This window comes from Adiantum capillus-veneris, chromosome 21 (assembly GCF_014529385.1).
Source record: "Adiantum capillus-veneris isolate H3 chromosome 21, ASM1452938v2, whole genome shotgun sequence".
Lineage (NCBI taxonomy): Eukaryota > Viridiplantae > Streptophyta > Polypodiopsida > Polypodiales > Pteridaceae > Adiantum > Adiantum capillus-veneris.
In genome coordinates this window covers 99,713,904-99,858,082 of record NC_140951.1, presented here as the reverse complement: position 1 = coordinate 99,858,082, position 144,179 = coordinate 99,713,904, and the positions used below count along the sequence as shown (strand labels likewise).

Sequence of the window (144,179 nt, the reverse complement as noted above, 5' to 3'; positions counted from 1 at the left end):
TAATTTGCACTCCTTGAGCTCCTGAGATACTGGGCGATTCATTTAACATAAAGACATCTCAACCTTTTTAGGACAAGATGTTGGAGATGGCTCCATGCTAGTCATAGATGAATACAAGGAAAAAAGCACTACTTTTGCAGTAGTTAGTAGACACCCTTCTTAGCGTCAAAATTAGACATGGCATTAGAGCCTAAATCTTGCTTACAACAAAATTCGCTTTAAATCCTTTTTTTGGTTGAAGTCACACTGACATGGTTGTTAGTGTTGCTTGAATTAGCAAGACCAGCAACACTCCTTGCCTTGCTTGCTGGTTATACTCTAGCTGCCAATATAGAGCAAAAGAGAAAATTTCGTTAAAATCTGGTGACCTACACTAGTTGCACTACACTTCCCCCCTCTTTTAGACACGTCCGTTGTTACTGCTGGTTTCTTTGTTGCATTCAATGGAATTGCCCTAGTCTTCCGCTATATATAGAACACCAAAGGTCTAGGGGATGAGATGTAGCAGAATAGGAAGAAGGGTACAGGATCTATGAGTGACTCTCTCTCTCTCTCTCTCTCTCTCTCTCTCTCTCTCTCTCTCTCTCTCTCTCTCTCTCTCTCTTCCTTTTTTGGAAGTGGCTGATGGCTACAAACATGATATCATGGGATTGGGGGCTACATTCTCCACATGGACTTCAAAGACATGGGAGGTGCAATTTTCTTCTAGAAAGATAGCCTAATGCCTTCCAATTGACATGAGCGCTTGTAGGGTTTCGAGAAACAATCCTGGATACTATAACATGCACATTCTTTTGTGCCTTCCCCTTGCTACCCTAGCCCTTATAGGCAGGCCTTGTGATTTTATCACTTGTTTAATTTCACATTTGATTTCACAGCCTCACATGCCTTGACTTTTCTTACCTTCTATAACTTAATTCTAGTCAATATTCAGGAAAGTCTCTTTTATTAAGTGATCGTTGACTGAGTTTCCTTCCCACAAAGAAGCGAACCGAAAATACTAACATAAATTTAAAATTTGTAGGATTTTTGAACTATTTTCTCACATATTTCACCAGTTTTCTTCCCTTTACCATGGTTTGCAACCAAGTAGTCTCCATTTTCAACCGACTCAAGGCTAAGTTGAGGCAATCCTTTCTTGAACACTAATTCTATTTAAACTCTACCTAATGATTTTATCACGTTGTAATCATTTTAGAAAGCCATCTTGATTCTTTCACTTGTTCACATATGGTGTTTCTCTTGAGATAAATATGCTTTATGGTGAAACTAAGATGAAATATGTCTTTAGATAAGAGAAAATGTTTTTGCATAAAAAAACTCAATCCAAAAGAGAAGCCCTGTATTGGAAGTGGGGATTTTCCTTCATTGAAGAGATAGGCTTTCAACCAAAAAAAAAAAATCTTTAGACTAGATATTTACCATTATATGCATGGTCATGGTGATATATTGAGTTAATTGGCAAGTGAAATTTTGATTTTTTAAACCTATATAGTACTCTTGATAGAGTAAATGGGAGGACTTTTCTAGACTTAGTTGATTATTTTTGACAAGGGAATTGGGATAATTGAACTCCTTTGCATAAATTGAACTTTAAAGGTCCTGTATGGCCTGGAAATTTGTTCATGGATTTGAGGAGAAAATTGTGTTGGCTATGAATTTGGTTTTCTTTGATCACTTTGGTTTGGCGGACCATGGTCTTGTAGTGTCATTGTGTGTAGATTTCTCCCTACTAGCCTTTTCTTTGAGCTTTGATGGGTCACTGGGTCTGGGCAAAACTAAAAGATTCGTTGGTAAAACTAAAAGACTCGTTGGGTTTTATATGTATTCTAACCTAGATATGAAGACTTGATCTAGGATTACAATATTGCAAAAAAATGCTCCCAAAGGTTATTTATTTTCCCTCTCGAGGTGATGGTCACTCTGACTCCTTGATTAAATTTTGTTTTGATCTTTACCTGTCGTTTTCTGATGTTGTTGGTTGATTACAAATTGTGAATATGGTATTGTGGGAAAAATAACCTGAGCTTTACTTTCTCTAATAAGGTTACATGACACTTGGGAATTTGACCTCGTAGTATGTGTTGGAGGAGGAAAAAGGGGGGGGGGGGGGGGGGGGGGGGGGGGGGGGGGGGGGGGGGCTATCAATCTTTTATGTAAATCAAATCTAGCGCGCTTTTATGATGGAATCTTGCGGGTTGTGAGCTCCTGTTTGAGATTGAAAGGGCGATGGTAATGCGTGTGCTACTCTCCACCCAACCGTGTTGTCTTATAGCCTCCTCCTAGCGTACACACTATCCGGTCGTGCCGGTGGCCTTGCCCATAGGATCCATGTCCTTACATTACCCCCCCCTTAGAGAATCGTTTTTGTCCTCAAAAACGAACATAGGAATACGTTTCTTAAGTGCGGAGACGTTCTCCCATGTAGAACCTTCTTCAGGTCTATCTAACCATTTTACCAACATCTGTCGTCTGACATGATGTCTGGTGTGCAGCTCATGAGAATCCAAAATCTTTTCGGGCTCATGAGGAATGCTTGATGGTTCGATAAGGTTAACTAACACACCTGTGTCAATGACGTTATCTTTCTGTCCTAGCTATTTTCGTAAACGGTTAACATGAAAGACATGATGAACTCGTGAGTGCTCTGGGAGAGCTAACTTATAGGCCACTTGACCTATACGTTTGAGAATGGTAAACGGTCCACAATAGCGTGGAGAAAGTTAGCAACTGTCTTCAAGCTTTCTGAATGCTCCGTAACTTTGAGGAAAACCTTGTCTTCTTCTTCGAAAGTAGCAAGTCGACAATACTCATTTGCGTACTTCTTATATCGATCTTGAGCTTGCTTAACATTCTGTCGAGCAACTCGAAGCATGTCAAAATGGTCTTTGAGAAAATCCTTCGCTTGTTGTATCTTCTCCTTAGCCAACCCCACTGTAATGGGTGATCTAGGTTGAAATCCATATAAAAGCATAAATGGACTAAACCCTGTAGTCACATGCTTTGAATTATTATAAGAAAATTCCAATATAGGTAAGTAGTTTTCCCAATTGGTTTGCTTCTTCCTAACGTACGCTCGTAGCATATCCTCTAGCACTTGATTAACTCTTTCTATTTGACCATTCGTTTATGGATGATCAGCCGTACTTAGATTAAGTTTAGTTTCCAACTTTTGGAACACAGCTCTCAAAAGTGATTATCGACCTTTCGATCTCTGTCATTAATGATACTAGCTGAAAGACCCATAGAGTTTATATATATGCTCTCCAAATAGCCATGCTAATTTCGGTGTCTTAACCGTAGTCTTACTGGGAATGAATCGACCCATCTTTGTGAGACCGTCGACAATTACCCAAATGGCATCATGGCCACGATTTGTAGTAGGTAGTCCTACTACAAAATCCATAGAGATACTCTCCCACTTACCCTGTGGAATCTCTAAAGGATGTAAAAGGCCTACTACAAAATATGGATTTTGTAGTCCTACTACAAAATCCATAGAGATACTCTCCCACTTACCCTGTGGAATCTCTAAAGGATGTAAAAGGCCACCTACCTTGAGGCGCTCTGCCTTGTTAGCTTGGCGCTGTTGGCAGTTTAGTACGTACTCTTGAACATCATGATGTAAGCCCGGCCAATAAAATTGTTGTCGAACTAAGGCATACATCTTACGAATACCTGGATGACCAGCAGTTGGACTATCGTGACACTCAAATAAGATTTGGCGCCTAGTGTCTGAGTCCTTTGGCACACATACTCTACCTTTGTGGAGTAAGTAGCCATCATCAATGGAGAAATTCTTGCATCGCTTAAGCTCTTCCTGAGTAGGGGTGGAACTTTGTGTGTTGGAGTTTCTATCTTCGAGTGCAGAGACATGTTGATCTGGCTATTCAGAGACATGTGAGTCTGAGGGATCCCTTTTTAAAATTGCACTCCAAACTTTAGCATATGATTGATCTTGTGCACACTTGCCACGTAATGACTCCAAAAATCCACTCTTTAGTTCCGTGAAAGCAAGTGAATTAATATGAGGCATCCGACTTAGTGCATCCGCTACTACATTATATTTCCCCTTTCAATATCGTAGCTTACAATCATAATCTTGAAGGATTTTTACCCATTTAGCTTTACGGTCCTTCAAGTCTGTTTGAGTAGTAAAGCTTCTCTTTGAGCTTGTCATTTGATACTCTCATGATCAAAAACTACTTCAAACTCGGCACCATATAAATAGTGTCGCCACTTTCGTAAAGCGTGAATTATAGCATAGATCTCTCTCTCATAAACAGAATAATTCTGTTGAGCTCTATCTAACTTTTTACTTTCAAAGGCTATAGGTCTTCCCTCTTGGAGAAGTACCGCACCAATGGCTTTATCACTAGCATCAATCTCTACCACAAACGGCTTAAGTGGATCGACGATTGCTAGGATGGGAGCAGTGGCTATAGCTACCTTCAACTTTTCGAAAACTGCTTTTTTGGGCTTCTTACCAAGAAAAGGTCTTACCTTTTGCTTTAAGTTGATCCATCATAGGAACAGTGATTTTGGCATAGTCACGGATATACTATCGATAAAATCCAGCCATGCCTAAAAATATTTGAAGCTCCTCAACCGTGTTGGGATGTGGCCATCGAAGAATGGCAGCGACCTTGTCAGTGTCCATCTTGATGCCAGAATAAGAGATCACATAACCAAGGTAATGTTTCTCTGTTTTAAAGAAATCACACTTGCTTTGCTTAGCATAGAGCACGTGAGCTCGTAGCTGTTCGAACACTAATCGTAGGTGTTCTATGTGTTCATCTTCAGTCTTACTGTAAATGAGAATGTCATCAAGGAAAACCATAATAAATTTTCCAAGATAGGGACGTAAGACACTATCCATGAGTGTCATAAATGTAGCTGGAGCATTGGTTAGACCAAAAGGCATAACCAAAAATTCAAAATGCCCGAACTGTGCTCTAAAGGCAAATTTGGAGATATCTTGTAAAAGGATATGCACCTGGTGGTATCCGGAATGAAGATCTATCTTTGTATAGTATCTTGCCCCATGGAGTTGATCAAAAAACTCATCTACTCTTGGCAGAGGTTACTTGTTCTTGATGGTTATGGCGTTTAATCCGCGATAATCTATGCACATGCACATAGTACCATCTTTCTTTTTTACCAATAGAATTGGTGATGCCCAAGGCGAAGTGCTAGGTCTAATGAAACCACGGGCGAGATAGTCAGCCAACTGACTCTCAACCTCCTTGGCTTCTTTAGCACTCATACAATAAGGTGGTTTACTCACCGGTTTAGTGTCTGGCGAGACATCTATGCCATGCTGCACATCACGTGTAGGGGGTAAACCCGGTGGTAAATCACTTGAGAACACACCACTATACTCCGTGAGTAAGTGAGTTAGCTTTTGCCGTGCAAAAGGAGAAATTAAACTAGAGTTATGCTGGGATGGAGAATCTTGTAATTCCTGTAATGTTTGTTTTACAACAGTTGCACGTTGCTCTATAGCATTAAAATTGAGAGCACTTTACTCGTTAGATTTGTTAACACTTTGTTTATCAGTAGAATTCATTGCACTTTGCATACCATTACTAGAATTCACCGCACTTGGAAGTCAAGGGTCATCATATGATCTTGAACAATAAGCTCAACCCCTTGAACTACCGTTTCCCATACTTCTTTATCATTCCCAGACATCTACTCCACCACATACTTGTGAGAGCAAGGAGTCTGTGTAAGATTCAATTTCTTGACTAGCTTATTGTTCAAGAAGTTATGAGTTGCACCATCATCCACTAAAATACGAACACGTTGTCCGTTAATAGTGCCATGCATGCAAATCAAACCATGGGGACCAAAGGTGGGTTGAAGCAGGCACACAATACTTGTGCTTTTCTTCCATATGAAGAACCTCTACAACACAATATTTAGGAGATGAATCTAATGTGAGGCGTTGCACCGTGTGCATTGCCTTTTCTTTGCCTTGCAAAAGAGGATAATCTTTCTTGTTATGTTGGTCAGAAAGACATCTAAAACACAAATTGTGTTTCTTTGCACACTCAAAATTAGCAGTGCTGAGAGACCCACGTGGAGTATCTCGTGAGTGCTTAGGCTTCTTAGCCTCTTGTGGGCATGGAGAGGTAGATTGTCTCTTATTCCTATTGGAATGTGTGAAAGATCTACCTCGCCATTGACTCTTAGCCACATTGCTCTTAGCAAAAGTATTCTTAGAGTAGGGAACATTTCCTTTCCTCTCTTGGTCATCATCATACCTTTGCGCATGACTGATGGCTTCTTCCAAAGTTTTGGGATGTTGGGTCTTGACATGAAGACGATAGTCTTTGTCAAAACCCCTATTAAAACCCTGTATCTTTTGGAATTCATCTAGAACTTCCAGTCTTAATATGATTTCTCGATACTTCGAAAGGTACTGTGTGAGAGAGAGGCCAGACATGCGGCATGCATCCCATGCTAACCAATTCTTATCTTCTTCATTGGAGTCCAAAAACTCTTTGGAGAAAGAAGCTTGAAATGCAGCCCAAGACGGAGGACAAGCATCTATTGGAAATGTCATCCACCACTTATAGGCCTTGCCTTTAAGAGATAGACTTGTTTCCACATCCGTCTTTATATCCGGGGTGTGTCTCAATCTATGAATATCACTCCATTTGTGTAAAAATGTATTGATCGCATCCTTATTGTGATCACACTCTTCCCCGTGAAACTCAGGAATGGTGATATTCTTAAGTAATGCATTGCTACCTTCTGCATCTTGTGCAGCACTTGTCTCTTGGACTCCTTGAGTCATGCGAGCTTGGTTCCCTTGAACCGTGCCACTTGTGGCTCCTTAAGTTGTCTGTGAATTCGTGAATTTCACAAGTAACTCCGTAAGATTGGTAACATTTGCATTGAGTGCAGAGAGGTTGCTTTCAAATACGCTTTGGCAATGTTCCAAATTGTTGAAGGAAGCCATATCTACAAGCCCATGATCTCCTAGATCATCATCATCATGCATATTAGTGTCAGTAGCACCCGTGGTGCCCTGATTTTGGTCTACGTGCTCAAAATCAAACTTGTGTGTAGGTGGGATATCCTCACTGGCCATGGTAAACACACACCAATGCAAGGAGAGAAAAAAAAACGACAACATGCACCTTGAGAAATGGAAGTCTTTGTGTTTCCTATGCTCCGCAATTTGCGTTGCATGCGAACCTCGCCTTGCAGGAATCTGAGCGCTTCACTTGTCGTTTGTTGTAAGAACACCTTTGATGATTCTTCACAAAAACCCGATGTTTTTGTGAAGGCTTTTGTTCACTTTGAAGCTACCTCCTTGAGGAAAAAAGAATTTTTGGAGGAAAACTTGCCTTCCTCCAAGAAGCAAAAAGGAAGGATAAAGCTACTTCCTTGAAGTTTGAAGCTTTCCCTTTCCTTCTAGTTTTCCTTTGAACACAAGTAGGCTATCTTTCCTCGTTATACACAACAAGGGTCAATAGCTCGATGGTAAAGTGTTGGCCTCTTACCCTCATGGGGTGGGTTCAAATCGGGGAATTTCAAACTCCGAGTGAACCTTTCCAAGCAATCATAAAAACAAGAAAAACCCATCAAGACTCCATATAGAACTTAAATTATAATAGAAAACATTTAGCATTAAATTACATAGTATTATCTATCTATCATTTTCCCTAAACACCTCAAGCATTCCACATAAAAAACTTCAATTATCCACCCTTATATTAACTCCTTAATAGAAAACATTTAACATCAAAATACATATTATCTATCTACCGTTGTCTCTAAACACCTCAAGCATTCCTCATCGAAGCTTCAATCATCCACTCTTATATTAACTTCTTGATTATTCAAGATTATGCTCCCTCCTCCAAAGCAGGGCTCATGGTCATAGATAGTCAGGCCATGGTAAATGCTTAGACATGTGTGTGTGTGTGTGTGTGTGTGTGTGTGTGTGTGTGTGTGTGTGTGTGTGTGCGCGCGCGCGCGTACGTGCGTACGTACGTGCGTGTGCGCATGCACGCGCTTTCTATTGTGGAATGGAGAGAGGGGTTTCTCAATACATAATTTTATGGAAAGTGCTTGTAGGGAGAGAGACTTGTTTATTTTTAAATATTGTCAAGAAATGCTTAGTTTAGGGAAGTTATAGAAGAAGTAGATTTGGTAGAGTTTATTGGTATGTTGGAGTTATATGAACAATATGTATTTGCAATCTTCTAGATTGTATCTTATTAAAATTGGAGATTAACCATTTTTGATGGGTGGCTTTATTTTGTCTAGCTCCCAAAAAAGATGTTTCAGCTTGCACTTGAGAAACCAAGAGGAAAAGAAAAATATCCTCCACATGATACTTGAAAAGAATAGTGTGAAAGCATTAAAGAAATCCTTAAATTTTAAGTCTTTTATAAATTTCATTGAAAGGAACTTTGTATCTTTAAGAAAGTTTTTTTTGTTGAACACTTAGTTGTAGTCAAGCTCCTTTTGAATAGATGCAATAGTAGCCAAAAGGCATATACACTTCTGCAAAGAACCTCACAAATCTAAGTACACATAGGTAAAGTGATTGTTTCCTATATAGCCGATAAAGTGATTGTTTCCTATATAGCTAAAATAGAATGTAATAATCATCTCTCTGCCCCGCTCTCTCTCTCAATCATGCTTTGATTCAGTTAAAAATAAAATATCCTAATGTAAGGTGATTGCTATATCATTCCATCTACCAATGCACATAGTCATCAACGGCCAAGACTAAAGAAATGGAAGAGCGTCACATTTATTTTGAATACTACATGAAGGTTTTGATATACTACAAAAGTGAACGAAGAGGATCTCCTTCAGCAGTAACACCAGCGCACATGCAGTGCAGGAGCATCCGCGGTAATTTGATTCACCATGGATGCAGGAGCATCCACGATAATTTGATTCACCATCGTCAGTATCTCTACCTTCTCAAGCGTATGATAATTTACCTTGCACAGAGGGCTTCAACATCTTCCTCTCCCTTCTTCTGAGACTCTTATAAGATTGCGACCCACAGTGTATGCAACAACATTGCTCCGCTCCTGCATCTTTCTTTTGACATGTCCATTGTGTAATCATGCTTGAGCCTCTCCACTACCTTGTGGAGTTGTCCCACCCCTATTAGGTGGTGCTCTATTTTGCAGAACCTGAACAAAGTGAAATCCCAATGCGCATCTAAATGAGAATTTTCAGAGGACTGAGGACTCTTTCAGAGTCCTCTTTTTGAGTTTTCAAGGAAAGCTACAAAAGAGGAGACTCTTATTAAGGAGGATTTCATGGACAAGGGCGGAGGACGTGATGAAGACCATGGAGGAACTGCTAACATGAAGGGTAAATATGGGGTTTGTCTTCCACAATTGCATGCTCACAGCCGGCAATCCATCCCCCTTCTCCTCTTGCTTATGGGATGGAGCATAGTCAACTCTTTTACTGAGAGAGAGCAACGAGTGATGCATTTTAGGTCCCGGCTTCGCCTTGATATGGAGTGGAAGGTGTAGGAATAGCAAGCAAGGGAGTTGTCTTGGTATTAGTTAATGTAGAGGGGTTTTCACACTCTGATGCCCTTGTTCACCTAGCAACCTCTTCACCTCCACAACATCCAAAGACTCAGCATCTCTCTATGCCACTCACTCTCAAAGTCTAAGGTGGCGTCGTTCATTGAGTTACTCAAGCCAATCGATAGCTAGATGTGTATTAAAAACCACAATGGCATAATCACGTTGACCTTTGGTGTTTCCCTAGTGTCGTTTCCTCACGCTACCTTCTATTGGCACAAAGAATACTATCTACTCGCTCCTACTTATTTATAATCAATTTATCTCTCAGATTCCTTCTCATTCCCTTCCTTACATCTCAAGGGATTCATAGAGATTTCAATTTTACCCTTATATCATAAAAGGAAGATAGGAGAGAATTTGAACTCACACCAAGGGAGTAGCATTGACTTTTAGTGGCCTCATCTAACCACCCGAGCAACCGTCATCAGCTGCCCTCCGCTGCAACCCATTAAATTACAAAAAAGGTTGCATTGGTTCGTCTCTTTCGAGCGTTTGCAACCCACAGCCTCTGCGCCCACCCTTTTGCTTCGAATGGTGCCTTCTCGACACTTGCTCGAGTTTGACCGCCTCCCTCATTGTCCTCTACCCGCCGTCTTGCCGTGGACTCCCAAAAGATGATGCCCTCGACAGGAAGCTCCTCAAGCACTTTCTGTGCTTTCTGATGTGGACCAAGGCAGTGCCAAGCACAAAATATTTTGTCAATTACTCTCTCTCTCTCTCTCTCTCTCTCTCTCTCTCTCTCTCTCTCTCTCTCTCTCTCTCTCTCTCTCTCTCTCTCTCTCTCTCTCTGCGCTGCAATTAGGACCTCCATAGCCACAGTCTTTTCCGCTTCGCACTCGTTTTCTTTTTCAAATATTGTAGGACCTAATGGGTCCTACTGTCTCTCATTTTAAAAAATTCAATAGTTGGAATCAAAGAGCCCCCCCAAACCCCAAACTTTGAAGATTCCACCTCTGCTAATTATCGAAGCGCTGCCCTGATCGCCTCTGTTCTCAACCTGATAGCTACCTCCCTAATTACCTATTCCACCACCCCACATCTACAGTGCTTCCTTTGCCGACTATGTTGCCACATCGTACCATTGCGGCTCTTCCCCTCCCTCGCCACAACACCTCCTCCGGCCCACCTTCCTACAGGCAATCACCGACAACCATTTCATGCAACAACTGCCAACTGCCTCCTCCCTATCTTCCCTATTGCACCTCCTTTAAGGAACAGCCAGCGGCCATTTGTACAATAGCCCTCCCCGTAAATCCACAAGGGCGCTGAAGGCCCTCTCACGTCAACCCACAAGCGCAAGCCCCTCACACAGTAAAATGAAGCGACTGATAGCCCAAGCGTAGGTTCCCTGTGCACACACACACACACACACACACACACACACACAGAGAGAGAGAGAGAGAGAGAGAGGTCTACAAATCCCTGCGGCGATAGCTACATGCTCTCAACCACCCTATGGGAACAAAATTGTGACGCTTACAGGATATATATTCATCAACCGTACCTGCCCACTACCGGTTCATGTAAAGAGTTGAAGACCTGCTCCACATGTAGCTCGTCCTCCATTGTACATGGCATCTCGCTTGATTCTGATCCTTTTCCTTTCCTACTCGTTCGCTTCCAAGATCACCAATGCTATTGCACCTGCAGACAATGCCATCAACATGACGAGTGCATTATTTTTCTTTTGCTTGTTGTCCCTTCTCTGCAGATGGTGCTCTGTATGCTGCTTGTTGTCCAACGGCTCCAACTGTTGGTTGCTCATTGGCAGCTCTCCGCCACCCTCCTAAAGAGAAAAAACGGATATTTTTATTATTATGATGAGGGTAGCAGCTTGCCGCCACCCTCCTAAAGCGCCAAAGGCCCTCCCCCATCGCCATACATCATTGCCATCAGCTCTCTCTCTCTCTCTCTCTCTCTCTCTCTCTCTCTCTCTCTCTCTCTCTCTCTCTCTCTCTCTCTCTCTCTCTCTCTCTCTCTCTCTCTCTCTCTCTCTCTCTCTCTCTCTCTCTCTCTCTCTCTCTCTCTCTCTCTCTCTCTCTCAAATGTTGCGCACATGAGGCAACCCTCACTCCAGCGAGCTCCAGCCCTTCAATTTTGGACGTTGCCGCCAGGACTCTCGAGCGCACACAAAATGCAAACCGAGCCACACACAAGCACAGCTTGTGAGAAATCTGTAGACGAAGCGGCTAACTATGTTTTGAGTCCTACTTTGACGGATTAGCCGTGGCGGTGGAATCTTTGGAGCCAGATCAGCTTTTGTGGACGCTGCGGCTCAGTTTCGGATGCATGTGCGCATGCTTTGAAAGAGCGCGAGCTAGCGCACGCTCTTTCAAAGAGAGAGAGAGAGAGAGAGAGAGAGAGAGAGAGAGAGAGAGAGAGAGAGAGAGAGAGAGAGAGAGAGAGAGTGCAGCCCAATATTTTCCATAAATGAGATGTTTGATGAGAAGAAACGAACTACGATCAAGAACTATGGCATTTGGGTTCGCTACCAGAGTAGAACAGGTTATCGCAATATGTATGAGGAATACAGAGATACATAAGAAGCTCGCCATAACGCTTCTTATGGCCCTCCCTACTGGTTACTCCTTCTCCCATGATCTCACCGAACCACCTCTCTTTGTGAGAGCTCTCAACACTTTCAATAGCATCTTTCCTTGCATGCTTCAGCTGCCATCAACTCCATCTTCTGTGCACGGCCTTCTCTCCTCTTGCTTATGGCCCTACTTACAATCCTTGAAGGGTGGGCCTCCCTCTCTCTCGCAACCAGTGCCCACTCCAATCCTCACTGGTCCTTCCTTGGCGGATTTGCATGGTCCATGAAGGCCAACCCTCCACGCCAGTCCCTATCTGTAGCTCACGATGCTGATGTAACTTCTCTCATGCACTCGACCACTGAGCACCGTGACGTTGCTACAGGTTGCCTCTTATATCTGGCTTTGGCTTTGCACGCAAAAATCAAGCTCTCCTCCGCTTCTTTAGTGCTTCCTTGCTGCAGCGCTCTCTTCTCTCTCCTGATATTATAGGCCCATGCACGCAGCAAGTGACACCACTCTCCTCTCTCTATAGCTCCACCTTCTCACCGACTTCTCCTCCCTCCTATTCCCTCGTAGCTTCGACTTTGTCTCTTAAAAAAACGCCAACTCTCCCTTGTTTCCCATGCCCATAGCTACCTTTGACGTCCAACCGTCCTGCGAGTGGATCCCCATACCACAATATACCGTAGGAGATTGTTGGACGGATACGCCGCGACGGACATTAGCACAACGAGAACTCACCTAACATATAATGTCAATTGAGGACGGAGCTCGACCCGCAGGCGCGTTGAAGCAAGCAAAGGGTGTCAACCTTTACTCGACCGACTAATGACTACTTCCTACAGAGATATCAAATCTACATGCCATCAGTTCTGTGAATGTGAGAGTCTCCTATGATGTTGTCGCAAGCCAAAAGCCCATTAGACGTTCTCGAAACGTTACGAAACTTGAGGGATATCCTATCAACACCAATAGGCCACTCTCCCTAAGGTCCGTGACCAAAAAAACCTACCCAATATCCTCTGTGTAGAAAACGCATAGGATGTCTGGTCGGTTTTTGCAGGTCGACGTTTCCAAAAAACTAAAGTGCCTAATGTTTATCTCTACTCGCTCTAATCGCGTGGATATGCTGAAATGCAAAAACGGACAACAGTTACTCACCGAAACTCCAAAAGTAGCTCGCGGGTGAATCTGCCAAAACACAGACGAACACGTGTGATGTAATCATCAACGCGTAGCTCTCCTCGTGGGCAACACACTGCTGCTCTCCGTTTGCGATTCCGACCACCCTAGCTCCTGTAGCACACACACACACACTCTCACTCTCTCGCAGTCTCCCAACGACACAGAAGATCAGATTATTAGAAGTCTCCTTACACAGCTTTAGGTTTTGGCTTATATACTAAGCCTTAGAAAACCTAATGTCCGACCAAAATGACCTTATTTGTCCCTAGGCTTCTATAGAGCTTAATTACAACACCATGAGCTGGCTTTGCTCATCCAACAAGCATCTATGGCCTAAATACAATTGCCGACTTAAAATATGAAGTTCCCGTAAACATTACAAAAGTGGCCGTAATGGCTCAAAATAATAATAACGGGATATTCGATGATGTCTACGAGCTTGTATCTTCACATTACAGCATCCATCTTCGTCTTCATCACTTCATCAGCATCTTTATTTGGAATCTTTAGAGAATCTTTGAGGAATCTTCATGGAATCTTTGTGGAAGCGTTGTTGAAAGGTTGACCTGTCAACACTCTCCCCCTCCAAATTCTTGTCGTCCCCGACAAGACCCTATGTCTGCAGTGGCCTTGACGAGTGCTTCATGTTTTGGTGTTGCTTGAAGCTTTTGTTGTTGTAGTTGCTTCTACCAGATGCTTTGTATGTTGTAGAGGAACCTTTTTCTTGTACATGTAGCGTAGTTGAAGCCATAGCTCTCCCCCTCCGATTGGTTGTTGTAGCGTGAATAAGTCGAGTGAGGTTTGTTGTTGCAGCAAGTCTTTATCTTGGCAGCTCTGTATTGTTTGTTCTTTGGGTGTCATCCTGCACGTTGTTGGGAAACAAGCAAACTGAAACACCTCTATAGTGATGTCACCCAAGAGCGTTGAAAGAGAACTACAAGACGTAAAAAGCTTTGCCAAATCCTTCTGAAACACCACAAGTCCAATAGGAGTAGACCCTTGGGAATTTACTAGCCGTCGCCCACCCAAGAGACTATGTCACATAGGAGCAAAACCCTGCCAAAGCATGGATTTACAGCACACGCCGACCAATGCATATGAAGACAACAACCTCTCCTTTCACAATCAAACATCACAAACCCACAACTTCAACATCAATTCCACAATTCATAGATACATGCCCTGCGAATCTGTCTACACACAATTTGCCACTAGGCTGCCATAGCCATAACCCTGCAGAGAACTAGTCGTAACCTGATGAGCACAACTCCAATTGGGGCACTTTAAAGCTTGAGAGAAAGCTTGAAAAGTGACTGGCAAGAAAGCTGAAGATGACTAAAATTGATTCCATACGCCCCCATGAGAAAAATTGACGCGAACAAAGAGCTGTCCCAGCACGACTACACGTAGAGAAGGCTAGTCGGGTCAAAAAACTGCATCCAAGAGCACCAAGGAGACAGAACGAGCTAAAACCTGCAAATTTCTGATGTTTGGATGAACTTTTTTTAGTTTGTACATGAGTTTTAGTTATATACAAGGCCCACTTCAAAAAACTCACTCACAGGCACTTACAGTAGCCCGACAGCTGTCACTAGACTAGCGACTTGCAGTGCATGTACATGTGCTTGCTAAAGCAAGCTAAAAAACCCACAAAAAGAAAGCCCACACGCCCTTTTGACATCGGGCGTCATGTCCATATGTACAAATTTACAAAAAATGGGGTGTCAGAAATGCACCCAGCAACGTGTACCTGTAAACTTGAAGCCTTTTTGAATTTTTTCTAGGCCGCTCCCCTTTGATCCTATAGTTTATGAGCATGTAGTTGTTTGGGGATGTTGTTGGTCTGCTTTTTTGTGTTTTTATAAGAAAAATAGTAAAAATAAAATGTGGCGTATATTACAAAATGAAGGTCTTGGATACCTGGATAGGACTAAAGGGAAAAACCCAGTGGGAAAAAAATGCCTTTAGTCACCATTAAATGTGAGGCTATATGTACTTATGTTTGATGTAACCGAGTTTTGTTGAGTTAAAGTACTTATGGCCGTATGGCTACTATTATTGACTTGATATACATTGGATAAGTGTTAGTAGCTTGAAGTCAGAGTCATTGTTGTTGAGCGAATGCTTATGAAACCTGTTACCACTTCGTCATCGTCATTTTGTTGTGTAAGTGCATGGGTGGAACACAAATCGTGTCAAATGCAAACGTCCAATGATGGGACATTATATATGCTTGCACAGATAGATGCATGGGAAACAATATGTTGTGCAAGAAGAGTTTGAATGGGTGCTTCCAGGAGTGAACGTAGCTAGAGAAGCAAAAATATATTTGACTTTAAGAGCTGTCGTTACTCACAAGAAGGGTTGTTGATGCTCGAGGTTTTTTCACTCTCCTCACTGTTTTCATGTGCGTGAGTGTTTTTTTGGACTACTCTGCCACTCCACCATTTAAAATAGTAGACTTCGACTCTTATGCTCACCTATCCAACATGAGCGACCCCATTTTACAATATGTTCAACTCTTCCAGCTTGAGCTATAATCTAAATATCTAGACTCATAGACCACAAAAAATATTAAGGCATGAAGCTTGGGTCTGACGCTTGCTCATTTAGTGGCTCAGCTGCCCGACTCTTGACTCTTATGCCATGATTTTTATGGCGACTTGACTTACTCTCGGGAGCTTTCGACCAAGAATAGGTTTTGAAATTCAAAACTCCCATCCTCAAAGAGAGGATTTGTAAAGGACCATACTGGCAATATTGGTTTCTTTTGCCATATCTGGGTGACCTTGGTTGTAAAAATTTCTTTTTGTTGTTGTTGGTCCCTTGGTTGAGAAGATTGGCTCGCTCCATTCTCCGTAACACTTTGTCTATCATGTCTTGACATTTCTTGACAGCTAGAGATGACTTCAATCTTCTTCATTATGTTTTGTTCTTTTGGCACCCATTTGTATCTACATCGTGTGATTAGCGTGTCTTTGCAGATATCCTTTGCCTGGACTGTGACATTGTCCTTGATTTTGCCTTCCGTGAAATTGCGATTATTTTCAAGCTGAAGTCGTTTGATTGAAGAATGTTTACCTGGCATCTTTGGTAGCCAGATTCTCCGATTTCCTTGATAGTAACCTTGTGCTTGAAGAATTGTAGATGGCACTTCCCATGATGTTTTTGATGTCGTATTGAGATGTACAATAGTGCCATTTTTGGGATTATTTACCGTTGAAGTCCTATGGTTGTATGAAGGCTAGCTGGATTTGAAATTTCCTGCATCCCTTTGGCAAGCCTTGTTGGTTGGTCTCCTTTGGTGATATACATATGAGCTTTGTTGCTTTTGGGGACGCTTTTTGAAACCTTTATCCACCGCAAAAGCCAAGGTCTGTGGTTTTGGTAACCAAAGTTTCTTTTGACCCGCATAATAGCCTTGCTCTGCTAAGCTGTAGTGGGAGGCTATCCATCCCATGTGTTTACCTTTCGTCAATTGGCTAGGCTCATTTACCCATATTGGGTCCTTGACCTTTATTTCTTCAGCTTTAATGTAGACCTTTGAAAACCTTTGGCAGCTGTGATCTCGCAGTGTAGGGTATTTCGGTTGAAAGATTTTCTTTCAAGTCTGTCTTTCATGTGGAAGCATGTGGTCAGTTGATGTCGAAGCTCTGTCTTGAACTTTTCGGGGCTGGATTGAAGACTCTGATTTAAGGGGCTACTTTTGTGGGCTCATTTTGGCTTTGCCTTTGTTGGAAGCCGATAATCTTGGAGCAGTAGTAGGCCGGATTTCTTGAGAGCTAGTCGTGATGACCATTGTTGAAAATTCAGGTTCTTCTGCCAATGTTTTTGCCCAGTGCTTGGACAAAATCAAATGTGTACTCATTTTGGAGGAATCCTCCACTAGGAATTTGTCTTTGATTAACTTTGATCGTAGTGTAAGGGTAGCTTTTGCAATCCCTAAACTTGTGACAGCTATTCCATGTGATATAGGAACTTGTACCTGAATTTCATACAGTTCTGGCTTATCTAGAAGTAACCACAGCCCATAAGACATGACATTAATCGTGGCAGTGCAATCTATCTCTGCTGTAAAATTGAATTTCAGTTTCTCATGCACATCCAACGAGAATTTAATCTTCTTGTTGGCTGCCAAGTAGCTGATGTCCTCGTTGCTTTCGATACTTTTCTTGGACTTTTGTGCCTTGAAGGCTTTTTCATCCTCTTGTATGTTGAACTTCTTTGTCATTTGACTGGTTATAGCATGTCCCAAGTGCTTACTATCTTCTGTTGTAGCTGCTTGTTGGTGTTCATTGCTAGTTTCTAACTGTGACGCCTTGATTCTTGATTTTAGAAGCTCTCTGTCACTATTTACTTCTTCTAGCACTTGAAGGTCATTCAATGGTGACTTTTCTTCTTGGAAATGTTTTGAAGCTTGTGTAGCAGGATGTTGAGGTTGACTCTCTTCTACTGATGCAATGGTCGCCGTGGCCTTTGGTTTCCATTGTTCCATGGGTTTTTGTAGAGTCTCTTCTAGAAAATATTCATTCATATCCTGTATTGCTTGTCCTTGGTAGTCAATCTTGGACTCAGTTATTTCCTGTTCTTCTGTGCATTCTATGTCTTCAGTTACATCTTCTTTTAGCTTCTCATACTCTTTGATTTGTTCAATCACCAATGAAGAGTCCATAGTAGAGAATTTATTTGGTAGACTTTCAGCTTCATCCATTGATTCTATTTGCATGTCTTCCACTTGTGACGTGGCACTAAGAATTTTTGTTACCTCTGCCACCTCTTCTTGTGTTGGCTCACTATCGTCAGAATCTTGGCTTCTTTTGCTCTCGAACCTTGAACTACGAGCTTCATCTTCATCACCTTGTGGATGCTTTGACTTGTCCTTACTGAGGTTCCTTAAACGATCTTGAATCAGGTGATTCAATTGATCTTTTTTGAAAACCTGATTCTCTATGATAATGTCGTTGACACCCTTGACTTCAAGCAACTGTGTCTTGAGCCTATCTTTTGTGCTCTACGACAAGATCTGCTTCTTTTCCGGAGATCTTGTTGGGGATTTTTCCTTCCGTTCCCTTGTTGTCACTGTCTGAACTTTGCTTTTGGCTTGTTGCTTCTTCTTTTCCATGTAGAGCTTTGCTGGGCAGTCCTTCACTAAATGACCAATGGCACATTGGTCGCAATATGTTGTTATCTCAACATGTGCACCCTTTGGACGAGGCAGCTCTCCATAATACTGCTGATAATGGGTTCCTTTGGTATCTAGATACAGATATGACATCTTCTTTGCATGCATGAACCTATAGATTACGACTGACTTAGGTGTATCCACTGGCTTTGTCTCTTTATCCTTCATCGTCTTGTCCTTGAGAAGCTGAAAATAGATTCCATTATTGCTTGCATACAAAATCAAATCACTATCCATACTTTCTAGCAGTTGTAATGCTAATTCTTCCATCAGTATATGGTCTTTGACGTGGGGCTTCTGCATAGCCTTAGGGCTGTGTTTTCGAGTTGATTTTGGCGAGTTCTGCACCGAGGGTGAAGATTGAACCAAATCTTTGTTTTCCATTTCCCTTGATGGTGCTTTTGGACGGGGTCCAAGTATGTGACTTACAGGTTGCCCACAATTGCTAAACTCATCCATATTTTTCACATCGGCTATTTCATGGTGCCTATCATATTTGTCGACCACAATGACATCTTGACCTGACCTTTTACATTGGGCATTGTGAATTTCCAGTGGTCTCTCCTCCGGCTCGGCATCTTCCAATGCTTCTTGAAATTCCACTTGGACTCCTGAAAAGGACACTCCTTCTTGTAAAGCTGGACCTCTTAATCCCACTCTTGAAGAGATAGGGTCTCTTTGTTGAGTTTGAACTCCCCCCATCCGAGAGGGTTCCATATCTGACGTTGGCATCTGTTCAATGCCTGATGATATGACTTGGTGTTCTCTGTTAAGTAGCTCTTGAGACCGAGCTAGCTCTTTTTGAAGTTGTGTTATCTTCATAGCTGGTACTTCCGACGTATTCCATGTTTGTGCAATTTTGTGTGCTTGTGCTTTGTCTTGTGCTGGTGTGGTGCACGAGACTTGTACCGTGTCTTTCCATGTTGCGCCTTGTGTTGTGCCTTGTTGTGTGTCATGTGGTGTGTCACTCATTTCTGCATTGACAGCTGTCGTTGTTAACTCTTCCAAGTGCGTAGTTAGAGGCAAACCCATGACAAGATGGTATACATTACCACCTTTAGACATGTAGTCTTCTCCTCTTGAGCCAAACGCTTCCACTGCAAAATAATGATTGTTTTCTACAGGAACTCATGACTTGTGACAGCCCTATAGTATCGACCGTCTTCGTCTCCATAGAGGGTACCAATTTTCCGTTTTCCATCTTGTGCTTTGTACAGAAAACTACTTGGAGGATATGTGTAGATATCTATAAGTTGATCTTTGTACAACATTTCTATCTCATTGTCGATGTATTTTCCGTGCCTCATGTAAATTGATCCCAGACAGTCTTCCATGAAATCTGGATGTGGGTGTAGTACATTTTTCGTTGTTTTGACTTCCACATATTGAGATGTCTGAGTTTCCTCTGTATCTTTCTTTGTCTTGATGTACAAATTCCGATTGTCATCCTCATAGCATGGCAGTCCTTTGTACTGGCCAATCAGATAGATCCAAATTTTCTCTCTTGTAATTTTTGTGAAGCTTCGTCCCGGGCTGGTCTGATTCCTTTGAGACGCCATTGCTTTCGTCTTGACTCCCTTGTTGTACCTGTTCAGTGATAGCTCTAATTGCTTGCCTCAATGCTAATAAAAAGTATTAGCACCCTTGTGTCGGTTTTTTTCGCTTGAGGTCCTTCAGCTTTTGTGGATTCCCTAATCTCTGAGTTTTCTGAACCAGGCTTTGCTTGAACTTCTTAAACTTCTTAGCTCCCTTGCTTGCCAGGGTTGATACTGTATGGCTGCTTGCTTTTCCTAGAGCTTTTTAGCAGGCCTCGATCTAGTGGAAGCACTGTGATAAGTTATGCAACTTACCACTATACTACAACAACTTCTCCCTTCGTAGCGATTCTTGAGTCGAGCTAACCTGTGTTCACTTTAGCACACAATCTGCAAAATTCTATTTAGCTGGCAAACTTTTTCACAATGAATGCAAAAATTCTTGATATGCCTTTGACGGCCACACTTGTTCCGTGGGCTCGGAAGTGACTTTCAAGTTCGCTTTTAGCTGAACTAAACTTAAGCTAGCACAAGAGAATTATGTACAAGTTGCGGTGATTTGCTAGCAAAATCTTGTGTTAAAGTTCTCCAAAACTTGCAATTGTTGTTGCAAAATCAAGAGTCCTTGTGTATGGTCTTACTGCTACCACATTTGTGTATGGACGCTCAAATTTTACACTAGGCCGTAGTTAACTTTTACACCTTCCCGCAGGTGACCAATGGTTTTCCCAAAAGATAATTTCAATCTGCTAACTTAGCAGTCTTCAAAACCGTGACCGTTTTCTCACAATTCTTTCGAATTATCAATTTTAGACACTCCTGACTTTCGGATGCATTTTGAGGCCTTAAACGATGTTTTTTTCAAAGTTGAACTAAATGGTTTCCATAGACATACATTTAGTTCAAGTTTTGCTCTAAGATCTGTAGAATCGCTCTCAGGCTACGTTTTGATATAAAAACTTTTCCAATCCGATACCGTTTGTGAAAGTTATGGCCAAAACAGTGAAATGCAGTTTAGAATGGTCAAAATGAGTCCAAATTCAATTTTGAAAAAAGTTATGAAATCCTTGAGACACTGGGAACACCCCTGTATGATCAAAATTACAATTGGTCCCTAAAGCTGGCTTGGAGACATCCTACGTGTAGGATGTCTATATGCTCAGAATTGAACAAAATTTGGTCCAGAGACTCCCCTTCCAGCAACACAATGGTATGCTCAGAATTTTATTTGGACCTAAAAATGGCCTTGAAACATCCTACGCGTAGGATGTCTTTTTGCTCAGAATGACTTGAAATTTTCACCCCAGCTTCCCCTTGATGTGCTGATCACAGTGGTGTGCTCATAAATTGGTTTGGAGTCCTAAATCAAGTTGAAGACATACTAGGCGTAGGATGTCTAAGTGCTTAGATTTTGTCCAAACTTGATCCCAAGATTCTCCAAGGGCTCAGCAACCCAATGGTATGCTTAGAGTTGAATTTGGATGCTAATAGGTCAAGATTTGGGCTGCATAAGCTTCTAGTGCAGTCCAAGAATAGAATGTCTGACAATTCTTGTCTTTGCTTGGTAAATAGGCCATACAAGGTCCAAATTCAATTTTGAAAAAAGTTCTGGAATCCTTGAGACACTTAGAACCTCCCTATATGGCCAAAGTAGAATTTTGACCACTTTATGACCCTGGAGACATCCTACGCGTAGGATGTCTTTTTGCTCTATTTCAGCTCAAACTTGCACTGCATCTTGCCCTTGATGTGCTAAACTCACAGCTACTTTTACTTTTTGATTCTGACACCTATAGGTTGGTCAAATGATCAAGAATCTGTTCCAAAAGCCTGATGTCTGTTCTGATGAATTCCCAAGTCAAATCAACTCCAAATTGGACCAAATTTGTCGAGGAGGCTTATCTAAGGCTATATGACAGCATGGTATGGTCACAGGAGAATTTTGGTTTCAGAATTATGCTAAGAATGAACCCAAACTTGGACCAAAGATTCCCCTAGTCTTCAGCAACCCACTGGTATGCTTAGATTTGAGTTTGGATGTCAAAAGACCCCAAAACTAGTTATCCTTGCCTTTTTCAGTCAAAAATGCTAAAGTCTGTTCAATCTTCCTTTCACTGACCCACATGAGATGAAATTTATCACATGCACTCAATACAACATTTAGAACATTCCTTTGGAGTCATCCTATGGTTTGGTCTCAAAATTAGGCCTTGGACACAATTTGGGTAGGAGGTCTGGCAATTCTCGTCTTTTGGCTTTAATCTGTCAAAATTTGGTCAAATTTCCACTTTCCATGTGAAAATAGGGTAGAACCTACCTTCTAAACACACTGGTAACCTCAGATTTTCAAAAAAGTGCCCAGATCACCATGTAGACATCCTACGCGTAGGATGTCTACTGCTGATTTTTTCAGACTGAAGTGTCCCTGATGCTTCCTTATGCTCTCAGCAAGTGCAAGTATGCTTCACAATTGCAAAAACATGTAAAAATCACTCAATTTAAGCCTTTTCTGAAATTTTACATTTTCTGACTCCGCTTTTTGGCTTTTGGTCAACAAAAATAGGGAAAAACACCCAAGTCAATATGTTACTAGGGTAAAACCTACCCTCTGAACCCACTGGTAACCTCAGTTTTCCCAAATTCCCTGCCAAAAGTACCTTGGAGACATCCTACGTGTAGGATGTCTACTGTCTTAAAATGCAATTTTTTTCTAGCAGTAGTATTCCCTATGCTTTGTAGACCTCTCAGCAATAATCACAGCAACTTTTGGACTTCAAATTAGCTTCCAAACACAATTTACCGTCTTTCCTACTAAGAGTTTTCCTCTTCTCTGATGAGCCTAACAACAAATAAGACATGCATAAAGTACTCTAGATCAGTAATCAAGATATCCTACTTACCCTACTCCTACTCATCAATGTGAGCAATGGTGATTTTGATGTCTTGGTTGCTTCCTAGCCTCACACGGACTCTCAAGTCAACCTACCACCACATCTACCACTCCAACTCCTACTCTCTACACCACAACCTACTACTACCTAATACTACCTAAGACGGAAGATCTAGGCTAGACACAGGCTCCCTAGACTCCTCCCAAGACTTAGAGAGTCCACCACCCTCTGATCCTATCTAAATGTAAAATAGTACTCTAGCAAGCCAAAGGGACCTCTATCCTCAAGGACTAGTCTCTGTCACCTACTTAGGGCCCTCGTCCCCGGCAGCGACGCCAATGTTAGACGGATACGCCGCGACGGACGTCAGCACAGCGAGAACTCACCTAACATATAATGTCAACTGAGGACGGAGCTCGACCCGCAGGCGCGTGGAAGCAAGCAAAGGGTGTCAACCTCTACTCGACCGACTAATGACTACTTCCTACAGAGATATCAAATCTACATGCCATCGGTTCTGTGAATGTGAGAGTCTCCTATGATGCTACCGCAAGCCAAAATCCCATTAGACGTTCTCGAAATGTTACGAAACTTGAGGGATATCCTATCAACACCAATAGGCCACTCTCCCTAAGGTCCGTGACCAAAAAAACCTACCCAATACCCTCCGTGTAGAAAACGCGTAGGATGTCTGGCCGGTTTTTGCAGGTCGACATTTCCGAAAACAAAAGTGCCTAATGTGTAGCTCTACTCGCTCTGATCGCGTGGATATGCTGAAATGCAAAAACGGACAACAGTTATTCACCGAAACTCCAAAAGTAGCTTGCGGGTGAATCTGCCAAAACACAGACGAACACGCGTGATGTAAGCATCAACGCGTAGCTCTCCTCGTGGGCAACACACTGCTGCTCTCCGTTTGCGATTCCGACCACCGTAGCTCCTGTAGCACACACACACACACACACACTCGCCGTCTCCCAACGACACAGAAGATCAGATTATTAGAAGTCTCCTTACAAAGCTTTAGGTTTTGGCTTATATACTAAGCCTTAGAAAACCTAATGTCCGACCAAAATGACCTTATTTGTCCCTAGGCTTCTATAGAGCTTAATTACAACACCGTGAGCTGGCTTTGCTCATCCAACAAGCATCTGTAGCCTAAATACAATTGCCGACTTAAAATATGAAGTTCCCATAAACATTACAAAAGTGATCGTAATGGCTCAAAATAATAATAACGGGATATTCGATGATGTCCATGAGCTTGTATTTTCACATTACAGCATCCATCTTCATCTTCATCACTTCATCAGCATCTTTATTTGGAATCTTTAGAGAATCTTTGAGGCATCTTCATGGAATCTTTGTGGAAGCGTTGTTGAAAGGTTGACCTGTCAACAGAGATCAACCACTACATTCCTTGTTGGCAAGCATCAAGGCTCTAACACGTAGCATAAAAAGAACTCCCCAATTGTTGCATCTTGGTTTGGAGATCCTTGATTTTGCAGATATCGAACACCAATCAAGCATACATGCCATAGCTGGATCACTTTTAAGCTCCTGACTAGTAGAGCCCAAAATCATAACTGATCCGCAAAAGACTTCATTTAGAATACACATCACAATTGGATATGTTGAACACTACTTCACGTATAGCTTCAACCACCTTGCAACCTGCTTTGGAGCCGCCATAGTTTTCAGAAGATATATGGAGGAATTTTTTAATACAAGATTGAATTTTTTGTATTTTTAATTTTAGAGAGAGAGAGAGAGAGAGAGAGAGAGAAGGTTTAAATGCATTCAGGATTTTGAGTCAAGAAAATCAATTTCACAAATACACAAAATCCCCTATACTGTAGATCCAAAGAGGAAATTTTTCAGAATAACCACCATTCTTTTCAATTTAACTCTAATCCTTCTTTCCCTCCTGTCAACCCGATGTTTTGATGTTTCAAGTGGCTCAATTCTAAGCTGAGGCACCCTTTTCCCAAGCAGTGGCTTCAGTGGTTGCCAATTTGTGCGTAACCTATAACCTATCGTGCTACATTCTTATGAGAACTACGAGCAATTGTGTAATTAATTAGATATAGGACTTAAATATTGTGTCACTTTCCTTGTCAAGGCTTACCATTCCCAACGCTTAGGAGCAGGGAGGGGTGCAACTGGTTGCCAGCTAGTTGTACACTTTTCTTCAATTTCTAAAAAAAAGTACATCACAAGTGTCACATTGATTATCGTGGTCTGTCGTTCCCAACTTGCCCCACCCTTGCGCCTAGGAGCAGGGAGGGTGCAACTAGTTGCGCCCTTTTTTTTCAATTTCTAATGGAAACTAAAAAGGTTTGCAACTGGTTGCCACCTAGTCTTCACATGACGTGGCCTAGAGAACTGTGAAAACTCAAAAATCTCTCTCTAAAAAAAACTCACTTAATGAGTTCACATCGGCAAGGATTCTTTCAGAGAGTTTTTAGAGAGAGAGAGAGAGAGAGAGAGAGAGAGAGAGAGATCATGTGAAGTAGTCTGGTTGTTTTCATGCATTGGCGTGGTTTTAATTAGGACTAAGACTTAAGTGGGAGAATGTGCAAGCTGAATAGAAAGAGAAGAAAGAATAGGGAAAGATTGAAGTAGACATAGTCATCTTTGGTCTCTTAGAGTGCAAAGATTTTTTCTTGGAGATTCTCCAAGCTCAACATTTTGTTGTAAAGACTTTTGTATTTACTAAAAACAGATTCCTTATTGTCACGGTGATAGTGATATTGTTTCTCATTTTTTATTTTTATTTTGAGAGAGAGAGAGAGAGAGAGAGAGATCTAAACATCTTCTCAGCATTCTTCCCAGAGGACGAACATGATAGTTCTTGGTTTGGCAAGTCCCTATGGTCTACAAAACAATGTGTTATCGATATGATGCAACCCTTTCCCTTATCTAGCTAGCAAGATTTCCATAGCACCTTGTATTGAGCAGACACAAGCTCAAAAGAGACTGAATTTTATCGCAAATTAGTTATGGCCTTCACGACATCTGCTTCTATATGAGTTTCGAGAAATCTCTCTCTCTCTCACTCTGATATCTCTCTCTAGAGAAGAAGTATACATATACTTGAACAAATCACTTAACAACTTTGCTCGGTTTTGAGCTTGCTCGGATAAGTTCGCTCGATGTTTGGTAGAACTCGTTCAACCCTCCTTCATGCAAGGGTTAAGCAAGATTTCCTACGCGTGCAGCCAACGGTGCCAATGGAAGCCTACGGAACCTCGATGCCGTCGAGTTGTCGATCGAGTTTGCCTTGGTCATCCGCCTTGGAGGGTGTAGATGGGACAGTTGTCGTTGTCTGTCCGCGTCCTATGCACAAGAAAGCGTGCCTGACTTCTTTTGCTGCACAGCGAAGACGTCGCTGTCTGCGGCGCACATGCAAGCCGCTTTTAGCCTCCTCCCAAAAATAGCTCGGATACCAGTGAAAGACCAATGGTAATGCGTGTGCTAGTCTCCACCCAACCGTGCTATCTTATAGCCTCCCCTTAGTGTACACACTGTCCGGCCATGCCGGTGGCCTTGCCCATAGGACCCATGTCCTTATAGTGATGTATTTGGCATTGTTGTCTTTGATATGGTTTTTTTTTGTAAAGCTTATAAATTAGGATGGATAAGCTTGCTAGCATTCATCATAATTAATGACTAATTTAATGCTTAATTAAATTCTAAAATAACACTAATAATTTTGTAACAAAGATTCGACAAATTAGGATTTGTACAAATGACCTCCATTTATAGAGGGAGTGGTGCGTGCAACTAGTAGAGGTGGCATGTGTAGCATCAAACCACACACTTTATTTAGGTGGCACGTAGATAGTAGAGGTTGTAGGTGGCATAAACAAAGTACAAAGTGTAAAGGGGTTCTCCATAGGTGAAGGTAGAGTTAGACCTGACAATCACCCCCTTGAGCCTAACTTCATCCTAAATAAGTCCAAGATACATAATGCCTAGATCTCAATGGATCCGGTGGCCTTGCCCATAGGACCCATGTCCTTACAGTGATGTATTTGGCCTTGCGGTCTTTGATATGGTTTGTTTTTGTAAATCTTATAAATTAGGATGGATAAGCTTGCTAGCATTCATCATAATTAATGACTAATTTAATGCTTAATTAAATTCTAAAATAACACTAATAATCTTGTAACAAAGATTCGATAAATTAGGATTTGTACAAATGACCTCCATTTATAGAGGGAGTGGTGCATGCAACTAGTAGAGGTGGCATGTGTAGCATCAAACCACACACTTTATTTAGGTGGCATGTAGATAGTAGAGGTTGTAGGTGGCATAAACAAAGTACAAAGTGTAAAAAGGTTCTCCATAGGTGAAGGTAGAGTTAGACCTGACAATCACCCCCCAGCCTAACTTCATCCCAAATAAGTCCAAGATACATAATGCCTAGATCTCAATGGATCCGGTGGCCTTGCCCATAGGACCCATGTCCTTACAGTGATGTATTTGGCCTTGTGGTCTTTGATATGGTTTGTTTTTGTAAAGCTTATAAATTAGGATAGATAAGCTTGCTAGCATTCATCATAATTAATGACTAATTTAATGCTTAATTAAATTCTAAAATAACACTAATAATCTTGTAACAAAGATTCGTTAAATTAGGATTTGTACAGATGACCTCCATTTATAGAGGGAGTGGTGCATGCAACTGGTAGAGGTGGCATGTGTAGCATCAAACCATCACTTTATTTAGGTGGCACATAGATAGTAGAGGTTGTAGGTGGCATGTAAACAAAGTGCAAAGTGTAAAGGGGTTCTCCATAGGTGAAGGTAGAGTTAGACCTGACAATCACCCCCTTGAGCCTAACTTCGTCCTAAATAAGTCCAAGATACATAATTCCTAGATCTCAATGGATTTAGTAGGTCATGGTTCAAGGATTTTTAGATAATGCATGGGTTTATATTTAGATGGCATCATAAGATGGTTCAAAAGGATACATCATGCTACAATTCACACTTGGATGCATCATGCAATGGCATGGGAGTAGGTTTTGAATCATTTGCAAAACATTAGTGACAAAAAAAGCTTGTGGTGCTTTCTTTTCATCATTTTTGCCATTGTTGGTGAGGTTGACGTTGTCTTCATCCCTTTTTTGAGTCCTCTTGAAACACCTTTTGAGTCCTCTTGAAACACCTTGAGAGTGTATATCCAAGTTTTTGCATAAGGTACATGCTTTGACTTTGAAACAATCACTTGACTTGTGATTATGCTTGCCACAATGCTTGCATTTTTCTTTCTACATAGCAAAAGCTTCATTTGATGGAGAGCTATCCTTGGAAAGCTTCTTCTTATCTTGAAGTGATTTGACAACATCTTTAAAATTTGGAGTAGTATCCTTATCCTTTAGTACCATTACAATTTGATCATATTCAATTGGAAGTGCCGTAAGCAAAATAAAAAACTTATCTTCATCATCTACTTTGGCATAAAGGGATGCTAATTGATTGCAAATAGATTGAAGCTCGTTAATGAGAGTTGTAATGTTTTCATGTGACTCCATAAGAAGCCCATAGAGTGCATTCTTAGGCGGATGTTAGAGTATTTATCCTTCACCCAAACATTTGTGACAACTTCTCCTATGCTAGTAGTGAAGTGTTGCATTCATCTATGTGACGTACATAGTGTCATCTAATATGGTGATAATGATACCTAGAGTTTGGTCATCTCTAGATGCAAATTGTGCTTATACTCCTTGGGTTGTGCTACTATTTTCTTCCCCAATTGGTTTGATGATGGACCATAAGTTTATTTTCAACAACAACTATCCCTTCACTTTGATTTCCCATGCGTAGAAATTTTTCACATTAAACTTACTTAGATTCTTGGTGCTCATCGTGATGGAGCAGTCTTACTTGAGAGATTCTCTCAAGCAGTGTCTAAACTCCAAATAAAAATGATCTAGAAGTTAAGGACTTATTTACCCATTTATGAGTATAAGCATGATAAGCTTTGTTGATGTTCTCCCCAACCTCCTTGACTAATGGAGAAGTCATACTCGATCATCAAGATTTCACCTTTATCCACCAAAAATCTTGATATTGATGCCTTGTTGTCCTTGGTGTGTGTATCTTCAAAGTGCCAGATTGGTTGGTCAAGGCCTTGCCATCTTCCATGCAAGGGATGCAATAAATATGGTGCTAGTGGTACCACTTCAATGGGAACCTCTTCTAAATCAAAATAAAGCTTCCTACTTAAAATCCACATGAAGGAGACTCTACAAGTAGAAAACCATGGCCATGAGTTGCACGTGGAAGGCAACTAGGAAACTCAAGTGCAAGGTGACAAATGGTGTTGTGCGCTACAAGGTAAACATGACTTGTTGGCTTAGCAAAGTTGAGCTGCAAATGGATTGCGCATGATTTGATAGCAAGTGGTCATTGCTAATTGGTTCAGTTGGGAGGCAAGCAAGGTGGCAATGAGGGAAACTATGAGGATGTGTGCAATGTTGAGTGGGCTTGCTGCATGAGCTAAATTTGTGAGACTTGGTGTCCATGCAATGGCGAGTTGGGAGGTTTTCCGATTAGGGATGAGTGATGATGCCACTAAGGGAGAATGTGGGTAGAGCTGGCGAGTAGGGAATACACTCAAGGGATCCAAAACAAGAGCAGTTGCGGCAAGCTTGGCCAATTAGTAGGCTAATCTAGAGAGAAAACGTGTGGAGAGAGAGAGAGAGAGAGAGAGAGAGAGAGAGAGAGAGGACGTGAGTGGCCTTTAAGTATTCAATTTTAAGGCTCTTAGGCCTCTTTTATTGAATAAAGAGAGACAAAAAAGCCTTAACACTTGGCTCAAGGATATAAACTCTCCATGCCACTTATCATGAGTTTAGTGAGACATCTAAAAGGCCAAAAAAACTATTTACAATAAAATATATATTTTTATCAATTATAAAATGAACATAATAATAGTTAAATAAGCCCGACATCACTCTCTGATACCACTTCTTAGGCCTCTTTTATTGAATAAAGAGAGACAAAAAAGCCTTTACACTTGGCTCAAGGATATAAACTCTCCATGCCACTTATCATGAGTTCAATGAGACATCTAAAAGGCCAAAAAAACTATCTACAATAAAATATGTATTTTTATCAATTAGAAAATGAACTTAATAATAGTTAAATAATCCCTACATCACTCTCTGATACCACTTGTAAGGCTTATAAATTAGAAAGAATATGCATTGCTAGCATTCATCATAATTAATGACTAATTTGAAGCTTAATTAGCTATCAAAATAACATCGATAATTATATACAAAATATGAAATAGACTAGGATTCATCAGATAATGGATTTGTACAAATGACCTCCATTAATTGATGGATTGGTGCATGCGAATAGTAGAGGTGGCACATGTAGCATCAAGCCACATAGTTTATTTAGGTGGCATACATAATAGAGATTGTAGGTGGCATGCAGATAAAGTGCAAGGTGTAGAGGAGTTCTTCATGGGTGTTATAACTAATAGTTTTGGTATGGCAATTGCATGTTGGTTATTGGTTTCCTGTGAATTTAAGAGGACTTATGAGTATTTCATTGTTAGTATAAAATCCTCTTAAAGAGAGTCTAAATATATGGGTATGGTGGCATGAAGATACTTGTACATGACTAGGCATATTGGGCTAGTTTAAACACATTTTTTTGTGGATCACTTTAGTGCACATAAATTGCTTAATAATGACCTTATAGAGCATATATAGCTCTACCATTATTCTAGAATGAGTTAGTGGTTATGGAACCCTGATTTTAGGGCTTATTGCCTACTGTCTTGACTCATTGTTTTTGTTTAATAAAACACTACAAGAGTAAAATTTGAGCTTTTGTCTTTTGACCTTATGATGAAATGTTGGGATTTGACAATTGCATTGCATTATTTTGAAGAATGGAACTGCCTGATGCTATTTAATTTTTAACTAATGGTCTTCTACTTGGGTCTTGATGATGCCTTGCTCTCACATTGTCCTTCTAATTGTTGCATAAAGGGATCATTCATACGTGGATTGCCATTGTGATTGGTGTCTTGTCATGTATATTTTGGTCTTCCATCTTACCCTACTGATATTAGAAACTTGCTTTTCACTTCATTCTCAAGCTTGCTATGTAAATTTTTCATAAAACAACCTTGGACAAAGCCCGTAGGTCTTTAAAAGAAGGATGTTTTATTTATAGATTACTCTGTGATATGGGTCATCCTCCAAGCAACAATGTTTTGACCTGCCAACAGTACTTGGAAATGTTATCAACCAATGTGTATTGAGAGAAACAATGTGTTGGAAGAGTATCCCTTGGTTATTAATTGGCAAATGAAATGGTTCTACGTAGCTTTTGGCATGGTCTTAATGATGAACATATTCCTGTAAATAAGTTGGTTCCAGTTTTTTATTTTGCAATTGTAGGGTATTTAAAATTCACTTTTGTGATATTAACCTGATGTTGGAATAAATAAAAATATATCTCTTTACTCATGACAGTGACAGTGGTGATACCAAAAAAAATGTATCCTTGTCTGAGGATATTTGGAATTTTTTATGGAGCATATAAAAAAATTTCTCCTAAAAAGTCTAAAGATGGAAGACCTATCTATTTTTTTCCCAAAAAATAGATTTATACTGATCACATTAATCAAAAGAATTTTATGTTGGGGCAAAATTACTTATTGCCATTCCCATCAAAAGGGGTGATGGTCTTTTGATGGATACCAAAATATATAATTAAAATGAGGCTTTAAAAAAAAAGACAACATTTACCAAGAGCCTTAGAGGATTTCATGGCCTTTTGGTTCTCATATATGTCTATAAAAGCATTGTTTTCGCAAAATATATCAAACATCTAGATCTTTTAGGGCTTTAGTATATCTAATTGTTTTTCACTTTTTGACATGGATAATAATTGATAGGCTCTTTGACACTTGTAAAACCTATTCAAGCTATCAAAAATTGTTGCCTTGTTTTTATGGATGCAAGTGAGAGGCCTATCCTTACTTTAAGATGTTTACGTTTGTTGTAGTTTGAATGAAAATAAGGACCTAGTTCATCTACGTACCTACTTCTTGTCCTGATGTATAGGATAATTAGAACGAGTTTTCATTATGACTAAAATGTACAGAAATGCTTCGAATGTAGAAATGTTTTTGTGCATATACTTTCTTGTTGTTTGGAGACAATTGTCTTTTGAATATGGTGTTCTTTTGTGTATGTTTGAGTAATCTATTTAAAATAGAAAAAAAGACACACCACGCACATTAACGTTTGTTCAAACGCTTTTTACCATACCTCAATGTCATGAAGTGCATTATTTGCAATGTTCAAGGCTTATCTATGCACAAAGCCATAATTTATTTAATATGTTGAAGGGTTATTACCATACCATGGCCCTATGGGCCACCCTCGAGGTAATCTACCTCCCTCCCACTATTATCTAGATCTCCATACTTTGCCCCACTAAAGGCTTTAACTTGTGCAAAGTTTTAAGCCTAGTCATGATTTGTCTTCGTTGATGTCTTTGGAACATTCATTGTCAATGTATCGGTCTAGCACTACTGAGAGAGAGAGAGAGAGAGAGAGAGAGAGAGAGAGAGAAGCCTTTTGTTTTATAGGGTTTCGGACCCATGTGTAAGCAAACCAACCCATCAATCTGGTGCAGACCAAAGTAGAGACCCCCTTTCTCCCTTTTGCCTACCAATCAACCTACTCTGTGAGACTAATAATCCTTTATACCAAAGCTCATAAGGTGTATGCCCCCCCACCCTTCTCCCCATATTTCAAGAAAGAGAGTAGAAGGGAAAATATATGCCCCCCCCCCCCCCCCCCCCCCCCTCCGAGCAAATCATATGTCCTTTGCCGTTGTCCTTGCAGCTCCAAGCCAGCATAAGCACATTGAGAGGTTTCAATCTACTCTCGATAAGGTGCTTTGTTGAAGAAGAAAATGAAGACCTCAAAGGCACATTATCGTACTTGAGGCCAAATTGGAGACGATGGCATGCTCAACCGCTGCAAGAGCCCAAGAGGTAGAAGCAAAGATTGGATAACAAGCCAAGGATGTGGTCGCACTCATCTCCTTGATGGTGGAGATGTGTGTATCATTATGGTCATCCAATACATCCTCCTACAAATATGACTCAATGCCATCAATGTGTCAAGTGTCAGCACCAAAAGTGGCCATCAACACAATGAACGCATCTCGAGTGGCCATGCCCTCTTCATTTCAATAATCCTGAAAACCAACTTTGTCTGCTTCAAAAATCCCATCTCCTCAAGGATACCAAGCTATGGATTGCAAAACAACTTACCCTCTAATAGCTATAAAACAAAGAGGAAGAGCTCAAGGAGGTGGTTGAGGCTCGTGCAAAGGGTAGGTGGATGATCTACTATGATAGATGGGACATTATCAAGGAGTTTCAAGATCCTAAGCCCCCGAGCACCATACCCAGCAACAACAACAACCCCCCCCCCCCCCCCCCAAGATTGCCTTATCAAACCCACATATATCCTCCAACCATGTAGATATTTTCCCTCACCCCCACTCTAACTTGTATCAACCACTCTCCCTCTCCTTTTTGTGAGAGGAGACACCTTTGTACACTCTTATTTGGTCCCATGGGTCATTTATGACTTCCAAGGACCATAATGGATCTATCCATCTATCTCTCACTAACACACTCTCACACTCTTGTTTGGTCCCATGGGTCATTTATGACTTCCAAGGACCATCCATCTATCTCCTCTACCACACTCTCACAATAAAAAATAGACCCAACTACCATGGATCAACACACACCCTCACATCCTCCTTAATGTTGATGGTGTATGCATTTGTGGGTAGATTGTTGTATTGCAAATTTTGCAACCTACCTTGGGGTGACTGATGAATGTGAGCTTTTTGCATAGGGTGCAGGATGTGGGTGTTCCCTGAGTTTGCAAGAGACTAGAGGTCTCTTTTCCAAACATGGAATTTGAGAAATTGAAATTTGCATGTGGGATCCATCCTTGGCCATTTCCATTCACTTATCCTCCAAGAACTACTGGTATGGGATGCGTTTCTTCAGTGGTTTTCAACCACTATCTATTTCATATGTTTTTTTGAACCCTTGTTTTTTTTGTAAAAACCACCAATCTTGAATGGAAAGGGGTGCAATGCTTGTGGGATTTTTATCACACACATGAGGCATGTGTCTTAAAGTAATTGTGAACACTTTTAGAATGTTATCACACATGTGATACGTCCCCCAAACTATGAATTTACATGAGCTTGCATCGTGGTGGTGCTTCTAGGAAGAGTTCACATTGCCAAGCGTCAACCATGAATTGGATGCCCCTCTTCCCCTCCTCACTCCAATGAGAAATTGGCACTTGCAGCTTTTTATGATTTTATGATTTGTCATTAGGTTGTGACTCATGGTGAAAAGGGGGTGGAAACCTTCATGACCCAGGGCTAAAGTTGTTAAACTCTTGGTGGCTATAGAAAAGGCTCAACATTTTTTGACCGTGAAACAGCGAGAGTGAGTGTGCCTACAAAATACACAGAATACCATGCTACAAATGATAAAATCCATAGATCGACATACTTGGAAACTCATATACACACATGATCCAGAGAGATATTGGTCCAAAAGAGATAGATGGCGAGATAGATCATAAGAGAATGTTCAAGTGCACCTCCTAGAGAAAAATGCTACACAGGCACATAGAGAAGAGAGGTGAGAGAAGAGAAGAAGGACACAGAGCATTGGGTGCAATCTCCCCCTGGGCAAGAGTGAGCATTTTCCTCTTACACATATTTACTTATAGATTTCTTAAAGGCTCAAATATGATTACAAACTATCTGCCCACACATAAAATGACCATTGCTCATAAAGAGATCTTTAATAATAAAAATGTCCATAGACTTGCTATTGTTTTGTATATTCCATAGAGCACTCATGCTTTTCCACCGATCACCTATAATAACCATATATGTTAGCCAAATCCCATTACATACATGTATGTTAAGAAAGCAACTATCCTCAATTTCTATTAATTTGTAGATCATACTTGTCAAATAAAATTGTGTCAAAAATATGATGTATTGAAAGTAAAAACTCATAAACAAACAAATTTTATTATGCTTATCGTCATCCACATATTGCATATTCTAGTGTCCCATACCACAAGAATAAGCAATATATATTATATCCTAATGTATCAAGATATCATTGGTCACAATCATCACTCAGTAATCAATTTTCATTTATTCCAAGTTCAATTCAATGAACAATGTCAACAATACATGATCACAAACCAAATCCAAATCCAACTCTCTTCCATTATATAATCAGGTAACAAAATCGCACCAGGAGCAGTGGTGGCGAGCCACTGCAACATGATTTTGGAATTGGTGTTGCCTAAATCAGCAAATCATCAATGAGGGGTGTTATCCAAATCAACAAATCTACACTTATGCTGCCTAAACTAGCATATTTGCATTGATATTGTTTAAACTGGTGAATCTGCTATTTGTGTGGTGTTGCCTAAATCCTCAAATTTGCACTTTTAGCTAGTGTTGCCTAGATGGACGAATCTACACTAGAATGAACATTTGCATACAACCTAAATCAACAAATCTGTGTGCATGACCAATGGACCAGGCAAGTCATTGAAAAAAAAACTACCTCTTTAGCACCAAATTGGAGTATGTTTGAATCACAAATTTCTTTTCAAACTGTTGTTCATTATCCCAAAGGACCTTATGAATAGGTATATACATTAATGCCAAATTATCTCAATAGAAATCCCATTTTAAGCCACGACATTAAAGATGGTTGATTTCACAGCTCATAAGATAATGCAAGTAAGTAAAAGAGCTATGCCTTCTAAAAGTGTCCAACGGTATTCTCTCTTGTCGCAAAACTACTTGAGTGTAGCCACTTAGGTATATATGCAAAGAGAATCACTTGAAAGAAAGTTAATAAAGTGAGCATTTATCAAACGAGTATATTAAACTTGGGGATTGCCGTATAAGAATATGTTGTAAGAGGTGGTGAATAATGTGTAGATCTTAAAGATAGAAGGGGATAGAATAAACACTAGGATGGTGCATTATATATGGCATTTGGGACTATTTTAGAGAGAATTGACCAATAAAAGAAAATTCAAATGCTATCGCTAGATGTATATCTATAGAATACATCAAGAAATTACATTCTTGGAGGTTCTTTGAAGAAATTGCTAATAATTAAATTGATAAGCAAGCCATCTAAGTTGAGTCTCTGTACTTGTATTTTTCTCTTTGAATGCGATCAATAGACGCATTTAGGAGTGTGGCATAGTCTTGTGCAAGAGAGTGAGTATGCTGAACAAATTCAATATTACTGATTATAGGTTACTGTGGATATTTTACTATGTAACAAGCAAAGAGGCTACCGTAAAATTTGATATCTTATTGTTAGTGTATTATGACAAGAGTTTTTGAAATGACTTTGCAAAACTAAAAGAAACTAAAAAGAGGAGATGACTTATATGACCACTCTTTGTAAATGTAAACAAGTTAGAAGAAAAATGAAGACCATCACCAAAATTGTTTGGTTAAGTCTAGTCAATTGTATTTAAAATTTGTGTAAAAAAATAAAAATGATGACGTTAACTATTTTCTAATGTAATTAACACCTAAAATAAATATAACAATGAGTCATTTAAACATGACAAATACAAGAAAGTCTCCACAAATTTGTAAGTGCCACAAATTGTAAGTTGTATAGATGCATTCATAACATTTAAGAACACCAATTTATTAATGAGCCGTGGAAAAGTCATGTGGGGTAGCTTAGAATTAATTAGAAATTGCAAAAATGGTCACAATAACAAGCTTATAGTAGGAGGGTTTGCATATATGATCACATAGCATTCTCTACTTATCCTAATTAAAAGTATTAAAGCTTTGAATGTAATGTTGACAACATTGATAGGATGAGCAAAAGATTCTTGAATGCCTTGATGTATACTCACAGAAAAAAGATCACAATCATTGCTACATAGGCTATCTGAGGTAGTTGTTAAATTATCTTCCATTCCCAATATACATTGATACTTCATAAGTTTGAAGTTTCGCTCAAGGGTTGTACGCCTCTAATTGATGGCTAATATTGCGATAGAGTTTAGAGCATAAATGATAATGTCCTCTTATCAACTACTGCAGATTATAATTGTTACTCATAATGTTTGAAAATCCATACGGAGAGACGGAGAGAGAGAGAGAGAGAGAGAGAGAGAGAGAGAGAGAGAGAGAGAGAGAGAGAGGATGAAGGTTTTATGCACCATCATGAATAAATAAGAGCTTAATAGTTATTGCTTGGCTCTATAATAATGATGAACATGATCATTGAAATCAACTGTAAACACTCATGAAAACAATTTCAAGGTCACATAATTTCAAGGAAATACAATGGTTTAAGAACTATGTTCCTTGATAACATGGGGTGTGCCCAAAGGTCAAAAAGATTATGCTTATTTTTGTGAAGGCAGGAAAAATGTGAATAAACATTTCAAACATTTAAAGGCACCAGTTGCCTCTAAGTGGTCCAACATAAACTATAATCTTTTTAGAGAAATAGATGGGACATTGATGGATAATATTTTCATTAGACATTGACGAGGAAGTGATGGATGCACCGGAATCAATATGCATGCAGCCTTTGGCACCCATGTTGGGGTTGATTTCAAAGAGGTCTTGTAGCAAGACGAGAAGGTTTGATCCATCAAAAGTGATGGCCTTTAGTTTGATGAAGTATAAGTGGCCTAGTTGATGATGAGCATAGTGTAGGCTTGGGGAGGATAGGGGCACCAAATGTGAATGTGGAGCTCTCTAGGGAGTGCATGGCTAGGAGGTAGTAGTTTGGAGGATCGATCGGTGCAGTTGGGATGGCCAGGAGACTAAGGTTTTCATTTACCCGGCTTTGGATAACGTCCATGCCGATGGTTTTGTGGCATCGAATGCTATGTCTCAAAAGCGATGGTTGAAAGTGGACATCCATATGACTTGTTCATCTCCAATTAGTAAGAGCAGAGTGCTCTAGCTAATAGGAGCTTCACAAGCATTTTCTCATGATGTGCCTATAAATTGCACAAGAAGAGAAGGAGTTGAAAGTGTGGAGACCTGTGTCAGTTCATTGGTAGTTGATGTCTTGTTGCATGGCAGGCTGTGATTGCGTGGGAGAAGGTTGCATGGTGGCTGTGTGTAGTGCAAATCCATGCTCATGGATGTCACACCATGGTTGGTAGTCTGGCATAAGCAAGGGCTGACCCTGCAACTCAGGGTGGGGAACAAGAGGATGTCCGACTTGTCAAAATATTAAAATTACAAAGGGTGTTAGTGGATTGTTTGGGTTGCTACGTGGCACAACTGAACAATAAGCGTCTACTTTTTTTGGCTGGTGGTGATGGGGATGGATGGGCCGTAGTTGGTGAAGAAGTGTCGTGGGTGTAGGCTCAAAGACGAGGGGGGAAGTGTGGAGGAGATGGTGCTAACTTTGGTGTATTGCCCAAAAATAGCAACGCCCTAAAAGGGTGCCTTTTATGTCTATCATGCATGGGACAAGTGGGCCATGGGGGTAGGTACAAGCTTCTGTAACCATATTTGGTTGGTTAGCGAGTGCGAGCACCGCCTACTACTTGGTGCATGAGACCTTCGTTCGAGATGGCGTCCCTAGTGCTAAGCTCAACTACTCCTTTACTTTAGCAGCAAGAGAGAGGGATATATGTGTGAGTATGGGGGTGGGTGCATGCAACTTACACCAACTGCAACATTGCATGGTCTTTATTGTTGTTGATGTTGTTGCTGCTACAAGTGGGATCTTTGTGTTGCTGGCATTGTCGACAAGGTATGCTGTATTGGCTTGCTGTCTACTGATGGTGATAAAGGGGCTGAGCACCATGTGGATGGTGCCAAGGCATGTGATGACAATGATGAGCGATGTAAGGTGCATGCTGTGTTAGCTCATCAATTTTTTACAAAGAGCTTAACCTTTCTGGCATTAGGGGTCGCCTCCCACATGAGAGGGAAATACAAAAATAAAATAAAATAAAAATTAAACACTTCACCTTCTTTCCTCTTTTTCTAAATTGGCTCAGGTTGTTCTTGCGAAATTCCCCATGCTTCTTCTTCTTCTACTTGCTTTTCAAGTGGATGCCTATGGTTGTAAAAACTTCTATAGTCCTTCTTCTTCCTTTCTAGTCTTCCCACCAACCTATTTTAGATACTCTCTTTGGGGTCGCTTTTGACGAAAAAAATTACATCGGAGCTTCCTTGAATAAGCGGCCTTGAGTTCTTGACTCATCAAACAAATCTATGGGTCTGTTGGTCTATTTGGGATGATCCTACTGCACAAAAATCTCTCTTCTTATTGTTCGTGCATGTTAAAAATTCTTCCTCGACTTCTTTCTTCTTCTACTACTTCATTATGCGTATGAGTCTCTACAAAGTTAAAATTTATCTTCATCAAATTATGCAAAACCAAATTCTTTGACTTCTACTTCTTCATCGTGTTGTTTCATCTTTATTTAACATCTCTTGTATGCGATCTATGTGCTAGAACTAAACCTTTTCTTTAGACTATCCTCACCGAGCAATAAACAAAGCTATACAAGAAAAACAAAAAAAAATCTCATACAAATTTGGCATTCAGATTGAACATCGTAATGAAAATTTTGATAGCAGGGAGGGAGAGAGAGAGAGAGAGAGAGAGAGAGAGAGAGAGAGAGAGAGATGAGAAAAAAGCTTGACTTTCATCATACAAAAAATTCTCTATAGCCATGACTCCACTGTAACAGTTGGGAGCGCAGTGTGCCTGCAACATACACAAAATAACATGCTACAAATGATAAAATCCATAGATTGACATACCTAGCAACTCATATACACAGACGATCCAAAGCGAGACTAATCCGAGAGAGATAGACGGTGAGATAGAGAATGAGAGCACATGCAAGTGCACCTCCTAGAGCGGAGTGCTACACAAGCATGAAGAGAGGAGAGGTGAGAGAAGGACATAGAGCACTGGGTGCCATCTCCCCCCGTGCAAGAGTGAGCATTTTCCTCTTGCACGTATTTACTTACGTATTTCTTGAATGCTCAAATATGATTACAAATTGTCCGCCTGGACATAAAATGGCCATTTCTCATAAAAGGCTCTTTAATAATAAAAATATCCATAGACTTGCTATCGTTTTGTATATTCCATAGATCAATTGTGCTTTTCCACATGTCACCTATGATCCCATTAAAGGCCAATGTATCGACCCCACATAGGAAGAATGCCCTTGGATCATAATGCTCTGTTTGCAGTTTGGACCTAGCCTTAGGCATGCCACATTACTAATTGACAACAAAATTTTAGAGGGGATTTATGGTTGAAAATTGGTGTCGCATGTCGGCGACGATCACAATCGTTGACCCCGAATGAAGACTTGATCTAAGCTAAGTGTAAACTTGAGCAAACGTGAGCTCGTTGTGAACTTGCATGTCAACTAGATGTGAACTATGAATTGAATGTGAACTCGATGTAAACTTGAAGTGAACTCAGTGTAAACTAAAATCACGGGCGGGCCAAAACTACTCAATATAATGTTACCACTTTCTTTTCATAACAAAACTTGTGCACAACTGTAGCGGTAAGATATTCGCCTCGTGACGGGGAGGTCATGAGGTCAAACGCTACCCAACCCATATTTTTCCTGCCAAATGGATCGAACTATCCACGATCAAGAATTAACTAGGACCGTAGGTCTCCTTCCAAAGAAGGAGGTGTCAAACAGTGTCGTGGTTAGGCATGTTGGCACACATGTCTACTCGAGCGTGTGCATGCGAGTTCACAAAACGAGATTGGTTGTTCTGTTGCCAAACAAAGCTACTTGAAACTAACCCATTGCACATTTTCATAGGTAAAAGGTGTCCTATGATAGGCTTAGTGTGCATGCGAGTTCACAAAACGAGATTGGTTGTTCTGTTGCCAAACAAAGCTACTTGAAACTAACCCATTGCACATTTTCATAGGTAAAAGGTGTCCTATGATAGGCTTACTAGTCTGGAGACATTGCTCCGACTCTCTCTCGCTGTCTCACTGGGCTCCGGGCTGCTTGTGCACACTGCACACTCACTGAAGGTGGCCGGACGCACGAAATGAGGACTCGTGGGGGAAGGGACTGCTAGAATCCGTTCTGGTACATATAACATATAGTACATAGTGGGGGAAGGGACACACAGGGCGCCCAAAGAGGGGTCGGTCCGGGTGCCTATGTTTCTATGTAGACGTTAAGAAATTTGAATGTGTAGAGGGGAGACTCCCGGGAGAGGATGGCGACCAGCATACGGAGGAGGGCAACAGTATCACTTCCCACTTTTGCGGGCTCCTATGGAGACACGATAGTTCAATCCTTTGACACGTAAGGCGCTCCCCTGCAAATTGTGTGTGTGTGTGTGTGAGAGAGAGAGAGAGAGAGAGAGAGAGAGAGAGAGAGAGAGAGCGCTCTTACATAAATAGAGAAAGTTGAACACACACTCTGTGTGTGTGAGTATGAAAAAAAGACACACTTTTGCCTTTCTGAAATAGTATACAACTTGTGGAAACCCTCAGAACAAAATGCAAAAGGTGATTTTGTCTATGCAGAAATTGCACAGGTGTAGACACACATTTCAAACTTTTTGTCTCTTTGTGGGCACAAAGAGTGGCTATCCCCTACTGTCCACACACCGAAACACACCACACAAGATGGAGAAGGAGAGTACATGCGGTCAAGGTGGAGAGTTACCTTCAATGCCTTTATGGGCTTTGTGCAAAGCATGGCATTATGTTGGAGCACCGGATCTCCTTGGAGGATGTCAGTCAAATGAAAATTGGACGAGATAGTTTGGACTATGCTTGAGCATTGAGATCGTCCTCCTACTCTTGACAAGGGGCTATTGCTACAGTTGTGCACATCCTTGATTGTACTCTGACTTCCTTTTTTCCAAGTAAGCCCCTAGATGAGGTGCATTTTGGTAAGAAGGTCAATATTTCCCACTTTCTTACATTGGGGTGTAAAGTGTATGTTCACATAAGCAAGAAACAAAGGTGGAAGTTTGATTTGACGTCCCACAAGCTGATTTGACATCCCACAAGCCGATCTTTGCTAGCTACAACTCTCCTCTCAAAGCCGTAGATTGTGATATCCGGAGTTGGAGGTGAATTTTATTAGCAAAGAAGTGGCCTTAGCAAGCATCTATTTTTAGAGGGGCTTCTACTCCTTAACCCTCTACCTTGACTGAAGATGTTTGCCTACTCGGAGAATTGGATGAACAAACCTCCTTCTTGAGCTCCAGATCCTTCCTTGCTGGTTGTTATCGAAGAGGCAATTCTGGAGGATGTTGCTAACAATGAACGAGGATCAATCAAATGAAGATTGGATGGTGCAGCGAAACTGGCTATTGGACACCCTTAGTGATTGAGTCGCCAACGGCATCTGTCCTCATTGGGAGTAGAGTATCCCTCACAGATCATTCCGGTTATAACTAATGAGACTGATGTTGAGCTTTTACAAGTGAATTATTCCCCGATGATCACTATTGAAGTAGGAAATGAATCTTGCTCTCCATACCTTACTCCAACCACTTGGCTATGGTGGATCAAAAATAACCTTAAACAACATAATGTAAATAGGAAGTACAAGGTTGAAGTGCAAGAACACAAGGTTCAGCTATAGACCATAACTATTACACACATTCTTTGCATTGAGAATAGGCCCCTTTATACAAGCATGCTTCATTCTCATTGGCCAAGGTGACTCATCCTCATCCATACGTTATCTTCTAATGGCATAAGCACTTAGATCATCCCTTGTCTTAGACCATGTTCATTGTTCCCATATCACCTCTCAACTCATTCACCCTCCCTCAAAGTTACAGCTTTACACATCCATGTTCTATACTCCAAACTTAAGTAGCCAAAAACAAGACATAGAAAGCTACGGTTATTTGCCGGTTTTACTTCTCTCGATGTTTGTTGCTCTATAACTTTACACGATATCTTCCCCTGGATCTTAGCAAACATATTTGTGGGGCTTTGCAATGCCCCCTCCGACGCTTGAATGTGGCTATGCCTAACCATTTGTAATCTGAGCTACGTCTCTTTGCATGCATCTATGCATCTTGTATGACATGCAACAGACCATCTCACCATAGTTACAAGGAATGGCTATTTTTAGGACTCCGTTCCCCGTTCCCATTCTATCTTCCTGTTCCAACTCCCCATTTCCTGTTTCAGACGTGAGTATTTTGTGTAACGAGAAAGGCACCACGTGCCAACGGAAAAGAACAGACTTTCAGCACTTCAAAACAATTGAACTGAGAGAGAAATGAAATGAAATGATATATTAGCGTCTTCAAAAGGCCAAAATGACTATGAGACCAAGCTGTTACATCATAGTGAATCTAATACCATGTCCAGAATAAAAAAGAACTGAAACAAAAATTACAACTACTAGAAACTGGGACTGTACAGTGTATGGATGTGCCAGCTAATACAAAAGGTGCCAAGTACAATGTGTAGTACAATGAGAGAAGGGGGGAGGGGGGGGAGATATGGTGGAGATCCATCCTCATCTGCACTTTGGACGTCGAGAAAGTATGGTTCGAATCCTCTGCTGTAGTCTTGGTTAAATTTGTGCTCCTCTCCTCAATCGCGGGTGTCTAGATCTCCCTAGCTCCAATGCTCGGTCTATGAGAATGTTGGGGTATAAAGCCCGATGTGGTCGCCCAGGTAAGTGGGCGGGCCGCCAGGTATGCACACATATTCTTTTGTAAAAACCTAATAAGAACTCACTATGCTCTACACATTACAGTAGAGCGAGTTCACCATATCGTCGTGCTCTTCTTCTGGCACTCTCTCTCGCGTCGCACTTCCGCTCGTACTCCTTCAACCGGTATCAGAGCTCAGATCGAGGCTCGGGGCAGCACTGTAGAAGGCTAGAGTCACCAACTCAGATTGGAGTGAAATTCGACAGGCGAAGACACGGCCCCAAATCCTGTGGGAGAGTCCGAAGGCCTTGGTGTTCTCAGAATTTCATTCTGAGGTCATCTCGGCCACCGTTCGGCTTCGACAAAGGTCTGCGCAGGCCATTTTCGACTACGTGGTCTCGACGGGTGCAGATCTGACTCTGCAAATTTGGGGTTTTCGGCCTACGACTGCAGGTGCTGAGGATATCGATACTCCCAGAGTGTTGATTTGTGGCTGTCTACACATCGAAGGACGGCTCACAGTTCTTGGAGGCGTGTCACATACGACACGGGCGCATCTACACACAGACTGTAGGCGACATCCACTAGTTCATCAGGTAGCTTGTGTTTGCTGCTTGATATTCCAGATTTCATCCTGACATTGCAGGTACTTCCACATGGAATGTATTGTCAGAGATGATGTATGTCTGTTGAGGGTTTGCTGGCTGAGAGTCACGCAGCAAACAACCGTCGCAGCGGTTACAGCATACAGTGGGAAATTTGTGGATGTATGACTTTGTGGGAAGTCTATGTACTGTCAGATTTACTGCAGCCTTTGTTGAGGGTCGAGTGAGGTTTTATTGAGCTGGGGGATTCTCGAATGTTGAGATCCTTTTGGTGATACAGGTCTTGGACCGATCCCTCGAGCACCCTTAGATAGGTAGCTAGGATGTATTGACTGTGAGTTAGACAATTGGGATTGCATCTTTGCTTTACTGCCGTTGAGGCATTGTCACAGTTTATGCTTACAGGACAGTGACAGGACAGTCAGAGACAGTACAGGTGCAGGACAGGTTTACCCATAGCTTACAATGTTAGAGAGACAGTGTTTTTGAGCTGTTTTCTGGTCTGTTTTTAGTACACCAGAGCCATTTTACAAAGGAGATTCTACCAAAATTTCTGCAGAATCTGAAGCTTTCTTGGTTCATTTGACAGGTTGATTGGTTCAGAGGTCAGTTTACAAGGGAAACTCTGCCGAATTTTTCCCAGAAAAGTAAACTACTGTGAAGCGTAGCTATGGCTGGATCACAGGACACTGCTCTTTACAATATCAAGAAGCTGGATGGAACCAATTTCCCATTGTGGAAGAAGCAGATTTGGCACGTGTTGGTACAAAAGAAGCAGATAAAACCTATAAAGCTCAAGGAGATAAAACTAGAAGATATGGACGAAGATGAATGGAGTGAAATGGATGAATTGGCACTTTCTACCATTATGCTGACTTTGGCAGAAAGCGTTTACTTCAATGTAGCAGACGAGATGTCGGCTTATCAAGCATGGTTAAAGCTGAGTGATCTTTATGAGAAGCAGAGTGCAGCTTCATAGGTATACTGGCTTAAGAAGCTTGTTGACTTGAAGATGAAAGAAGGGACACCTATGTCCAATCATCTGAATGAATTCAACACAATCTATAGTCAGTTGTCAGCTCAAGGTGTCAAGTTTGATGAACCTGTTAGAGCTATGTTCCTGTTGATCACATTGCCGGAAAGTTGGGACACTTTTCGCACAGCTTTGAGTAATTCTGCACCTCCAGATGGTTTGAACATAGCAGGTGTAGAAGGAAGTCTGCTTAATGAAGAAACCAATAGAAAGACAATGGACAAAGGCAAAGGAACAGCCTTAGTTGTCAGGGGAAGGACCAAAGAAAAGTACAAAGGTGGAAAGAGGAATCAGTTTCGTAGCAAGTCCCGCAGTGCTAAAGGCAAGAGTGACATAGAATGCTACCATTGTGGCAAGAAGGGTCACATGAAAAGAGACTGCAGAGAATGGAAAGCAGAAAAAGGCAAAGAGAAAGCTGAAGACCATGGTGAGGAGAACAAGTCCTCAGTGAAGATTCAAGAAATAAATGTGACAAACACTATTGCAGAGGATGACAGTCTAGTGTCAGGAGACATCTACTTCTTGAAGAATAGAATGGACTCAGCTCTTCTTACAGCATCTGATGCAAATGCACTGAGTGACTGGATTATAGATTCAGGGGCATCACCTCATGTGTCTCCAAACAAGGAGTGGTTTACCTCTTATGTGACCACTAAAGATCATGTTCGGCTAGGCAAGGGGAAGACATGTGAGATCTTAGGTGTTGGAGATGTTCAATTGAAGTTTCAGAATGGCTCTTCTTTCACGCTGAAGAATGTGAGACATGTTCCCGCAATTACAAAGAGCTCGATCAGCACAGGTTTACTTGATGATGCTGGCTACGTCACCACTTTTGGACAGAACATGTGGAAGATATCCAAGGGTTCTATGACAGTAGCACATGGAGTAAAGTCTGGAGGACTTTACATGATTTATGTATCAAATGTCTCTAAAAATGTAATCAATGTAACCGAGCAACCGAACGTTTCTTTGTGGCATAGCCGGTTAGGACATATGTCCAAGAAGGGAATGGAAATCTTGTCTCGTTCTGGTTATTTGCCTTGCTTTTCATTTAATGATTTTGAATTCTGTGAACATTGTCTGTATGGTAAGCAAACACAGCAGCCACATAAGCATAGAAGCAGTAGAAGAGATACACAGTTGGCACTTGTTCATAGTGATTTGTGTGGACCTATGCCTAACCTATCTCTAGGGGGAGCTTCTTACTTTATGACATTTATAGATGATTACTCGAGGAAAGTATGGGTTTACTTTCTCAAGCACAAGGATGAAGCGTTTAGTGTTTTCAAAACGTTTGTGACACTTGTGGAGAATGAGAGTGGCAAGAAGCTTAAATGCTTACGCACTGACAATGGTGGAGAGTATGTTTCAAAGGCCTTTCAGGACTTTTGTGAGTCAAAAGGTATAAAACGTGAACTTACTGCTCCTTACAATCCTCCTCAAAATGGTGTTGCTGAGAGGATGAATAGGACCATACAAGAGAAGGTCAGAAGTATGTTGTCTAATGCACAACTGCCAAATGGGTTTTGGGCTGAAGTTGTATCAACAGCTGTTCATCTTGTAAATAGATCTCCTAGCAAGGTTTTGCAGAAGGATTCAGTGCCAGAGATGGTATGGTCAGGCAAAATGCCCTCATACAAGCATCTCAGAGTCTTTGGCTGTGAGGCATATACTCACGTTCCAAAAGAATTTAGGAACAAACTTGAGCCAAAGAGTAGAAAGTGCATCTTTCTAGGCTATGGTAATTCTGGTGAGATGGGGTACAGACTTTGGGATCCCGAATCCAGAAAGGTTGTCCGCAGCAATGATGTTCACTTTAATGAATCCAAATATCATTCTAAACCAGAGAGGGTTGAGGAGATTAGAAGAGTTGTCTTCCAAGAAGATGGACCTGCACGTGCAAGACAAAATGTCAGGGCTCAAGAGGAGCAAGGACAGGATAGAGTGGAACCACAGGTTGTGGCTGAGCCTGAGCCACCTATTGTGCGTAGATCTGGACGTGTCACGCGACCTCCTGATAGGTTTGTTCCATCTATGAACTATGTCATGTTGACTGATTGCAATGAGCCTTCATGTTACAAGGAAGCAGTGCAAATGAAGGACTCCGGGAATTGGCAATTGGCCATGCAGTCAGAGATGACAGCTCTGCATAAAAACAAGACATGGAAGCTAGTTAAATTACCACTGGGCAAAAAGGCTCTACCTTGTAAATGGGTTTACAGGTATAAGATCACCGCTCATGATAGTCAGCCAAAGTACAAAGCAAGGCTTGTTGCCAAGGGCTTTAAGCAAGAACAAGGCATTGACTTTGATGAAGTCTTCTCTCCGGTGGTCAAGATGACTACATTGAGATGCTTTCTTGCATTGGTTGCCATATTAGATTTGGTGTTGCACCAAATGGATGTCAAGACAGCGTTCTTGCATGGTGATTTAGATGTGGAAATTTACATGCAGCAGCCAGAAGGGTTTGTTGAGAAAGACAAGGAAGATTGGGTATGCCAGTTGTTAAAGAGTCTTCATGGCTTAAAACAATCACCGAGGGCATGGTACCATAAATTCCACAAGTTTATGCTTTCTCAAGGCTACAAACGTAGTGAGTTCGATCACTGTCTATATACAAAGAAGGCTAAGGATGGCAGTTGGCTGATCTTTATTTTGTATGTGGATGACATGTTGATTGCTGGCAAGCACTTGGAAGAAATTTCAGCTTTGAAGTCAAAGATGGCAAAATCGTTTGACATGAAAGACATGGGTGAGACAAGTCATATACTTGGTATGCGCATTGAGAGAGACAGATCAAAGAAGTTGATTTGGTTATCTCAAACAGAGTATATTGACAAGGTTTTGCAACGTTCCAATATGGCGAAGGGAAAGGCATTGAGTGTTCCATTGCCACCATATGTGAAACTTAGCAAACAAGATTGTCCTGTGTCTGAGGAAGAACAGGCTGAAATGGATAAGATTCCATATGCGTCTGCAGTGGGTAGTTTGATGTATGCAATGATTGCTACTCGCCCAGACATTGCATTTGCAGTGGGAGTAGTAAGTCGATACATGTCAAACCCAGGCAAGAAACATTGGGAGGCAGTGAAAGGAATATTGAGATACCTGAAAGCTACAAAGAGTATGCGTATATGCTATGGGAGTCGGGAGCTAAGTGTAAAGGGTTTTACAGACTCAAATTATGCAGGTGACTTAGACAACCGAAGGTCTACGTCAGGGTATGTCTTTACATTGGCTTGTGGAGCAGTATCATGGCGTTCTAGATTACAAGATTGTGTTACTCAGTCTACTACAGAGACTGAATATGTTGCAGCATCAGAGGCATGGAAAGAATCAATTTGGCTTAATCGACTAGTAACAGATTTGGGAATCAAAGAAGAGATGCCTGTGTTATATTGTGATAGTCAAAGTGCTATACAATTGGCTCGCAATCCAGTTTATCACTCAAAGACAAAGCATGTGGATGTGAAGTATCATTTCATCAGGGAAATGCTCGAGGATAAGCAACTTCAGCTTGTCAAAGTTCACACCACAGAAAATCCTGCTGATCTACTTACAAAAGGACTTCCCTCAGAGAGCTTTGCGCATTTTCGCAAGCAGTTAGGTGTAGGGTAGTACATCACTTCTCTACATCTCTTGTATATTAGCTTGTATAGTAGCTTCTCTCACACTTAAAGTACCACATTGGACTTTAAGTGGGAGGTTGTTGGGGTATAAAGCCCAATGTGGTCTCCCAGGTAAGTGGGCGGGCCGCCAGGTATGTACACATATTCTTTTGTAAAACCTAATAAGAACTCACTATGCTCTACACATTACAGTAGAGCGAGTTCACCATATCGTCGTGCTCTTCTTCTCGCACTCTCTCTCGCGTCGCACTACCGCTCGTACTCCTTCAGAGAATGCCAATAGTGGTAGTATGAGTGCGGGTAGAGCTCTGCAATGGTGGTTGCTCCTCTGGGTGTCCAATATCTACTGTAAAGAAATCTGTAATCTGTCTTTGGGACTATCTCTCTCCAGCTCTCCTCAGTAAAGTGTCTCTATGCCTGTGTAAGTCAAGTAGATACAGTCCTCGGCTCTATCCATATCTGAATCTGCCAGTTTCAATCTCGAGCTGATGTGAGGATGTGCGTATCTGACCAATGGCACAACGCAAACCATGGGAAAGATGTGTGTCCATATAGCTAGATCGAATCACAAATCCATCCCCTGTGAGGTGGAGAAGATGTCCTCTATAGAAATCCATAACTCCTGTACCGGCTCTATCCATGTCCTCCTCGTGTCCAACTTGATCAGATCATGGCGAGTGAGTCTAGTAATCTCCACCCGTGTCATAGACATAAAGGGTGCCTGTAGAGAGTACTGAAAAGGAGGCAGCTTGTCCATGGTGAAGCCACGTGTCTGAAACCATGATGTCATCCGTGCATACCAGCATGATGTATCCCCCTATAGAGCTAACTGTCTGGAGGACTCTAGGGCCAACATGGCATATCTATCTTTGGTAGTATCCCATAGGCTGTGTACAAAGGAGACTGATCTGGTAAGCGCCTCAATCTCCATAGGGGGGGCAGCTAACGTGCTCGAATGATATCATGCGGTACGGACTCCGGAGGCCTTGGGTCTAATCAGCCGAGAGATCATAGATACCAAGGGCCTCTCCATACGTCTCCAGCTATCCTGGCCTACAGAAGGTCCCCAAACCTGCACCCCATATAGCATAGTAGAGGCAACCAAAGTATCAGAGAGCCATAACTTTGTCCTAGGTTCCTGGAACTAAACCTGCGAACACATCCTCTTCAATCCTCCCAAAGCCGCATAAGCTCTATTGAGAGAGAGAGAGAGAGAGAGAGAGAGAGAGAGAGAGAGAGAGAGAGAGAGAGAGAGAGAGAGAGAGAGAGAGAGAGAGAGAGAGAGAGAGAGAGAGAGAGAGAGAGAGAGAGAGAGAGAGAGAGAGAGAGAGAGAGAGAGAGAGAGAGAGAGAGTACGGAGTGGCGGAGTTTTCAATATTTCCTTTTATCGCTTCAGCTGGTGATAGGTTCTGGGGCACTGTTGTGCTTCTCCGCAAGGTAGAATGCCAGAGAGTGTCCCCTGTGTACATATTTAAAGGCCCGTGGCGGCGGCGTGGTCTCCCAAACGATCTTACATAAAAACCAGCACAACCAAAAGCATATGGTCCAAAAGTCTATGCCCGGAAGCGTGACAATATAAAACGCAAACTGTCCGTACAGCACTGCCATGTCATCGATTTCTGGAATTTATAGGTAGATCCATACAGTTTGTCCACGTCCGCACTTTGCGCAAATTAAGAGGGTCCTCCTCTGTAGGGTTTAGGCCCCTCAGCCGGGTCCTTCAAAGTTGGTTAGGGTTACGATTTTAATCTTGACCCTCTTTGTCTTCGGTTAGGGTAAAACTTTAATGAGTTTACCCCACTCGTCGAGGATCTGTAAGTTGGTGAGAACTTTGCTGCTTGTGATTCGTCTAGGGTTTAGGCCCCTCGACCGGGATCTGCAGGTTGGCTCCATTCTTCAGTGGTTTGACACGTTAGTAGTTTGTGATATCTTCCCTTCTTGAAAGTGAGTAATCGTTCGCAATTACAACATAACTGCAAAACAACTCAAGTTAGCTCAAAAATTTCCAAGGGTCATTTCAAGGAACATTCCGAGGGACAGTCAGTTTTCTCATTCTAAATCGGAGTTCTTGATATCCTGGGCTGTTGGCCTCCCAAAAAAATCTCATCCAATAAGGAGTATATTCTTATTCCAAATCGAAGCTCTTGATATTCTGGCGTAGTAAAATTAGCCATCCTGATCTATAACGGGTGTCTTGATGCACTAAAATTATATACCTAGGCAACCTCATCCAATTAGGAATATATTCAGTGGTTGTCACATCAGAATGCAACACAATGCTCTCATATGCATGTTACAAGACACAACGAATAGCACTGCTAAACACTCCCCCGAGAAGGATGGTCTGCGGTTAAAAGCTACTCAATGACTACCTTGTCATTTCTCTTGCAAATAACCTAAAAAGGTTCACGCCATGAGCTCAGAGGACTGATACAACCAAACGCTTCCCAGACCCTAGTCTGCGTCGCTTGGAGGTTTCAGACATACAACCAAACGCTCCCAAAATATCCCATTTGCGCCGTTCAGAGGTTTTCCAGCATACAACAAAACGCTCCCCAGACATCCGTCTGCGTCGTTCCGAGATTCAGACAATACCAAAACAAAATTTCTCACTTCTCCACCTAGGAGTAAATCACCAAGCATTGAAACCAATATTAAAACCAAAGTCAAACAATTCAAATCGGCACCAAGACAGGTTTAAAACAAATACCATCCATTTCAAACAAATTCCAAACAGGATCACCAAACAAGTTTAAACAAAATTCAGAAAACTGCTAAATCAAATCGAAAAAGCATTCTAGACGTCAGTTGAGCTTGAAAGTCTTAGTCTTTGGGGCCTACATGGTGTCACTGTCTGCTTGGAAGCACTCTAGCTGCCAAGCCATGTGTTTGTTTGAAGTGTTAAATTCCAATCACAGGTTTATCTGTGGAGTTGCTTTGTGTTGTAAAGTTCATCAAGTAAAGATTCGGGTGACAGCTAAAGTCTACTGCCCTGCGGGGGGTTTCACTTATGACCAAAAATCTACAGAGTTTGCAATCGCTATGACGGACATGAGGAAATGTCTTGGCTTGCTAACATACTAGACGCTGATCAGAGTCAAACTTGCACAAACTTTTCATGACCATCAACGCGTCAGTTGGATTGTTCATCAACCTTGTTCTTTCTTGAAAGGCTACTTATCAGTGGTATACATACGTGAGTGACGCAAACCAAGTTGGAAAGAATAGAGTAATTATACGACATCATGGAGAAGTTGAAAATTGTGTAACATGTCCATCCTTGCTGACCTATTTTTACTCACTCATTGGCTTTTAAGCCTTCTTTCTCTGATATTGCAACAGCCTTGCAAGGTTTACCCAATTTTGTTTAAGTAGGCTGTAGAGAAAAGCATTGGCTAATTTTCAAGGTAGTAGAAGAAAGTTCTATTTGCTAAATAGGCCATGGTTGCATATTTTGATGCTAGTTTTTTAGATAAGGAGCACGTAACCATCAGTAATAGTGGAATCCATTGGAAGTGAAAAAGGCCCAGCTGGTGCTTTTTTCTCAATGTCTAATTTTTTGCCGTTTAGTTTAACAAAATCATCAGAACTATTATTTTCTGTATATATGTGCACCATGATCCATACAGTATTATCTACTTTGGGCCATTATTAGCAATATTAGCAGACTATATTCTCTTCTTTATGTGCATACCCAGCAAAAGTCATTAAGCAAATTCTTACCTCAGCAATCACCCTTGTCAATGGTCCTTAAATGACAGCTCTTTATCCTTTTTACTTTGATTTTTCTTAGTTTGTGAGACTTTAAAAATCGTTATCAAAGTTTATTCCTTCCCATAATTTTCTGCTTTTATAAAAAGAATGGTCACAAGGTACATTTTGCTGCAGGTACGAAGAGTATCTTGACAGTCAAATCACTTCGACTGACCTCTTCTATCTAGAAGATATCGACCTCGCTAGGCAGTTAGTGGAACTTGGGTAATCTTCTTGTGCTTATCAATCAGTTTCATGCTCTCAATGATTATAACTATCTGTGATTTTGTATCCACAACGGACCCTTACAAAATTTATTAAGTTCATGCTTCCAGTAATTTTAATTATTTGTGATTTTTAGACCCTTACAAAACTAATCTAATTAATGGACTTCACCTTCTACATGCCTTGTAAAATTGATTTTGTCATGTGTTGCACGTGTGCACCAGCCCTTGGTTGGTGTTAGAAGTTTGCAAAGAGATGATTTGGTCCATATGTTATTATTCATGTGCACGGGAATGCTACTTACACCTTGTGTGAGCTGAATGGGACAGAAATGATCATTTCGCTTGTAGGGAGTAGGGTAAGAGTGTTAAAAAGAAGAGGGGATAGTGACCCATTTAAAGCAGGAGAAATTCAGGAGGGGGAGGTATGTTATACCTTAGGGAGTGAGGAAGATGTTGTGTCTAACATACATATCGATATATATTTCACAAATACTGGAGTGGCTCTTATTAAAGAATGTGCAGGTTTAGAGGGGGTGGATGTGGTACCTTGGCACATTCATAATGTGAAATAGCGTTATCACGTTGTTTGCCTCCGATGTATGGGAGTGGATGATACAGTATATATAGTGTCAGTAGAGATTTATGAAAAACCCTTCAAGCATGAAACACACTCGAAATTATGAGAAGCCGATGACATCATGACGAAGCCCGTCTCGTGGAGATGTCCGTAGAGTATCCATAGGCAAAAAACAGATGAAAAATGAAAGAGTTATGGCCACTCAAAACCGGAGGTGTACTCTTTCTTGCTAAAAAAAGAGTTCTCCGGAAGTTGTGCAGGTGTTGCAGCTATAATAATGGGGGATTTTCTTATCTTTTATCCCCAAAGATTTCTTCTCTCTCCTCAGCCAACAAGGCTTTCTTGCAAGGCTCCATTTAATTGATCCTTTTTTGGGTTCAATTTGGGCATGAAATGGCCAGCGGATGACTTTTTGGTCAAGGGAGGAGGTTGGGGCAAGTGTCCACTAGACCAAAATAGGTGGCCAGGCGTCTATCCAGCTGAATGGGAACACAAAATGGCGCCCCATCTCCCTCAACAGTCCACGAGCCCTCCATAGCCAAGCTCCTCCCAGACTGCCAAAGTGAGAACCCACAGTTCATATTTAAAGACCCTTGGCCATTCAAAAGTAGTTTGTCACAAGACGGGCACCACGTGCCAATAGAAAAGAACAAACTAAACAGACTTTTACATTTCAATAACAACTGAAACTGAAAGAGAGAGAGCACACGTGACACGGAGTGACGGAATTCCACCCCAGAGAGTATTGGCCCCAAACCTTGGCGCCTCTTTTGGTATTTCTTTATATTACTTGAACTAAGTACAATGTCGGTACTCGCGCTCTGCACCTTCTCACTGAAGCGTGCTAGAGAATGAGCCCTCTGCACATATTTAAAGGCCCTTGGCATCAAAAGTAGTTACATGAAAAGCAGTAAACTCAAAAGCAACCGGCCCAAAAGCATCGTGTCCAAAAGCTGCGAGCCTGCAAAACGCGGAAATCTGTACAAGTGCCACGAGGCATTGCCAGCGTAAAACGCGGCATTCCGTAGTGCCTGCCACGTCAGCATGTCAGCGTGAATTGCGGAATTTTGTATTGCCTACCACGTCAACATGTCACCGTGAATTGCGGGATTCCGTACAACTGTTGCCACGTCATCAGTTGTGTGTGCGTTGGTCCTTCTTTATTTTAATGCCTTTATGGCACTTGGGCTCCATGGGACGGGGTCCCATAAGTTGGTGTGAACTCTTCTTTTAAAATAGGCCACTTGGCCAATCTTTGCAGGTTGGTGAAACTTCTTCTGCTGCTTGTGCTTCTCTTAGGGTTTAAGCCCCTCGGCTAGGATTTGCAAGTCGGCTTCGTTCTTTAGTGGCTTGACACGTCAGCAATTTGTGACACAGTTTACATGAAAAGCTAAAAACTCAAAAGTATCCGGCCCAAAAGCGCTGAACTCAAAAAGCTGTCAGTGCGAATTACGAAAATCCGTACACCTACCACGTCAGCAGCGCGATCCGCAAAAATCCGTATTGGCTGCCACGCCAACGCCTGAATATTTGTGTGTGTGTGTGTGTGTGTGTGGGTCCCGGTTTAATCTTTAGGTCCTCTGGGCCCCATCGGACGGGGTCCCATAAGTTGGTAGGACTTCTTCTTAGGGTTTAGGCCCCTCTGCCGGGATCTGCCAGTCGGCAATGTTCTTCAGTGGCTTGACAAGTTGACTCGTCAGCAGTTTGTGACAGCCTTGGAGATGTCCCTCTGTCCCGTTTAACTGCCAAACTTGACATCTTTGTCATTGGAACCGGCATCTTGCGGTGACGCTTGCGGTTATCCTTAATGAACTTGGGCTTCTGAAACTGGCCCGTGGGGCGGTAGGCGTTGGCTTTCACCTGAAATTCTTTACTTTAGACACACACAGAGCACTTTGCAAAGGTAACCTGTAACGGGGATTAACACCTAAGTACACACACGGGAAGCTAGAATGCTCTAAGCAGACGCCGACAACCTGTGGGCCCCAAAATTGGCGCCCCTTTCGGTATTTCTTTATTTTTTAACAGAGGGAATAAAACCTGTGATCTCCTACGAGCTGCCCCGCACATTCCAGGCGAAGAAACACCTGTTCTGGCCTGATTTCGGCAGCATACCTGTACTCGGACGCTTCACAGTCAGTATCCCCACGCAATAGATGACTTTCCCGACGCATACGGACACTTTGCAAAACCTGGCGAGAATCTGCAGCACGCTGAATTCTCTGTTTTCTGCCCCGAAAATGCGCCAGATCACCTATACAGCGGTCCCCTCGCGTCCCCGAACCTCCTGGGGGTATTAGGGACCGTTTAGGGCCGAAACCCTAAACCTGCAAAAATACACAGCAGGCTGTAATTCCCTGTTTTGGGCTCCGTTTCGCGTGCCGATCGCATCTGTAGCAAGACCTGGAGCTCCCGCACATGTAGGGCTACTTGCCCTTTGAATCGGACGAGATTTCTCATGTGAAACATCTCCGAATTCACCTGTACCTGCGGGGGATTAGCCGCTAGCTAATCCAGTACCTGTGCAAGAGGCTCTTGCCTCAGCAATCGCGCATGAACCCACATAACTGTACATTGGTCAAATGAAAAGCCCACTAGTGGGGCATAACATACTGCTCATAGGGGAGAGAGAGAGCAGTGCGTAGCGTGCAGGGCATCACTCCTGGCACCGTACTGTACATAAGGGGGAAAGGAAGCACTCCATAGCTCTTAACCTGTGACAGTTTGCAAATGAGGCCTCTCCTAGCATCAAATTCAGCGCCACTTCTTCTTGCATGAGGAAAGTGCACAGAAATGTGCCACTTGGCGCGTTTACAAGCCATTTCCCGTTTCAGGGTTGCCGCCTAAAAATCTCCTGATCAGTTGCCCAGTTGACTTCGCGGCAGAGTTGTAAAGTGTTCCCCTAGTCATACCGGAGGTAATGACGCGAACACATTTCGTGGCCCAAAATAGTAGTTTCCTAAATTTTAGGAAATGATTCCGTTGGGCTCCCCGTGGTCATCTGACCATCTATCCTCATTGGGACCGCATCCAAAAGTGCAATGTGGCCCAATTGTCGGATACTTTCTGTTGGTAGTCACACCTTGACTTTAGGCCTTTATTGAGTTCACTTCCTAGTATCCACCAACTTGCTAAGTGCGACGGGGGGGCCCATATGATCTTGCTCTGAGCCTAGACATCCTCTTACCATACGAATTACAGTGCGGACCACTACCCATCTGCGGGTGAAACTACCGTTCACATTGGCCATACAATGTCCGACTGTGAGGGTCTCAAAAATAAAACAAAACCCATTGGAAAGAAACTAACAACTAAAGTTAGCAGTTGCCATGTCCTCGTGACATAGTTAACAATTGCCACGTCCCCGTGACAGCTTCTCTTTAGTATTACGTTGGGAAGTAGTAGGCGTTCTCTTCTTTGAAGAAGGCTTCGATACTGTATGAGAACTTGAAGTAGTATAATTAGAAGAGTATGATGGAGAAGAGATAGAGACATTCTTGCTTTCATTCATGTAGCGTGGATAATGTGTCGTGCTCTCTACAGTGGGTGGGTGCTCCTCAGTGCAATGTGCGCGACAATCTCACTCAAAACAGATTGAAAACAAAGAAACAATAGATAACAACTGACCACACAGAGACACAACAGCAGACCAGAACATATGACTCGACTATCTCATAGAACCGATACAGAGTCTGGCGTGGCAGCACACTTAGCTCCAGCCGAGGACTCACGGGTACAATGGGGTGTCGAGGCTCAGATGTGCAGTGATGGTGCAAACATGCTGTGTATAGACTCGCTACCCAAGACGACGACTCTGGACCATAAATGAAGAAGATGATCGCTATGACCCAACAGCTACTACTCTTGTCCCACCATAAAGAGCCACCAACGGCTCATAAATGTCAGCCATCTAAGGCTATCTCCAGACTGAGTGGTGGTGGTGACCTGGCCACGATGTCCACTAGAATCACCGTCGTATCCTTGCCACGTGTGTCGCTGCCCAGCCCAGAGAGTCCGCCAGTGTGAACCAGACCAGACCAATTGTACTAAATGTGTGTCCTTTGAAAGTGACACTGTAGGCTGCTACAGGTTGCCCGCCACAAGACCGCTCACCGTCCCGGTGAGAGGAAATACTGAAAAAACTTGAAAGAAAACCACTAGGTACCGCATCTGTACGTCTTTCTTGAAGCAGGTGCTAGGCCCAACCATGACCTTACATGCCTCTTACATGCCTCAAAAGTGGAGTTAAAAACACTGCACTGCTTGCAAACGCCTTAAGCCTTTGAATAGACAGGAACCCAATATGATTGCATAGTCCAAGAATCCCAATTGGCAAAACAGACTGAGGCTCCACAACAAAAGAATCCCAATTTGCAAAACAGATTGAGGCTCCACAGCAAAGAGATATGCTCGGTTTGGATCCATCGCATCTTTATCCTCCATAACCGTAGTGAGAGGAAAATAACTTGGTCCACGCTTGCAGATGGAGTTGCTCGAAAAGAGGGATGACCAGAAGCTCGAGTAATAGTTAAGCTCCATCGTGATGGCAGAATGAAAAGCATTTATTGCAACAGGATGACAACCAGGTCCCATGGCTGGGAGGGGTGGGGAGGGCTAGATAGGGGCGAGGGCAGGGAGGGGGTGGGTAGGGGCGAGTAGGGGTTGGGTAGGGACGAGGGCAAGAGAGGGGGTGGGCAGGGGCAAGGGCAAAGGGAGGGGGTGGGTAGGGGCGAGGGGGGACTAGATAGGGGCGAGGGGTGGAAGGGGGTGGGTAGGGGCGAGGGGTGGGTAGCCGAGTTACCGGGGAACGCCCCTACCAAGGCCTGGGCGTTCCGGCTGGCTGCAGGTGCCCGGAACGGCCAAGCGTTCCGACAGACTTGGGAATACCGGAACGGCAGGGGGGAACAGGCCGGAACGGCAGCAATGGTAAGAAAGCATAAAGGGGCAGATTTTGGGTGTGTTTTTCCTTAGAAATTGCTCCCCCCTCACCCGTTTCCTTCCCAAATGCAACAAGCCTCAAGGCTCTCTCTCTCTTCCTCTACCCTCGCGCTTGGGCCTCAAGCTCTCAAGCTCTCTCTCTTGGGCTTGCCCTCAATTTTCAAGGCTTCAAGCTCTCTCCCCCTTCGTCTCAAGAAGTGAAGCCTCTCTCAAGCTCTCTATCTCAAGCATGCATTGTGTCCGTTGTGAACGTACTATGACCGCCCATCACCACACGATGCAATCAAGCCATAATAAGGTGGAATGGTATGTTTTTTGTGAGTATTAGAGTCAAAGGACTCTAACACTACTTATATTCAAAGTTCAAACACATAATGCTAAAAATTGCATTATTTGGGTGTTTTTTAATGCCTCCCGTTCCGCACCGTTCCCGTTCCGGACCCCTTGCCGTTCCCCCGTTCTGCAGGGAGGCCCGTCGCTGTTCCCGTTCCGCGTTCCAGGTAACTATGGTGGGTAGGGGGACTAGGGGTGAGGGGGAAAAGGGTAGGGGTAGAGGCGAGGGCTGGTGAGGGGGCGAGGGGAAGGGACAAGGGGCGAGGGGTGTGTAGGGGGTGTGGGTAGGGGCGAGGGGTGAGTAGGGGGCCGAGGGGTGGGGACTAGGGGCGAGGGGGGAAAGTGTATGGGGGCGAGGGGGTGTGAGGGGGAGTGGAGGGTGTAGGGGATAGGGGGTAGATGGGGGTGAGAGGGGGTGGCAGATAGCAAATATTAATCTCCAATGCAAAGTATGGCCGGAATAATTCGTGTTCCATTGCAGATGAATTCCATGGTCTACTGGCTGAAAGAGGAGATGCTACAGAGCGTGGCAGTTGATGGAGAGCATGAGGAGGTACCATGAGCAAGACAACTATCATGAGCAGGGAATTCATCCAGCAGGACGGGCTCTGTGAAGGGAGTTCGCTAGACACAGAGGAGAGCTTTGTTCTGGTCAGAGAAGCAGACACCAGTGAGGTTGATGTTTGAAGAGGGGTGAACTCTTGTAGAGGTGATTTTTTCTCGCTTTTATGATTCTTCATAGGCTCACCAAATTCAAAGGCTTCCACCAAGGGCGCATCAGGAGTAGCTTCTGTGACCTTCGACCTTTGAGTTGGCTCAGGTGGTTTAGTTACTGTGGAAACATTGGAAGAGGGTGTACCTTCAGGCAAAGAGTGAATCGAAACTCCAAAACAGGGCATAGATTTGGTAGCATCCAACCACTCCAACAGATCTTCATCTGAGCCGTCAGGTGGAGTAGGCTGTTCCAATTCAAGGCTGGTTGCTAGGGACAAAGAACTATGTTGCACGACGGGATCCATGCCTCCTTCTAGGCAAATTGGTTGCATTGGGGAGCCAGGAGTATGTATCCACATGGCACCGTTTCCCCAATCATGAAGTGCTTTAGTGTGTCGCAGCCATGATTTTCCGATGAGCAAGGGAAATCCGCCTCCACCTGTGGAAGGCGAATCACAACAAACCACTCCAACCACTCCAACCACTCCAACAGATCTTCATCTGAGCCGTCAGGTGGAGTAGGCTGTTCCAATTCAAGGCTGGTTGCTAGGGACAAAGAACTATGTTGCACGACGGGATCCATGCCTCCTTCTAGGCAAATTGGTTGCATTGGGGAGCCAGGAGTATGTATCCACATGGCACCGTTTCCCCAATCATGAAGTGCTTTAGTGTGTCGTAGCCATGATTTTCCGATGAGCAAGGGAAATCCGCCTCCACCTGTGGAAGGCGAATCACAACAAAATCCAAACTAAAAGTGAAATCTTGTACCTGCAGAGGCACCTTTTCCAGTATGCCCATAGGGTATACTGTCCTCTGGTCGGCCAATGTTACTGTGAAGGGGGCAGGTTGAGTAGGCTGCAGGCCTAAAGCCATCATAGTGAACTTAGGCATCATATTGATGCCAGATCCACCATCCACAATTACTCCTGAAAATTGTTGCCCCAAGACAGACACTGTCAGGCGAGGGCTTCTATAATCAGTGAGGGGAGCAGCGGGATTGGATATCATATAGGACTCTGATGGTCGCACTGGGAGGTGCCCGCCACTAGGACTTGCTCCGGGGTAAAGTGACTGAATAACAGCAAGGGTGTGGCTTCTAAAACTCGCATCTAGTCGCAGCATGTCAGAGGGACACTTGTTGGAAGGTGTTCTTCAAGACTGTCTCTGCTCTAAGCTTTTCTTGTTCTACTAGTGGTTTCTCTGGTACCTTGATCTTCTGCAGATCGGAAACTACTTCCAAGAAAGCTTCATCAATATCGGAGAGCAAAGATTTGGATTCTTTCATGGCACTGGGGGATGGCTTGTCAACAGCTGAAGGCAGGGTATCCACTGGTGTAAGAATGTGTGGGGGAGTTGAACTTGCTGGAATGCTAAGACCGAGAGCGGCTCTCTGGGCCCGAGTGAGGACACCTGATGGCTCCTCTACTAACTGCAGCTTATTTTGAGGGGTAACCACGTGGGTAGAAGGGGGCGGCTGAGGAACGGTGCTAACTGCTATCAAATTGAGCTTGGGAAAGGCAAACTCATTCTGGCTTTGACTTGGGTTCGAAGCCGTGGATGCATGAATTTTAGGGTAATCCTTACTGTAGTGATCCTTCATTTCAGGGCAATGACGGCAAGGAGGGGACCCTTTAGGCAGAGGGCATTTGCTTTGGTAATGAACACATTGCCCGCATCTGTAGCACAAAATGGGCTGATTCAATGGGCGAGTCGAAGGGCGAGGTGGTCCTTGCTCCTGGTGCATGGAGTTGGAGGTGGAGGCACAGAAGTTTTGAGGTGATGAGGGAGCATGGGTATGATAAAAGCTCTGAGACGGAAAAGTACTCTGCATACCTTGCATAGGAGGGGCTGTCAGCAAAGGTGGCATATGGTGTGGATGGCCACATGGAGAAACCATGCTGGATGCAAATGTTGGCCCTTGTTGAAGAGTAGGACCAAGACTTTGTTGTATTTGTCGCAATCCCTTGAGGTAGTAGCAGTCCTTTTCCTTGTGTCTAGACTTTTCACAGAAGTGACAGTAAACCCGAAGGGGGCATTCTTGTTGAGGGTGCCCTGGAGAGCGGCATGAGCTACACCAAACCATAGCCTTAGTCTCCTGCTGAGACTTAAGCTCTTCTAGCTCGTGCTTGATCTGTTCCAATGCCGCCTGATGTGGAGGCTTGTCCTGTCTAAGAGAGAAGGACCTCTCCTCTTGAAGAGCTCGCTGTAACTTTAGGGCTTCCAGTTCCCTGCGTAAAGAAGTTAGAGGATCAGAAGGACTTTCCAAAAACACTGAAGGGGTGTCTACTTGAGGAGAGTTGGTGAACAGCTTTCTAGCTCCCTCTATCCTAGTAGCAGCCGTGACAAACTCCTCCAGAGCGGCGTCGGGTCGGAGACTCTCTCGGAGTTTTTGCTGGGAAGTTTTGGGAAGAGCCTTCTCCACCCAATTCTTAACCATAAATTCACCGGGTTGCTGGGGAAGCTTGGCAACCAAAGACTTGGTTTTAGTCATGAGTTCTGCAAAAGTCTCCTCTGGTTGGAGCACCATGTTGGCCAACTCATCCAAAACCTTTTCCTGGTAGTCACCTGGCCTGAATGCTGCACATAACTTTTGTCTCAAAGCTGCCCAAGTTGCAAAATGGTTCTCTACAAATTGACTGTACCATTTGTTTGCTAAGCCATCCAAGGTAGATGGAAAGAGTACCAAATAAGCATCTTCTCTATTAAGACCACGACCTCTATAGAGAGATACAAACCTCCTTGCATGGTCGTTTGCATCTTGTGAAGAGAGTCCCTTGAAGGTAGGAAACTTGATGTTTACCTTGGCCAAAACACTGGTCAACGCCTCCATGGTCGCTTGCTCAGGAGCGCGTTGCTCAATAGCTTGCTGTGACAAAATGGGAGAGAGATTTACTGGGGAAGGTGACCCGGAAGATGTAGAACCAGATGGAGCCGTATGTGGAGGTACGGGTGATGAGGTTGGTGGACTTCTACTTGATACCAAGGGTTGACGACTTTTGTTGTAGTGCTTCAGAGGACTCAGTAGTGCGCTTTGACGCTCTAATGAACCCCTTGTATGTGTCATGCAGTGACCACAAACCCAACCAAGCTTTGGGCAAGAAGACCTTTGACTGGCTGAACACAGGTCTAGACTCTACTAGACGAGGGCGAGTGACTGGACCACCTCGCTGGACCATGGACGAGGAGGGACTAGACCAGGGACGAGGAAGGACTAGACCAGGGACGAGGAAGCCCTAGACCAGGACGAGAGTTGGTTGGACCAGGGCGAGAGAGGACTAGACCAGCAGGCTACACAGTGCAAGGCAAAGTAGGTGAAGCTAGGTAAAAACCAGCTAGCTCCTCGATTTGTACCTCAACAGAGTGAGACTTCGGTTGAGGTCCCACCGGGCGTGCCAAAAATGAGAGCACCTGTAGCGCGGATAATGTGTCGTGCTCTCTACAGTGGGTGGGTGCTTCTTAGTGCAATGTGCGCGACAATCTCACTCAAAACAGACTGAAAACAAAGGAACAATAGATAACAATTGATCACACAGAGACACAACAGCAGACCAAAACATATGACTCGACTATCTCAAAGAATCGATACAGACTCTGGCGTGGCAACACACTGAGCTCTAGCCCAGGACTCACGTGTACAATGGGGTGTCGAGGCTCAGATGTACAGGGATGGTGCAGACGTGCTGTGTGTATAGACGTGCTGTGTGTATAGACTCGCTACCCAAGGCGACGATGCTGGACCATATATGGAGAAGATGATCTCTATGACCCAACAACTACTACTCTTGTCCCACCATAAAGAGCCACCAACGGCTCATAAATGTCATCCATCTAAGTCTATCTCCAGACTGAGTGGTGGTGGTGACCTGGCCACGATGTCCACTAGAACCACCATCGTATCCTTGCCACGTGGGTCGCAGGCCAGCCCAGAGAGTCCGCCAGTGTGAACCAAACCAGACCAATTGTACTAACTGTGTGTCCTGTGAAAGTGACACTGTAGCCTTCTACAATTCAGCAGAAAGAGTTCTTTTTCCTAGCCCTTGCTCTTGGAAGGCTGTTCGTTCCGATCTGGAGATCCCTTGTGCGCTTCGATACCTCTTTCCGCATGTTCCTTCTATGGGTTGTTACCACCGGTAGGATTTTCCTGACGCCCATCGGCATTTGTTCCTTGTGGCTTCTTGATTCCGTGCAAAACGTTCTGGATAGCTGGTAGCGTGAGAAGCTGCTTCAATTACGCGAGTTGAACTCATACTTGTTGAAGTTTCGTCTTAAGTGGTTCTCTTGTGCCTTGTCATTGTTCCTTGTTCCTTCCTTGAATCTTCCTCCTTTGTAGAAAAAGAGAGGCGAGCGAGCTTTGATACCACTGTCACAAACGGGAGCGCGCATAAATAATCAATAAGCTGAATATAAAGAAACTCTCAACCAAAAGAGACGAGGGGGAAAATCAACACAGTATAGGCGACAAGAAGATGGGTATCGGTCTTTGGGTGCGTAGTGACAATCTAGTTGTTGGATGCATTTGTGTTCTCTCTTTTTCTCAATCCTCTCCGTGAAATTAACAGGTAATTGAATAGTACTGGCCAGTTGCACCCACCTTCTACAATCTCTATAAGGCTAGACTTGTGGTAGAAGGGTATGCATAGAGAATGGCATTCATTTGGATGAGACATTTTCTCCCACTCGTCATATGACTATCATTAGTAGCATTTATGCATTGGCAGCTCATAGTGGTTGTAATGTACATTAAATAAAGACTACGTTTTTGAATGGTGATTTGCATGAGGAAGTGTATGTAGCGCAACCTTGTTGTTTTGTTCAAAAAAGAGTAGGAATATAAAGTATGCCAGCTTAAGAAAGATTTGTATGGTTTGAAGCAAGTTTCATGTACTTTGTATGAAAAGAATCATGCTCGTTTGGCGTGAGGTGCATTATTCTTATGTTTAGGAGAGACTCTCTTGTAGGAGAGATTAGCTTGGCTTATGTGCATTGTGCCTACACAAGAAAACCTTGTTGATCGTTTCACAAAGGCTTTGCGTCGTGAAAAGTTTAAAGCTTTTTGCAAAGCTTTGGGCTTACTCCCCTTTGTGTACCAATCACAAGGGTCTAGCAATTCACTATACATGAGTGCCATCTCATGCTCACCACATCACTCCAAGGGGGATTTGTTACCATATTATGGTAGTGATGTGTGTGAACTTGATTAGGAATACGAAGGCCCTTTTTTTCCTCGCTTGAGGTTTTGTTTTATGGGCTTGTACATACGCCCAGGGCAAGCCTAATCTTTGTATTAGCACACTCAGTAATACTGCTTCTTGTGTTGTGTGCTTTTGAGCTTCTCTTTCATCTTTGCTATCTTTGTGTGCATTCTTGTAGTCATATTTCCAACACTCACGTGACTCCATTGAATGCTTTTTTTTGGTCATTCAATTAGCTTGCACCTTAGAGATTGTGGAAAAAGGTATCTCAATCACTTAGGATGCATCTGGAAAGTGGCATGAAAGATAGAAGAGGTGGAGGTTCACCAGATGTCGCTTTAATTTTGAAGAGTTTCAACCCTTCTAATTCCTCATAAACTGTCTCGGCTTCAGTTTTGAAGAGTTTCAACACTTCTAATTCCTCATAAACCGTCTCTCTTGTGATAATATTAAGAAAAAGCTAGAATCCAGTCTGGGATTTCCATGCTTCTCTCTTGTAAACTAAAAAAAAACACGTCTCCTCAGAACCTATTACCTGTAGGCAATGGCTTGATCTTGTGGCAATCATGGTGACCCCTCATAACATTGTTTTCCCGCAGATATCCAGGGTGAGTCTGTGCACGCTTTAGTTACTCTGTGTACATCACAGGTGTCTCTTGTGAGGACCAGGAAGTGCTTATTTATGATAACGAGGATACTAGCCCAAAACCTAAATCAAAAGACGTGAAATATTGAAAACTAAGTTATTCAGACTCTTTATATCTACTTCAAGGGGTGGTTTAGAAGTTTTCTGGCAGTCGTTTGATACACAAAAAGTATTTGCTGGTTAATATGGTTTTGTAGAACTTCTAATTTCTAAATATTGTATGGGTAATCTTTTTAAAGAGCAGTTATCGCAGCAATGCTGAAATAATGACAAGAGATCAGTTTACTAAGCAAAAAGAAGCACTAGAGCAATCTCGTTTACAGGTGTATAAAGCTGAATTATTAATAAGACACTATGATTGCTTAAATTGATAACGTGCTCCCATAGTACTTGCATGTACATTTGCTTATATTTTTGTGAGGGAATGCCTTTTTCTTTGCCAGATCATTATTAGATTTATATCCAAAGTGCCAATCTTTTGTGTGCTTCTTTCAGGCATTACAGAAGGTTCCTAAGAAAATTTTTAGTGCTGGAAAGGACCTGAGTGGATTTCCTTTTCTAAAGGTAACATGCCCTTGAAGATTTGTTTTTGTCCTTTTAATCAAGTAATCCTACCCTTCACTAAGTGATGTTAACATATATATAAGCCTTGAACTCTTTGATTCTCATCTTTCATTGGATCCTTAACTGGCTGGGTGGTTTAAGGGGCTTTGGCTTACAGTGATGGTTCATTTGACAGTGAGAGGAAGCAGAAAGCATCCATGTTTCTTCGTTGCTCGTTTATGTGTCTGCATGTCTAGGTGAGGCAATGCACTCCACTTTTGGCAGTTTTGTTCTATATATGAATGTTTGTTGGCCGTCCTCCTGCTGCTTCCTCCTTCGTGTAGCCTCTGTGCTCGACTATGTCTTGTTGGTATTGTATATGTGGTTGTGCTCGGGGGAAAATCACATAGAGAGAATATAGGAATTCTTAGGACTCCTTGGAATTATAATGACAATGAGATTCATGACATGAGATGGAAATGGCTATATGCATAGTTTTTCCATATGTCATGCTGGTCTTGGAGTCTTAGACTTGGGAGTCTTGGACGGGTATGAAAGTACGGATCAGCCCCGAGGCTAATGGCACACCAAAAAAAATCAACAAATGACACTTAAAATAGCAGAAAACCATAGAATGCAGTGAAACACCATAGAAATTCTAGAATCTAGCTCCGATCATCATAGTACATACGACTGACCATGATGGCTAAGTCTCGTTGTAAATAGAAGATACTCGATTGTGACTGGCATGTAGGCAAAGAAAAAAATGAGGAGGCCAAAAAATAGAGCCTCAAGGCAATAAAGAAGGCTCCAGCATAGAGTAAGCGCATGCCCGACCTTACTGCTGTTCACCGCCTGCTGCCTCAGCCCTTGCTGTTCGCGCCTTCCCTCTTCCGCCTGCAGCACCTATTCAGGTCGCTCATTTGCAGCCTGTGCCTACCCATGCCAGCCACGCCCTCTTCAGCTGCATAGGCTGCCACCGCCCCGCTTGCTCTTGTTGGGCCTCCCTTGCCAGCTAGCCGGAACATTGCGAGGTGCTCTGCTGTTTGCGTTTTTCGGGCCGGTGAATGCCGATTGCAAGGGACGGCTATGGGGGCTTAGCTCGCAACACTAGCATTTCCACACAGTAGTAGCACTAGCCGGAGGTCAGCCATATTACTGGAAGTTGGCTCGCGCTTCATTTTGTGAGTGGTTGTGTTTGCAGTGCTCTCTTTGGGTGTGTTGGGGTCCTTTCTCTCTTCGGAGTTTCAATTGTATGCACGGCAGTTTTTACTACTGTCCTCTTATGGTGGGTATGGATGTGGAAGAGTGGACCTCTCACGATTATCGTGGGACCCAGGGGTAACTCGGATGGTTGCCAGCGTAAATCACAAAACTCCGTACAGGCTGCCATGTCAGCAAGCCAACGCAAAAAGCGGAAATCCGTACAGGTTGCCACTTCAGCAAGCCAGCACAAAAAGCGGAAATTTGTATTGGCTGCCATGTCATCAATTTTTATGCTTTTTTGTGTGTGTGTGTTTGGGTCCAGCTTTATTTTAATGCCTTTATGTCCTTTGCGGACGGTCTCCCAAAAGTTGGTGGAACTTTTTACTTCTTCTGTTACTTCTTTTTAGGGTTTAGGCCCCTCGATCGTAATCTGAAGGTTGGCTCCGTTCTTCAGTGGCTTGACACGTTAGCAATCTGTGGCACTCTCTCTGGAGTCTTAGCTCTCTCCATGGTGCGGGTGAGCACCTCTTTCAATGAAGAGGTCTCCCGTGCCTTCTTTTGCTCCTCTGCTTGGATGGTGAGTACTTGAGAGTGCTCTTCTACCATGGATGGCTGAATTTTTCCTTCTTCAAGCTTAGACTAGGAGCGCATGTCCTCCAAATCCTCCCTTAGTTTGTCGATTTTCTTCATTTCGTGCTGCCACTTTGCTTTTGAGAGAGGCACACTCCATCTCTAGGGCCGTGATCTTCTTCGAAAGGGACCTATTGATGAGAGAGAGAGAGAGAGAGAGAGAGAGAGAGAGAGAGAGAGAGAGAGAGAGAGAGAGAGAGAGAGAGAGAGAGAGAGAGAGAGAGAGATGAAATGAAATGATATATTAACGTCTACAAAAGGCCAAAATGACCTATGAGACCAAACTGATTACAATGGTGAGTCTAGTACCAAGTCTGGGTACAAACAAAGAAAACTACAAACTAGAAACTGAGATAGGAGTGCTATCGACTCCTATGGGTGGCTGGTAAGCTGAGCAATGGTATAATGCCACAAAGGTACAAAATGGGGATAAGTGTCACCATGATACAATATAGCAGTAGCATGAAGTCTATCCTGATTGACACTCTAGGTGTCGTGCTAGAATCCTGTGGATCCTTTGCCGCAATCTCCGTTGGTGCTGCGCGGCTCCCCTCCTCAGTCGTGGTTGTCTCGATCTCCCCAACTCTATAGCTCGGTCAATGAGAGTACCACTGGTGTGTGTATGGGTGGGAACCGAGCTCTGTGGTAGTGGTGGCCCCTTTGCCTCTGTGGTACTCGGACTGAAGAAATCTGAGATATGTCTCTGGGACTGTCTTTGTCTATGCCCTCTTAATAGAGAGTCTCTATGTCTCTGTCTCTCAAGTAGAAATAATCCGAGACATCTTTGATTCTGATATCTCATGACTCTATCTAACGAGTCAGAACCATCTCTGAATAAGCAGTGAAAGCGTCCTCGTATCTCATAGTAGACTGTGCAGTGACATATGTAGTGAAGCTCTGTCTCTGGCTCTGCATGGCATAACTGACATATCCTACTGTCTGCTGGTATGCCTCTGAATCTGCCTGTCTCAATCCCAAGCTGGTGTGAAGATGTGAGTATCTGGCCTATGGCACATCGTAACCCATGAGATAGATGTGTGTTCATGTAGCTGGGCCATGTGACAAATCCGTCTGTCGTGAGTTGGAGAAGATGCTCTCCATAGAAAGCCCTCTTCGTACCCAACTCCCGTGATGGCTCTATCCATGTCCTCCTGGTATCAAGCATAGTTTTTCCATACGTCAACCACACGTCGGACGCACACGGGTACAGAAGTACGGAATAAGTACGGATGAGACTACCTGGAAATTCCACACGTCAGATAGCCTACTACATAGGATGCTTAGAAGCTTACAGACTACACCACCATGTTCTAAACTTTATACACAGACACAAAACCATAGAAAGTTCAGAAATTAGAATTTAGAGACTAGCTTGTGGGCGCGAGAGAGAGCTGAAGGTGAGCAAGAGAGGGCGAGAGGATGGGCTGGCCGCTAATTCGCAGCTCGCAGCTCATTGATGTGTTGCAATGTCTGCATAATAGAGTCAGCAGCCCAACTCGCACAGCCAAAAAACTGTAGGCAAAAAATTTTTGCCCCAAGTTTTTTGCCAGGTGCGGAATCACTTTTCGTACGTTTCCGTACTCTCCGAGTACGGAAGTGCGGCTGGGCAACCACACGGGTACGAAAAAAACAAGGGTATCAAGATGGATAAGATCCTGCCGAATGAGTTTAGTAATCTCCATCCGAGTAAGAGCCAAAGATGGTGCATCAAGAGAATACTAGAAAGGGGGACAGCCTGTCCGTGCATGAAACCATGCCTCTGAAACCATGAGCTCATCTGTGCATACCAACATGATGTATCTTCTTGTAAATGCCAGCTGTCTGGATGACTCAAGAGCAAGCCTAGCATATCTGTCCCTGGTGGTGTCCCATAAGCTGCGTACAAATGATACTGATTTGGTAAGTGCCTCAATCTCCAAGGTGGGGCAGCCAGCTCCGCTCGTATGATGTCATATGGAACTGAGGCCTTGGCTCTAATCAGCCTAGAAATCATAGATACCAAGGGTGTCATGTGACACATCCCAAACCTATGTGTCCGTGGACAAGCTACACCATAGCAAGGTTCAGTCAGTTCAGTCAGTTTAGATTAGCAGTGATCTGACACTTTTGTGAGTCTATTCGTAGACCGTGCATGCCCAGTTACTTAGTATAGATGCATATCCTCCTGTTGCACACAACATGATGATCGGAATTCCCATCAGAATCCATTAGCATCAATTAGGGGAATTTTCCAGTGCATTTAGCCTATTTTCCTATTTTTGGTTATTTTCACTTATTATTTTTAAGTGACTTTCCAACAAAAGTAGGTAAGGCAATTTTGCTAAGTTAATATATAAGCAAACCCAAGTTAGCACTTTCTGGCAGAAGAGGGAGCAGGAGCTTCCCGCTCAACAGGCAACTTCTCAGCAGTACCCCCTTAGACACTCAGACCCTCTAGCGTTTTTGGCCTCTCTTGCAGACCCTGGCGTTTCCATCAGCCATCGCCAGTACCCTCCAGTTCTTGGCGTTTCCCCACTAGCACCAAAGCAAGCTTCTCAGCCTAGCGTTTTCCTCATGATCACCATCAGCGTTTTCAGCCATTACTAACGCCATCATCATCAAGCACTTCAGCGTTTTTGCTTTGCAGAGTCAGATCAGCCTCACATGCATCAGATACATCAGCGTTTTGGGATTGCAGATGCAGATCAGCCTAGCGTTTTGGCAAAGGACAGAATCAGCCAGCGTTTTGATATTCAGCCCAAACCAGCAGGAGAGACTCGCAGTTTTCAGCCTATGACACCGTAGTAGATTACCCCCAAGTTGGTTGCAGATGTTCCCCCATTTTCAGCATAAAAACGCAGCCAAAACAGTCATTTTCAGCCACCGAAACAGTCCCAAAAATCAGCAGTTAGAAGACCACAGATTTCAGCCATCAAGTCGTCGTCGTCATCACCGTCGTCGTCATCGGCATAGCCCCATTGCATCAGTCCATTGCATTCGCACTGTACACCTTTGTGCAATCAAAGTAGACCACTCTCACCGACGAGAGTGGGGCCTTCGGAGGAGGGTTTTACAACCTCTCGGGTGTCGTATCTCTTCTCTCTCCTTCTCTCAGTCTCATTCACTTGCACGCACAATCCACTCACTTTGTTCATGATCATAGCACTCTCCATAAGACGGAAGGCTCTCTCCTTCCCTAAGAACTAAAAGGAACCTTGAGCAAATAAAGATTACTAATCTTGAGAAAAAAACAACATTCATTCCGCTGCACCTTACAAAGGGCCTCTCCATATTACTCCATCCAGCACTGTCAACAGATGGTCCCCAAACCTGAACCCCGTAGTGCATAACTGAAGCGACCAAAGTGTCAAAGAGCCAAAGCTTTGTTCGAGGTTCCTGGAATTGAACCTGCGAACAAATCCTCTCTAAACCGCCTAGGGTTGCATAGGCACGAGTCAATCTAGTGTTTGCTGCTACTCTCAGTGTGAACCTCGGTCTACTAAAGACCACCCCAAGATATGTGTATGCATCAGTGTACTCCATACTGTTCTGACCATATGTGAATGTAGGTGCTGATCTCTTGATCCACTGTGGCTGGTATTAAATACCATGAACTTGGTTTTACCAAGGTTGACAGACAATCCACTATCCCCTGCAAAACTATGCAATGTATCCAAATGTCTCTGCATACCCTCTAGTGAGTCTGATATCAACACAGTATCGTCAATATACAATAAAAGAGGGATCCATGTCCCTTCAAGCTGAGCACCTCTATCTCCTCCTCTGTCAATATAATCACAAACCTCATCAACATACATACCAAATAAAGTAGAGGACAATGGGCATCCCTGTTTCACTCCGATAGTGGAGTGAACTATGTCAGATATCCCCTCTGGGCTGTGTACATGACCCATCACTGAACTGTAGAATGCCATAATCCCCCATATCAGCTCTGTGGGTACCCCCAATTCCATAAGTCGGCGCATCAGTCTGACCCTCGGTACTGTGTCAAAAGCTTTGCGGAAGTCCACAAAGCTGCAATATATCCGTCTACCATGTGCTCGACCCTCCTCAATGATAGCTCTAAGTGTAAAGACACGATCCAGTGTGGAGAAACCCCTCCTGAAACCAGCCTGTCCAGGTGCCCGTATGCCCATTGTCTCTGCCCAACTGCTCAGCCTATGCTCAAGGATGGATGCATACAACCGTGCCAATGTGTGTCCTACCATGATGGTACGGTAATTCCCCGACACTGTGGGGTCTCCTGTCTTGAAGATAGGTACAATAGTAGACAATCTCTAAGACTGAGGAAAGCCCTCACACTGAACAACCGTGCAAGCATCTCTGCCAACAAGTCCCCAACATGTATAATGTGCTCTGCTACCAAACCCTCATGATCATGTGCCCGTTTGGTCTTCATCCCGTCAATGGCCTCCTTTACCATCTCAGTGGTAAAGAAGGTGCTCGTAGCCGGACATGGCTGTGGTGGATCCGGTAGTGGTGGCTGTCCAGGTACAGTGTATAATAATGCTGCATATTGCCCCCATATCTTCGTAGAAGTAATCACTGGTGGGGGAGACTGCTCATGGAATAGACGCCAAGCCTCTCCTGAATCTCTACTAAGGAAGAGCTGATATAAATCCTGCTCCATCTGGACCAAGAAAGCTCGCTTCTTCCGTCGTACTAGTCGTCGTGTAGCAATATGAGACTGTCTATAGGTGATCACTCCCAATGCAAGCTCCCACTGGATTTGAGCTCTCCTCTGTCGACACTCCTCATCATACCAGCTGTTCTGAGGCATGTGCCCAGAACGACGTCTCTGACCAGGCTGAGTGTGTGGGTATGCCACTGTCGCTGCCCCATGTAATGTCAGTGTGAGCATAGACGTGATCTCCTCCACTGTGTATATTGGCTCTGATGTGCATAAAAGTCTACGTATCTCCTTTGCATAGACTGAGTCAGTCTCTGGTGTAAAAGTATAGCGTGGATGTCTACCACCCCGTGAGGCCTGAGATGTATTGTACTCAAAAGGAGATTGATAATGTCAAAAGTGCATGATCTACTGCTATCCCAACAAGCCTGGGCCCCATTGTAAAATCTTGAATGTGAGATAAAGCTCGGATGTGTTTAAACATAGTCTACAGGACTGGCCTCATGTCTGTGTGGGAAACAAGTAGAACCTGTAGATGATGGGAAGGTCGGTAAGCCATTGAGTATGGATAAACTGTGAGTAGTCGTCATCTCCCTGAGGTATCTCCCATACTCTGTATGCACTCTGTCGTGTGAGCATCTCTCAAACCCCATGTCCTCTGGCTCTAGCTCTCTGAGCATCTCCTCTGAGGTGTCATAGAAAACCGTCTGTGAAGTGTCTGTACGGGCATTGAAATCCCCCAATAGTATGATGTCTCCATCCCTGGAGAACTCCCAAATATCATCATGAAGTACAGAGTAAGGAGACTGTCCTCTGGGTGAAGCATATACTGAAGTGCGGGAGGAAAATAGCATATGGTGATGTACAAGAAACGTCCAGTCTCTGTCCTCAGCCTCACCCACATGTATCTGGCTTGATCATCTCTCCGAACTATGTGTAGTAGTGGTTGGAGCTCCTCTCTGAAAAGAACTATTATACCTCCTGATCCTCTAGTCCCATGCTTAGATCCGGTGCATGTGCGACAAGCTATCTCCCATCTATATCCTGATATATGCGGCATCAACTATCTTGGAGCCTGAGGAGTCTCTGAGTAGAAAACAATGTCTCTGTCTCTGAAGCTGTCCTCAGAGGCCCCCACATGAAGTCTATACGAACCATTACAGTTCCAAACCGCCATCCTGAGAGTGGTCCCATAGGTCTCGCACTGTCATGTAGAGTGGCGCTCTGTAATCACTACTCGCCCATCTCTGTAAAAGGCTAACTTTCCCTTCTCCCTTGCTGCTCTAATCTCCGGTATGACCTCTCTCATATGTGCAAGCTGTGAGAGGGTAAGGTCATCTCCTAAAAAGATACTTGTTTTCTTGAGGGTTGGCCTCTTCCTTAAAAAGTCGTCCTTTTCTTCCATGGAGGGAAAGCACAAAATGAGAGCCCGTTCTTTTGAACTCTCCCCATTACCTTCATTCTTCTTGCCCACTCTCCAAGCTTGTGTGTGCGAGGGCTTCTCCACCCCCATCATTGACATGAGGCTCTTCACCTCTTGGTCCACCTTATTTGAATCTTTTAGGCCGGTCACTCTCACGTGTAGAGCGCGTACCCTACTTCGTTGCTCCTCTTCAAGTGTCTTGTTGATGATGTCGGGTGTGGCCGGAATGTCCTTGCCCTTCCCCTTCTTGACAACTTCAATCCACTTTTCAGCCTCTTCCACCTTCTTTTGCTTTTGGAGAGAACCTCCACCCATGAGGTCTTCTTTTCTCCTTCCTCCTTTATCTCTTTGACTTGCGCTCGTATAATATTCAGCTCATCTATCATTGATGGCTGAATTTCTCTATCTTCAGGTGTCCTCTCTCTATAGTTTCGGCAAGTTCCTTCCAAAGGGCTGAGATGTTACCTTTTAGAGCTTGAATTTCAGCCCGGAACTCTTTGCGCTCTAGTTCCCTTGCCTTTTCCTCCCTCTTTTTCCATTCAAGAAGTGAGCTCTTCTCTTTCTTCCACTCTTCCATGTGATCTTTGCATTCTTTCAACTCTCTTTCAATGGCTGTCATCCTCTTGCTTGTGACCATGAAGTGCGCCGCCATCTTTCTTGCTTGTTTGTTTCACTTCCTTGTGTCCTTCACTTCAGCTGAATCATGGCGGGTATCTTCATGGACTGGCGGGTATCTTCTGTGAGTAGACGTTCTCTGCACTTTCTCTTGCTCTGTGTGCATTGCACTGTAGCTATAAGCAACACGCAGGTAGGCAATGGGCAGGAGTCCTGCAGGGGCCAATTGCAGCAGCAACAGGTCATGGGATTGCAGCATTAGCGGGTAGGGAAAGGCAACATGTACGCGGGGTAGAGCAGCAGCAGGTACGCGGGAGGGAGCTGCAGTTGGTCGCGAACCTATAGCAGCAACAACAGGTACGCGGGGTGGTGCAGCAACGAGAGAGAGAGAGAGAGAGAGAGAGAGAGAGAGAGAGAGAGAGAGAGAGAGAGAGAGAGAGAGAGAGAGAGAGAGAGAGAGAGCTTTATTAACATCTTCGAAAGGCCGAACTCGACCTATGAGACAATATCATATACATGTGTTGATGCTCTAGGCATCGGAAAATAAAAAAAAGGGTACAAACTGAAATGAGCCTATACTATGCAAAAGGGTGTGGTAGGGTGGTGCATGTGGTGTACAATGTATAGTGTGGGTCCTCGTGTCGAGGTGTGTTCACGCATCATCAGGCTCAACTAGGGGCTGCAAGGTGATACCACCATGAGATGATAGGGAGGGTATCTAAAAACAAGCAACATATGTAGGGTAGAGAATGTGGTACATCGGTGGTGGCCTGCTCAGGTATCTCTGGAATGCTGGATCCCCTGGTGCTGGTACATGACTCTGCTCTAGATATTGATGGTGTAGAGCTAGTATCCTCGAGATCTTCCTCTGGTGACACCCATGTGTCCTGTATCCTGGGAGCCTCGGTCTCCGACGTGCCCTCTGAGACTCTGCCTGTAGAAGGGTAAGCCCTCTACTCTGTGTAGGTAGTGTGGGGGGGTCTGGCCCTGCTCGTCGGAAAAACTGTGTGATGGTAGTCTGTGTCGTGCTATCCTGACTCTGGCGTGGCTGTAACAACTGCTCTCGAACCTCTAAAGCCGCAACCAGGAACTGGCCAAACCTCCTCTGCTCTCGGCCTATCATATGCTGCTGTAATGAGTCTCCAATGCCATATCTCTCTCTCAGCTCTGTATATGCTGGGCATCTCATGACAAAATGCTCCTCACTCTCCACCTCCGTCTGGCAGATCCGGCATGTAGGCTCCTCTCGTGGTATGCCTCTGGCTCTGCCACTCTCAATCTCTAGTTGATGTGATGACACTCGTAGTTGGCCAATGTTGACCCGAAGTCGGTGTGGCATGTACTCTTGCATGTATAATGGAATCTCAATGAATCCCTGCTCTGAGAACCTCAGAAAATGCTCATAGTAATATAGCATTTTAGGAGGTAGGGTGTCTGTGGGCCTGCGCCATGTCCTCTTAATAAATGTATGCCATATCTCCTGTCTGATGACCCTATTCCGCTCAGAGCGTGAGAGGGTATAGGTCGGGGCCTGGGTGTCATACTGGAGCGGTGGTAGTCTATCGATATCAAAACCGTGCTGAGCTAGCCAATCTCTTGTCTGGGCATACCATGAGCTAGTGTCCCCTGCTTGTGCCATCTCTCTAGATGCAATGAAGGCTCTATGAGAGATCCTATCTGGATCCATATCTTTGAATCTGTGAAGAAGGCAAACAGTCTGAAAGAGTGCCTCTACCAACATCGGTGGTGCAGCCAGCTCAGCTCTAATAATGTCATGTGGAACTGATGGCTTGCTGCGAATCATCCTGGAGATCATAATAATCTGTGGCCTCTCTATCTGTGTCCATATTGAGTCTGCCAGTCCCGGTCCCCAAATGGCCGAGGCATACATGAGTGCAGGTGTGACCAGTGTGTCAAAGAGCCACCCCTTCGTCCGGGGCTCCTGGAAGTGGGCCTGGTGGCACTGTCTCTCCATCAGAGCTAGTGATGCGTATCCTCTGGTAAGTCTATCTCTGGCTGCCTGTGTCATGGAGAAGGTCCCTGATGCTGCGGTGAATCTAACCCCCAGATATACATATGAGCTTGTCACCTCTATATCCCCTCCAGCTACTGTAAATCTACTCTGTCGGCGAATCTGAGCCGATGTATGAAATATGAGAACCTTGGTCTTGCCAAGGTTCACCGTGAGTCCTCTCTGTGAGTAGAAATCATCCAGGGCCTGCAAATGTAGTTGTAGTCCCTCTGCCGTCTCTGACATCACGACAACATCAACTGCATATAAGAGTATGTGTACAGTAGTCCCTGCAATATCCACACCCTCTCCACCCTTGTGCAAGATGAAGTCTACAATCTCGTCAATGTATAGACCAAAGAGTGTAGGTGATAGGGGGCAACCTTGTTTCACACCAATGGTGCTCACAAGGGTGTCAGATAATCCACCCGGGCATCTCACTCTGCCAGATACATGCTCATACAATGCATAGATCCCCCATGCCATCTCCTCTCCAATCCCAAGCGCAGCCAGACGTCTGAAAAGTCTCTCTCTAGGTACTGTGTCAAATGCTTTGCGGAAGTCCATGAAGCAGCAATATAATCTCCTCTTCCTCACCCGTGTCTGGTCGATCAGACAACGAAGGGTGAAGATATGATCAATAGTAGAGAAAGCTCGGCGGAAGCCTGCCTGTCCTGGTGTCCTCATGCCCTCTCCCTCTGCTAGAGAATTGAGCTCCTCCTCTAAAACCGCGCCATATAGTTTGGCCAGTATAGGACCAATCATGATAGTGCGATATGTGCTAGGATCCATGGCATCCCCAGATTTGTGGATAGGCACGATGGTGTGCTCTGTCCACGACTCTGGGAATCCCTCTGAAAGCGCGCGGTTGAAGAGGTGGGCAATGAGTGGTGCCAATGCATCACAGCCATATATAAGATGCTCTGCCTGTAGGCCTGCTTGATCTCTAGCGAGGCCTCCCATGCTGTAGGTGGGATATAGCTTTCTTCACCATGTGGGTGGTGAAGAAAGTAGATGATGTGGGTCGGGTAGCCGATGGCGTAGGTATGGGTGGTTGTCCTGGGAACTCATATAAGCTCTCGGCATATCTGTGCCATGTCGTTGGGTCCTGAATAGGAGTGGATGGCCTGGGAGGTCTGATCCGACGCCATGCCTCAGCACTATCCTTGCGATAGATGTCCCAATACTGGTGCTCCTCCCACTCTCGTCTTTTACGACGGGTAAGTGTCTGCATCTTGCGCTGAGCCTGGCGATGTGTAATCTCCCCTCTGATCTCCGCCCTGTGTCGCGCAAGGGAGAGAAGATCAGAAAGTCAAGGCTGCCCTTCCTGTATCGCATGAGCCCCTCCCCCCCCCTTGTTGGGACCAGCAGCCGCGACCTGCTGCTGTGCAGAGAGAGAGAGAGAGAGAGAGAGAGAGAGAGAGAGAGAGAGAGAGAGAGAGAGAGAGAGAGAGAGAGAGAGAGAGAGAGAGAGAGAGAGAGAGAGAGAGAGAGAGAGAGAGAGAGAGAGGAGAGAGAGAGGGGGGGGGGGGGGGGGGGGGGAGGGGGGGGGGGAATCTGAAAGCCCTCATGCAGCCTTCGAAATCACCATACTGCAACCAGAGAGAGATGTCACACAGACTCACACTCACTGGAAAGGTGGCAGGTGATCTCGATCACATAACATCCTTAATTGAGTCTTAATTTTGAGCTCGTGGAGATCGCACACTGCTAGAGAGAGACAGAGAGAGAAATGAAATGTTATATTAACGTCTTCAAAAGGCCAAAATGACCTATGAGACCAATCTGTTACAAAATGGTGAATCTAATACCTTGTATGGGCACAAAAGAACTAGAACAAAGATACTACTACTAGAATCCATCCTGATCTGCACTATGGATGTTGAGAGAGTATGGCTCAAATCCTCTATTGTAGTCTCCGTCAATGCCGTGTAGCCCCTCTCCTCAATCTTGGCCGTCTGGATCTTCGTAGCTCCAGTGCTCGGTCGATGAGAGTGCTGGTAGTGGTCGGATTGAGTGTGGGCCGAGCTCTGCAGTGATGGCTGCTCCTCTGGCTGTCCCGTACTCTAGTGAAAAGAAATCTGTAATTTGTCTCTAGGACTCTCTCTCGATCTCTCCCCAGTAAAGTGTCTCTATATCTGTGTAGAGAGAGAGAGAGAGAGAGAGAGAGAGAGAGAGAGAGAGAGAGAGAGAGAGAGAGAGAGAGAGAGAGAGAGAGAGAGAGAGAGAGAGAGAGAGAGAGAGAGAGAGAGAGAGAATGAATGAATGAACTGAAATGTTATATTAACGTCTTCAAAAGTCCAAAATGACCCATGAGACCAATCTGTTACAAAATAGGGAATCTGATACCATGTCTGGGTACAAAAGAACTAGAACAAAAATACTACTACTACTAGAATCCATCCTCATCTGCACTCTGGATGTCAAGAGAGTATGGCTCGAATTGTCTGTTGTAGTCTTTGTCGATGCTGTGTAGCCCCTCTCCTCAATCGTGGCTGTGTGGATCTTCATAGCTCTAGTGCTGGGTCGATGAGAGTGCCGGTATTAATGTCTTCAATAGGCCAAGATGACCTATGAGACGAAAAGGTTACATCCATGTGTGACTCTAGTACAATGTTGGGGGAACATAAAGATAAAAGTAAGCGAGGGTACCTAGAGTGGGTAGGTATGTAAGCCTAACCTACATCTTGATTATCATCAATGTCCTCATTACGTAATACATCAGCTTAAAACATATGGAGAGGGGTACAATCACATGAGGGCTAATGAGGTGTGTAGCGGGGGAAGTAGACAATGGTGATCATCCCATGAGCTCTCTCATGTGGGTCCCGGCCATATGGCCTCAATGTCCTCCATGGTCAATTCTCCGGGCACGCGTGCTCGATGTCGCTCAATGATGCTCCCTAGCCTCTGATGTGGACCTCGTCTACAATGTGAAGGTCTTGACATCCTTGTGCGCAGTGTTGCCAAGAAACGTGTTTCTTCACTCATGAAACGTACGAAACATTTTAGAAACGTTTCTGTATGAGTTTGGACGTTTCAAAGGTAAAGTCAAGGCTCGTAAATTTTTGCACGTCAGGTTGTAGTGTTGATTTTTTTATCGTTTAAAAAAGTTCTTGCTTCTAATGATGAAAGTTAGTCCTATTCTCCCTCTTTTTCATGTCTAATTGTAAGGTAATGCTTAAAATATAGATCTCAGCTTATACCACTTAAACTTATGTACATTTCTTTAGTTTGCACGAAACATCTGTTTTGGCGTTTCTTTCTCGGACGAAATCGTTTCGAAACTTCTGAAACTCGTTTCAAATGAAACGTTTCGAAACTCCGTGGCAACTATGCTTGCGCGTCATTGCCGGCCAAGTTGCATGACTTGATCAAGAAGAATGCCCCGATGAGGGTGTGACCAGGTAACTGTGGTGGGCCATCCCAAGTAGTCCCTCTGTAAAAAGTAGGGATCTCGCTTTGTATGGATCCTTTCTGTGTAGGTCCTCCGCTCCTAAGGGTAGTCTCTTTGAGTCTATGGGTCTCCAACACGAAGAGATTTGGGCACCTCTGATCATAGTAATCCATGATGCGGGATAAGGGGCCAAAGCCCTCTTTGAATAAGCAATGAAAACGCCAGCAGATCTCATAGTATGTTGTGCATTGGGGGATAGAGTGCTCCTCTGTCTCTTGCAAAACTTGTAAAATCTCTTCTCTGGGGGTATACTTCTGTATTGGCCAGTCTATACTGGATGATCTATAATGGTGCCCCCCCCCCCCCCCCCCCCCCCCCCCCCCCCCCCCCCCCAAAACCCAACCCACACACAATTTTATTCTTGCTATTGTCTGTTTCTTGGGGCGTTTTCTTGATTCGTGATTTTTCTTTCCTTCTCCTACACTGATTTGTTTTCTGATTTTGTGTTTGCCTCCTTGTGTCTTGTCTGCTTTGTCTACTTGCGGTTTCTTCTCTTTGTGTGTGGGCTTGTTTTGTTGCTGGTTGTTTGCATGAGGCTGCTTGGTTGTATGCGGATGAGGTGTGTGTGTGTGTGTGTGTGTGGCTGTCTATTGCTTGTTATCTGCTTAGATGCACGTGGTGGTTTTGGGTCGGTGGGGTCTCCAGCGGCATCATCTTTGTCTTACCCAGTGGTGATGCTGCTGCAAGTTGGGGGTATCCATAGCCCTGACTGTCTCCCCCTCAGTGTCGATGCAGAGTGGATGTGCGGTGGTGATATCTCTTTTGATGGTGTGCCCTTTTTGCCCTTGGAGATCCGGAGTTTGATATTGGAGACTATATGGTGAAGTTTTCAGCCTCATTGCAAGTTTGGGCATGTTCATGCTTCAGCCCTCTGCTACAAGCGTTCTTCCTTCCCTTGTCCCTGGCCTTATCCATGTTTTAAGAATCTGTATCACTGGTGGTTTTACCTCTATGGTTGGTTGGTATTGCTATATTCCAGGGGTTTTTTCACTGCCATTTCCAATCTATCATGTGATGGCTACAGGCATTGCAATTTGCTTATGTAATACAAAAGGGTCAGAGTTCTTCTTTTCTTGTGTGCGCGCGCGCACGCGCGCACACACACACACACACACACACACAGAGAGAGAGAGAGAGAGAGAGAGAGAGAGAGAGAGAGAGAGAGAGAGAGAGAGAGAGAGACGATGAAATGAAATGTTACATTAATCTTCAAAAGGCCAAAATGACCTATGAGACCAAACTATTACAAAATTGTGAATCTGATACCATGTCTGGGTACAAAAAGACTAGAACAAAATACTACTACTACTACTAGAATCCATCCTCATCTGCACTCTGGATGTTGAGAGTATGGCTCGAATCCTCTGCTGTAGTCTCCGTCGATGCTGTGTAGCCCCTCTCCTCATCGTGGCCGTCTGGATTTCCGTAGCTCCAGTGCTCGGTCGATGAGAGTGCCGGTAGTGGTCGAACGAGTGGGCCGAGCTCTGCAGTGATGGCTGCTCCTCTGGCTGTCCCATATCTAGCGAAAAAAAATCTGTAATCCTCTCTGGGACTGTCTCTCTCTAGCTCTCCCCAATAAAGTGTCTATATATCTGTGTAACTCAAGTAGATATAGCTCAAGAAATCTCTGATCCTCATAACTTATGACCCTGGAGAAAGGACCGAAGCCGTCTCTGAATAAGCAGTGGAAACAGGAGAGAGAGAGAGAGAGAGAGAGAGAGAGAGAGAGAGAGAGAGAGAGAGAGAGAGAGAGAGAGGAGAGAGAGAGAGAGAGAGAGAGAGAGAGAGAGAGAGAGAGAGAGAGAGAGAGAGAGAGATGAAATGAAATGTTATATGAACGTCTTCAAAAGCCCAAAATGACCTATAAGACCAAACTATTACAAAATTGTGAATCTGATACCATGTCTGTGTACAAAAAGACTAGAACAAAATACTACTACTACTAGAATCCATCCTCATCTGCACTCTGGATGTTGAGAGTATGGCTCGAATCCTTTGCTGTAGTCTCTGTCGATGCTGTGTAGCCCCTTTCCTCAATCGTGGCCGTCTGGATTTCCATAGCTCCAGTGCTCGGTCGATGAGAGTGCCGGTAGTGGTCGAACGAGTGGGCCGAGCTCTGCAGTGATGGCTGCTCCTCTGGCTGTCCCATATCTAGTGAAAAAAAATCTGTAATCCGTCTCTGGGACTGTCTCTCTTTAGCTCCCCAATAAAGTGTCTATATATCTATGTAACTCAAGTAGATATAGCTCAAGAAATCTCTGATCCTCATAACTCATGACCCTGGAGAAAGGACCGAAGCCGTCTCTGAATAAGCAGTGGAAACAGGAGAGAGAGAGAGAGAGAGAGAGAGAGAGAGAGAGAGAGAGAGAGAGAGAGAGAGAGAGAGAGAGAGAGAGAGAGAGAGAGAGAGAGAGAGAGAGAGAGAGAGAGAGAGAGAGTCAGTCAGTCAGTCAGTCAGTCACAAGTTGTGTTTCTCTTTTTAGGCATTGGCAGATAGAGAGCATGCAGTGCGGCATGGTAATATGGCTGTATCCTTGGTTCAAGTGCTAGCTAGATAATGAGAATAACATAACGACTGAATGTTAAAGCCTTAATATTAACATAGTCTGCAGTGCTTGTTTTTATACATACAACAATTGTTCAAACCTGAATTGATTGCCAGACAATAATCTTCATACGAGATTACAATCCCAAAGGACATGAGGTTGGTACTCATTACAAGCAGTCGGCTCTTTGTTTAAAATGGAAAATGGCTTCCTCCAGATGAATTTTTACTTAACCTATTACAGCTCTCTACTAAGGTGGGTGCTGAGAGGGCCATCTGATGTGGATGGGGGTAGTACACTGCCATGGAGCACTATCTTCTCTTCAACACGGAGTGCTCCTTCAGCAGCCTCCATAAAATAACCAAATATCTGCTGTCCAAAAAACCCAAATCCGCTCCTTTTTAATTCCAAAATGCCAGGGCTTTTGCTTCAAAATAAACGCGGTTCCATTATAGGAAAAAAAAACAGAAAAAATTTCTCGCACACCATTGCCCCTACCCACCCACTCAACATGAATGCGAGAAAGAAACATGAAAACAAATCAAAAGAAACCAAAATCTAAAACAAAAAACAGATTGACTTAAAAAACAGATCAACTTAAAAACAGATTGTATTGAGGTGCTCTTTCTCAGAGGCATCGTCGGCTGCCTGGTCGGATGCTCCTACGTGCGGGTCAACATCCGAGAGTGGCTCGACTGTAGTGGAGGATGTCACTGTTGGGGTATAAAGCCCAATGTGGTCGCCCAGGTAAGTGGGCGGGCCGCCAGGTATTTACACATATTCTTTTGTAAAAAACCTAATAAGAACTCACTATGCTCTACACATTACAGTAGAGCGAGTTCACCATATCGTCGTGCTCTTCTTCTCGCACTCTCTCTCGCGTCGCACTTCCGCTCGTACTCCTTCAACTGGTATCAGAGCTCAGATCGAGGCTCGGGGCAGCACTGCAGGAGGCTAGAGTCACCAGCTCAGATTGGAGTGAAATTCGACAGGCGAAGACACGGCCCCAATGCTTGTGGGAGTTTCCTACGGGCTCGGTGTGCTCAGAATTTCATTCTGAGGTCATCATGGTCACCGTTCGGCTTCGACAAAGGTCTGCGCATGCCATTTTCGACTACGTGGTCTCGGCGGGTGCAGATCCGACTCTGCAAATTTGGGGTTTTCGGCCTACGACTGCAGGTGCTGGGGATATCGACACTCCTAGAGTGTTGATTTCTGACTGTCTACACATCGAAGGACGGCTCACAGTTCTTGGAGGCGTGTCCCATTCGACACGGGCGCATCTACACACAGACTGTAGGCGACATCCACTAGTTCATCAGGTAGCTTGTGTTTGCTGCTTGATATTCCAGATTTCATCCTGACATTGCACGTACTTCCACATGGAATGTATTGTCAGAGATGATGTATGTCTGTTGAGGGTTTGCTGGCTGAGAGTCACGCAGCAAACAACCACCGCAGCGGTTACAGCATACAGTGGGAAATTTGTGGATGTATGACTTTGTGGGAAGTTTATGTACTGTCAGATTTACTGCAGCCTTTGTTGAGGGTCGAGTGAGGTTTTATTGAGCTGGGGGATTCTCGAATGTTGAGATCCTTTCGGTGATACAGGTCTTGGAGCGATCCCTCGAGCACCCTTAGATAGGCAGCTAGGATGTATTGACTGTGAGTTAGACAATTGAGATTGTATCTTTGCTTTATTGCCGTTGAGGCATTGTCACAGTCTATGCTTACAGGATAGTGAAAGGACAGTCAGAGACAGTACATGTGCAAGACAGGTTTACCCATAGCTTACAGTGTCAGAGAGACAGTGTTTTTGAGCTGTTTTCTGGTCTGTTTTTAGTATACCAGAGCCATTTTACAAAGGAGATTCTACCAAAATTTCTGCAGAATCTGAAGCTTTCTTGGTTCATTTGACAGGTTGATTGGTTCAGAGGTCAGTTTACAAGGGAAACTCTGCCGAATTTTTCCCAGAAAAGTAAACTACTGTGAAGCGTAGCTATGGCTGGATCACAGGACACTGCTCTTTACAATATCAAGAAGCTGGATGGAACCAATTTCCCATTGTGGAAGAAGCAGATTTGGCACGTGTTGGTACAAAAGAAGCAGATAAAACCTATAAAGCTCAAGGAGATAAAACTAGAAGATATGGACGAAGATGAATGGAGTGAAATGGATGAATTGGCACTTTCTACCATTATGCTGACTTTGGCAGAAAGCGTTTACTTCAATGTAGCAGACGAGATGTCGGCTTATCAAGCATGGTTAAAGCTGAGTGATCTTTATGAGAAGCAGAGTGCAGCTTCATAGGTATACTGGCTTAAGAAGCTTGTTGACTTGAAGATGAAAGAAGGGACACCTATGTCCAATCATCTGAATGAATTCAACACAATCTATAGTCAGTTGTCAGCTCAAGGTGTCAAGTTTGATGAACCTGTTAGAGCTATGTTCCTATTGATCACATTGCCGGAAAGTTGGGACACTTTTCGCACAGCTTTGAGTAATTCTGCACCTCCAGATGGTTTGAACATAGCAGGTGTAGAAGAAAGTCTGCTTACTGAAGAAACCAATAGAAAGACAATGGACAAAGGCAAAGGAACAGCCTTAGTTGTCAGGGGAAGGACCAAAGAAAAGTACAAAGGTGGAAAGAGGAATCAGTCTCGTAGCAAGTCCCGCAGTGCTAAAGGCAAGAGTGACATAGAATGCTACTATTGTGACAAAGAGGGTCACATGAAAAGAGACTGCAGAGAATGGAAAGCAAAAAAAGGCAAAGAGAAAGCTGAAGACCATGGTGAGAAGAATAAGTCCTCAGTGAAGATTCAAGAAATAAATGTGACAAACACTGTTGCAGAGGATGACAGTCTAGTGTCAGGAGACATCTACTTCTTGAAGAATACAATGGACTCAGCTCTTCTTACAGCATCTGATGGAAATGCACTAAATGACTGGATTATAGATTCAGGGGCATCACCTCATGTGTCTCCAAACAAGGAGTGGTTTACCTCTTATGTGACCACTAAAGATCATGTTCGGCTAGGCAAGGGGAAGACATGTGAGATCTTAGGTGTTGGAGATGTTCAATTGAAGTTTCAGAATGGCTCTTCTTTCACGCTGAAGAATGTGAGACATGTTCCCGCAATTACAAAGAGCTCGATCAGCACAGGTTTACTTGATGATGCTGGCTACGTCACCACTTTTGGACAGAACATGTGGAAGATATCCAAGGGTTCTATGACAGTAGCACATGGAGTAAAGTCTGGAGGACTTTACATGATTTATGTATCAAATGTCTCTAAAAATGTAATCAATGTAACCGAGCACCGAACGTTTCTTTGTGGCATAGCCGGTTAGGACATATGTCCAAGAAGGGAATGGAAATCTTGTCTCGTTCTGGTTATTTGCCTTGCTTTTCATTTAATGATTTTGAATTCTGTGAACATTGTCTGTATGGTAAGCAAACACAGCAGCCACATAAGCATAGAAGCAGTAGAAGAGATACACAGTTGGCACTTGTTCATAGTGATTTGTGTGGACCTATGCCTAACCTATCTCTAGGGGGAGCTTCTTACTTTATGACATTTATAGATGATTACTCGAGGAAAGTATGGGTTTACTTTCTCAAGCACAAGGATGAAGCGTTTAGTGTTTTCAAAACGTTTGTGACACTTGTGGAGAATGAGAGTGGCAAGAAGCTTAAATGCTTACGCACTGACAATGGTGGAGAGTATGTTTCAAAGGCCTTTCAGGACTTTTGTGAGTCAAAAGGTATAAAACGTGAACTTACTGCTCCTTACAATCCTCCTCAAAATGGTGTTGCTGAGAGGATGAATAGGACCATACAAGAGAAGGTCAGAAGTATGTTGTCTAATGCACAACTGCCAAATGGGTTTTGGGCTGAAGTTGTATCAACAGCTGTTCATCTTGTAAATAGATCTCCTAGCAAGGTTTTGCAGAAGGATTCAGTGCCAGAGATGGTATGGTCAGGCAAAATGCCCTCATACAAGCATCTCAGAGTCTTTGGCTGTGAGGCATATACTCACGTTCCAAAAGAATTTAGGAACAAACTTGAGCCAAAGAGTAGAAAGTGCATCTTTCTAGGCTATGGTAATTCTGGTGAGATGGGGTACAGACTTTGGGATCCCGAATCCAGAAAGGTTGTCCGCAGCAATGATGTTCACTTTAATGAATCCAAATATCATTCTAAACCAGAGAGGGTTGAGGAGATTAGAAGAGTTGTCTTCCAAGAAGATGGACCTGCACGTGCAAGACAAAATGTCAGGGCTCAAGAGGAGCAAGGACAGGATAGAGTGGAACCACAGGTTGTGGCTGAGCCTGAGCCACCTATTGTGCGTAGATCTGGACGTGTCACGCGACCTCCTGATAGGTTTGTTCCATCTATGAACTATGTCATGTTGACTGATTGCAATGAGCCTTCATGTTACAAGGAAGCAGTGCAAATGAAGGACTCCGGGAATTGGCAATTGGCCATGCAGTCAGAGATGACAGCTCTGCATAAAAACAAGACATGGAAGCTAGTTAAATTACCACTGGGCAAAAAGGCTCTACCTTGTAAATGGGTTTACAGGTATAAGATCACCGCTCATGATAGTCAGCCAAAGTACAAAGCAAGGCTTGTTGCCAAGGGCTTTAAGCAAGAACAAGGCATTGACTTTGATGAAGTCTTCTCTCCGGTGGTCAAGATGACTACATTGAGATGCTTTCTTGCATTGGTTGCCATATTAGATTTGGTGTTGCACCAAATGGATGTCAAGACAGCGTTCTTGCATGGTGATTTAGATGTGGAAATTTACATGCAGCAGCCAGAAGGGTTTGTTGAGAAAGGCAAGGAAGATTGGGTATGCCAGTTGTTAAAGAGTCTTTATTGCTTAAAACAATCACCGAGGGCATGGTACCATAAATTCCACAAGTTTATGCTTTCTCAAGGCTATAAACGTAGTGAGTTCGATCACTGTCTATATACAAAGAAGGCTAAGGATGGTAGTTGGCTGATCCTTATTTTGTATGTGGATGACATGTTGATTGCTGGCATGCACTTGGAAGAAATTTCAGCTTTGAAGTCAAAGATGGCAAAATCGTTTGACATGAAAGACATGGGTGAGGCAAGTCATATACTTGGTATGCGCATTGAGAGAGACAGATCAAAGAAGTTGATTTGGTTATCTCAAACAGAGTATATTGACAAGGTTTTGCAACGTTTCAATATGGCGAAGGGAAAGGCATTGAGTGTTCCATTGCCACCATATGTGAAACTTAGCAAACAAGATTGTCCTGTGTCTGAGGAAGAACAGGCTGAAATGGATAAGATTCCATATGCGTCTGCAGTGGGTAGTTTGATGTATGCAATGATTGCTACTCGCCCAGACATTGCATTTGCAGTGGGAGTAGTAAGTCGATACATGTCAAACCCAGGCAAGAAACATTGGGAGGCAGTGAAAGGAATATTGAGATACCTGAAAGCTACAAAGAGTATGCGTATATGCTATGGGAGTCGGGAGCTAAGTGTAAAGGGTTTTACAGACTCAAATTATGCAGGTGACTTAGACAACCGAAGGTCTACGTCAGGGTATGTCTTTACATTGGCTGGTGGAGCAGTATCATGGCGTTCTAGATTACAAGATTGTGTTACTCAGTCTACTACAGAGGCTGAATATGTTGCAGCATCAGAGGCATGCAAAGAATCAATTTGGCTTAATCGACTAGTAACAGATTTGGGAATCAAAGAAGAGATGCCTGTGTTATATTGTGATAGTCAAAGTGCTATACAATTGGCTCGCAATCCAGTTTATCACTCAAAGACAAAGCATGTGGATGTGAAGTATCATTTCATCAGGGAGTTAGCAGTTTCGCAAGCAGTTAGGTGTAGGGTAGTACATCACTTCTCTACATCTCTTGTATATTAGCTTGTATAGTAGCTTCTCTCACACTTAAAGTACCACATTGGACACTAAGTGGGAGGTTGTTGGGGTATAAAGCCCAATGTGGTCGCCGAGGTAAGTGGGCGGGCCGCCAGGTATGTACACATATTCTTTTGTAAAAAACCTAATAAGAAGTCACTATGCTCTACACATTACAGTAGAGCGAGTTCACCATATCGTTGTGCTCTTCTTCTCGCACTCTCTCTCGCGTCGCAGTTCCGCTCGTACTCCTTCGGTCACCTTACTGGGAAGAGGTACTTTTCATTGCTATTTTCTCATCACAGGAGCTTGACTGTAGGTCATCAGCTGCACTCTCGCTTTTGGGGACACATCCGTGGTAAGAGGATTTTACATCAACTGCTTTTGAAGGCAGATTCCAAGTTACCTGCCAAATGAGTTCTATTTGTGGCATCTGGCGAGGGATTTCCCTAGGGGGCGACAACGGCCCTGATAGCCACTACAAACCCAACAGAGTTCTGCACATTAGCAAGACCGTATGTGCAAGCTTGATAGAGATCAAAGGGATTGGAGTCAGCAGCACAGTGATGAGCAGAGACAAAGATAGGTAGGTAGGCAAATGAGTAGTGAGACAGAGGTTGGATGAGGCCAGAGCAACACCTAGACAGACCTCCTGAGAAGAAATTACCATATTAGGATTGAGAGGACGTTTCAAAGCAGCTGGACAATCAGATAGAGCATGACGACCAGCAGTCAAAGGCAGTTTAGGACCAGCCTGAGGTACCCCATGATAGGCCAGTTTAGTAGGTTTTGGATTCCTGGGAGATCCAAACACAGGTGCCTCTTATAGTAGGCACTACTGGGGGTGAGTACGAGAGTCTCCTCAATTTGCAAAGGAGTTTCACTATTTAGTAGGTTTTGCATCACGAGTAGATGTCCCAATATCTGAGATTCTCCCTGCCCAGTTCTTTGCAGTTGGTCCATGGAAATTTCCTAGAGGTATCTTTGAGGAGTGGGCTACTTTGTGTTGAGACATTTTTCTTGCAACTGACAGGAGGACGTCAGATCTTGCTTGGTCCAAAGAGAGCACTCATGATCAGATTCGAAGTGCAAGGTTTACATGAGGGTCTCTTATGGACGACGGAGGCTGTTTATGGTCACATACAAGGGCAGAGGATGGTTGAGGCCAACTGCTTTATGGATGTCACCTAGATCGCAGAGTTGTTTGAGAGTCACTTTAATGATGCTTTGGGGAAGTTGGTTTGGTTAGAGAGATGTGCATTTTGGTACCTTCCCTTGGTTTTTGTGGTGGACGAGTGGGTCCCTCCTCCCTCTCTTAGATGATGCCTGTGTCGTAGATCTGCATCCTTTTTTGGGTTACAACATCAAGAAATGTTAAGAGTAGATGCGGACGATTTTGAAGGCACAGCCCGAGGGTTTCACAGTCCCTGGCTTTTGTGTGCTGCTAGAGGAGGTCTTTCACAGGGCATACTTAATATTTGTCGGATACCTAGCAATGGGCATTGTGGTTTTCACTACATTGCACGCTGCGGACAGAGCTTTGGCAGATTTTTGTAGGCTTATCACACCCAGATATCCTGATTAGAGTATCTTTATCCCTTGATGCATCGTGTGATTTGTTTTGGGATTTTCCCCCATGATCTCATTGTATAATGGTCAATTTTTTGTAATACAAAGGGTTAGAACCACTTTTTTGTTCCCCCCCTCCCCCCCCCACAACAAGAAAACATCTCCCCCCCCCCCCCCCAACAAGAAAACAAACAAACACAAGTTCCTCTCTCTCTCTCTCTCTCTCTCTCTCTCTCTCTCTCTCTCTCTCTCACACACACACACACAAGACGGCCACCATGTGCCAATAGAAAAGAACAGATTGAACAGACTTTTAGCACTTCAATAACAACTGAACTGAAATAGAGAGAGACGACACGCGACACGGAGTGGCGGAATTCCACCCCAGAAAGTATTGGCCCCAAAACCTTGGCGCCCGTTTCGGTATTTCTTTATATTGCATCAACCCAGTACAAGCCGATACTCTAGACTCTGCACCTTCTCCAGGAAGCATGCCAGAGAATGACCCCTAGCCTCATATTTAAAGGCCCTTGGCCTAAAACGCAATTACAGTGAAAAGCCTTCAAACTCAAAAGCATCTGGTCCAAAAGCAAAGCCAAAAAGTTGCTAGCGTAAATCACGGAAATCCGTAAAGTTGCCACGTCATCAGTCAACGCAAAATGCGGAAATCCGTACAGCTTGCCACGTCATCATACCAACGCAATTTTTGAAAATCTGCCACATCATCAGTTTTTGTGTGTGTACTGGTCTTGCTTTATTTTAATCCTTTTGTCACTTGGGCCCCATCGGACAGGGTCCCCATAAGTTGGTAGGACTTCTTCTTCTGTTACTTGTTCTTCTTAGGGTTTAGGCCCCTGGGCCGGCATTTGTAAGTTGGCTCCATTCTGTAGGCTTTGACACGTCAGCAGTTTGTTACTCTCTCTCTCTCTCTCTCTCTCTCTCACACACACACACACACACACACACACACTTTTTTGTAAATCTTTAGGATGAATTTACAAGCACGAAACCTCAAGGCGAGGGAAACCCACAGAAAAGAGCAAATACAAAGGCGTGAACACTGGAGTGTTCATCTGGAAAGGGCTAAAAGCATACATAGGCAAGCTGATGCATGTCTGAAGTGATATCACCTACTTCCCAGGCAAAACATAAGGATAGTTCGCGGGATCTCACACTCATATTGTGGATCTAGATGCTTTGAGTAATGAGGCCCAAAAGACTTATTTATTGTTACAAGGGTTGCCCCAAAAGCAAAGCCCCAAAAGTTTAAACTCAAAGCAACTATTCCCAAAAGCTTTGCTCAAAATCTGCCAGCCAAAAACAGCCAGCGCAAATTACGGGCGTCTGTACATTGCCACATCAAATTTCATCTATCCGTTCCTGTACTCAAACAAGTTAAGTACAAATCAATCATTTTCATTTTCGGGAATTCCAGTTATAAAGTCATACGGCAGAATATTATTCAACCCTTTAGTATCCCTGAAACCCAAAGGGGACATCAGTGACTCTATTCAAAATCGAAGTAATCCGTTGACAAAGGAGCTGAGTGACTCCCCTCTTGTGCAAACCCGCTACACTAGATTCACCCATGCTGAAATCGGGGTTCTATCGGAGTAGACTATGCTAAACCGAATGCTTCAAGGTAAAGTTCCAAAATCTGAGGAGTATCTGCTAGGTCCTCCTCCATCCACTTCGCATCCAATGCAGGATAGTTCTTGAACTTAACCAAGAACCGCCTAATCACTTTACCTTTTATCTTTCTGTCTTTATGTGCCAATATCTGTTTTGGAACGAGTATCTCTTCTCTTTCCTCCACTTCGGGTTGCTCATTTGGCTCCCCATCATCGGGCACATCACCTTTAAAAGGCTTCAATAGACTCACATGAAATGCATTGTGAATCTTCCAAGTATCAGGTAGCTTCAGTCTAAAGGAGACATCATTTATCTTTTCTTTTATCCGGAAAGGGCCATGATATCTCATGCTAAGCTTTGGAAAAAGCTGCTCCTTTCCCTTTTTCTTTCTTAGGCATGCCTTCTCAAAATGTAAGAGCACTCAATCGTCTTCCTTTAATTTCAAATCGTGATGGTGTCGATCTGCTGCCTTCTTGTGTCGTTCCTGAGATTTCGCTAAAGCCCTCCCGGACCTTGGCAAAAGCAGTGTCCAAGTCTCTCATGTACTGGTCAGCTTCAAAAATCTTATCTTTCGTGCTAAGGAAGGGTGGAACCTTCGGAGCACCTTCAATGATCTCAAATGGCGAGTTCCCCGTCGAAGAGTGGATTGTGTTATTGTAGGCAAATTCCACCAAGGGCAATTTTTTTTTTCCCATTGAGTCTTTTGATAAAAAACGTAAGACTTCAATAGATCCAGTACTACTGAATTTGCAATCTCAGATTGTCCATCTGTCTGCGGGTCGAAAGATGATGAGAACTGCAACCGTGTGCCAATGTTCTCCCAAATAGCCTTCCAAAACAAACTCGTGAACTCGGGATCTCTGTAAGAGACTTGTCTCAGGCATGCCATGTAATCTGAAAATCTGTACAATGAACTTCGTTGGAATCACTTCTCAGCCTTGGCACGCCCTCCTACTATCCGATTGTGTCTGGCATTTGCAAAATTGAATCCCAACCATCAAATTTCTACCCTTTGCCACTTGTTGCATATTCCCTACCATAGTAGCTATGGGGTATCAAAACGAGGTTTTAGAGGTTTCAGAAGGTTTCAGTGCATACTGTTTCAAAGAAATCCGAGTTTTGGAAAGTCGAGGTTTTAGAAAAGTTCTAATGGAAGAAATAGGTTTCATGGCAGCTATGCTGAGTGCTCTCTACATGATTTCTATGATGCCACTTTCTTCGTTGTGGTTATTATGGATGAGAGTGGCGAAGATCAACTGCCTAAAGGCTGAGAGCTGGAAGGAAAGCTTCACATTCCACTTCATGAAGTACTCACCTTTGTCGAAGCTCCTTATTGAAGAGTCACAACAAGAGGAGCTTGTGCATTGGCTATGGCAAACACATGGGACCTCCCATTCCTCCGCCGGGTGATCATAATATTAAGAATTATGTAAATGGATTCTTCCCATGGAATATCATCCAATTGGATCTATTGAGCGCTCCGAAGCTTGCTTGGTGGTCACTCGTGGGTTAAGCCAGCGTTTGGAGTTGACTACTTCAACAAAGATTTACCTCTCTTCAATAGGGACTTCTTCAGATTGCTATTGCCATTTCAACTAAATATAATTTTTGGTGAGAAAAGGGGCTGTATTTTGTGTTCAAAGGAGACCTTTGGATATGCTCAATGGCCTATCATTGAGAGGAAGTAAAAAAGCCAGATAACAATGTGTAGGCTATGTGAACGTCAAGGTGGTCTGTATTATGATTGTAAAATGAACCATTGGGAAGGTGCATAATGCCATGTGATGTGGGCACTATCCCAACTAAAGACGATCTCGCCCATGTGAAGAAAGGCGCATCCACGTTGCTCCACTGCCTTGGAGGAGCCGGCGGAAGTATCCCACTGATTGCAAAGAGTATGCATGAACCCAGTTCAAATGGTTGTCAAAATGGTGGATGTAGGGGAGGACTATGCACCCCAGAATGTGAGCATGTTGAGCCTTCCACATGGTCCAAAGCGTGATGCTGCATATCATAGTGAAAACCAGTCCCTAACTTCTCATATACATGGTGTTGTGGTTAAACACACTGCCATCTTAGCATGCATATGCGTGGATCTATATTACACAGGAAATATCCTCTGTTATGCACACACATTACGATATCCTGCTCACAAGAAAGCTGCAAGTTGTTCTCTTTGCTATTTGCATGCCAGGCAGAATTATTCTTTTACTTATCACTATGACACATACACTCCTTCGCAATTATTTGGCCACACTGATGCTACTTAGGCATGTGAAGATTCTTTCAGATTATCCACTAGTATGTGTTGATGCTCTCTGGTGGTCCCATCTCATGGCCAAAAAAGCAGAATCTAAATATGTTGTGGCTGCCTTAGCTTGCCGAGATGCCCTCTGGCTCTCTCAACTCCTCTTGGCTTCACTTCAGAAAAAAAGGCATATGCCTAAAAATTGCTTTATTCACTTACCGACTCCTATCACACCTCCAATCACATCTATTCTTCCACCATAATCTTGTGTACATACCTATTTAATGGTTTCAAGTGCTCTCAGCTTCTTGGTATTGTCAGCTTGTGTCTCAAGTATTTCATTAGAGTTAATGTCTTTTAATTAGTGATTATTTTCTGCATAGTTTGCTGATGAGATCCCCTCCCCCCAAAAAACCTAAAAAAGAGGTCTGACTTGTTAGCTAGCATTGGCTCCTATTATTGTGGTTGAGTTTATGGCAAACTTGGTTCATTCTACGGTTTCTTAAATTCATTTCATATGCCCTTGGATTGAAACATAAGCGACACTAATGTTACATGGAAAACCTAAAACAGCTATACCTTCTTAATATTTATATGCATAAACATACGAAACTGAACATCATTGCCAACATCAACCTCATCAGGCATATCCTTTCTCATATTTAGGGATTCTTGCAGATACATCTTCTCATCCTTTCTGCTACCAGAAGTGCTAACTTGTCTTCTCCTCCCTTTGGAGATTGTCAAATTTTGGAAGCAAGAAATCTTTTTTTTTTTTGACTTGGGGACCTAAAATTTGTTTTGCCTAGTTTGTTTATCATACTGAGTAGGAAAACGATTTTTCAGCATTCAAGGTTCAGTTAAAATTACAAGTATGGTTGCAAGCACTAAAGTATCTTTCTAATTAACTGATTTTTATCTTAGTTAGAGTAGAGTTCTTAAATGTACCTTGTCCACTCTTTTTGGGATGAAAGATTTCGGGATACATCGATTACGGTGAGCGTCTAAAATCTGAAGATCTAGAGCCAATTTTTGATTGCAAGAAGCGTCTTCTACCCATGCCATATGACTTATCTTATTACAATTGGTGAGTCTCTTTTCCTACTCGTGTTACATGGGTAGCACTCTAGTCTAGTCAATGTTTGATGCTAAGAACCTTGAAACTGGTTTGTTGTAAGTTATTAAAGCAAGTTTTGACTCTATTGGCGGTATCCGAGAATTTGTCACAATAGTGTGAGGAAACACAAAGTGGTGCAAAGAGAAAACTAAGTTTCTTTTGTTATTGCTGTCCTTATGTGTGATCCTCAGTTATGAATCTGGGCTTTATTGCACGAGCTTAAACCACAAAAATAGCTCATTGCTGCATACATGAGACGTTGAAATATTTTTCGTTGCTATTTTGGTTATTTTTAACACTGTTAAAACAGTAAGAATATAGTTTCTAGTTTCTGCAGTTTCGAATTATGAGCCAGATTTATGGATCCATAGAAAGTAGTCAAGATTGTTCAAATGTGTCATGAGATGGATGGCTCAATCCATCCGCGATCAAATGTTCTCGGTGAGTCATTAGATGTATGAGTGAAGCACGACTAAGGGGAGATCTTTACACCATCTTGAACAGGTACTTCCGATGAGCCGCTGCTGCTACCACTACCAGCAACTGCCTGAATGAAAGATCAGGTATTACGTCCCTAGACATTAGGATGGATGCCTGAGCAGTCCTTGGTGAGTTATTGGATATATGAGTGAAGTACGACTAAGGGGATATCTTTACACCGTCTTGAACGTGTGCTTCCGATGAGCCACTGCTGCGACCACTGCAGCTGCCTGAATGAAAGATCAAGTGCTACGTCCTTAGACATCAGGATGGATGCCTGAGGAGTGTTTGGCGAGTGTGAGCCAGGTGGGGCACTCTATCTTGTGTGATCACCACACTCGGACTATCAAAGTGTTTGCCTAGACACCCAAGCTAGTCTAGCCTGGTGGTATGGGACGCCAATACTTGAGGTGAGGCAATATACTACAACAGCTATAGGCTCTCAAGCTCGTGGGTGAGCCAATGGACCATGAAAGCTTCTTGGTAGGAAAGAGAATACGCCAACAATGCTGAGGCAGAGCTTGAACTATGGGCCACCATAGAAGACGTATTCTCATCAGCACAAACCCCGGTTGTTGATGGTTCTTGGATTCTAGATAGTGAAGCATCCCGACATATGACTAGTAAGAAAGATTGGTATAGTTCTTGGTACAGGAACCCATTTGTAACTGTTGGGAGTAATGCAATATGTCCAGCAAAAGGGTCTGGAACAATTTCTTTTTTAGCACTTGTAGGTCTCTCTGATGTGTTGTACGTGCCACAAATCAAGAAGAATATACGCTAGATTGTTGCAATCATTGATCATGGTCTTAGCACTAGTGTTGTCAAAGAATGAACCGCTTTAGTGGCTTTTGGAAACTTATGTGGGAGGTGAGTCAGATGTCTCTCCCTTGTGTTGTTTATGTGCTTGTTTGGTTGGTGTCGTGTCATGTGTGCATGATGGATTCATGGGGAGCATTATTATTGGTATCAGGAAAACTTCCTGGTCTCGTTCATGTGGCATCCATGGCACACACAAAACCATTACGGTTCATGGGCTTCTGATGGTCCAGCCTGATAGGTCCACTCCATTCTTGAATAGGGGATGTGACACTACTAGTGGGAGAAGTAGACAATGGGGGGTACACTCCAGCCAATGGTGGATAAGCATGTACTTTTCCTGTTCCATTCATTCTTGTGTGTGTTGGTTGATGTTGGAAGGAGTCGTATGGTCCATGGAGACTTGCTATAGGCATCTTGAGGGAGCCCTTGGGAGCATGCTAGCACCCCTTATGTCACAAGCTGCTGATGTGTCAAGCCACTGAAGAATGAAGCCAACCTGTAGATCTCGGCCGAGGGGCCTAAACCCTAAGTGAAGAAGCAGTAGCAGAAGAAGAAGCAGAAGAAGTTCCCTCCAACTTATGGGACCCCGTCCGATGGGGCCCAAGTGACCTAAAGAGATTAAATAAAGCGGGACCTCTCCACACACACACGCACACACACAGCGTGGAGAATGATGACATGGAAACAAATGTACGGATTCCTGCAATTTTCACTGACATGCTGACGTGGCAGCCTGTACGGACAGTCCCATAATTTTTGCTGATAGTGCCACGTGGCAGCTATAGAGATTTCTGCAAAACGCGTTGGTTGCTTTTTGGACCAAAAGCTTTTGAGTTTGACTGCTTTTCATGTAAACTGCTTTTAGAGGCCAAGGGCCTTTAAATATGACCCATGGGCTCTCATTCTAGCAGTCTCCCCGGGGGAGATGCAGAGCAAAGCCATGGGAGTTGTACCTTGTTGAAGCAATATAAAGAAATACCGAAAGGGGCACCAAGGTTTGGGGCCAGTGTTCTCTTGGAATGGAATTCTGCCACTCCTTGTCTTGTGTCGTGCATCTCTTTCTGTCAGTTGCTCAATCTTTTCTTTTCCGTTGGCACGTGGTGCCCTTGTGACAGTGGTATCAAAGCTTGAGGGGGGTGCTTTTCAGAAAGCCTACTGGTCCTACCAAAGAGCAGACGGAGCAAGATGGCGCTTCTAAGTTTTATAGGATATTTTACTAAAGAAGCTTCGTGTACCGACCCCAGACTTATTAGCCACTCCCACCCTTACTTCATCGCGCATTGGGCGGGCTTTCGTATTCATCATCACTCTGTCTTACAGGGGGTAAGCCATAAACATCACTTGCAAGAGAAGGATCAAGGACTTTTTTTTCAAAATGCTGTTTTTCTTAAAGGCAAATCCATGTAGTGGTGGATGTCTATAGCTACCAAGCCGCACACTCCAAGGGCTTGGCAAGCTTTCAATACAATTTTTGCCCGAAGATATATGCCTTCAGATATCTTTCTTCGCAGTGCAACTTCGGGCAGAGTGGGGTATCCTGAAAGGCTTCCCACGGAAACCCTAGCAGAATACGACTTCAATTTTTTGGACACCTCGCAATTGGTGTCTCTTCTCGAATTGATAACCTTGGAGGTCCAGTGTGATTGCTATGTCTTGGGACAACCATCACCGCTACAAGAACATTGTCTATCAAAGAGCTTATGGACCATGTTTTGGTCGGCTACAACCTTATGAAAGTAATCTAACTCTAATTGTTGGTGCAAGTTTCAGAATGGAAAGCAAGTCGACTTTCGAGCTCAAATGATGTGGAGATTGCTTTGTAAGTTTGAATTCTGTTTGAGAACCTGTTTGGTGATCCTGTTTGAAATTTGTTCGAAATGGATGATATCTGTTTTAAACCTGTTTTGGTGCCGATTTGAATTGTTTGACCCCGGTTTCAATGCTTGGTGATTTTCTCCCGCCCTCCTAACGACATAGACGGGATGTCTGGGGAGCGTTTCGTTGAATGCTTGAAAACCTCGGAACGACGTAGACGGGATGTCTGGGTAGCGTTTCGTTGTGTGCTAGAAAACCTCTGAATGACGCATACAGGATGTCTGGGGAGTGTTTGGTTGTATGCTTGAACCTCCAAGCGACGCAAGTTGCGGTCTGGGGAGCGTTTGGTTGTACTAGTCCTCTGAACTGATGGCCCAGACCTTTTTAGGTTATTTGCGGGGGAGTGACGAGGTACTCGTTGAGAAGCTTCATACCGTAGACCGTCTGCCTCGGGGGAGTACTCAGCGGCGTTGTTCGTTGTGTCTTGTAACATGCATATGTGAGCATTTGTGTTGCATTGTGATGTGCCAACCACAGAATATTCCTTATTGGATGAGATTCTTCTGGGAAGCCAACGACCGTGGAAATCAAGAGCTCGCATTTAGAATGAGACTTCGTTTTGGATGAGATTCTTCTGGGAAGCCAATGACCCAGGAAATCAAGAGCTCCGATTTGAAAGAAGACTCCTTATTGGATGAGATTCTTCAAGGAAGCCAACGACCCAAGAAATCTAGAGCTCCGATTTGGAATGAGAAAACCGAGTCTCTCGGAATGTCCCTCAGAATGACCCTTCGAAATGTTTTTGAGCTAACTTGAGTTGTTTTGCAGATATGTTGTTAAATAAAGCGGAACCTCCACACACACACACGCACCGCGCCCACGCGCGCGCGCGCGCGCACACACACACACACACACACACACACACACACACACACACACACACACACACACATTGTGGAGAATGATGACGTAGCAGCAGATGTACGGAAGCCTATACAGATAGTCCCGTAATTTCCATTAACAGTGCCACGTGGTAATTGTACGGATTTTCGCAAAACGTGTTGGTTGCTTTTTGGACTAGAAGCTTTTGAGTTTGTCTTCTTTTCATGTAAACTTCTTTTAGATGCCAAGGACCTTTAAATATGACCCATGGGCTCTCACTCTGGTAGTTTACCTACGGGAGATGCAGAGCAGAGCCATGGGAGTTGTATCTTGTTGAAGCAATATAAAGAAATACCGAAAGGGGCGCCAAGGTTTGGGTCAATTCTCTCTTGGGGTGGAATTTTCCTACTCCTTGTCTTGTGTCAACAATAGAAGATGGCATGGGCAAGTATCTGTAGGCTAGCAGAAGCATGGCAAAAGGCTGGAGCAGCTAGGAAGATCATGGACTAACAGGTAGCAGCGGAAATGTATGGCTGATGCGGTTTATAGGGCAAGAAAGGCTCCAGAAGGGGCTAATTTGGGGAGCAAGTGAAGGAGATTCAAGGTGTAGTCTTTGGGTCCAGGAATGTAGAGCTTGAAGTGCTAAAGGAGCAGGTCCAGACAGCTCATCAAACCGAGCTACGGAGCCCAAGATATTGAAGTTTGAAGGTTCAATACGTTGCAGATTCCTGTCGGATAGGGCAGCTGGGGACAGGTGGCCCAAGTGGATATATGCGCGTAGTGCTCGATTCATGGAGCATACTTGTCTTTTCAGATTGCAGATCAGAGCTACGGATTGTAGTTAATGGCCAGTTGAAGTTTTGACGGGGGCTAGATTGGCGCCCACCTGACCACATGGGGAATCGTGCCATCTGGTGTTTATTGCACCCCAACATAGTTCGAGAAGGTGGTGTGCGATGTATGGAGCTAACAAGAATTGATTGCACGTCAAATGGAACTCGAAGCAAGAAGTTAAAGCAGTTGGAAAGTTGGGTGCATTTGCTCGGAATTGGCTACAGATGAATATTCATGTTTTTTGCAACCTTGGTTCAAGGGCTTCCCAGATTTTGGATGAGGCGGGAGTTATGAGGCTTAAAGCCGGAGATACGGGGTTGGAGCCGGTCTTGATTGCTCGAAAATCGGAAAGCCGGGTGGCAGTTGGCAAGCAAGGCAAAAAGGTCAAAAAAATGATTATGAGGGGGTGTTTTGGTAGGATGCTTAACTTTTTGTGAAGGCACTTGAAAGCCAGGCATTGGGGAGCTGTCACGTGACGCTTGTGTGCTCCCACATGCGCTGATTCAAGCTCGGACGGCATGGTATAACACCCAAAGCATGAGACAGTTGGGCGTGTAGATGAGGGGAGTGAGCTTCCTTGGCGTGCCCTTTGGGCGTTGTGCTGGCGGCCCTCGGGGGCGGAAGCTCGCCGGTTTTGACTACGTCTGGTGGCGCTGCGCTAGGTGCACTTGGCGGCGGCAGTGGCCGGTTGTTCTGGGTGGATCCCGCGGCAAGTGTTGACGTGGCTTGGCGCGCCCGCTTCTGGTCAGATTCACACGCGCTAAAACTTTTTGAAGGCAAAGGGTCTGCCCGCCCCCCCCCCCGCCCTTCCAATAGCGATGTCGCTATTGCTCGTACAAGGGAGGATCCCGCGGCGGTGCCAGTGGAGCAAGAGAAAGAGAGAGAGAGAGAAGTTCCAAAGCCGGCCAAGGGGTCTATCCCGCCACAAGGCCAGTCAAGTGAGAGAGAGAAAGAAGGTGTTCAAGGGCGTTCCCAAAGGGCGGGTGCAAAGGAGAACAAGTGGCCAAATTGAACAGAGAGGTGTACCATGCAAGAGTTACGAAAAGAATCAGATGTGCCAAGTGGTAGCAATGCAAGAGAATTCTAAATGAACCTAAAGATGATTGCACAAGCTGGATAGCTCCTTTTATTTCTTTTTTAGCCTTAGCCAAGCCCTATAAAAGGGAATAGAAGTGAATTTTTAAGGGCTTTTTTGCCAGAGAGAGTTTTTGAAGGCCTGCAAGTTTGTGTATTGGAAGCTTGCTATTGGAGTTGCAGACTTGGTTGTAATATCTCCCTATGCAATACTACTAAGCCTTTGCCCCTCTTTCTCGTGTTGCTTCTCACCATTCCCCTCCTTTTCTCTCGCTGTTTGTGTGCTTGCCAATGCTTGCAGAAGGGTATGCCTGCAGCTTGAAGTGTGTTACCAAGAGGGTAGAATCGGGGTGTTTTGTGAGCCGGAAAGGGTGAGTTGAGCGGTGTGCGTGCATTTGTGCTGAACGGTGTTTCTGCAGGATAGGAGATAGGTATTTTGTGTGTCAAGGTGGGTCTGTTAGTGCAAATTAGCCAATTTGAAGGTGTTATTTGAGAGGTTAGGGGTGCTGTGGCTACCTTGAGCTGTAGGGAGGCTCTGTGTTGTGTGTCGGGTGTGGATCTCATGCCCCCTCTCTATCTTCTGGTGCCCCCACGGAGGTGCAACTGATTACTCATCGGTTTTGATCAAAGAAAGTTATTTCCATCAAGGAGAGATGGCAGCGTTATGGACCAGTTTTCACCGGAGAAGAAGATCCGGAAGAGTGGATGGCCGATTTCGTGTTGTATATGTTATCACTGCATATGCCAAATGAAGATAGCAAAATGCAAACGATTCCTCTGCTGATGTGGGGAAGAGCAAAGACCTAGTACTATGCCTTGGAAGGAGAGCCAAGACTTATGTGGCCGGCGTTGCGGGCCCGTTTTGTGCATGACCTCCGTAAAGAGGTATCTCCTTTCGATCTAGACGCAAAGTTGAAGAATTTGAAGCAGGATGTGAACGAGGAGTACGGTGTTTTCCTCGGCCATTTCGAGGAGTGCTGGAGGGACTTTGCAGTGGCCATGCAATTGGCTAATGGTGGTGAGTACTATAAATTGGAAAAATTTATGGCTTGTTTGCATCCCAAAGTTCGTGAAAAGGTGGATTTCGAGGGTCTGCAGAATTACAACGGGGTTGTTGCTATTGCACGAGTAAAGAGACGAAAAATTGAAAAAGATGATTGAGCAAGGTGCATTGGGATACGAAGCGATGTTTCCCAATCCTACCTCAAGTCCGAGGGAAGAAGTTCAAGTGGAGAATCAACCTAATCGAGGGGTAGCAACCATTCCTCAACAATGGGTACGTACAGTTCAAGATTTGTGTGAGCAAATGCAAGAGTTGCGTTTAAGTGTTATGGATAGAGGTCAGGCAAGGACAGGAAGAGGCAGAGCTAGGCAATTGCCTGGCAGGTGTTATAATTGCGGAGAGAAGTGCCACTATGCTCCAGAATTCCCTCACCCACCGAGGGAAAGGGGCAGTATGTATCCTTTGTTTGGTCAAGGTAGGGGTCAAGCGCAGTTTAATGGTCAAAGGGAGCAGCAAGCAGTAGAGAACCAAGCACAGGCAGCTCCATCAAGTAATGATGAAGTGCAAAGGGTTAATATTATTGATGTTGACAGGCAGGAGGTTGATATTATGGCTAACAAAAGAGCAAGAGGCGAAAGAGAGACTGAGACGGAACGTGAAACTAGAGCAAAGAAGGGTAAAGAGAAGGTGAAAGAAGGTCGAGAGCAGCCAGAGCCAAGCAAGAGAAGACGAAGAAGAAGAATTATACAGAAGGATTTTCAGTTGGGGCGCGGTAATCCTGAATATGATATGGTAAGAGATGTCCAAAATCAAAAGGCTAATATCACTTTTGGGTAGCTGCTTGCATTAAACCTTAAATTAAGGAGGCAGTGGTCAACCAGTGTCAGTACGAGGCTTCCCCGAATAGGAGATGTGCATGCGGTATAGAATCTAGCCTTGAGGGTGGGGAGTCCGACTAATGTGCTTCCAGTGGTGGACGTTTTGCTTGAAAAGAAGAAGCATGTGCAAGCCTATATTGATGGTGGTGCCCATGTCTGTGTGATCACAGAGTCTGCTATGAGGGATATTGGTCTTAAAGCTGTCGTCAGGTCCAATGTGCGAATGAGGATGGCCAACCATGCCAAAGCTTGTTGTTTAGGAGTGGCACAGGATGTGAAGATAAAGGTCATGGAAGTTGAATGCTTAATTGATTTTTTTGTCATGAAAGTACGAGAAAATGCTTATCCAATTATATTGGGGAGGCCATGGTTGTTGGCAATTGGGGCCAAGAAAGATTGGGAGAAGGGGGTATTTACCTTACCAGATCGAGAGAATGGAGGGCAGACCGTGCTGGATCTGAAGACCAAGGAAAGCCGATTTCATCCATCAGCCTGGGGTGATAACAGGGATTCTAGCACGAGTTACGAATATGAAATCGAGTCGACTTATGATGAAGGGTCCACCAGGGTTGAAGAGGAAGAGAGCGATGAAGATTTACTGAAGCTGGATACAGATTTTTTCGGAGTCACCATAGATTCTGCCAGTGCAAGTAAAGGTATGCAAGCTCCTGTTTGTAGTCTGAAGGTTAAAGAGGTGGAGGATATGCTAGGTACAGATTTAACCAACCAGGAGAAGGAAAGCTATATGAACCTATGTGCATCCTACCCCGACTTATTTGCGACGTAGTATAAAGATTTGAGAGGAGCTAAAGGAGTGGAGCATGAATCCTACTTAAAGATGAATACAAGCCAAAAGCATAGAAGCTAAGGAGGGTGGGGGATATTCGAAAGGAGGCTTTATGGCAAGAGATCGACAAGTTGCTTGAGGCAGGTATTATATATCCAGTGAAAGAGTCTGAGTGGGTTTCTCCTGTTGTCATTACTTTTATAAAAAAAAGGAATATGGCGGGTATGTGTAGACTATAAGCCCTTGAATGCTGTGACCTGACGGAATCAAGACTCTCTCTCTCAAGCCCTCTCTCAAGCTATCTCTCTCTCTCAAACCCTCAAAATCAAGCTCTCTCTCTCTTTCACGGATAATCCATGGCTTCTTCTTCTCGTACAACCCCCTCCGTTCATGTGGGCAACACTCGAAAGGCGAAGGAATGGTCGTGGTGGGATGAAGTGACCTCAGAGGACACCTTGTCGGCGGCGGGAGGTTCTCGTGCATGGGCATGCAAGCTATGCTCTTACACGCGGAAAGGGGGGCATGACAAAGTGAGGGCACACTTTCTTTGAGTGCCAGGACATGAGGTGAGATTTTGCACTAATGTAACCATCGAGAAGAGGAAGGAGCTCGAGGAAAAGAATCGGCAATTCAACCATAAAGCCAAGCCCGTACGCAAAGGTATCGACCCAAAGACCCTCATTTTCCCTTCTTCCTCTCTACCTGGTTTAGGTGCCGGTGGATCTTCGTCGGGTCCGATTCGTCACCAAAGGACCCTTGCCACCTCTTGGGACCCAAAGAAGAAGGAAGAGGTGGATGCTGCCGTGGCCCGATTCTTCTATCACGACCATATCCCATTTGTCGCAGGGAGGTATGTTTTATTAATTGATCAATCTTCTCTCTGATTTCTTCCGTTATCGTCGTTTCCGCCCTTTTGATACTAACCTCTTCTATGTTTGATCGAAATAGGTCGGAGTATTGGAAAGTCATGATGGAACGGATAGGAGAGTATGGCATCGGTTATGTGCCGCCATCTTCAGAGGCTCTCTGAACTACTTTGCTCGATCGAGAGAAGGCTATCGTGGAGCAAGCAACCCTCAATATTCAACGTCTTTGGGCAAAACATGGCGTTTCCCTCATTGCCGACGGGTGGAGCGATACAAGGAAGAGATCTATTCATGGTCTCGTCGCATACTCGAGTGGAGAGATGTACTTTGTGTACTCTCATGATGCCACCGAGAGTGGAAAGTCCGCCGATGTCCTCTTTGCAGAGTGGACAGCGGCCATAGAAACGATCGTTGAGCAACACGTGGTGGCCTTTGTCACAGATGGGGAGGCATTAAACAGGGCAGCAACTGCTATTATAGAGGGCCACTATCCGCATGTGACAGTGTGCTATTGCATGGCACATTGCTTGAACAACCTTCTAAAAGACATCGATAAGCTAGACTGGATTGCTCCAGTCATTGCTGATGCAGTGAAGATTGTTACTTTCATCAACAATCACAACTTGGTTCGGAGTGAGTACCTCAAGAGGTCGGCTGGCAAAGTGCTTCTAAAGTATCCAGACACCCGCTTCGCATTCAACTTTCTTCTTGTGCGCAGGTTGTCTGAATGTCAAAATGCGGTTCGACAGGTCTTCATGAGTGATGAGTTCACCACCTCTCCCTATGCAAAGACAGTTTTTGCAGGGATTTTGTGCAAGGATAAGGCAGAGAATCTTGAGTTTTGGAAGGAGCTCAAGAGTCTAGATGCACAGGTAAAACCGGTGGTTCATTTGCTTCGAGTTGTGGATGGCATGGATCCTTGCATTGGCAAGATTTATGAGGCAATGGACCGCATGATCGAGTAGCTTGCACAGCTTGAGCCGAAAGTAGATCGATATGAGGAGATCCATGCGCTTTGCAGCTCAAGGTGGAATTCATATGCCTCTCCTTTACACGGGGCAGCCTACATGGTGCATGCAGAGTTCCAAGGTGCAGGGCAAGAGACAGATAGAGAAGTCATGAACCAATTTACAGAGATCTTTGTGAGAGATCAGTTGAGACAGTACAGAGAGATGCGGGGGTCATTTGGCAGTCTAGATGCTCAGATTGATCGTAGGAAGATAGGTTCAGTTCTATGGTGGGACGACTATGGCTATGATGGCCCTGAGCTTCAGAGATTGGCGATCCGTATTCTCAACCAGTCAGTTAGTACCTCATGCTTGGAGCAATTGTGGAGTACCTATAGCCACATTCCTTCCAAGAAGAGGAATCGGCTTGGAGTGGAGAAGTGTAATGATCTTGTCTTTGTCAGCGCAAATTTGAAAATGCTTTGCAAGAGTTCAGACAAACAGACAGATCCTTTTACACAGTGGGAGATGGAGCAAGAGGCTCCTCAGGCAGGTGGAGATTCACATCCACCAACACCAATTACTTCATCCGTGGCTGAGATCGAGCCGGAGCCTAGAGCTCGATGATGAGGAATGGGAGGATGTGCATGATTTACAGCAGGCTACTACGGATTGGGAGGCCTCTCAGGCTAGTGGCTCTTGAGTCTTGAGTGTTGAGGCTCGAGAGTTGCGAATCGCGACTTTAGGACTTCCATTATGATTTATTCTTACCTTTTTGTATGGTTGCTTGAGCCTTGCCCTCTTTGACATTTGTAGCTACTAGCATCTTTATGGTATTTGTTACCTTCAATCTTTTGGTATTGTGGTCACTGGTTTGCCCCCCTTGTAGTCTCGACTCTCATTATGGTATGTCATCTTTGGTTTTTTTGTAGCACCTTGGCGGCCCTTATTAGCCATAATTAAGCAAAAACATAATTAAGCATGGTGTTTGCTCAATGTTGTGTATGTGCTATGTACTCTGCGCACTGCACATCCCAATCAAGTCATAATAAGGTTGAATGGTCTACGAATCGTGTTTTTTGTGGGTATTAGAGTCAAAGGACTCTAGTACTACTTGTATTCAAACACATAACGCTAAAAAAAACAATATTTGGGTGTTTTTTTAGTCTCCCGTTCCGGGCCCATTCCCGTTCCCCCGTTTCGCAAGGAGACCCGTCGCCGTTCCCGTTTCGCGTTGCGGGTAACTCTGCTTTGCCTACCGCAAGATGCCTTTTGGATTGGTGAATGCGTATGCCACATTTTAAGACTGGATGAACAAGGTGTTCGGGCCATACTTGGGTAAGTTCATTAGAGTTTTTATGGATGATATTGGTTGTTATAGTTCTAGGGCGGAACATTTGTCGAAGCTGAGGCTGTGCTTTCAAAGGCTAGATGAAGAAGGAGAGCAGTTGAACCCAAAGAAGTGCAAGTTGGCACAACCAAGGGCTCAGCTGTTGGGTCATGTGGTATCGCAAAATGGAATAGAAGCAGATTCATAGAAGGTGAAGGCATTGGTTCTCATAGAGCCTCCCACCAGTGCTACAGGGTTGGCATCGTTCGTGCATAAGTTAAAGTATTTGTCCCGTTTCTTTTGGATGTTGTCTCAATATGTTTACCCTCTTCAGAAAAGGGCTCAACAAGTACACGGATTTCAATGGGATGAGTGCAACCGGCCTGTTCAATCCAAAAAGGGCAGTAGACCTTAGACCTAAACCTTATTTGCTTTCACCCATTTAATTTGTCGCCCACTTTACCTGTACTTTCAAGACATAACAAAGGGGAAAGGGATACAAGCTGCTAGATTGCACCTGTATGAGAAGACCGACACCTGACTGGCCCCTAACTTAGGCACCCCTTTCGTTATTTCTTTATTCTTTAACAGAGGGAATAAAACGTGTGGTTCCCTACAAGTTGCCCCGCACAATCTTGGCTGAATTTCAAATGTTCTGACCTGATTTCGGTAGCATAACTGTACTAGGACCCTTCATAGTCAGTATTCCCACACATTGGATGACTTTACCGACGCATACAGACACTTTGCAAAACTTGGCGAGAAGTTGGAGCATGCTGAATTCTCTGTTTTCTGCCCCGAAAATGCACCAGATGACCTGTACAACGGTCCCCTCGCGTCCCCGAACCTCCTGGGGGTATTAGGGTCCGTTTAGGGCCAAAACCCTAAACCTGCAAAAATACACACAAGGCTGTAATTCACTGTTTCGGGCTCCGTTTTGCATGCCGGTCGCATCCGTAGCAAGTCCTCGAGCTCCCGCACCTGTAGGGCTACTTTTGCCCTTTGAATCGGATGAGATTTCGCACGTGAAACCTCTCCGAATCACCTGTACCTGCGGGGGATTAGCCGCTAGCTAATCCAGTACCTGTGCAAGAGGCTCTTGCCTCGGCAATCGCGCATGAACCCACACAACTGTACATTGGTCAATTGAAAAGCCCACTAGAGGGGCATAACATACTGCCATAGGGGAGAGAGAGGGCAGTGCGTAGCGTGCAGGGCATCACTCCTGGCACCGCACTGTACATAAGAGGGAAAGGAAGCACTCCATAGCTCTCAACCTGTGACAAAAACTGAAAATGAGCCTCCCTTCTCCTAAAATCAACGCCACTTCTTCCTGCATGAGGAAAGTGCACAAAAATGTGCCACTTGGCACACTTACAGGCCATTTCCCGTTTCGGGGTTGCCGCCTAAAAATCTCCCTACCGGTTGCCCAGTTGACTTCACGGCAGAGTAATAAAATGTTTCCCTTGTCATTTCTGAGGTAATGACGTGGACACATTTTCAGGTCCCAAAATAGCAGTTCCCTAAATTTTAGGAAATGCTGCCATTGTATCTTCTTAGGTCATCTGACCCCCTTTGTACATTGCAACCACACCCAGAACTGAAATGTAGCCTTTGTAGCAAAGGATTCCACTTTGGCTAGTCAATGACCCCACTTTGGCTAACCATAGTCCTTGTCCAACCTTAGTGCTCTCTTGCCCTTAGGCCTGGACTCCCTCTGAACAGTTCCACACTAGCTATGCAATGCAGGGCAGTTAGATTTCCCGAGGGGTGTTTCCAAAAAGTGAAAATGAATAAATAATAAAAAAGAAATCAACAAAAAGGATAGATAGTAGTCACACGCTGGTGACATACCCCCCTCTTGAAATCTCAAACGTCCTCGTTTGCATCTATGGCGTACATGCTCACAGTCAACACTGATGTATTCAACACACGTCGACACATGTACGACACATACATGCTCATTGTCAACCCTGGTGTATTCAACACCTTGTCGACACATGCATTGCCTGCGTGTGAACCCTGTCCCAATGACATAGTGGTAGCTTCGCGTTGTGCCATTGCTTTGAGTCATTAACTTTCCAATGACAAAATGGTAGCTACGTATTTTGCCACTGTCTTTTAGTACATGTTGGATCCAGTAACACTTTCGAGCATACCCAAACCGATAGTTTAAGAATGCAGTTACACATGTACCCTTTAATAGGAGCACTTACTGTATCCTTGACAACCTGACAAGAAATACTCACCTCTATAGCACTAACCACACTTTTGGACTTTCCATAAGAGCAATTGCCAAACTGACAATCTGTACAGCTCTAACATTCATGTAACATGTACTTGATTTGAGCTCACTTTAAGTACCATGTACATCATTTCTTTCAGAAGCCATTGTTACACTGACAATCCATGTAGCTTTGGAACTCAAGGGGTCAAGGTAGGTTGCAAATCGAAGGCTTCAAGGTAAAGTGATAACACAGTTGGTGACTCTGCAAGTTCACCTTCTTCCATCCACTTAGCATCCATTGGTGGATAGTTTCTGAACTTCACCAAGTAACGCCTAGCAACCTTGCCTTTCACTTTTCTTTCTTTATGTACCAAAATCTGTTCCGGACCAAGATCTCGTCAAGTTCCTCGACTTCCGGCTGATCTTCAGCTGGTATATCTTCTGGCACATCACCCACATAGGGTCTGAGAAGACTCACATGAAACACATTGTGAATCTTCCAACTCTCAAGCAATTTCAGCCTGTATGCAACGTCATTGATTATGTCGCATACTTGAAAAGACCCATAGTAACGCATGTTGAGCTTTGGAAACAGTCTTTCCTTGCCCTTCATCTTCTTTAACCTTGCCTTTTCAAAGCGTAGAAGCACCCAATCACCAAGTGAAAATACCACTTCACGACGGTGAGGATCAGCTGCTTTCTTTTGCTTTGCCTGAGTCTTTTCTAAGGCCACTTTGACCTTCTTGTACATTTCATCCATGTCCTGAACATACTTATCTGCTTCAAATATCTTGTCCTTTGTATGCAATATGGGAGGAACTTTCTTGCCACCTTCAACTATCTCAAAAGGTGCCTTGCCAGTTGATGAATGCACTGTATTATTGTATGCATACTCCACCAATGGCAAATACTGCTCCCACTTTCCTTTATGCTCTGACACATAGCACTTCAACAGATCTAAGACAATAGAATTTGCCTCTTCTGACTGCCCATCTGTTTGAGGATGAAATGACAAAGAGAATTTGAGCGTTGTGCCCATATTCTCAAACAAGCCTCTCCAGAACAAACTTGTCATGCGCGGATCACGGTCGCTAACAATCGAATGTGGCATGCCTTGATACTTGAAAATATTGCTCATAAACAAGCGTGCCATCTGATCTGGCTTTATCTTCTTCCTAACAGGAATAAAATTAGCTTGCTTGCTGAATCTGCAAATGATGGTCCAAATACCATCGTTTCCTATCTTCGTTCTCGGAAGATCAAAGATAAAATCCATAGAAATACTTTCCCATGGTTTATCTGAAATAGGTAGTGGTTGCAATAACCCTGATGTCTTTTGCCTGTCAAACTTGACCTTCTGACATATTAGGCATTCTCGCACAAAGGCATCCACATCTCTTCTCAATGTAGGCCAGTAGAAAAATGTCTCAACCGCTTTAACTGTAGCATCGATACAACGATGCCCTGCATACGGTGGGACATGACTCTCTTCCACAACTTTGCGTCGCAATGGCTTTGTGACACAATCTGCCATGCATCATCATGAACCCATCTTTGAGAAGATAGTGTTCATGACGTTGTCCATCCATTAGCTGCTCGAAGACCCTTGCAAAATCTTCATCATTTGCATACTGTTCCCTCATATCATCAAGTTCATGATTATAAGGAATTGACACAGCTGAAATTTGTGGCTTCCTTGACAAGGCATCAGCCACAACGTTCTTCTTGCCTTCCACATGCACAATCTGAAAGTGGAACATGGACAAGATATTTGCCCATTGCATATGCTTCTCAGATAACTTTGCCTGTGTCAAGAAGTATCGCAAGGTCTGATGGTCCGTTTGGACAACAAAGTTTGCACCTAGCAGGTAGTGTTTCCAACTTAAGAGCGCATGAATCATGGCCTGCAGTTCTTTTTCATAGACTTGCACAGTCTTTTCTGGCCCTTGCAAGATTCTACTCTCATCGGCTACTACCCTGCCATCTTGCATTATCACTGCACCAATGCTACTACCGCAGGCGTCGCACTGGACCACAAATGACTTCCTAAGATCTGGCAACACAATGACTGTATCTGAAGTCATCTTTTCCTTCAAGAGATTAAAAGCTGAAATCTCTTTCTGTGTCCATCTGAAGGTGACTGCCTTCTTTTGAAGAGCATGTAAAGGTGAAGCAATCTCAGCGAAATTTCGGATAAACCTTCTGTAATAGGAGCATAGTCCCAAGAAGCTTCGGACATCGTGCACCGTCTTCAAATCTGGCCATGACTTGATCGTTTCAACTATTGCGGGATCCATTCTGACACCATCCTTTGAGACAATGTGTCCCAGAAAGTGAATCTCTTACAGAAAAAATTCACTTTTCTTTGCATTGATGAGCAACCTATGGCTGCGTAGCTCTTTGAACACAATGGCCAAGTGATGCCTATGCTCCTCTTCATTCTTTGAGTAGACTATCATGTCATCAAAGAATGTACCAACAAACTGCTGGTGTGGACGGAAAATTCTGTCCATCATCCTATTGAATGTAGCAGCAACATTTGTGAGACCAAAGGGCATCACTAGAAATTTGTCAAGGCCAAACGTTGTTCTAAAAGCAGTCTTATGCACGTCCTCTGATCTAATGCAGATCTGATGGTACCCACTCTTTAGATCTATCCTGCTAAACATAGTTGCTCCTTCTAATTTGTCCAGAATATCATCAATTCTAGGTATAGGGAACCTATTCTTGATGGTATTCGTGTTCAATGCACGGTAGTCGATGCACATACGCCATGAGCCATCCTTTTTCTACACCAACAACACTGGAGAACTGAATGGAGATGAACTGGGCTGAATCAACCCCTTTTGTAACAGCTCCTGTACTTGGCTCATTATCTCTTTCTGTTGAGCCGCACTAACCCTGTACGAAGGCTTATTTGGTGGGCTACTGCCTGGCACCAAATCTATCGCATGGTCCTCGGGTCTCTCTGGCGGTAGGTAATGAATCGGAAAAACAGTCACTATACTGTTGTAAAAACATTGACCTTTCTTTATCTAACACAGATAAATTTGATTCATCACAATATGACACTTCACGTGCAAAAACCAAGTACGTAGAAAGATGCTTTTTCATTACAGAAGTAATAGCAGAAGCTGATACAGTGGGAATAGACTCCCCTTTAAGCTTTACATCCAGAATATGAGTCTTTCCCCTGCTCTGTACAGTGATCTTTTTGTTGTAGGCATCCATGATTCCCTGTACACGAAACAACCAAGGAATACCTAGCAACACATCACATCCGTCCAGTGGCATGATGTAAAATTCTTCAGCATCTACATAGGACTGGATATGTAGGCGCAACTTTTCGATGATAGGTGTCACAGTCTCTGTATGGCCAGGACATGCCAAACCTGCCTCTGCTGTATACCCTATCTCTTCAGGTCTGATTCCCAACTTTGAAGCCAATTCTGGGGAAATGAAGTTGGCTTTGGCACCTGGATCAAAGAAGATAAGCACTGTTTGATCCCTGACCTTTCCCCATGCTCTGCAAAGCTCACTTGTATCTGAATTTGGCTTGTCGCCCACCATATCGGGCATTAGACCAGCCATGGGCCTCTTTCCTTTCCTGTCCTCCCTGTCTTCAGAATCACGTGGCGTTTTCTTTTGAGGACAATTGTAAGCAATGTGGCCAGGCTGCTCACAGATAAAGCATTTGTTTTTTGACCTCAGGACCTTCTTTTGATCTTCCGACTTGCGAGGAAAACGTCTTTTCCATTTCTTTGCTGGTCCCTTATCTAATTCAACCACAACAGTATTTTTCAATCCGTTCTGTCAATGGCACAAACCTATAGGAAGTTACTGGAAGTAGAGCTTTCCAAAACTTCCAATTGTAGTCATCCAGATTCTTGCAAGTGGCAGCATTAAGCTGGTGCCATTCTGTCATGACATCTGCTTCAAAGTCATCAGATAACCATGCTGCTGCAAAAATCTGCTTGAAGTAAATCCATGTGGACAGAGCTTGTCCTTGAAGCAATAAAGTTGTCCACCATTGTCCCGCATTCCCTGTCAAGAAAGTGGCTGCCTTGCGGACCTTTGAAGCCTCTGTAAAGATCCCTCCTGCATAGGCCTTGTCAAACTGTTGGAGGAATGAGAGAGCCTTCTTCCTGTCATCAAACCCTGTAAAGGTCGTGAATGCCACACCTTTGCCACCTTCTTTGTACGGAGTTGGCTTCTCCAGCTGCGTTAAGTTGTCATATGGAAGTGACTGAAACATGGGAACACTGTTATGGTTCATCTGTGTTCCTTGACCGCTATTAAGTTGACCTGGAAATGCCATATTTGGCTGTTGATTTGTAATTCTAGCCATACCAAAATTTGCCTGTGGCATCCCAAATTGGCCCTGAATGCTTTGAAACCCTGGTAGCATGCCCGTGACACCATACATGGGGTTAGGCATCATTGTTTGAGCACCCTCGAACACTGTTCCTGGTGTGTAAAACTGATTTCCAGGTGCATGACCAGCCATGCTCTGGAATACCGATCCACCTCCAAAATAGCCAGGGTGTACTGAAGGTGGTGGGAAGACTTGTTGCATAGCCTGTAGGTTGCTTCTCTGCCCATTAGAACCAGTGATAGGCTGCTGAAAGGTGGCTGGCTGAACTGGTACATCTTGAAAGACTGGCATTTCAGCCATCTTTTCTTGCACCTTAGGCACAGGTTGTGGAGACTGCATGTTCTCCGTCAAGTGTACAGGTGTTTCCATTGACTGTGCAGTATGAATGACCTGTGCTTGAGCCTTAACAGGCTTTTGAATATGATCCAGTGAACCAACTTGTTGAGACGGAAGAGGAGGTTGCAGAAAGGCTAAAAACCTCCGGTTTTGCATTACTTGTGTGAACATAGCCACAACAATAGCCAACTGGGTCCTGAATATATCATCATCCGTGTGTGGTGGTCTTGAAGACTCACCCACTTCATGTGTCTGTTGACCCTGCGAAGAGGAAACCTCTTCAGTCGCGTCATTTGGTCTGTCAGCCATAATTGTAATTTCTTGTGTCTGGTCTATGATCCCCTGTGTCTGCAAGCCCAAACAGACTAAGGCTCACTTCTATGGGAAAAAGTGATTTAATCTCGGCGATGGAACCATGCAACCGGCCTGTTCAATCCAAAAAGGGCAGTAGACCTTAGACCTAAACCTTATTGGCTTTCACCCATTTAATTTGTCGCCCACTTTAGTTGTACTTTCAAGACACAACAAAGGGGAAAGGGATACCTACACCTGTATGAGAAGACCGACACCAGACTAGCCCCTAACTTAGTCGCCCCTATCGGTATTTCTTTATTCTTTAACAGAGGGAATAAAAGCAGTGGTTCCCTACAAGCTGCCCCGCACAATCTTGGCTGAATTTCAGTTGTTCTGGCCTGATTTCGGTAGCATAACTGTACTAGGACCCTTCACAGTCAGTATTCCCACGCATTGGATGACTTTCCTGACGCATACGGACACTTTGCAAAACCTGGCGAGAAGTTGGAGCACGCTGAATTCTCTGTTTTCTGCCCCGAAAATGCGCCAGATCACCTGTACAGCGGTCCCCTCGCGTCCCCGAACCTCCTGGGGGTATTAGGGTCCGTTTAGGGCCAAAACCCTAAACCTGCAAAAATACACACAAGGCTGTAATACACTGTTTCGGGCTCCGTTTTGTGTGCCGGTCGCATCCGTAGGAAGTCCTCGAGCTCCGCACCTGTAGGGCTACTTGCCCTTTGAATCAGACGAGATTTCGGACGTGAAACCTCTCCGAATCACCTGTACCTCTGGGGGATTAGCCGCTAGCTAATCCAGTACCTGTGCAAGAGGCTTTTGCCTCGGCAATCGCGCATGAACCCACACAACTGTACATTGGTCAATTGAAAAGCCCACTAGAGGGGCATAACATACTGCCATAGGGGAGAGAGAGGGCATTGTGTAGCGTGCAGGGCATCACTCCTGGCACCGCATTGTACATAAGAGGGAAAGGAAGCACTCCATAGCGCTCAACCTGTGACAAAAACTGAAAATGAGCCTCCCTTCTCCTAAAATCAGCGCCACTTCTTCCTGCATGAGGAAAGTGCACAGAAATGTGTCACTTGGCACACTTACAGGCCATTTCCTGTTTCGGGGTTGCCACCTAAAAATCTCCCGACTGGTTGCCCAGTTGACTTCATGGCAAAGTAATAAAATGCTCCCCTTGTCATTCCGGAGGTAATGATGTGAACACATTTTTAGGTCCCAAAATAGCAATTCCCTAAATTTTAGGAAATGCTGCCATTGTATCTTCTTAGGTCATCTGACCCCCTTTGTACACTGCAGCCACACCCAAAACTGAAATGTAGCCTCTGTAGCAAAGGATTCCACTCTGGCTAGTCAATGACCCCACTTTGGCTAACCATAGTCCTTGTCCAACCTTAGTGCTCTCTTGCCCTCAGGCCTGGACTCCCTCTGAACAGTTCCACACTAGCTATGCAATGCACGGTAGTTAGATTTCCCGAGGGGTGTTTCCAAAAAGTGAAAATGAATAAATAATAAGAAAGAAATCAACAAAAAGGATAGATAGTAGTCACATGCTGGTGACAATGAGGAAGCTCAAGAAGCATTTGACAAGGTGAAAGGTATTCTATGTTAGCTACCTACAGTGTACCCTCCCAACCAAGAGGATGACTTCTATATTGCTATGACAGCCATTGGAGCAGTGTTGCTACAGAAGGTGGGGAGAAGTTATAAGCCTATTCACTTCGAAAGCAGGTAATTAGTACAGGAGAGACTACTTATACGGAAGCGGAACGGTGGGTGATGGCTTTAGTCTTTGCTTGCAGGAAGTTCAAAGTGTATTTGATCGTTCGTAAATCTTATGTGTTGACGGCTAACAATCTTTTGCCTGAAGTGGTGTTACACTTGAAGCGAGGGAAGCGAATCATGAAATGGGTGATAGAGCTTCAGGAGTTTGAGTTCGAGTTCAAAGTAGATCACACGGGTCGGTCTCATTTTGCGGATATCCTAGTCAACAAAGAGGTCGATTTACCGATTTATCCAAGGGTAGTGCGAGAGGAGGACAAAGAGGAGCTAGACTTGGAAGGGGCCTTCACTATGTGGTTTGATGGCACTTACAAAAAGGTAATACAAAAGGCAAGTGGAGGTGTGATCATTCAAGATCCACACGGCACAATCATTTTTTCCAAAGCTTACGACTTAGAAGAGGTGCATACCAACAATGAGGCGGAGTATCTTACTTTGCATATGGGTCTAAAGTAGTGTATTGAATTTGGCATATCAAGCTTAGTAGTGAAAGGTGATGCTCTGTTGGTTATCAAACAACTTTTGGGCCAATGGCATGTAAAGCGGGATTCTCTCAAGAATTGGTTTTTCTCTATAAAGAAGCTGTTGAAGTTTTTTGAAGAGATGCAATTCAAACATGTTAGAAGCGAACAGAAGCAGGAAGCAGATCAGTTGGCTGGTAGTCGTGTTCAAACTCATGTGTCGAGTGTGTATGTGGCACCGGCTACTTATGCAGGTAGAGAAACTTTAAAAGACATTGAAGATTTCTTGGGTAGAGGTCAATGTTCTGAGGGGCTTTCCAAGCTACAAAAGAGGAGAATTGTCCAAAGAGCTCGAAAGTTCACTCTAGTAGGAGAAGATGTTATGATGCACGGTCGAGATAGGGTAGGAGGAGATAGGTATGGTATTGGAGCAATGCCATGAAGAGAGCGGACATCAAGGTAAGGATCAGGTCTTGTTTCATATTTTAAGAAGTGGTTTTGTCGGGGGCTAGGTTGGTGCCCACCTGACCACATGGGGAATCGTGCCATTTGGTGTTTTCGGACCGTGACAGAGTTCGAGAAGGTGTTGTGCAATGTATGGAGCTAACAGGAATTGATTGCACATCCAATGGAACCCGAAGCAGGAAGTTAAAGCAGTTGGAAAGTTGGGTGCATTTACTCGGAATTGGCTACAGATGAATATTCATGTTTTTTGTGGCCTTGGTTCAAGGGCGTCCCAGATTTTGGTTGAGGCGGGAGTTATGCGGCTTGAAGCCGGAGATACGGGGTCGGAGCCGGTCTTGATTGCTCGGGAATCGAAAAGCCGGGTGGCAGGTGGCAAGTGGCAAGTGGCAAGCAAGGCAAAAAGGTCAAAAAAATGATTATGAGGGGGTGTTTTGGTAGGATGCTTAACTTTTTGTGAAGGCTCTTGAAAGCCAGACATTGAGGAGCTGCCACGTGGCGTTGGTGTGCTCCCACATGCGCTGATTCAAGCTCGGACGGCATGGTATAACACCCAAAGCATGAGACAGTTGGGCATGTAGATGAGGGGAGTGAGCTTTGCGTGCAATGATGGCGTGCCCTTAGGGCGCTACGCTAGTGGCGCTCGGGGGCAGAAGCTCGCCGGTTTTGACTAATTCTAGTGGCGCTGCGCTAGGCGCACTTGGCGGCGGCAGTGGCCGGTTGTTTTGTGTGGATCCCGCGGTAGGTGCTGACGTGGCTTGGCGCGCCCGCTTCGGGCCAGATTCACACGTGCCAAAACTTTTTGAAGGCAAAGGGTGCCCCCCCCAATAGCGATGTTGCTATTGCTCCTATAGGGGAGGATTCTGCGGTGGCGGTGCCAGTGGAGCAAGAGAAAGAGAGAGAGAGAGAGAGAAGTTCCAAAGCCGGCCAAGGGGCCTATCCTGCCACAAGGCCAGTCAAGTGAGAGAGAGAGAAAGAAGGTGTTCAAGGGCGTTCCCAAAGGGCGGGTGCAAAGGAGAACGGGCGGCCAAATTGGACAGAGAGGTGTACCATGCAAGAGTTACCAAAAAAATCAAATGTGCCAAGTGGTGGCAATGCAAAAGATTTCTAAATGAAGCTTAAGATGATTGCACGAGCTGGATAGCTCCTTTTATTTCTTTTTTAGCCTTATCCAGGCCCTATAAAAGGGAATAGAAGTGAATTTTTAAGGCTTTTTTGCGAGAGAGAGTTGTTGAAGGCCTGCAAGTTTGTGTATTGGAAGCTTCCCATTGGAGCTGGAGACTTGGTTGTAATATCTCACTACTAAGCCTTTGCCCCTCTTTCTTGTGTTTCGCTCTTTGTGTGCTTGCCAATGCTTGCGGAAGGGTATGCCTGCAGCTTGAAGTGTGTTACCAAGAGGGCAGAATCGGGTTTTTTTGTGAGCCGGAAAGGGTGAGTTGAGGGGTATGGGTGCATTTGTGCTTAACGGTGATTCTGCAGGGTTGGAGATAGTTGTTTTGTGTGCCAAGGTGGGTCTGTTAGTGCAAATTAGCCAATTTGAATGTGTTATTTGAGAGGTTAGGGGTGTTGTGGCTACCCTGAGCTGTAGGGAGGCTTTGTGTTGTGTGTCAGGTGTGGACCTCATTCCCCCCCTCCAACGGTATGCAATTGTAGAGTAAGTTTTTGGTCGGAGTTCCCATCTTTCAGAGGCTGCTGTCATCCTCTCTCCATTCAGTTTGCCAAGGCAGTTTTTACTCTTGTTAGAAGGGTTTTTTTCCTTTTGGCTTTTTAGTTTTTAGACTTCTGCTCTTGTGGCTAGTCGTTTATTTCTAGATATAGCCTTTGGGCCTGCTTTGTCAATAGTTTTGTACTTGCCCTTAGAATCGGCACCATTTGGGCGTTCCGAGAAACTTTCAAGCAACAGAAATCAGCTCCTTTACTGAGAGAGAGAGAGAGAGAGAGAGAGAGAGAGAGAGAGAGAGAGAGAGAGAGAGAGAGAGAGAGAGAGAGAGAGAGAGAGAGAGAGAGAGATATGAAATGAAATGATATATTACCATCTTCAAAAGGCCAAAATGACCTATGAAACCAATCCGTTACAAACTTGTGAATCTGGTACTTGTCTGAGTACAAAAAAAGACATACTAAAATGAATCTAGAAGTGCTACTAGCGGGAACTTTGTGGGATATGTGTGATCATTGATATAATGGGTGTCCAATACAAGAGAAAGATACAATGGGTGATGAATCCATCCTCATCTGTACTTCGGATGTCGAGATAGTATGGCTCGAATCCTCTGTTGTAGTCTCCGTCAATGCTGATGAAGCTCCTCTCCTCAGTCGTGGGCGTCTCGATCTCCCTAGATCCAATGCTTGTTCAATGAGAGTACCGTGGGTGTGAGTATGAGCTGAGCTTTGCAATGGTGGCTGCCCCTCTCTGTGTCCAATGTTTGGTGTGAATAAATCAGTAATCTATCTTTGGGATTGTCTCTCTCCAAATCTCCTCAATAAACTATCTCTATGTCTGTGTAACTCAAGTAGGTACAGGGCAACGCATCTCTGGTCCTGATAGCTCATGACTCTCGAGAAGGGTCCGAAGCCTTCTTTGAATAGACAGTGGAAGCGACCCCGTATGTCGTAATACATTGTGCACTGGCATATATAACGCGTCTCCATCTGTGGCTCTGTATGGCCTAGGCGGCATATCTTGCTAGCTGTTGGTATCCCTCTGAATCTACCAGTCCGTATCTGACCAATGGCACAACGTAACCCATGAGATAAATGTGTATCCATATAGGTGGGTCGAATAAAAAACCCATCCTCTGTGAGTTGGAGAAGATGCTCTCTATAGAAAGCCATATCGGTGCCCAACTCCTGTGTCGGCTCTATCCATGTCCAACTGGGTCAGGTCGTGGAGAATGAGTCTAGTAATCTCCACCCGTGTAAGAGACAAGGATGGTGCATCAAGGGAGTAGTGGAAGGGAGGCAAGCTGACCATGCTGAAGCCATGTATCTGGAACCATGATGACATTGTGCATACCAGCATGATGTGTCCCCCTATACAGCTAATTGTCTGGAGCACTCAAGGGCCAATCTGGCATATCTGTCTCTGCTAGTATCCCTTAAGTTGTGCATAAAGGAGACTAATCTGGTAAGTGCCTCTATCTCCATAGGGGGGACGCGCTAACTCCGCTCTAATGATCTCGTGTGGCAAGGAGGCCTTGGCTCTAATCAGCTGAGAGATCATAGATACCAAGGGCCTCTCCATCCATCTTGACCCAGAGAGGGTCCCCAAACCTGAACCCCATAGAACATAGCTGAAGCTACCAAGGTATCAAAGAGCCAGAGCTTTGTTCGGGGTTCATGGAACTGAACCTGCGAACACATCCTCTCCAATCCTCCCAAGGCCGCATATGCTCTAGTCAATCTAGTCTCTGCTTTCTCCTCAAAGAAAACTTTGGCCCAATGAAGACTACCCCAAGATAAGTGTATGCATTTGTGTACTCGACAGTCTCCTGACCATAAGTGAATGTAGGTGCTGATCTCCTGATCCACTGCGTTGTGGTGTTAAACACCATAACCTCGGTTTTACCAAGGTTCACATACTATCCTCTGCAAAGCTATGTAACGCATCCAAGTGTCGCTGCATTCCTCCAGTGCGTAAGAGATCAACACAATATCATTAGCATATAAAAACAATGGAATCCATGTCCCTGCCAGTTGGGCACCTCTATCACTCTCTTTGTCAATGTAATCAAAAACCTCATCTACATACATACCAAATAGAGTAGGAGACAATGGACAGCCTTGTTTCACTCCAATAGTGGAGTGAACTAAGGCTGTCCCACCATTGATCCGTATAGAGCCATGATCCCCAAATCAACTCAATGGGCACTCCCATCTCCTGTAGTCGGCGCATCCATCTGGCTCTAGACACCATGTCAAATGCTTTTCGAAAATCCACAAAGCTACAATAAACCGTCTCCCACGTACCCTACCCTCCTTAATGATGGTTCTAAGTGTCAGAATATGGCCAAGAGTGGAGAAGCCTCTCCTAAAACCGGCATGTCCCGTTGCTCGTATGCCCTCACTCTCTGCCCATCTGTTGAACTGCTGCTCAAGAATGTATAAATGCATACAATCGTGCCAATGTGTGTCCAATGATCAATCATAATAGTGCGATAGTTTCCAGGCTCCATAGGATTAGGTACCTGCCTTGAAGATAGGCACAATAGTAGACAGTCTCCAAGTCTAAGGCAGACCCTCACACATGACACCACGATTGAAGAGCATTGCAAGAACCTCTACCAGCATATCTCTAGCATGTATAAAGTGCTCTGCTACTAGACCATCATTATCATATGCCCTTGTGTTCCTCATCCTGTCAATGACCGTCTTTACCATCTCATTGATAAAGAAGGTACTCGTAGATGGGCATGGCTGAGGAGGACCTGGAACGGGTGTCTGTCCAGGGACCGTATAAAAGGATGTTGCATACTTATTACTGACCCCACACATGAGGAGAAGTAATCACTGAGGGGAGTGCTCATGAAAGAAACGCCATGTCTCTCCTAAGTCTCGTTCATTTGAGCTAGGAATGCTCGCTTCTTCGCACAAGGCGCCTAAAGGCTATCGGAGATTGTCTGTGATTGATGACCCCTAGGAGATGACCCCTCTAAAGCTGTGCTCTCTCCTCTCTACACTCCTCATTATGCCAACTATTCTGAGGCAACGACGGGGCCTCATCAACAACGTACGCAAGATCTACTGCCAAGATAAGTCACTAAAGGTGCGAGCTAGCGATGCAAACGCACTGGGTCACCAAGAACATGACCAGGGTTGCAAAGTGACGCGACTCCACAGAAAGAGACGCCCGGCGGCAGAGGCTTAGCCGTAGCTTAGGTTTACATGGGATGCAAACAAGATGGAGCCCATGAGGGGTATCCGAGTCGGGAGGTGACGTTGGCTCCAATTTTCTTTGGTGAGGGCTCTAGGTGAAGAGTCCCTCACGGTGGGAGTGGCTCATCTTCAAAATGCAAAGCATCGGCACATAGACCCTTATGGCAGGGTCATGGACACGTAACAGGTTGTCGCTTGTTCAGAAAATGCAACCACAGCATCATGAGCACATGGGTTTTGGAATGAAGATTGTACAGGGAGTGTGATCCTTGAGAAGAGCAAGTGCAGATTGTCCATGAGGGCTTGGGAACCCAAGTGGCAAACAAGCTTGGACGGAACTTCTCGCTCAGGATTCGAAGGCGGAAAGAAGAGCAAAGTTTTTCAGCAGTCGTGTGGAGAGGGACCCCTCAGTCGTCAAGTAATGGAGTTAAGTGAAGCTCATCCAGATCTACAGAAGGCATGCCATGGGAAATCAAAACATCAATTTGCGCCTTGGATGGAGGGCGTGCGGGGAGTACTCCACCCTCAGGGAACCTTGCTGGGATTGGACAGAGACCACTTCGAAGGAAGTGAGAACAGGTACAAGGAATAAGGATGCTACCAGAAAATGTATCGACATCAAACAGAGCGCAACGAAGCTGCAATTTCTAAAGCGCCCAAAATGGGATTGGGCAGCTCATCCTCCTAAGTATCTTTGGATCGGTATGAGACGGTTTAGAGACGCGGTGACTTGATGCAAGAGGACACCAGAGAGCCAGCCGCCAGCGAGTGTATATCTTAAGATGACCAAGGCCTACTCCACCGTAGTACAAGGCAAGGAGGAAGTGCCGAGGCTTCTTCAGCGTGAGGGAAAACCAGATGTCTCCATGTATGTAGTCCAGAGAAACTGATCGAGGTTAGGCTAGAGAGCTACCTCCCAGTAGTAGCAGCATCAACGAGGCAGGTGCAAAAGAGAGCCCTCCTCCCATCAGCATCATCATCAAGGTAGGTGTCAAAGAGTTGGCCTCCTTTACATAGTTCGGCAACCAAGTCGGCGAGGAAAAGCGCCGCGCGAGGTTGAGAATACCTCTTGAGGAGAATTCAATCGGCAGGCAAAGGAAGAGTCCGGATCCTAGCCCCAATGCTAAGCGGGTAAGCCAAGCAGAGCAGTGTCCCCCAACTCAATCAAGACGCAAGCAACAGCGAAGCCCAAGAACTTCATAAGCACGACCAAGTGCTTGCCGAACATTAGGCTATCTACAGAGCCCATCAAAGACATCACTAGAACTTCAAAAGCAGGACCGAGTGCCTATGGAATGTAGGCTACCATCCAGAGCCCCTCAAGACAGCAAGCAAGAACTTCATAAGCAGGTCAACGTGCTTGCGGACCATCAGGCTACCTAATAGTCAGGATTACAATCGGCGAAGCCGAGGAATTGACACGACTAGGGTGGGCCGTGCACCAAGCCAAAGCCGAGGACCCGAAACGACTCAGGTGGACCGTGCAACAAAGTGAAGCTGGAGACCCAAGAGTGGGTGGACCGTGCACCCACTAAAGCCGGAAACCCAAGAGTGAGTGGGCCGAGCACCCAACGAAGCCGGCTGCGAGCGGGTGGACCGAGCACCAGGGCGAAGCTCGAGGCCTGCGAGCGGCCGGGCCATGCATCTTTTTCAGCACCAAGAATTCAGGGATAGCCCCCGATTAAGACGGCTCAACCACATGGGCCACATGAGGAAGGCCCCCTCAAAAGAAGGCCGAAGGCTGCGTGATGCCTTCAAGCAATGACGGTCCCGGAGGATAGCACTGCTCATGTACCAAAGCCAAAACCAGTCCAATAAGAGTGGACACATCTTCAACAGAAGAATGGCAACCGGCTATGTTAACTCAGTGAAGTGGCATAGACCCATCAAGCGGAGACACCTACACTCAGCTCATACAGGAGCCCCAACATGTAAAGACATGAAGTAAAGACCCATATCCGGCTCAAAGAGGAGCCTCAACTGGGTACAAAGGTATGTGGTATGTGCACATCGGGCTCAAGAGAGGAGCCCTCACCTACATTCCTTCGAATCATCTACGCAACACCCTTCATCAAGATCACAGCGGATCCAAGCAAAGGGAAACCACGAAGACCCGAGATGAGTGATTCTCAACTTCGTCTTTGGGAGGCCACGAGAGAGGGGAGTGTGGGAAACAAGTCAAAGTTTCTCAAGAGCAGGAAAGAGAGATTTGAGCATCGAGGCTCAACTCAAGACAAGTGTTAAAGCAAGTCAACAAGGACAGAAGCGGAATGGCCATCTTCTTCTTTTCGAGTTACCTTCTCCAGGTCTTTCCCTCAAAGATGCAAGACTCAGATCCGAACACTAGGGTTCAAAAGAGTCCCCGAAGTATGAAAGAGCTTCAAGGGATCAGCTGGATTGCTTCTCAGTGCCTCGGCAGCTAAGCCGAGATGACGACTTACTAAACATACCTTACTTCAATCGCAGGTAAGGCTCATCAGGACACCATGTCTACAAGAGCACTCGAGTAAGTGCTTCAAGAGAAAAATCTAAGGGCCAAATCTTCAGGAGATAGCGTATAGCATCGGCAATTCAGCCCAAGGATTTACTTTGAAGAGTACCTACTCTCCATAGAATAGTGAAGACTGGCAAATCTTTTCGGCAGGTCCGGAAAAACTGCCCATGCCATTAACGAAGCTTCACCACGAAGTGGACCTTCGTCGCCATTCAGAAGGAACCAGGACAAAGACATTCCAAATCAGCTTATGAAGAAGCAGGTGGAAATCAATGGGACTTGGTTCTCAAACTCGAAGACGAGTGCTGCTGCCTTGAGGCAGCCCAGCCTAGGTAATATTCGGAACAGACAGGTTCCCCAACATATATCAACATAGCAGGTGGTCTATGTCCTCTTTTATAAATTCTACCTATTAGCCCCATCAAAAAGTACCAAGCAGACTTGGTACTCACAACTTTTTGCCAATGAGCCAGCACGGCTGCTATGGGTTAATAAAGACACTGCCATTAAAGGTAAGACCACCTAGAAGCAGCCCAACTTTTTGCCACAAGTAGATGCACGTCGGTCTACACCCTCCCGGCCCCAAGGGGGTATATGATAGGTCTCAGTTGGTTTTGAGGCTCGGGGTTGATGGCCAACGCTCGATCTTGGCAAACCATGGCTTGGTGCTGCGGGGCGCACGATGGACCTGGTGAGGACGACGGACAATGGGGCATAGTCCTGGCCCGAATATGGCTCCTCAATTCACCGTCTAGGTACTACGGACCTGTGATTTGGTTTGAGAGGGCTTGGTAACAAAAGTGTCCCCCTCTGTTCTTCAATGCGGAGGTAAACGAGGAGTCCGTCTCGCATGGGACTCCAAGGCAACACGACTCAAGGTAAACGGGGCACCCGGCTCGCATGCGGGGCTCTGCAACGGGCCGTCGGCAATGGCTCGTTGGCAAGCATCGGCGACTCGCTACTCATGAACTACTTCTGTGAATTTGATGTTTAGATACTCCACACGGAGGTCTTGACTTCGTCTTCGAGATCAGCCATGCACATTCACAAATGCATGCTCGAGGTGAGCGTCGTTCGCTCGTGATTGTTTTGGCAGATCCGGCCGGCAGTCCGAGGCATTTTTGGCAAATTTTCAAGTTTGTCCAAAGTTGCTTGAGAGGCTTTCAAAGGGACCTGTTGGACATGCGCTCAAGGGTCAAATAGCCTCGTTCGCTCATGTGATCCTAAATGACGCTTCTGCACTCTCGCGTGCATCAAGCTAAAAGTGACGACGGGTCGTTTATTGGACGGAACCTCCATGAGCCGCTCCAAAGGGGACTCAAGTCAGCAAGATGCGAGCCTCCCAGCCTATGCGCTCAAAGTTGCGGGGACTTGGGCTCTCGGTCAAGGTTCCAGCTTGAGTGTCCCTTCATCGAGAGGCCAATTCCCCGCAACTTTGAGCGCGCAAGCTGAGAGGCTCGTGTCCTGCTGACTTGAGTCCCCTTTGGTGCGGCTCATGGAGGATACGGCCTGTTGTCACTTTTAGCTTGATGTGCGCTGGAGCCATCTTGGCATCGTGCGTTGAGAGTTGAAGTTGAGTGCAGAAGCGTCTTTTAGGATCAGTTGTGGGAACGAGGCTATTCGGGCCTTGAGCGCATGTCCAAGAGGTCCCTCTAGAAGCCTCTCAGGCAACTTTGGACAATCTTGAAAATTTGCCAAAAATGCCTAGGACCCCTCAGCCCGGGCCGGATCAGCTGATAGCAGTCACGAGCGAACAACGCTCACCTCTAGCGCGCGTTCGTGAATAAGCATGGTTGATGTCGAAGAGGAATTCAAGGCCTCTATGTGGAGTATCTAAACGTCAAATTCGAACAAGTGGTCCATGAGTAGCGAGTTGTCGATGCTCGCCGACGAGCCATTGCCGACGGCCTTACGCGGAGCCCCGCATGCGAGCCGGGTGCCCCGTTTCACCTTGGAGTCCCCGTGCGAGGCGGACTCCCCGTTAACCTCCGTGTTGAAGAACGGAGGGGGACACTCCCTTTACCGGGCCCTCTCAAACCAATCACGCGTCGTAGTACCTAGATGATGAGTTGAGGAGAAATATTCAGGTTTGGAATATGTCCCATCGTCTGTCGTCTCCACCGGTTCCATCATGCGTCCCATGGTACCAAGCCATGGTTTGCCAAGATCGGACGTTGGCCATCATCCCGAAACCATCCGAGGCCTAACATACACCCCTCCTTAGAAAACTCTTGTGGCATTATTAGGGCTGGACTGTCCCCGGGTAATGCCTTAGAGGGTGTAGACCAACGTGCATCTACTTGTGACAAAAAGTTGGGCTGCTTCTGGGCGGTCTTACCTTTAATGGCAATGTTTTTATTAACCCGTAATAGTCATGTTGGCTCATAGGCAGAAGGTTGTGAGTATCAAGTCCGCTTGGCACTTTTTGATGGGGCTGATAGGTAGAATTACCAAAAGGAGGCACAGACCACCTGCTGCGTTGATTTATGTCAAGGAACCTGTCTGTTCGGCATATTACTTGGGTTGCCTTGATGATGCAGCACTCGTCTTCGAGCGTGAGAACCAAGTCGCGTTGATTCCTACTTGCTTCTTGATAAGCTGATTGGAGTGTTTGCGTCCTAGTTCCTTCCTGAATGGGGACGAAGGTCCAATTCGTGGTGAAGTATGGTTGATTGCATGAGTGGGGGAGTAATGTGTACCAAATAGATTTGCCAGTATTCACACTCCATGGAGAGTAGGTACTCTTCCGAAATCGATCCTTGGGCTTAATTGTCGAGGCTATACGCTATCTCCTTAAGATTTGGCCCTTAGATCATAGTTACCCGGAACGGGGAACGGGGAACAACAGCATGTTCCTTCCTGAATGGGGACGAAGGTCCAATTCGTGGTGAAGTATGGTTGATTGCATGAGTGGGGGAGTAATGTGCACCAAATAGATTTGCCAGTATTCACACTCCATGGAGAGTAGGTACTCTTCCGAATTCGATCCTTGGGCTTAATTGTCGAGGCTATACGCTATCTCCTTAAGATTTGGCCCTTAGATCATAGTTACCCGGAACGGGGAACGGGGAACAACAGCATGCATGAATGCCGTTCTCTATTTCGGATACTCACGTTTGAAACACGGAACGAGAATCCGGAACGGGAATTTGGTTTGGGAACAGGGAACGAGGACCTAGAAATGGCCATTCCCTGTAACTATGCCTTAGATTTCCCTTCTTGACGCACTTACGCGAGTTCTCTTGTAGACATGGGTCCTTATTGAGCATACTTTTGGTTGAAGTAAGGTATGTCCGGAGTAGTCTTCAAGACTTATTGAGCGCTAGGCCACCCCGTTGACCAAATAGATAAAAGTCTATCCGATTTTCTCTTTACCATACAAGTCAAGGTTTTCCTAAGAATTTTTTTTTTTCCCGAGAAAAAGATCCTTCTAGTAGTTAATGAAACTTCCCATAGGGCTACAACCACCTCTTCGAGAGAGGGCTACAACAACCATGAAGGGGAGACTCTCCCAATGAAAAAACAGCATATGTACAATGAGGCTAAATCAAGAAATGGGAGGAGGGAAAAGCCACACAGGTGGATGGTAGTGCCATTTGAGTACACCCTGGACCATGGTGAAAAAAGGCCCAGGGCGCCAGAGTCGAAGGAAGGCCTCTCTATGCTCCCGCATGCGGTCGAAGCTGCCCTGGAGTCTCTCGAGCTGTGCTCTGAGAGTGTGGATTAGCTCTAGCCAGAGATTGCGAACAGTCTCTGTTGGTGGTACAGGGCGAGCCTCAAAGATGCGGAAACAGCGGGCCCGCCAGATGAACTAGAGTGTCAGGCCACTGATGAGGTCCCAACACTCCTCTGTCACTGCACCACTCCTATGGAGTAAGCTCTGTGGCAGGCTGGAGTGTAGGTCGCCCCCCCTGCATCACTATCATCCTGCTGGTGGAAGATAGCTCAAACTGAAGTGCCGAGCCCGTGAGAGTGGACCAAGCCGCTGCCCCCCAAGTGTACTGTCGAGCCGTGGAAAGAGCAGGTTTTAGCCGAAAAACACGAAGCCACACGTGTTGTGCCAAAGGACAGTCCCAAAGACAATGATGCTGACTCTCCACAAGGTGGTCACAAGCTGCACATGCGGCCGATAGACCACTATGCACAAGCCAGCTCCCAACGTTTGTAGCTCTGTGTGCGACCAGCCACTGAAACAAAGTGACTCGCCTCGGCTATCTGGAGTCCCAAAACCTCTCCCAAAAGGCTGCCAAGAACTCAGTTGTGAGACCCTCCTCTTGCCAATGAGGTGCTGCAGCAGCAGGGCGAGTCTCTCTCTGTGCTGCCAGTATGTGACGTCCCAGTTGAACAGTGTACTAAAAGAAAGGGACACCTGGGTGGTCTGCAGAAGAGAAAGGGTCCCTCCAGAGCCACTCTCCAGAGTCCCACTGTACTCGTGCCAGTGGACAGCACTCCCAGGCCCACAACCTTCACTGTCCAGTCTCAAGAGCTGCTGGGTCAGGATCGATGACACAAGTCCTCCCACAGATGCCCACCACTCGGATCCTCTGAAAACAGCACTCTGCCACTTGCGAGGCCTCTACTGCAACGCGCTAAAAGCGTCCCCCACCCTGTAACTTGAAAAATAGGGAGGAAACAGTCTTTGAGCAAGCCCGAACTGAGATGAGAACCTCGAGTCGCGTGAAGGCTCATCTGGGCGCTGCTGGCTCGAGAGGTGTGAACCACTTAGCTGAACTGCCTCTGAGATGTCCTGGCACATGCTCTGCACCCCTCTCATGTCTTGTAGCTGAAAGCCCTGCAGCTCCTCTGACAAGCCTGAAAACTATAACCAGTCACCTAAAAAGCGTGCTGGACCCGCTGCCATGGAACCCCAAGAAACATGAGGCCGACTACCCACCAAGTGGCCTCTCTGAGTGCTAACCATGGGGTTCCAAACAAGGGGCTTTCATAGGCGCTCCTCCGTGCAAGTAGGCTGCCGGTGCTCCAAGCCTCGCCGCATATGCTCCCAAGATCGAAGCAAACTCACAGCGAAGCGGTCCTCCAGTCTCCTGCTCAAACTGTAACAAACTGCTGACGTGTCAAAGCCTAAAGAATGGAGCCAACTTACAGATGCCGGCCGAGGGGCCTAAACCCTAAGAAGAACAAGCAGTAGAAGAAGTGTCACAGAGTGAGGACGTGGTTGCCCGAGTGCAGAAAACCCTAACCCTAATTTCTGCCAAAAACCCTAATTCTGAAAACCCTAAAACCTACAAACCCTAATTTCTGCCAAAAACCCTAATTCTGAAAACCCTAAAACCCTAACCCTAACCCTAAGGCAACAGACAAATTTCAAAAATTGCGTTGACATGATGACGTGGCAGGCTGTACGGATTTCCGTGATTTACGCTGGCAGCTTTTGGCATTGCTTTTTGGACCATAAGCTTTTGAGTTTGAAAGTTTTTCATGTAAACTGCTTTTTGGACCAGAAGCTTTTGAGTTTTAAAGGCTTTTTACTATAACTGCTTTTCAGGCCAAGGGCCTTTAAATATGAGGCTAGGGCTCATTCTCTGGCATGCTTCAGTACGAAGGTGCAGAGTCTGGAGTACCGGCTTGTACTGTGTTGATGCAATATAAAGAAATACCGAAAGGGGCGCCAAGGTTTGGGGCCAATACTCTCTGGGGTGGAATTCCGCCACTCTGTGTCGCGTGTCGTCTCTCTCTCTCTCCATTTCAGTTCAGTTGTTATTTGAAGTGCTTAAAGTTGTTCAGTCTGTTCTTTTCTATTGGCACGCGGTGCCCACCTTGTGACACAAACCCACTGTGCGCATCTCTGTGAAGATCCATCTAGTCGAAGGAAGAGTGATGACCTGCCAAGCCACTTTGGCCCGGGCTATCTGAAGTGTCACGTCCAGACCAAAGGAAGTTCCTGATGAGCCTCTCTACCTGGTTGATACAAGAACGCGAGAAGATCCAGCAAGAAGTGATGTACCACATAGTCGCCAACAACACCTGGTTGGCCACTACAACTCTGCCAGCCAAAGAAAGTCGTGCGGAGCTCCAATGTAACAACATCCTCCTGATAGACAGGAGGAGGGGGGCAATCTGCTGCTCGGCAGACAAGTCGAGATCAACCTGACAGCCCAAGTACCGAATTGCAGTCCCTGGGGGGATCCACCTGAAACTCTCACCTGGCATCCAATCGGGCACATGAGCACTACCAACGGAGAAAGCCACTGTCTTTTTCCAGTTGATCAGTGCGCCAGATGCACAACAGAAGGTCTCTAGAGCTTGCTCACCACTGTCGGCTGAGTTGAGGATGATGATGGGGCGCCACTGTTGAATCTCATCGAAGGAGCCACCCTCCTTGGGAATGAGGTAGATCAGACCCTCACTCATGCTCTCAGGCATCTCTTCTGTGTGCAAGATGTACTGGAAAGCACTACAGACATATGGGCCAAGCAAGTCCCAGTAATCCAAAAAAAAATTTGAGAGTCAAACCATTCTCACCTGGACAGCTACCTTGGGGGAGTGCACTAAGAGCCGTGTGCAACTCCTCAAGCTGAAGTGGCAGCTCAAGCCTGTGACGCATCTCCTCAGTCACAAAACAAGGTATTTGTGCCCACACCTACTCTCTGCATGCATCCTGACGCTCTGACTGAGGCTCTGTAGACAGTAACTCACAGTAAAAGTCAGTAGCAACTGCACGCATGTCCTCTGGCTTAGAATCAACTGACCCGTCGCGCCTCCTCAACTCACTGACCTTGGCGTGCGTATATCGAGGTCCCACTGCCTCGAAGAAAGCACCAACCACTCTGTCACCCACATGCGTCCACTGAGATGCTTGTCGATGGGAAGCAAACTCATGGCGCCGCTCCTCTGTGCTAACAAGCTCTTAGCGAGCCTGTTGTAACTACTCCTCTAACTAAGGACTGTCTGGATGCTGCTCCTGCGTCCTTTGTAGGGAAGTAACGCCCCGTCTGAGACGTTGCTCCTCTCTGGCTGGAGCCAGGCGAGCAAGAGACTCCTGGAGAAAGAAACGACTAAGCTGAGCTAGTCCTGATGCGACTCTGTCAGCAGGAGAATCTTGCATATCCAATCTCTCTGTCCAGAGAGCCTCTACTCGCTCTCTGAGTGCAGAGTCCATCAAGACCCTCTCAGGGATGCGAAGCATTGTGCTCCCCCTCCTCTATCTATCTGCCACTGTGAGGATCACTGGTGCATGGTCCGAGAAGGAAGTCCCTGTCAGAATGCCAACTATCCCACCCAAGTCATAGAAGTGGTCACTAGTGTAGAAGCGATCTATCCACGATAGATTCACTCCTCCCACTCTACGGTCCAAACGAGAGAAGGCCAGGCTGTCTGGGGGCCTCACAAAGCTAGAGTGCTCCCACACATCCGAAACCCGTAGAGTCATACAAAACCTCTCCCAAGCTGCCAACTCAACTCCATGCACAGTAGCATGGCTACCACCAATCCTGTCAGAAGGGTCCTCCAACATGTTGAAGTCACCCGTTATGCACCACTACTTTGCCTGCAACAGAGACTCAATCTGTGACCAGAACTTTGCTCCTGCACTCCCCACATTGGGTGCATATATGTTCATGAAGCCCACAAGGCAACTTTGAAACTGCAAAGTGATCCATTGAGCCCTACTTGGCACAATAATCCCTCTGTTCACAATGGCCCGCTCCAAAGAATCCGCAATAGTCATACATACCCCACCTTGGATGCCTCCAGGTCCAAAAGCAGCTGACCAAAAAGTATTATATCTTCCACGCAAGAGTTGACCACATCGTCTAATTCTGCTCACACAGATGATGCTCCTGTAGCATAAGGAGATCAATCTCTCCTCCCACAAGGCAACACTGAAGCTCCTAACGCAATCGGCCCCTCTGATGCTGAAACTCGGGCCCACCTAGTCCCTGCACGTTCCATGTGACGATCTTCATGGAGAGCCAGAGAGAACAGATGCTGTCGCAGCAACTAAACGTGCTATCTTCGAGGCTGGCTTGGATGGGGAGTAATCTGCATCCAAGCATCCCCTAGATAGGCGTGACTGCAAAGAGTGCCTGGCCAAGCCCAAGTAGACCGAGCCGTGCGTAAAGCAACCTCCTCTGTCCAGGAGTCCTCTCATGAATGTGTACATAGCATGGCGGGCATTGTGTATCAGCAAAGAAGTGAATCACAATGTGTCTACATCCTGCAGCATCTAGAGGGGTCACAGTAAACTTGGCCAATGGCCACAGAGTCTGAAGCATGTCTGTAACTCCTAGGTCTCCCATGTGGTGAGAGAACTCTAGGGCATGTGTGTGGAGCCACTCCGACACTGCGTCGAGAGTCCACTCAGTCTGGTCCCTGCCGCAAAGGGGAGAAGTGAAGCCAACCGCCGAGTCCAAGGCCTCTATCCCCCTAGCTGTAAGGAACAGAACATGAACCCTGAAGCAGGCTGCCTCAAGGTCTGCTGAGGAGTCGCCGAAAAAACGCGTGAAGTCGTAGGCAAAGAAGTCCCATCGGCGCCGAATGTCGAAGCTCGTCAGACCACGAGGGATTGCTGCAAAGGGAGACGTCTGTACTTGTAGAGGGGGTCGCAAAAAAGGCCGTTCCTCTCTTGCTAAGTGACTCGTGGCAAAGGTGCTGCCAAGAGATCTCCTAGCAACCGGTGATGACCCTGCCCCTTGGGTTGACTATGGAACTGGAGCGGGAGAGGGGGGTGTAGGAGCAGGGGGAGGTGGGGGAGGAGAGGGGCGAGGAGGAGTAGCGGCGAGAGCAGGAGGCCCGGGGGGGGGGAGAGGTGATGAGAAGGGGGGAAACTCGGGGGGGGGGGGGGGCTGTCGAGGGGGAAGCTGAGTGGGGGCAGGAGCAGGGACCTCGTCCTGCTCAAGAGGACCGAATCGGTTCCCCGTGGGAACCCACTTCTGCTAGGCAGGCGCGTGAGGACCACCCTAAGTGCCAGGTTGTCACTGTGGCCCCTTCCGTCGTTGACCACAAACCTAATGCCATCCCTTCTCCGTTGGAGCCCGTTGGAGCCCCAAGCTCGGAGGGTGGCTCTCCCTGTGTGCTCTATGTCTCTGCATGTGGCTGTTGGCCAGCCCTTGCAGGCTGGGGCTGGGCCTGTGGTGTAGGTCACGGCCTCCTCCGTGGACAGGCCTTCGCAAGATGGCCCATCTGTCGACAAATGAAGCACTGATTCGGGAGGCCCAAATACTCCACGTTGTGTCTAAACCAACCTCCACTCACCCGAGGAAGTAGGATGACCTTCGAGAGAGTGTGAGTGTCCCTAACCAGAACGCGAACCGAGGGAATGCCGGCCGCCTTAGCAGCTACTGAGGCTGCCGTGCGAGGAGTCTCCAGGACAGTCTCAATCGCTGAGGCTATCCTGGACAAAAGTGGTAGGTACTCCCTCCGCAAACCAGGAAAGCAGACGGAGATGGGAATGTATGCCTCCTCTACCAGAACATTTGAAGCAGGGTCAAAACCATGTCTCCATTGTGGAAAGTGGGCTCGAACTGCTCGGATGGTCAAGGGACTCATGGCAATGACCTTGGACGCCATCTCGGAGGTCTTAAACTCGATATGATAGTAGCCTCGTCCGAGAATCTGAATGTCCAAGATCTTGCTCACCTTTGCGAGAAGGCGGGTCTGGAGAAGATCGCGCAGCTCTCCTCTGCTTGGTTGGGTACTGAGAATCTTGCAGATGACGGAGGTCGCCTGGAGGCGCTCCACCTCTGCTGCGAGGCTCGTTGGCTCTGTCGGTGAAAGAGCAAGTCGGATGGTGGGCTCAGCTGGGTTGGTCGAGGGGGCTTCTGAGGAAGGAGCAGAGGAGAGCGATGGCGAGGGGGGGAGGAAGGAGCAACGGGGGAGGGGGGGGAGGGGGGGGGGGAGCGTGCGGGAGCAGCAGCGAGTGTTCCGGTTTTCCTGAGACTTTGCCGCCCGCTGAGGTAGAATCCCATTGGTCCCTTGTAACTTTGACATACTTCAGGGACTCTGTTGAACCTGAGTGTTCAGATCTGAGTCTTGCATACTTGAGGGCAAGACTTGAAGAAGGTAACTCAAAAAGAACAAGATGGCCAGCCCGCTTCTGCCCTTGTAGCCTGCTTTAAGACTTCTCTTTAGGTGAGCCTGGATGCTCAAATCTGTCTTTCTTGCTCTTGAAGAACTTCGGCTTGTTCTTCACAATTCTGACTTCGGTGGCCTGCGAAAGGCAAAGTTGAGAATCACTCATCTCCGGTCTTCGTGATTTTCCTTTGCTTGGATCCGTTGCGATCTTGATGAAGGGTGTTGCGTGGTTGATTCGAATGAATGTAGGTAGGGGCTCCTCTCTTGAGCCCGATGTGGACGCACCACGTACCTATGTACGTGTTGAGGCTCCTCTTTGAGCTGGATGTGGGTCTTTCCTTCATGTCTTTACCTGTTGGGGCTCCTGTCTGAGCCGAATGTAGGTGCATGTGCTTGATGGGTCTATGTCACCCTGTTGAGTTGACATAGCTTGCTTGCCCTTCTTCTATCTAAAGATGTGCCGACTTTGCTTAGGTTTGTTTTTGGCTTTAGTACATGAGCAACGCTATTCTCCGGAACCACGCCACTTGAAGGCTTCACGCAGCCTTCGGCCTTTTCTTGAGGGGCCTTCCTCATGTGGTTGAGCCTTCTTAATGGGGGGCTATCCCCGAAAGCTCTCTGCTGAAAAGAGATGCATGGCCCGCGTGCTCGTAGGCCTCTAGCTTCGTTGTTTTGCTTGGCCCACCCAGTCTTGGGTCTCACGCTTCATTGGGTGCTTGGTCCACCCACTCTTGGGGCTCCGGCTTCTCTTTGTTGCGCGGTCCACCCAAGTCGTTTCGAGTCCCCGACTTTCGCCTTGGTGCACGGTCCACCCAAGTCGTTTTGGGTCCTCAGCTTCACTGATGATAATCCTGTGTAGCCTGATGGTCCACAGGCACGTTGGCAACTTGGCTTGCTTATGAAGTCCCTGCTGTTGTCTTGAGGGGCTCTGTGTGCAGCCTCATACTCTAGAGGCACTCGGTCTTGCTTGTGAAGTTGTGGGGCTTTGGTTGTTGCTTGCGTCTTGATTGAGTTGGGGGATATTGCTCTGCTTGGCTCACCCGCTTAGCATTGGGCTAGGATCCAAACTCTGTGCCTTCACCTGCCGATTGAATCCTCCTCAAGAGGTACTCTCAACCTCATGCTGATCTAGTGCAGCGCTTTCCTTCGCGGGCTTGTTTGTCGAACTGTGTGGAGAAGGGCCAACTCTTTGACACCTACCTTGATGATGGTGTTGATGGGAGGAGGGCTCTCTCTGGCACGTGCCTCGATGGTGCTGCCACTGCTGGGAGGTGGCTATCCAGCCTAACCTCGATGAGTCCTTCTGGACTACATGCATGGAAACATCTCATCGTCCCTGACTGTGAAGAAGCCTCGGCTCTTCCTCCTTCGCCTTGTGCTGCGGTGGAGTAGGCCTTGGTCATCTTAAGATAAACACTGGCTAGCGATGGGCTTTCTGTGGTGTTGTCTTACTTCAAGTCAACACGTCTTGAATTGTCGCATACCGATCCAAAGATACTTAGAAAGATGAGCTGCCCCGTCCTATTCCGGGCAGTTTAGAACTCGCGGCTTCGTTGCACTCTATTTGATGTCAATACATTTGTGGTAGCATCCTTGTACGTGTTCTCACTTCCTCTGATGTGGTCTCTGTCCAGTCCCAGCAAGGTTCCATGAGGATGGAGTATTCCCCACATGCCCTCCATCCAAGGCGCGAAGTGATGTTCCGATTTCCCATGGCATGTCTTCTGTACACCTGGATGAGCTTGCACCATTGCTTAACGACCGAGGGGTCCCAATCCACACGGCCGCTGAACAACTTTGCTTTTCTTTCCACCTGTGAATCCTGAACAAGGGTTCCCAGGCCCTTCTAGACAATTTGCACTTGCCGTGGATGTTTTTGTGAAGGATCGCACTCCTTGTAATCGTCAATTCAAAAACCCATGGTGTTGGTTGCATTTTCTGAACGAGGGACATCCTGTCACACTGCGAGTGACCCTACCACTGGGGTCCAAGTGTCGATGCTTTGCATTCTTAAGATGAGCCACTCCCGCTGTGACTCGTAGCTTGTTCCATGCAGGCTTAAGGTGCCAATGCTGAAATGTCACCTCGCCGTCCATGTTGGTTGCGGAGGCTGTATCTTTGTTTGAGTTGGCCCCTAACCTTGGACCGCTCTGCCAAGCCGTACCAAGACCAAGTTAAAAGCTCACTGTATGATGGTCACATTTGACTCCAGGTCCGCTTGTGTTCTTCACAAGCTGCTTGACGACTCCTGATGAGCCTAACTGTTGAGAAGCTGCATATCTGGAGGACGATCCAACCGGTGCCCTCGTTTGATGGTGAATGCTGAGGGGAGACACTTTGCATTGTGCCCCCGTGGCCGCCCGATGACTCGCTGCTTGCTTGCTTTTCTTGTATCTTGCCTGTTGTGCATGGAGGGACTCTTCACCTAGAGCCCTCACCAAAGAAAATTGGAGCCAGTGTCACCTACCCACTCAGATACCTCCCTCATGGGCTCCGTCTTGCTTGCATGCCATGTAAACATGAGCCACGGCTATGCCTCTGTCACCGGGCGTCCCTCTGTAGTGACTTATCTTGGCAGTAGGTCTTGCGTACGTTGCTGATGAGTCCCCGCTGTTGGAGAAATGAAATGAAATGAAATGTTATATTAACATCTTCAAAAGGCCAAAGTGACCTATGAGACCAGAAAGTTACAATGTGGTGGATCTGATACAAAGTCAAAGTAACAAGATGACAAAAATGAAATGACAAATGTCACAATAAAATACTATGGAATCCTAAACTACTAGGTGTGAACTAAGCAGCTAGCTGGGATAGCTAGAACAAGAGATCCAGCATCGGTCGCTGGCGGATCTCATCAATCTCCTCCATGGTCAATAGTCTGACCGGGCGTCGTGCATGTCGAGCCAAAGTGATCCGAATCCTCTGATGCAGCCTCCGCCGATGCTGTGTAGTCCTCCGTAGTCGTGGGCGTCTGGATCTCCCCAGCTCAGGCGCTCGGTCGATCAGTGTGCCTCTGGTGTGAGACGACGAGCTCTGCTGTGGTAGTAACTCCTCCGGGTGTCCAGTGGCAGCTCTAAAGAAATCTGTGATGTGTCTCTGAGATTGGCTAGCCTCTCCTCTCATCAGGCTCTCTCTGTGTCTGCGTAGCTCGAGCAAAAACAAACCCAAGCATCTTAGATCCTCGTACTGCATGACTCTGGAGAATGGTCCAAAGCCCTCTCTGAACAAGCAATTGAAGCGGCCTCGTATCTCGTAGTACACGGGGCAGTGGCATGTGTAGTGCAACTCTGTCTCAGGCTCGATGTCACACAGGGGGCATGTCCTGGCCTCTGCTGGTACTCCGCTATATCTCCCAGTCTCGATCCGCAGCTGGTGTGAAGATGTGCGTATCTGGCCGATAGCCGATATATATATATATATATACATATATATATATACATATATATATATATATGTATATATACATATATATATATACATATATATATATATGTATATATACATATATATATATGTACATATGTATGTATATATACATATATATATATATATGTATATATAGATACATATATATATATATGTATATATACATATATATATATATATATATATATATATATATATATATATATATATATATATGTATATATATATATATATATATACATATATATATATATATATATATACATATGTATATATATATATATATATATAGAGAGAGAGAGAGAGAGAGAGAGAGAGAGAGAGAGAGAGTTGTTCATTTGGTCTAGTTGAGTTGGAAGATTGGTACTTGAATTTAGAACGGAACAGCTCAACCGATCCATTTTGTTATTTCCTGAACATAGTAGTGTTCCTTTGCTTACCATTTGTTCTATTAAAATGTTTTTGATTGATCTCTTTTTCACAGGGTGACATTGAATTCTTGTTCAAATTCATCTTCAAACTATCAGGTGCGCATTTATCTAATGGAATTTGCCCTTGTAAATTGGAATGTCTTTTATGTTACTTGAAATCGATTATAATTTTTGTTGTAGGTTGTTGCGGATAGTGTTGATGGCCTACTGCTTAAGAACAAGAAGGATAGAAAGATACTCAGTGTACGAGAAGATACCATTTCTACTTTGGTTAGCTTTTGGAATTTTACCTTGGTTAGGTTTTCTTGATCCAGTGATTTGTGTTTGGCTTTGACATAGGTTGACCCTAACAAAGAACCTGGAGACAACTCAACTCGCACAACGGTATGAATAACAAGCCAAGATTTTATTTGTTACCATTCACATACTTGACAAGTAATTTGAGGTGTTTTTGTTATATTTTATTTTGGTTATACAACTTGCTGAAGCTAACATGACACGCTATGACAACTACTTGTGCATAGTACTCCTTTGCTGCTCATTGAGGGATTTCACCTGTGACGAGCATAATCTCACATAGACTTAATATTAAGAGTTCAACATCATGGTATTGCCCCGCTTTGGTGCATCTCGTGTGAAATGTAGCTGTATTGGCATGGTTCCTATTGAGCATAGACATGACGGTAACAGTCGAGTCAATAGCTCAAAAATCACCAAGAAACCAAGCTGCCAGGAAAGCCTCCACACATGAGAAAGTTGAAAAACGCAGCTTCTCATTGAGTAGTCAGAAGAGGTTTTGAAAGAGACTAAAAACAGGCAAAAGGCAAAAAATAGATTGATTCCGGAAACGTTGTGTGCAATTTACTTTTCACAATGGCAAGTGAAGATAGCGTATTCTGTAAATTTAAAGAGAAACCATAGTGCTGTGGTTGAGCTTCGAAGCCATAGGCCTCCCGCAGCGTTTTTTCAATCTCTCATGTGTGCAGGCTTTCCCCTACTTTTCCTATTTTAACTTGACGATTGTGAGTTTCAGAACTTACTTTGTGGAAGTCCTATATCTTGATCTACAAGTAGTCAACATCAAACTTCCTTTGGCTATTACGATTGCAATTCACTTGCTCAAGGTGGCTCTCGCTAAAACAACTCAATGGAGTCATGAGCCTGCGAGCAGAGCAAGCAGCATGCAGTACCTAGCTCATTGGTTTCTTGATGCGGGGTATTCAAGGAAAACAATCAAGATTCGGTAGCTAACCAAGCCAAACTCAGCAACCCATCATCTCAAGCTAGCATTATAAAACCTGGCATTCCAAGCGGACTAGTGGAACTCAACAAACTAATCCTCACAATCAAGCTAGAGGTCTAAAACATGGCAAACCAATGAATACGAGCCGAACCCACGGAACGATAAGAGGAGTGATGTTAGTGACGGGCCAATATTTTACCACAGTGTGAAAGAGGTCTACTTCCACTACCAACATAAACTAAAACACATTGTCATGTGCTTAAGCACATCATGGCTCTGTTAAGCTTTGACTAATTGCTGTATATGGCCAGTCAAATTTTCGAATTTGCAAAAGTTTGGAATGTCCCCTATTTTTCCTTTTTTAACGTTGTCTTGATGAGTGTGAGTTTCATAACTTATTGTGTGGAAGTTCTATATCTTGACCCTCAAGTAATCAAATGTCAAACTTCCTGAATCCTTGGGAAGTTATCTATCGCAAGTGCAATTTACTTGCTCAAGGTGGCTCTTGCTAAAACAACTTAACAAAGCCATGATGAGCTTGTGAACAATGTCATCAAAATTCAATTTTGATATATCTTAGGCTTTATCATGGCCTTTCTCTTTCTAAAAATGACTATATTAGAGAGAGAAAGTACGTGTCAAAGGACAATGAGGCATGCAAGGAAGTGAGCTCATGGCTAAGGAAGTACCGGGAGATGAATGCCACTATATAAGTGCATGGAATTTTCCTAAGATCTCACAAGACCTTTTACGAGGCCCAAAACAGCAAAATACAGCTTACGGTGGTAGCGAACATGATGGCCTAGAATATTCATTTGCCTAGAACATGGTGGGCGGGTTCAGACTGCGCAAACGCAGCGATAAGCGTTTTCGCTTTTCTACTCCCTTGTATTAACACTAGTGTTGCACTGCCATTTTTGAGACATCGAGCAATCATGAAGTGGTGGTAAGGCATTGGCGTTCTAAGCGTGGGGTCATGAGATCAAGCCTCTTAGAGCTTTTTTGCTGAAAAGTTTGTAGACTACGTGAATGTCGAGGGGGGGTGAGGCCACCCATAGCGAGGGTCGGTCCGGAAAAGTATGACCTTATTTTTGCCCAATAGCGTTTCACCACATAAAGCTCACGTCTTTGTGCCTCATTATTGGATGGACAATGTGAACCACCTCCAAATCTCCACGTTGATACTCCCATACTTTGAACTCTTCCTCCTCCTTTTAGAAATTCAAAGTTACTATCTCAGAAAAGGGAGGGAGTAGGCTTCACTAAGTTGGGCATAACTTGCTTATACGAGGTCCGATTTTTTAATCAAAATGTAGCTCTTTTCAAGCTCTACAACTGTGTAGGAGAAGTTGAAGCTAATTCAGGGATTAAAGAGGTCATCTAATTGGACTATTAGGAATTTGAAAACCTCTACTAGTATTCTAGATACTACTAAGCTGTGGAGCTTCTTCTTGTAAAGCTTATAACCAAAGCCCTATAGATTCCTTTCCTTTTCTTTGCTGTAAACTTTTATTGATTTTTATAAAAAGTACCATAATACTCTTGAAATTTACCAAAATTCCCAACGTACTTTGTATCATATTTTAATGGAGTTCCCTAATTGTTGAACTATCTTTAAGTGTCCCAAAACAAAATGATTCACTGATGAGCTACAAATCGAGGCATTCGTATCTAACGATTTCATCTTGAGAGCCACAATACCATTCAAAATCCTAGTTCTATCATCTTCTACTGAGAGAGAACCAATCTTCCTATGAAGAGTTGTTAAGAAAAATGTCTTAGGAGATGTTTGTGAGGTTAATGAGGGGTATTTTGTAAAAATTGAACGACAGTTTGGGAAATTTTGCCAAATATGAGGGATACATTGGGAATTTTTGAAATTTTAGGGGTATATTGAGAGATTTTTTATTGATGGTTTTGAAGAAGAGAACGACAATGATGATCAAGGAACCCGCTAAGCTGCTTGGGTGGTGGATATCTTCGCTTCCACGGTCCCAAGCTTCTCTTGGTACTACTTGGTACTCTAGCTCCTGGGAGGGCATACTACAGAAGTTAGAAGCATAGTCACATATGCCATGGATCATAAACGCACTTGCAATCATGCATCAAGCATGAATTATCAAAGAAAAATGCCGAAAGTTGTCAAGAGTAAAGGCTCACGGCTCAATATAATCTTAAATAACTGAAAATTTGAAATATTGGGACTTACAATGGCTCACTAATCAATCAAATTCATGAGCCTAGGTCCTACAAGCTATATGCCACACATCCTCTAGAAAGTCCAGTCCTCATCATCCGCCTCAGCATGTGCATCACAAGCAGATCCACTAGCAGAAGTAGCGTATGACTCAGAGTGCTCATTTGTACCGTTATCATAGAGCTAGATGCTGATGCAAAGTTCCATAATTTACAAAGCAGCCCTCACGACAGAATATGGTGAAAGCCAAGTGTAGTAGATTCACGAAAATTTGTGGAAAAAACCACAAGCACAAAACGCGGTTTCCCTTTCCTTGAAACGTCTTGAAATGTTTTCTGTTTCTGGCAAGTCACAAACAGCGTTCTGTGTAATATGATACAAGATTTCTATGAGTAATTTCAATGCCTCAGCAAGAGGGTAATGCAAGTATAGCATCCATTGATGATTGAGAGCCAAATGTTGCCCAAATGACACTTTTTTACCTATTACTAGTTGTAAAACCCGGAATGAGGGGGAACTCATGTGCGAGGGAATACCCACAAGAAAGGGAATTCAAGGAGACTCTCCTCTCACACTAGTGAGATATAAGGAAAAACATCTGAAAGATAACTCCAAGATGTGAAGTGGGAGTTCTTATACTTTGCCTGAATACTCTAGGGTTGGCAGAAAAGAAGGCTTAAAAGGTGCCATAGAGTCAACCATGGAGTCGGTAGGTCTGCTTGGATGGCAGTTTTTGCCCTCGACTAGCCTTCTCTATTCATAGTTTTGCTTTGTCGTCCTGTTCATGCTAATCTTGCACATAGTTGTGTACATTTTTGGATTTAGCCATGTTCAACATCTTTGGTGCAGAGATTGCAAACAAATTTTTAAAGCTTTGAAGCATCCAATTTGGAGTTATGGTTCTGTAGATACAGCATATTTCCTGCAGTGTGCAATGTATGGCAACTTGCATGCAATTTTATGTAGAGAGAGTTGTGGAAGCCCATATGGTTTGTGAGAGATGTATGTTTTAAACTTGTGGTTCTGAAGAGGGAATTGGTGAAGAGGGAAGCTCTTTTCCTAAAGTACATTGGTTGATGTGTGCCTTAATTCCGTGTCAAGACAGGTGGTTCCTAGCTTCCGATATGGTCTTTTGGGTATGCAATGGCTATTAAATTCCTAAGGGGCTTGCGTTGTTTGGCCAACACCGTCTATCTCCATAGTTGAATGGCAAAAAAAGGAATTCAGCAAAGCACTACACATAGGGAGTTGAACTTTCCAAAAACAATTTTTTTTTTTTAAAGGACGGAAACCAGTCATTAAGAAACACCTAGTTCGGAGTCTCGGGGTTAGTTGAGCCTTGGGACTAAGTAACACCCATATTTAATGCGGGTGGAGTAATGGGATCGACGGTCCGTGTTGAGGGGCGGGATCTCGAGGCGCGCTAAACATGGCCGCACAAAAAGCGAGGCGCAGTAAACTCGGCCAGCGGGAAAAACGAGGTGCGTTGGCGGGTTTTGAACCGGTGGCCTTGTAGTCCGGATTGAGAGTCATATAGGCTAACCACTTCACCCATGCGCGCATCATGTATGCCTAGGCGTTTTTATGGCCTTATATTGTGAAGTGATATGCATTTTGCAGGCTGTCCAGGTTTAGTGCCCATCCAGGTTTAGTTTTTGAGTTGACTGCTGCGACTGCGATTTCCTCTGCTTTCGCGCGTGAGCTTCTACGCCTTTGATCACATTGCCCCCCCCCCCCCCCCCCCCCCCCCCCCCTCCCTTAAATATGGGTGTTACTTAGTCCTGAGGGTAGAGAGAGAGAGAGAGAGAGAGAGAGAGAGGTTGTTCTGATTATTTCTTTTAAATGCAGATAGAGACAGATGAGTATCAACAAGTTGTCATTTATGACCACTCCACTCGTCGAAGAGTATAACCAATTTGTACCTTGAATACTTGATTTGAATCTTTGTAGGGAGTCTCTTTCGGGCTTTGGGTTGTGTGAAGCATTCAAGTAACATGTTGAAACCACATTGCCCCATAAAGTGTAATATGTTACTTTTGAATGTCCAATTGAGCAGAAACAATTCATGGAGCACAACTTTCTCTCCTGTCCTAAGATTGCAAGGCTTGTGTCACCCTTTAAAAACACACACAAGGGAAGAAAAAAAGGATAATTTTTTACTAGGGTATATAGGTTTGCTTGTATATCCCCTTACCTAGAGCAATCATAATCAGTCCACAAAGGGGAGTAAGCCTAAATTTTCTGGAAAGCTTCAAACTTCTTACGAGACAATGCCTTTGTGAAAAGATCGGTGAGGTTGTCATGTGTTGGCACATAAGCCAAGCTAATCTCTCTTGTTGAGAGTCTCTCCCTGACATAGTGGTAATGCACCTCAATGTTCTTTGATCGAACATGAAAATTTGCATTCCTTGGAGTGCCAATGCACACCGACTGTCAGTGTAGATATTGTTGGTAGTGTCGTATCCAACACTTAAAGTAGCCATAAGGCATTTGAGCCAATACACACTCGTAGCTGAGATTGTCATGTACTCACCCTCACAACTAAAAGTGGTCACAGTAGGTTCAACCATGATATGCATAAACTACCAAGCATGAAAAAAAAACCACTAGTGGATACTTGCGTGTTAGAACAACGAGCCCAATCTGACAACCCAAGATGTAAAGTGCCACTCAAGTAGAAAGATCTGCTTGACAGCCTATTAATGCTTCGACCCTGGACCACGCATAAATCTCTGTTGACTTGTGAGACTGCAAATTGAATATCCTAACTCGTGTTGCATACATAAATAAGGCATCCACAAATAGCAGTTTGATAAAGAGTGACGTCGACAAGATCACCAGCATCATGAAGACTCAATTTCAAACGTGCTTCCATAAGAGTGGCAATAGGTTTGCAATCCTCAAGTCCAAACTTACATAGC

The 144,179-nt window shown here is 44.7% G+C and overlaps 1 protein-coding gene across 2 annotated transcripts; it reads left to right on the top strand.

Moving 5' to 3' along the window:
• The first annotated feature begins 40,972 nt into the window (after positions 1–40,972).
• Positions 40,973–143,264, top strand: LOC147431416 (uncharacterized). 2 transcript variants are annotated; one of them, XM_086494032.1, is made up of 12 exons: positions 40,973–41,141; positions 41,254–41,363; positions 52,848–52,937; positions 65,584–65,662; positions 65,835–65,903; positions 82,338–82,382; positions 82,517–82,558; positions 94,739–94,851; positions 137,872–137,914; positions 137,999–138,061; positions 138,158–138,202; positions 143,107–143,264. In XM_086494032.1, the coding sequence occupies exons 2-12, from the start codon at positions 41,275–41,277 to the stop codon at positions 143,167–143,169; spliced, it is 741 nt and encodes a 246-aa protein (XP_086350158.1). In that variant the 5' UTR covers positions 40,973–41,141; positions 41,254–41,274; the 3' UTR covers positions 143,170–143,264. The 2 variants fall into 2 exon arrangements, with proteins under 2 accessions (XP_086350158.1, XP_086350159.1); XM_086494033.1 differs by lacking the exon at positions 143,107–143,264 and adding an exon at positions 138,852–139,481 and having other exon boundaries at positions 40,973–41,363.
• The last annotated feature ends 915 nt before the right edge of the window (positions 143,265–144,179 follow it).

What these genes read in the sequence shown, in the direction of transcription:
- LOC147431416 (XM_086494032.1), top strand. Translation starts at nt 41,275, where the DNA reads ATGGCGACCAGCATACGGAGGAGGGCAACAGTATCACTTCCCACTTTT. An exon ending in TAGAGCAATCTCGTTTACAG is followed by an intron (nt 65,663 to 65,834) that starts GTGTATAAAGCT and finishes TGCTTCTTTCAG; the next exon opens with GCATTACAGAAGGTTCCTAA. An exon ending in TGCGGCATGGTAATATGGCT is followed by an intron (nt 82,383 to 82,516) that starts GTATCCTTGGTT and finishes ATTGATTGCCAG; the next exon opens with ACAATAATCTTCATACGAGA.